Raw genomic sequence first — 115,899 nt, forward strand, 5'->3', positions numbered from 1 at the left:
TTCTGTAGAAAATAACTGCATGTAAGTTAGTTATTATTGAAATAGACATCCTAAGTTTGGGATTACAAGGCCTGCTGTTCTGTCAGATGTGTTCTGCATAGATTCTGTCCACTCTACATACTGTGGAACTCTCTTAATCATAAATGCAGAAGCAAATTGTCTGTTACAATCGTTGGGCAATACTGGTGTGCGTGTTACCATTGCTGTGTTTTACTGAAATAACACAAAGTACTAATAACGTTTTTTTCTTCTTTCCCCAGGAAGCTGCTGACTGCCTAGCAATTAAGAAAGGGTGTGTGGTTGATCAAGGTGGATTTTTTTTCCAAGAGCCTTTTCACAATTGCCTTTTGCAAAATCTTTGGACGCTCCCTATTGTGCCATGTTTTGTGGCTCTCACCGTAAGAGGAATTTGTCTTGATGAAGATTCCTAACATTGGTAATGTGATGAATAAATTTGAGATCCTTGGGGTTGTAGGTGAAGGTACGTAGTATCTTAATAAAAAATGAATTAAAATTTTATTTAGATTTGACTCAGTTCTCTTGATAGTAGTAAGTTTTCCTTTGCCAAGTATTGCTTGAATGGAAATCTTAAGAAACATCAATTTATTCTCTACAGCTCCTTCTAATTCCATTCTCAGATGGAAGGAGAAATTTGGAAGATGAAAGAGAAGGAAGAGAAATGGGACAGTTTGGGGGAGAGGGTGTTAGATTTTTTTTTTTTTTTAAGTGTACTGTACTAATTTCTCTGTAGTGATAGTGAGGAGATGCAAGTTATCAAACTTCTCTCCTAGTATATTTAAAAATAAATAAGTATTTAAAAATCCATTTACTTTCAAGCATTTTTTATAAAATTGTTTTCAGTGCACAGAAATTTAGTACAGAAACCGTATGTGCAAGTTCTGGATAATAATACTGGGAACAATATTATTCCTATAGCCAGGAGCTGACTGAAGACTATTTTATCTTGCTGCTTTTTTTCTTCTTTGTGGTGGTTTATCTCTCTTCTTCTTTGTTTCAGGAGCCTATGGTGTTGTACTTAAATGCAGACACAAGGTAAGCAAGTTGCTTGAAGTCAGAGATAAATGTTTGTATTTAAGTGAAACAATCATTTTTTTTAAGAACTGAGATGTTACAGCGTATGAGATGTGGCATCTGGGGTGGACTTTTCCTTGCAGTCAGTTATGGCTCAATCTAGTAACAGTCCTCATTTTTTGGATGTTAATTCTTTGTCTGAAATACATGAAGTATTACTAACATATAAGCACTTACCTGTTGTGGGGGGTGTGGGGCATGAGGGGTTCCATGTGGAATTTCTACAGCTGTTGGACAAACTGCTGTAAGAAAGCACTGACTGTCATGCTTGTTTATTTTGATTTGGAAGAGGAAGAAAGGAAAAACACCCTGTTTCAGACAAAAACTAAGTCTGGCAACCTGTCTTCACTATTTTAACTACTGTGTAAGTTGGATATATCTGAACTTGTTGCTCATCAATGGGGAACTGTGACATGAGCTATTTGGCTGTCTTTGGAGCTGCAATGTAGTTATATAACAAAATAACTTCAGTGAAGCAAAACATTTCAGAATCGTAGAATGATTTTCTTTTTTGTAGTGATCCAAGGATATAAAAAAGCTTTTGTATGGAGTTCATGCCTTTTTCTAGAAGAAGTTAACTTTGTGCAGAGGACCTACATTCCTGTGATGGCTTTTAGGATGTACACATAGGACTTTTGCACAGGACATACAGTTATATTTGCAGTGGATTACCCTATTTTGTTGATTGAAAGTTATAAAAGAGAAAAAAGAAAAGAACTTGGAAAGATCCTGTCTCAGTCTGAAGCTTTGACTGGCTAGAGGAGAGTACATTGCTCAACAGAATGACTTTGGTAAATTGGATATTTTTGGATAGTTACAGAATAATAATTCAGGGTGAACAGTCTGATGACACCTGGGTAGTGACAATGCAGTTTATGCTAGTGAGCTCTTCTCAAATTCCATTCCTAGTAGTACTGGCAGTGCTATATATGCTGCACAGGTGTACATATATATATATATATACACACACACTAAACTGCGCTTTCAAAGCAGCGTGTCTACTTTTTAAATATAAAATAATTACAGGTCAATACTCAGAGCATCCTCTGAAGTAATGAAGCTACTGAGAAAGAATAAGATGAAAACCAAGCGATTTCAATATTCCCTCTATCTTCTCCCCACTTTTCACTTTGCTGACAGCCTTTTATTTTATGTACCTGTAATTTACTACTTAGCCTCACCAAGACTCAGGAAGTTTCTTGAATTTCCTGCATTGCTGAAGTTTAAGCTCTGCATGTCTTTACTCATATCTTCATCTGCAATAGTTCAGTATTTTAAGAGTATAGGATATTGGCAGGTTGATCTGTTTTCTGAGTTCCTGTAAGAATATCTTACACTACATCAGATGACTAGCAAGGAAAGGCTTTGCTTTAGCAGAGAGAAGTGCTTCTTCCTACAGCCTCTGAGGACACTGAATCGCTTCTGAGGATCTAAATGTTTAGGTAGTCGCACCCTTTTTTTTCTACATTTTCAAGCTTAATCAAAACAACTGTACTGAAGTTCTAAAGCAAGGTGCTATTTATTAAAGCTTCTAGCAAGTGCATTTACTAAGATCTAGGGTTTCCAGTATTTAGAGATCTGAAAAAAAGGTGAGGTATGTTGCCCAGGGAGGTTGTGGAGTCTCCTACCCTGGAAGCATTCAAGACCTGCCTGGACGCCTTCCGGTGTAACCTCGTCTAGGTGTTCCTGCTCCGGCAGGGGGATTGGACTAGATGATCTTTGGAAGTCTCTTCCAATCCCTAACATTCTGTGATTCTGTGATACTGATTTTATTCTCACTTAAAACCAGTTGCACACAACCTCTAAGAGCAGTTGTTTTTAGGGGCTATCTGTTCTACTGAAAAATAATATGTAAAGTTTAAACTTTAAAGTTAAAACATGCATCTTTTTTCCCATCCTTCCCCTGGCTGTTTGTCATGATAATTTTTTCCTTTTGTGCCTTGGTAAAATATGTTGAGAGAGACCTGTCCCCAGCTCTTTTGCAAGGTACTGCACAGATTCAGAGTAGACACATCCTGCTTGTTGCCCAGATATGGAAGGTTTATTAAGAAAACACTTGATAATTGCCAAAGGAGTTTAGTTCATGTTTGACTGTAGGTGTAATAATGTTATTTACTAGTTTCTACTTTTCGATGGATTTACTTTTTTTTTTTTTTTTTACTTGGCTTATTCCTTTTAAATATGGAGGAAGAGTGGCTATAAAAGAAGAAAGTTGGAGGGACCATGTGAATTGGAACTTGAAGATACAAAAAGATGCTGTCTCTTTGCTCCAGATCCAGGCAGAAAAGATCCAGATTATTGACAGAAATTTTAAGACTGTAATATTGATAATTGACTAGAATGAGTGTGATAGAACTGAAGGTGTAGAGGAACACCCTTCTAATGGCAAGGGGAAGAAAGGAAGAAAAGTGGAGAAGATTCTAATTCTGTGGCATCAAAGATGGTATAAACTAAAGTGTTAGGTTTTAGGTGAGGCCTAAAACCAGTCACTAATTAACTCCAAATGGTAACTTCTACCAAACCATGATAGCAAAGATTAAGCTCTAAAAAAGTTACTTGTAAACAAAGGAAGAATTAAAATGTATTGCAGGATGATATATGTACTTGTTCTCCTTGATCAGGAACTGTTTTTTAATACAACTTTCCTGCTTGTATAGGAAAACAAATTCACTTAATTCACTTTCATGAAGTCTTAACAGAATTCCCTGGACATACAAGTATATGTGGGTTTTTTTTTTTATTGCTTGGCTGCTGATGGACATACTTTTTTTTTTTAGTATGGATGAAGAAAGTAAGAAGTTCTTCCGCATGATCTGTCTGCACGTAGCACAGTTGAATTTTGAGTGCATTGCATAGTTATTCAGCACCTCATAAGAAGTTCAGAAACAGCATAAACCCAAAAGAATATTGCAGTGTTTTTAATATATGTGTGATATTTACCAGGCCATCCTTGGTCATGTTCCCTTGACATATACTGCTTTTCTTTTTTGCAAAACTAGCAATTAGGTCTAAGAATTTGAATGTAGAAATATTTATTTTCTTCTTTATGAATAGTGGCAACATGCCAGGATCAACTTCTCAGCTGTTTTAAGCCAATGTATTTCCATTATATTGCTAAAAGGGTAAATTTTGGTAAAATGAGGAGCTGGCCCTAATTGCAACAATTTTCCAACATGTAATCTGCTAGTACTTCAATAAATTTGTAGCTTTTTGCCGCAGTGCATTTTATTGGCATATGTATATGGATTTAAATTGGAGAGAAAGACATAAGGAACAAATACCTTGTCATTATTATATGTATTTTTTCTTTGCTAAGGGAACATTATCAGGAAAACTGAAGTGGCTTCTCTAGAATGACTGTGTTTACATTATTATACAGCATGTTTTCATCACAAGTCCTTTATTGCTAATTTTGGTTTGTACGTAAAGATTAGTTTATCCGTTCTTTTTCTAATGTGAAGCTAATACAAAAAAATGTTGAGGTAAAGCAAATCTGTCATTCTGAAAAGCTTTTTTTTTTTAAGTGAGAGGACTTTTTATAAGAGAATATACTGGAGTACATAGTGTTTGAAAATACTGGAAATACCTTTTATATTTGTGAACTATAATAATAGGCTGTTTTGCCATATTTACTGGATCTCGTCTGTTTTTTGAAAAAGGAAAGCTACTTGAATAGTTAAGCAATGTCAGATCACAGCTGAGGAAAATAATCTTGCTTAAGACTTGTCAAATATTTGCCTTTTAAATAAAACCACTATCTCCTTTACTTTGCAAAGTGGGCTTGCAGCTTCATGAAGGGTTATTATTTGCTAATAGGGACTTAGGAACAAGTATTAAGAGGACTCTGACATCAGATACAAAGCTAACAGGACAATATTGTAACTTAAAATTAATAAAATTATGGGAAGCTGTAGATTTCCAAAGATGGGCACACTGAAGAAAGAAGCCTAGAGGAAAAAGTTAAGATGAAAGTCACCATGAGAATGGAATGGATTGATATACTGTGAGATAATAAACTGTGTATATAGGGGGCGAATATTGAAAATGGTAGCTGCAAGTAGGAGGCATTTGTACAAATGAGGTGAATACATCCTTGGATGACTGAGATAAGTAGACACTGTGTCTAGGTAGGCAAGATGGTGACACTGGAACAGGGGGTCATTCATGACAATGACGCAGAGCTCACTGCAGGGCCAGGCTGGAGAGGGAGAAGGGTACATACAAGCAGGCAGTCAAACCATAACTGTTCTACTAATGCTGTGTGTGTCTAGGTCAAAAGCAGTGATTCTCATTTCTGCTTTAGTTCCAATATCAGAGCATGCATAGTGGTTTGCTTTATCGTGCCAGGCTTTTGTCAAGGATCAGTTGAATGTTTGAGAAGGATATGGATGCAAGTCTGTTAATAAAAATTAAAAAAAGACACCTTATGCTGATCATTATATAAATAACCAAGTGTGGTAGCTCATGCTTTTCCACTATTAGACCTGCTCGTGTGAGGATCTGAAAGTATGCAAAAGGGAAGATACCTATATACATATATCTATATGTGTAAATTTATGGGTTTTTTTAATGTTAGCTAGGTGTGCAGGAAGGTGTGTGGTGATGCAAGTTCTCTAAAAGCACAGCAGAAATTGATAAAATCTCCTAGACTTATTCTTTGTCTTGCTATGTACTGGGTATTATCAGAGTCCTTGAAGCCTGAGGGCATGCAGTTTAATGATTTAGAAATGTAATGCCGCTTGTTCTTGTGTGTACAACATCTCCTGCCTAATATGTTTTTTCTGGTCTCTTATTTTAGATCTATGTCTTGTTTTGGTTGTTCTTTATTGTATGAGACACTTTTAGACCTTTTTCTTTGAAATAAATACCACCGAATTTCTGTACTAAAAACAAACAAACCCACTACTTTGTAGAATCATTTGACCACTTCACTGCATTGAAGAATAATGAAGAATAACCTTTTTAATAGGCTTAATACTTTCAGGCAATTTTCTCTTAACCTAGTATTCAATTTTGTCCTGTTTCAGCTTTCAGTAATGCTCTTGCATTGTCTTCAGGTAACTTGTGTGTGTGTGTCTCACAATATCTGAAAGAAGTATTTACTTACCTCTTAAAGATACAGTTTACGCAGTAGAAAATACAATAGATATGCGTATGTAACAGCATCATTAGATTTCATTTGAGTACCTCAGCCTCTTCTATGTCTTTTATTACTAGGTTTCCTATGGAGTAGCAGGGTCACAGTTTCCTTGGTTTTCCTTTGAAACCAATGTTTTTCTGTTCCTCTAAGTAGCCCATCTCCACTTATGCACTCTTGGCACTACTTGTTTGTGCTTGAGCTCAATCAGGAATTCCCCATTTCCCAGTGCTGACCAACCTGAGAAACTTTTCCCAGCTTAGTGCCTCTTGGAGTGGGTTGTTCCTGTGCTTTGAGGAAGTAATCTGTGAAGAACAGCCAGCCCTTTTAGGCCCCTTTTACGCTTTAGGGCTGTTTCTAAGCAGATCCTTGAACAAGGTAGAAGCTGCTCTTGTGAAGATATGGGGTTGTAGTTCTACTGTCCATCTTGCTTAGCTCTTTCAGGATCTTAAATTCCACTGTATCATGTTGTCTTGCATCAGGAGTTGCTGATCTGTTGTAATCCCAGTAAGAAAAGCACCCACAGTCTGCAAACTGTCATTTGAAGTGCTATTTCTTTATAGTGTTAGCTTTAATTAAGTAAAAAATGGTACAGGCAATCACAGAATCACAGAATTATAATCTTACATGCCTTAATGGTAATCTTACATTCCTTTAGATGCTGGGAATCTTAAGTTGTGCAGCATCAAATGGGCCTCTGATCGGGCTGCAGGGTCCTGTGCAGACCACGTCTGTAAGAAAAGGTTACCCCGTTTTCATTATTTAAGCTATTATAGGATTTTCTTACAATAGGATAGCTATTATAGGATTTTCTTACAATAAAACTCTATTAATCATTTATACTGTCAAACAGAAAGGATGTTTATGGGTTGTTTTGAGGGGTCGTTTTGAGTCAGGTAAGTTCAGCTAGCTCACTATCTTAAAAGTGACTTTGTTAGATGTAAACACGGGATTAAGAACAGGGCAGCCACAATGTGGTACTCCCTACAGTATTCACAGTCTCTAACAGGTACAGTGCTACTGGAAAGTAATTATCACCAGAGTATTCTAGCACAGATTATGCCAACAGTGTGTGGTTTTTTTTGTGTTGTTTTGTTTTTTAATTAGCTTATCCTGTGCTTAAAGCCATGTGTCCATATGTACAATGAACATGAGACCTGTATTGAGCTTCTGAAGAAAACAGAGTGTGCCAGTAGTAAATATTTGCAGTGGTCAGAGTTGAGAATTGTCTTGAGCGTTATGAGAGGAAAATAGAGCCATTATGCAAGCTGTAGTGCTGAAAATAATATTAACTCTTTAATAATGATTTACTTCAACTTCAGCATTAGACAATGAATAACCTTTTGAATTTCTTACAGAATTCTGGTTTGAAATATTAGGTATATAATATTTATTTAATGGGCTTCAATACTCTGCCTCCAAGGCATTGCAGCAGTGAGAGGTGAGCTTGATTAGTGCTAATTAACTTCAGTTATCACTTTTTTCTATATGTGTGTATAAATGATGTATGATGAACATCTGTAACTTCTTGCTATGCAGGGTAGATGCTAATGTGATATTGAAAGTTTCTAAAGCTTTCATTTTTCATTGATACATTGTGGCATTTGCCTGTGCCTGAACATGAGCCTCTTCCACAGTCCTCTCAGTTATCTATGACAGGGAGAAACAGACAATTAACCTATTATTATGTTTCAAATGTAACTGATGTCATATTTATTAAACTAAGTGGAAGATTCATATATGTACTGATATTGCTCCAAACATCAGATAGTTGTGCAGAATGGAGGGTACAAATCAAGTTGCTGAGATCTCACAGGTTGAAGACAGCTGTTGGTCTCTCTTCCCCTCCCACCCTCACGGTGGGATATAGTATTCTCTGTGTTACAGGATTGCTGCATTTTATTTCTTAAAGTCTTATTCCCAAGTCTCTTCTTACTGCAGGTTGTTGTGTTGGTTTTTTTAGGAGTTGTTTCATAAGATATCTCTTAATAAAAACCATTAAAGCACTGATTTTGAGGAAGCCATTCAACTCTAAAACAACTTACCCACTTTGGTGGAAAACAAAATAGATATCTGTGTGTGGTGTTGTCCTAGTTACCTGGAAGTCTGAGTCCTGGGATTAACTGAAGTAAATATTTGGGGTTTTTCACACTTTTAAGGCTATATAGGATGAGAGGATAAAATAAGGTAGTCCCACGTATTTTCTGATGGCTTTTGTTGCGTTATGTTGTCTTCAGTCTTCTTGCTCAGATATACTGTATTTCAAGTATTTCCTCTTTATACACATCTATATTTATATTTGCTATGTTTTGCAGTCACATGCAATTATTACTTTCAGAGGACATGTTCAGATTGTACAAAGCAGGCATGAAAGTAAATGCATTAAATTTAATGGTTTTCATTTTTCACATTAGTCAGCCCATCTGTAGCCATATCAATGGAACAGTGCTGCTCTGATGTCTCGGTTGTGTTGTTTCCCTTTGAGTCTTTTGTGACAACCCAGACTGCTCCATGAAAGGTCCCTTGTATGATACCCCATTCCCTTACCTCCTTCTTTGTAGTTTTCATGTTATGAAGCCTGCTCAGATGTGGGTGGTATTCAGTATTCAAAGCTGGCATTCCCTCTCTCCTTTCTCCCTAAAGGCTAATTTAGAAATGGAAGGTGTAAGGGAAAGATGAGAGTGAGCTTTCAGAGGAGAGAAACTAACTTGGTGTGGAAGGGGACACTAAGATTTTTCTTTTTTCAGGTGTGTTGAATTTAAAGCAGCACAACATGAGGGCGTTACTTTCAGTCCTACAGATTGGGATGACAGAAATTGGCTTGGCCATGGTAAGGTTGGGTAATTGAATTTCAGGCAGCACAAAGCTGAGATACAGAGACCTGATGCTGCAGAAGATCTTCGAAACAAGAAGGGGAGGGAGAAAAACAGGTATTTACCCTTATTACTCCAGTAATGCAGGTAACTGGAGGACACAGAGGAGCCTGAGTTAAAAATAGCAAGAGTGATTCATCTTACCTTAGGAAGGGTATGTGAAATGTATTGCTAATGGTTTTCAATTTAAATTAAGTCAAAGATAAGTGATTTGTTATAGTCACACTATCTCAGATCAGTATTTCTTTTAGTGACACAGCTTCTTCCAGTTTGTCACACTAATGGCTCTAGATTAACCAGACATCTGTAGCACTTTTTTCTTTTGTTTCTTAAAGAAACTGTGTGTCTTTCTGATAATCTTTTACATAGTATGTTACTTGAATTCCTGCTGTGGGTACTGCTTTGGCTAAGTGATAGGTTACTGCTTCTGCCACAAATAACACTTTTCCTTGGAATATTGCCAGTAAATAAGCATGCTCTGTAGTAGTTGCTGTGTACTCCCATCTGCAAATGGATTATATATCATTACACTTGTATTAGTACAGGAATCACATTCAGACCTGCAGCAGCGTGTTCTGTGACTGCTGTTAATGGCTCTTAATTGCAAACAGCTTGTAGTGCTCATTCTAATGCACTTGTAAGTGAAATCTTATTTCCAAGTGTAGATCTGATGAGCACACAAAGCAAGACTACCCATACAAATTATTCTTTCTTGCAAAAAGTTGAAAATGTTATGCCGAAAATTAAAGTTTAAGAGCCTGACTACAATATTTTGTAGAAGCAGCAGCAGAAATTGAATTCAATGAAGATTTGAGACCTGATGTAGGGTGTTGTGTCATTAGGAAAGTAGTGGTGCAGGCTAGGGAATTTGTGGTTAATGCAAATTAAAATACGGGAGAAGGAACAACATATGGCTAATTATAGAACAACATCTGTAGTGGTATGAACTTGCTTGAATATTGGATTACAGTCTAGTCTGGTCATCAAATTGCAAATTACTGTGTAGCATAATTGATGCAAAGAAAATTATATTTCTAAATTTTAGGCTTAATTGTTTTCCTGTGAGGGATTCTTGTGGACTTCTTAAACAGTTGTAGGACATGTGAGGAGCTCTAAGAGCACTAGATTAATCATGGATCTCTGGATACTTGCATGTATTTAAATAAAGGCTAGTAAAACAGAGCACAGTTGAGTTTTCAAGAAGGTCATTAATGTCGATTATTGAATGTACCATGGTAAAAATGACTCAGAATCATCCAGCTGACTTTCAAAAGCATTTGTAGATGCCAAGTTGATTTAAGACATTACTACATATTCAAGTGTCTTGAATATACCAATTACATTAACTTGGGTTTTTTTAATTGATTTTGTAAATTTAAAGCCTTTTCTTAAACCATAAATCCTGGAATTAGAACACTTGACAGTGTAGGTAAAATATTGACAACAATAGTGAAAACTTTCCCAACATTTCACTTCATATGAAAGCTATAGGCTCTTGACATACATTTTTTCCGTCAGTAAAGATTACTGTGTTTTTAAAATAGTAAATTGTCCTTCTGAATGTCCTGGTTAAAGTAATTGAATTTTCCATGTGTACTCAGTTCTGTGTGACTCCTAACTGGTGGACTGCCCTCCTGAAAATCTAGACAACTTTCTGTTCTTTTTGAAGAAAAATTCTTCCAATATGTAATAACTTCTTAAATATAGCAGTATTTACTTCTCATTCAAAACCTGGATAACAATAAATGGTGAAAAAAAGGACAATAGTTGCCATTTATAACATTATACCTGTTTGAAATGTGTACAAACATGTAAAATTTCACACAAAGAACTTAAAAATTTCCTTTCTACTCTATGTGGTGTTTGATCTCGGCTAAAAGCCTAACAGTGTACCCAAGCCTGTCATCAGAGTAGGGTGACCAAGAAATTTTGGGCACAATGGGAGGCCAGACTGAGAACAGAGGCCATTTTGTTCAGGCTGTGTATTGCTCAGTGTTTCTTCAACTGATAGCAATTGTTACAAGTTGGCACAGAACTGGAAGCATTTTTTTATGCTGTCTATCCCTTCTACATATATTACAATTCTGAAACTCTCTAGAACACATCCTTCTGTTTAGCTGTATTTAGCTGCACCTGGACAATAAAGCTTGATGAATCTGCCACTTGCTTTTGATAAAGAATAGTGCCATTGCATTCTAGCTTCTCGTGTTCTGTAGGGTATCTGTTTAAGCTTCTAGTTTAACAGGAAACCCAAAACACCCTCTGGATTTATAATACATTTGCATCTCTATTATATTATCCCTGAATTATTTTAGCTTCGATTGCTAAATTAGACCAATCTTCTTGCAACTCCCTTTTAAATCCTAATGCAACATAATGGCTTAACTTCACCAATTATGAAAAATCACCCACTTGATGGCATTTTATTTTCATTTTTCCACACGTGTAGCAAAGTGAAGATTTATTTCTGAACAGCACGTGTAATTCTTTGTTGGAAACAGATATCAACATTGCTCTCCATTTTATAGCTGTTTTGTGCCTTAAAAACTTTGATAAAGCATCTTTGATTTCTTCCTTCATGTGAATACTAATTTATGTAGAGTACTGCAGCATAAAAAAAATTAGTATGACAAAATGCAATGTAAATCTTATAAAAGGTGAATATTTAAAGGATCTTGAACTAGAATGATTGTACCCACTGATACCCATTCTTTCCTGATTTCACTGGCTCATACCCACACTCTTAGAAATATAAAGGGGTGTGTGTGCCCACTTGGGCAGTATCTGATTTGGACAGTATCTCCAATGTGCAGGAAGAAGGACAAGGGCAACTACCTGTCAAGTCCCCACTGCAACTCTGAAGGGGTTCTTGGTGGTGATGACAAACTAGTTCTTACATCATTTGTATATATTTTGTGTTTAGAAGTTGTCTGTCACTATGGGATGGTCCTTAGCCTCAGTCTTGGTTACTTCAACTGCCATGAGTCTGTTATCTGTTTTTCCTTGTCTGAAATTTGTATTTGAAGTGTATGTCTATAATCTGTTTCCCTGATGGGTTAACAGAAGAAAGGCTGGTATATGTTATAAGCTGCAACCTTGTGCCGCCCTCTTGTCTGGATGCAGGGTCTGCTTGCGAGTCAGCTGTGCTGCAACCTTCTAGGCTTGGCATAATGTTTTCCCTAGTTTTACTATTGGAGCACCATCCTGGGAACAGTTTTCTCTGTTGTCAGTACAAATTATTTTTGAAACCTCATTGTGCAGTTTCTTCTCGTGCTTGTACGTGCTTATGTACATACTCTCTCAATTCCTTCCCCAATATCCTGTTTCTAGTTACCCTGGTCTGTTACATACTTCTGGAGCAGAGTATCAGTTGACCATAAAAGGCCTTGAGAGAGAAAGCTTAGTTTGGGGGCTGCTCTATCTCCTAATCTTTCAGTCCACAGTCTTTATAATATTGAGAAGAACTCCTTCCCAAATGTGTGTTATGAAGCATATTTTACATGCAGTTCTAATAACAGAAGATTACCACAGATTCTAGTGTGCTGAAAATTAAGTGCAAAGTAATTTTTCTTAAACTTAACCTTGACTGAAGAAGGTTACCATCATTACCAGTTTTCCTTTTGGCTGTAGAAAGACTTTTTGTAAATTGTGAGATTTTCAGGTATAACAGAGGTAGATGACATAAGTGTAATCATGCACTGAGGTGTGGCAAGATGAAATTCTATAGGACCAAAAAACCCCATGTTTGTCTGGTTACACCTACCTTCTTTTTTGACAGTACGTGCCTTGACCAGGAGGCAAGCTATCTTCTTGAAATCAATTAACATTTTCAACAGAGATGGAGCAATGCCATGTTTATGCACAGAAATATGTTACAGGCAATGCCATCTGCAGAGTAAAGCTGACGAGCTGCTGCTTCTACAGGATCAAATTTCCTGTGATGGTTTGCGTGAAAAATTCATCTGAGCGGTGTGTTCTCTTTGTTTCCCTCAGAGCACCAGCCAGTGAAGAATGGGGTTAAGAAATGTATACAAGATAGTATCTGGTGGAATTGCAGCCTGTGTTCTGAACCTGTTCTAATATTTAAGTCCTCATGCTTTCCACTGCTGTAACTGCAGTAGTGCTAAGGAATCAAAACTCTTGGGAAGCAAAAGAGAATCAATAGGGACTTCGATATTGACCTTTAGGAAGGCCTAAGAGAGGCCACATAACATCTATCCCATGGAGTCTAACAGGTGAAAAGAAAAAAAAAAAGAGGAGATGGTATTTCTATTTAGAAATTGAGGGAGATCACTCTATCTCTAGTGTTTCTCACTTTCTGTTCACTGTGGTTCTCAATGAAATTGATACTGTTTAATTTATATTGCAGAAGATTAGCTTCGAGTGCTTGACCAATATCCTTTCAATTTCACATGCGTACATGTACAGAGCCATGCACAAGTGTATACACATATTTGTTTAGTTAATGAGTTACAGCAAGTGGTCTTTTCTGGTCACATTTAGAAACTGATACTAGCCCATTCCTTCTGTTGCCCATTAGCACAGTTAGTACTAGTTAGCACACTCATGCTGGTCCTTTTTATTTTTATGTATATGAGGAGAACTGGACACTTATGACTCAATCTGAAATGCAAATTAAAATTATTCTTTTTTATCAAAATACTCAGCAAAAGTGTATAAGTCTTCCACAAAAATCTGAATTAAAAAATTCACAACTGAAGTCTTGTGATTTTTATTTTCTCAGCTTTCACTTGTCTCTTCGTCTGAAGATCATGTTTCAGGAACTTTCTGAAAAATTACCCTCATTGCTAAAGCATCTTGTGCTTTTTCCCTAAACATGTTTGCATGAAAGAAGGCAATCATTTACCACTTCTGAGCTATTTAGGAAGAAAAAGTCTTTGTTTACTGTAGAACTAGAGCCATCAAAAATTCCCAGAATGTTTCAATGGTAGAACATGCCTTCTCTGAAAATGTCTGGCTAGGAATCAAATTATGAGGGTATAGCTTATTCTTACAAAGAATAAATCTGTGGAAAGACAAAAGTAAAGGAACAATTAGGTCCAGGGAACTTTTGTCCATGTTTGTGTTGTTTTTTTTCCCCCAGTTGATTTTTAGGTTAGGGCAGCTTAACAATTAACATTTTGCAAGTCCACCTTTTATTTTTTCAAGAGGTGGTGATAGTTGACTATTCACATTATAGTAACTGAATGAAATCTTTGTGAGGAGACTGATTCTGGGTTTTTAGTGATTGTGGGGGTTAGTTGGTTGGTTTGTTTTGTTTGTTTTTGTTGTTTTTTCAATGAGGATTTTAACTGGATTTAGAGTAGTTAATGACTCACTTGTTAATGTTCTTTTATATTATTCATCACACCCAGAGTTTTGGCTATCTAATCTTACCTTGTAATGTCATTGAAAAAAAAACAAAACAAAAAAACCTCAAAAATCAAACCAACCAAAAAAACAACCAACCAAACAAAACAAAACAACAACAAATCCAGAATTGTGTTAAAATGAAACACAGCCAGATTTAGTACGTACAAAAGAAAAATGCTAGTCAACAAACTGCTGTTAGAGCTTTTGTTTACGCTCTGTACCAGCAGACGGCTTGCTACTATATCAGTTTACAAAGGACAGAGAGCAACTTTCCTCTGAAGAAGCTTTGTTTTCATATCTGCATCTAGTTTAGACCAAGTACCGCAATGAAGGTCCAAGCTTACTTGTATAGTTTTAGCTTTTGGAATTTTGCAGATTAATCCAGTTATATTTAATGTTTTTAATCTCCTTAATAAAATCTGAGGTATCAGTACTGTTATTAAATATTAATGAGAAATGTTACTAAGTAAAAGATTTGAGACCTTTACTCCACAAAGAATCTAAAAACTGTTCCAATTGTTACTTTTTTTTAAATTTCAGTTTAAATGAATCTCTATGGTGCTTTGGCACTGAGAGGAATATAGCTCTAGGATATCACTATATAACATACATTCTAAATCCATATTTTTCTTATGACAGCTTCTCATGTAGATCTTTGTGCTTGTACTCCAGGATCTGAAATGTTCTTCTGGAAGCTTAATGTAAAGAAAAGAGCTCCTTCTAATGGGGCCTCCTTTGCAAGATTTTAAAGCTTTAGTTAGTGATCTCAGGGAGTACCTTCAATTATACTGGAAAAGGAAATGCAAAGCTCATAGCAGAGATATTTATAGCTTCATGAATATACTCATAAGGGAATATGCATGTTATTCTGTAATGTGCAGGATAAAGAAGAAGGATGAGCTTCAGCAATTCTGGTCTTGCTGCTAGCTATGCCAGATTGTTTTGTGGGATGTGAGAATTGACGCTGCACAGTTACATTGGCAATGGAGACGTTCTCACTTCAGTAGCACAGTTGGGAATGCTTTATTTGTGTTGCCAGCAAGTGTATTACAAACACAGTCCAATGGACTGTGATGATATTAACGTAGCAATGGAACTCAAATAATACTGATACAGAGAAGGTAATATTTCTGAAGTTGCTAGTGTTGATCAGAATTTCTGAAATGTACCTTAAAAACACTTGCATCTAAGCTTATGCATGTGTGGAAAAAATAAAACAGGCAGAAGGGTTGCAAAGTCAAGTAACTTGGGTGGACTTAACCTCATCCACTGTTTTGGTGCATAGGTCTTACATAACCAGTCCCCCTAGTTTATATAAATTGTCAGAGTCTAACATCCAAAAAGCAAGTTGTACCACCTGGAAATGGTTAAAATCAGTAACCTTCTGGCCAAATCTTCTCTCCTTTCCCTGCTTTTACTAGCTGTAGGGAAAGCCTTGACAAAGCACATTAGATATGTAACTCCTAGCTCACTGAAGCTAAATGAGATGCACTGTACCTTAGGAAATAGTTGAGGTTTTCTGTTGATTTGTTGAGTCTTTTTAATCACAGAATATACTTGTTCTCAGTCTAAATTTGGTTTTGGAGATCGCTTTTTCTATTTTAGGCTTGCAGAAGGGTTTCAGTTTCTTTTGTGTGCGCCAGTCTTTCTAATTAAAGTATGCTACCTTTTCCCCTCAAATACTGCCTTGCTTATATACACTGTGAGAAACTTTTTTGCCCATAATTTTCTAGACTTCTCAAATACGAAACTCATCATATAACACCATATGGATACCCCCACAGTTGTCACACAGCTGTCAGCTTCTAGTATTTGAGATGGTGTAGCTAGTAACCTGTTGCCTTCATCCCCCATGCATACCAGAACACTGTGAAATGAGACTCATCTGTGGTTTTAGTGGGTTTGCAGCTATTTCTGAATTCTCACCATTCCTCTGCTTTCAGTAAAATTGGATTCCACTGAAATTTTAGATGTTCACAGATTCATTTGCTTATTTGTTACATTGGTTTTAATACTGACTTCTCAGTCTAGGTACCTTTTCCATGTTCTCTCTTCCAATCTGTTCTTAGCCTGCATTTGTCTGCTGCCTTTTTCTAATCTCTTTAGCCTATATATTCCCTGGCCATCAGCTCTTCATTCTGCATTTTTTTATCCAGTGTTTGGGACAATAAACTTGGTGAGATGAAGACACTGTTTTTCTTCCCCTTTTTCCAAGAAGTATTCATTTGTCATGTTTGGGCAAACTTTCACAGTGAACTTAAATTATGCATGATTTTTTTTGTGTGTGTGGTTTAAAAGCACCTGTGTGTGTGCAAGATCTAAAACTAGGATGTATTAAATAGTCTTATCTGTAGGGGAAATTTTTGTTCAAATAGGGTTTTTTTAATCTTCCTGGAACTTGTATGATGTTTAGACTTTTTTCTCCTTTTTTTGAGATTAAGATAGAATATACGGATCTAGTCGTGAGTCCTCAGTATTCCAGAAACTGCTTGAAATAAGTCCACAAACCCTCTTTCTCAATCTAGCTCCAAAACTGAAATTTCATCTGTAGAAATGCTATTTTTATGAGGACTTAGCTGCCTTTTCTTCTTCGTTTGTTAGTAGTATCTGAAGCCTTCATTGGGTGCAGTTCCTTTACTTCCTCATGTATGTTGTGCTTCTCAAGTTAACTGAATCACCATGCGGCTTGTGTAGAGGCAGCCCTCCTGTTCCTCTGACCTCTGCAACAGCCATCAGTAAAACCCAGATGTGTTTGAGGTATCGATCTTGCCTCCTCTCTTTGTTTTTTAAGCGGTTTGGACTGAATTTTAAGCCTTAATGCTCTTCTATAAAGAAGAAAAAGAAAAATCTCTGAAAGGAATGCTTGACAGAGCAAAATGTCTGTTTACTTAAGAGACAAGAATTTCCATCTTATTGTCCAAAAAATGTACTGTTTGTGTAATCCTAGAGAAGAAAAGCTTTTCTTTATCTGCAAACCTGAATGTGGAAACTCTGAGGAAAAAATGAAGGTGTCCACTGAAACCCACATCAATATTCATACTGGAAAAAATGTTTTGAAAAGATAGCTAGATTGAAAGGGAAGTAGGAAAGAGCATTGATTTACGATTCTGTAGAGTATCCATCAGGCTGGTAGGGTAAGAGTCAGAAGTGAGGAGAACTGATCAATAAAATATCAGGAAAAATTATCCTGCCTTATTATAATGCTAAAGCAACTTAAAGATTGAGAACAAGAAAATAGTATCAACTTGCATCTATAGAGCTTTCTCTGTTTCAAGATTGCCCTAGAATTTTGCTTTGATAAGAGCATAATATCAGCAAAAATCTCTCTTGATTGAGGGAAAAAAACTAGAGAGCAGAAAGATGTCTTTTTGTAAATGCCACTAACCCATTTGGGGAAAAAAATAGTTGTTTTCTCTCCATAATACTGTTATCTAATGGAAGAAGCAGCCAGAGAACTGAGGCTAAAAATTACAGGTGGCATTTCCTGTTCAAATTTATCATCCCTTGAACAACACAAAAATATTATCATTAAAGATCTGGAAGAAGCAAAAGGGATGTTTGTGAGGCTTAGTGCTACTTGAAGAGAAAGGAGAAGAGATACCATATGATAGAGAGGATGTTGAATGGCAGATTCTTAGGGTTAATGTAGACATGTATGAAATGTTCTACAGCCAAGCGTATCAATGAGCTGAGACCAAATTACCAAAGGTGTTGATTTACATTTGGTAACACCTTTTACCTATAGAATTGCATGGTCAAGAGAGTGTTACACTATTTTGCATGCCCAAAATAGGGGAAAAAAGCAGATGTCAGTTTAAAATATTTTTTTAAAATTGGCAACACTGAACATAAAGCTTCTCATTGTATCTTGGGCTTTCCCCCAGATGCAGGAAAGTTTATCATTACTAATGTACACTCTCTTTCAAATTAATGTATTTAAACCAAGAATAACCTCAACCATGGCTCTTGCTTCTGTTGCAGGTCAGATTTGGAATGGCTGTTTGGTATGTGAATAGGTGATTAGCACTTCTGGTGGTTTAAGGCCTACTCCAGAACACCGAGGAGTTGTTTCTGCCCTTTGCGCATAAGGGGGAAAGTTAAAGTTAGGGCAAACTTCACATGTAAGTCTGCAGCATGGACGTGACAGTAGCTGCTGCTGGTGTTTGGTTTTGGTTTTGTTCGGGGTTTTTTGTTTGTTTGTTTTGGTGGGGTTTTGTTTGCATTGTTTTTGTTGTTGTTGTTTTCTTCAGCACCAAGATAGCAAATTTTTTTTTCTAGGATAATGGTAAACTGAGCAAATTAAGCTTGGGAAATCCTATTCTAGCTTGTGCTCTAAAATGAAAATTTACTTCATATTTAAAAATGGTTGAAATAGAATTAATACTGGAGCTATATGATGGATGGATGGATACAAGCACTTCAGGAAGGGTGATCTTGAAAGACAGAGAGGGGTGAGGTTTCCCTTTGTGTGGAGGAGTGTGTCAAATATATGGAGGTCTTTTCTGAGATGGGTGACAGTGTGGTTGAGACTGTGGTTCAGAATTAGAGGTAAGACCAGTAACTGTGGCATTGTAATGGGGACTTTGTCATAGGCCGCCTGATCAGGGTGAAGAAGTGGGCAAAGCCTTTAAACAGCTGACAAAGTTTCTAAATCACAGACCGTGATTTTCATGAAGGACTTTATTTTAAGTGACTCATTGCAAAACAAATGCTTTACTGTCTGGTAGTGGTTTCATGAGCTTCTGTTGCCTTGCTGGTGATTGCCTAATGTTCTGTGATTTTTTGCTGGAATTAAGATTATTGAAAGATCTATGTTGAACACTTAAATGTTAAATAACATAATTGTGCTTATTGAAGTCAAACTGTACTACTTTGTTCGGAAGAGCCATTAGCTGTGGGATATGTTTGGCAGAATTTTGTTAATTTTTTTCAGTGTGTCTGTGACAAATTAAATTGTGTGGCTGTAATTATGAATCAGTGAGGGTCAGATCACAGTTTCTTTTCTGCTTCTAGATTATTTTTGTAAAATATAAATATCTCTAGTAGCCTATGTGATTGATTTCACTTTTTCTAGCAGAAGTTAGGCATGCTATTATCTTTAGGCCTTATAGCCTCATACTTGGACAGATGGAAATCATGAGCCAATCACAGAACATGCCATATCATATCTTAATATGCCACTTGATTTATCAGCACAAAACCCAGATGTGATGTACTAGATATTGCTGGAGCAGCTCTGCCGGAGTAAGGCAGCAACATGATGCTTCTCCATAGCATGTGTGTGGTCAGTATAGACTGTTACTGTCTCTACTCAAGTTTGTTGATTTTTCTAAACACTTATGCATTTTTTTAAGCAACCAAAAGAATAAGTGAGAAATTCTTGTAATTATGTACAATGAGGCAGTAAAATTAGAGCTGAATGATGTAAGTTTCTGAAGGACATCATCGTATCTATTTTTCAACAGTCTTTTTATGTACTTGTACTTTGTGTCAAATTTTCCTTGATATGCAAAAGAAAAATAAATATTTGAAACAAAATAAGGAAAAACATTTGAAGAAATGTTTTTGTCCTGTGATATTTTGAAGAACAGCATATAGTTTGGTAGGAAATGTTTTTCTTTCCAGAGAAGAATAGTTATAGTTCCAAGATCTTGATTTATGCTGAGGAGTACCTTTCTCCTTGAGTACTCCCATCATTAACATCAAAGATTTTTCTAGTAATCAACAGAGATACAGTCCTGCACTGTTTCGGAAAATTGCTGTCATGTCTCGTAAATTGTATAGAGACAATAGGTGTCCTCTATCCTTTATGTAAAAACAGCAGGAGTCCTCTATCCTTTAAATGAAATAAAAATAAATTATTTTAAATCAGGGAGCTCATCTAGTTTGATACTGGTGACAGGAAGTATGAGGTATTACAGTCTTGTGAGGAAACCTGGTAGAGAAATCTCTGGGTGTGCAGGAAAAGAGCTGTGAGAACCTGTAAACGTACTCACCTCTCATCTGTGGCTAAGTGGACTGACAGTAAATCACATGTTTTCTCCAAAAGCAATTCTCATGCATATTTTGAGGTAAAGGAAAGGATTGAGCCCTAGCATGAAGTCATTCCCATCTCCAGGACTGGAGATATGCTTTTCCCATGAACAAGTATCTCCTTTCTCCTCTCTATATATTTATACATAAAGGAAACAGACATGGATTAAGCAGTTTTTGTCTTACTCCTATTAGGTGGTACTAGCAGGTTTGTGCACGGAGAAGAGACATATTTTACCCCATTTTAGACACAGATAATCATGGAGTCTGAATAATCAATATGTGTACATCCTTAACTTTTACACAAAGTGTTTTCAGTTACATTAATCTATTGTTGCATGTGTAAGTGTAGAACAGTGCTTTTCCTATAGTTTTGTAACACAGAATGCTTATAATATATGTTCTCAGTAAGCAAAGGTTGTACCAGTTCTAAGAGAGATTTGACTTGTGTGTTTGCAAATTTGCCATTGCCTTCAGAATGCAAAGTGAAATATTGAGGCCAGAATTTTTTAGTAGAACAAGATAATGAGATGCTTAGTAATAAATGTAGCTGAGTGAAGCAAAACTACAGCTAAGTGAACTCAAATTTTCATACTTCATTATATAAGTTAGTAGTAAATAGTAGAGATGAGAAAGGATATTCTGTGTTCCATAAAGATCACAGAATATTTAGGATTATTTCCTTGATATTCATTGAAGTCTCAAAACATTGAATCAACTAGTAACAGCCTATCTATCTAGACAATACATTAATCAGATATGAGAATTATTTGTGTTAGGAGTTGGATACTGAGCTCTTGTCTAAGGAGGGTTTCCACAATCAGACTGAACATTGTTTTCAGTGCCATTTTGTTTCAGAGTACAGTCTTGAAAAAAAAACTTTTGAAATGTAAAAGAGATATTTTAGAGAATGAGAATTCTGTTTTGGAGAATGACCAATTTGCCTGTTTTTGAGGAGCAGAGAACCAGATCGACTGAAGAGCTCAGATCTCCAAAAGGACTTTTAAGTAAAGGTTTAAGTAACAAAGTCTAAATTTGATCTGTAAAGAACCTTTCAGATTCCCACAGGAGCTTGAATTTTCACTGTTGATAGCCCTCATTGCTCAAGGCCCTGCTTTTCTTGTATCCATTATTCCATCCATCTTCTCAGGGCTTAGCAACGTGGTGTCTGTTTGCTTTGCACCTAGCATGGTTGATGCTTGTTTGAAACTTCAGGTTGGGCCTGTGTCATCTGAGAGCTCCAGCATCTCTCTCCTAATCCAGCAAGCATACTCTTTACCACCCTTACTATATGCCTGCAGAATTGGTCCATATATAAAATGTATTCCGTGTTTTCCAGTCTTATTCTGTATTAGTTTGTGTAAATGGCAAATATGTACAATGGCTGATCAAAAGCTTTGTGTGTTAGTTTGTTGCACAGGCTACATGTGCTGCTTGTCTGCAACATCATGCAGTGTGTAGGAGATTGAGTTCTTACTGCTTTCTTCCCCCAAGGTAGGATATTCTATATATGGCTGACAAATTTAAGAATTTTTTTAAAATTTTCTTAAAACTTCCATTTCTCTATAAAGTTTGGTTGAAACTCGACATCTAGTTCAAAATTACTAGTGGTGGTAGCAAACAGAGAGATAGACAAACAGAGCATTTCAGATGGATTCTTCCTTTGGAAACTAGTTTAAAACATGGTCGATGAGGATTTACTATTTTTATGTCACCTCATATAAACTATTTAGTTGGTTTAGAGCACTCAACCAAGAAGTGGGAAATGTGCACTCAGCTTCAGTTTTTGTCCTGCCTAAGGGAGCACTCTGAAACCCTACTGTTTTGTAGGTGTTCCACATCACAGGCAAGTTCCAGACTTTTTGACAAGCAGGTGCATTGTATTTCAAAATCTATGCACAGTAATCTTCAGTGTCCTTGTTTCCATTTTAGCTTTGGCTTGACTGCTTCAAGAGTAGCTGATTCCTAGAGAATGCCATTTAGGTAGGATGAAGTCCTCCAAGAAACCTGGGCAAGAATGCCCCTTCCTAAGGAGAAACAAAATGTTACTAGTGTAACTCCTCAAACCACTTATTATCTAGTCTCATTTTTGTGTTGTTTCACTTCAGGTTATTTAGATATTTGTGGTGTTTTGTTGGGTTTGTTTTGTTTTAAGATAGGAAATATGTGATATGTAAATTATTGGTTACTTAATTATGACACCACTAATTAGTTTAATGAACTAATACAAGCAATAAAGCTTTTCAAATGAACATTTCTTAAATATTATAGTATTTCGAACTGTTTGAATAACTTTTTCTTCCTTACATGTGTTGCTGAGGTCTTTATGTTCCTGTTCTTCATAGAGCCACTCATGCTTTAAATATTGTGAGTAGTCGCAATCCTACAGGATATTTGATAGTATATTTTACATAAGTCTTTGCAAGACTGTGACCCGGGATCTTTTAAAACTTAATTTCCAAATAATCACATGCACTATACACATCAGGGACAGCAGCATATAGCAGGTAAGCCACATGGACTGGATTTTGTGAATGGTGCACAATTGCTGTCTGTGTGAGGCAACAGCTTTTCATTCCTACATTTCTTTCGGTGTACTTAGCCATTACTTCAAGAAAAAAAATGCAACCTTTTGATGGTTGCCAAAACATCTACATGTGAAATAGGAATGTAATGCTAATGGATAAATTTGGCTCTTCTGCAAAGCGCTTGTATGCACGCTGTCTAAACATTGGCATGTCACAGTCAGCAGAGGCTTTTGAAGGCAATTAGAGTGTTCCTTTTCTGAAAAACCTTTCAGAGGCTTAATTAGCTGGAGCACCTAACAGCAGATACCAGAAGTCAAATAAGCTGAATTTACTCACACTCTTAGCCATGTTCCTTCATAGTGTTAGTAACTATTACTATTATTACTATAGAGTTAATAAATATCACAATACTATGACTTAGTAGTAAAATAGTCTTTTCAGTTTAATTTAAACTATTCTGTTTGTAAGCTTCCTGAAAAAAGTATGTAGGAACTGTATTTGATGTAAAAGCTATAGACAAGCCTTTCAGAATCAATCTGAACCTGAAATGCTTATTATCTCCTCAGTTCTGACATCCTTTTCTTTGCTATTCTGTAAATTGTTTGAGCAAATGGTAGTGCTTGGACCTTTGTAGTATCTCAGCTGAATTTATGGAATGTATCAGCCTTCCGATTGGACCAGTGTATATGAAGGGCAGCTTTCAGTAGCAGAAAGTCAATTTGAGTTCTCTCTGAAGTAGTAGCATGTGCTGCTTCTGCTGAACTAACCTTCTTCAATGCAACGTAGATATAGTTGCGTCACTTAAACCAATACAGAACATAATGCTTCCAAGTTTTTCTGATAGATCTATGATTGATGATCAAAGGACTTAAAAAACCCCAACCAAACAAACAAAACCCACCATACAAGTTACACACGGACACTTAAACATATATATATATAAACAACTTGAAGTGAAAAATCTTTGTGTTATTCAGTACTTGGTTATGGACATATCTTCAGTTATTCCAGAAAGGCTTCACTTTTTTATTGCTGTTCTCCAATCCAGCCTTCGTATGCTATTAATAGTGGGATATTGTTGTTTTCTTTTCTTTTTTTAAAAACTGTGGTGTTTGGAAAAGGTGTATAAGCTAGATCTAGCTCATCAAGTAACCCAGGTAGCCTGCTGCCTGCCTGCTCACACACCCGTACTCTGTGACCTTAAAGCTTCTTCCCCATTGTGTTACTAAAATTCAGGTGCTGCATCATTGTATGAACAGACCTACGCTAGTCATGTCACATTGGCTACATTTTGGCCATGTGCTAAATGCATTCCTGCTCACACAACAAGAGAAATGTTTTCATTTAAGAGAAAAATGTGACCTATGATGATCAGTTTTGGTGAGACTAGAGAATACTAGAGGAATGCAAAGGCAGGTGTTAAGTTATGACTGTATAGTTAGCACTTATTAACACTTTCAAATGTAATTAGGGACTCTGGTTTAGGACAGGCTTCCCTTAAGATGACAACTTTTTTTTAAGGAGGCACAGAGAATTTACTTTACTAAAATCATATTCATTGTGGATATTTGGACTTTAAAACTCAAACTTTTGGCAATCAAAATTGCAGGTCTCACTGTAAGCCTTAGCCACATTCTAGTACAGTATTTTCATTACATCTCACAAAGATAAGTACCCACACTCATATTTTGGACAGATAAAATCTTGACTCTCAGAATAACTAGGCAACAAGAGTCACAGGAGCAACTCCTCTGCAAATTTAATGGATATCTGGTACAGATATGAATTTTTAGCATTTAACATTGTATTTTCATACCGGGGTTATTAATTGTGATGTATCTGCTACATGTGGTTCTGTATTGCATTTGGCCTGATCACTGAGGTATTTAGCAGATTTGTAATGATTTTTTTATTTTTTTTGCATTGTAAAATTCCTCTGCCTTTTTTTTTTTTTTTTCTTTGATCCTCAGGGAAAAGAAAAATGAGAAGACACAACAGATCTTGCTCATTTCCCTTTCTTTGCTTTTGTTTTACAGGAGACACATGAAATTGTGGCTATTAAGAAATTCAAAGACAGTGAAGGTAACCTTTCCTACTGCATAATCTTTCATGTCAATAACTACATTGTTAATATCTCTCCAGTTAAAATAAGAAGTCTCATATATCAAGACATGATTTAAAAATGATAATGATTTATTAGCTCTGTGAATATTCAAGGCACTTGATCCTTCACAGCTGCCTAGGGACTGCATTATACACTCCAACTAGATAACTACTGTTCTTTCTTAGCGCATCTGTCTTAATATAGCTGAGAGAGTGGTGCCATATACGCTAGTAAGATCTACAGCTTGGAGCAAAAACTCCTCTTTGGTAGTGGCTTGCACAGTCTTTGGGCTTTATCACCCTTCCTCTGTGGGAGGGCATCTAAATGTTCGGAAGACTTGAAGGGGCAAATGGAGGAGACTGGGAGAAAGTCACCGAGAAGTTCAGTGCTACAAAAAGGAATTGAGGAGCTCTTAAGGTTCAGTGAGAGGATTTGAGGGAGCTCAGCATGGCAGGCTTCACTGTCCACAGGAAACTTGCCCTTTGCCCCCTCACAGCAGCCTCTAGGTACTCTCTCCAGTGTTGCTGAGTTTGCAGAGAGCGGGGATGAGCTCACTCTTGCAGGGCTTAGTTTGGATGGCAAAGTGGGTGGCAGAAGGCAGGACATATGGAAAGCCTTGCCGGTGCTGCACACACCTATTCCTCACCCAGCAGTAATGAAACCAAAGATCTGTACAAGACAAGACTTACTCTGTGATGTACACTTGTTGGGTGACAGTGAATCCCAGTATCCTGGGAAAAACTGGCAGTCAACCACGAGAGCATCTGTTTACCTCATGTACATCAGAAGCTCCACTGATCCCTCCTGGGCTAGCACAAACAGAAGGAGAATCCAAGTACAATAGTAAGAGGAGTCATCCCTTTCTGAGGCAGCGCAGCCACGATTTGCTGTATACCAAGGCTTTAGCTGAAGGTTTGAAGGATGTGGTTTGAAGGAGCACCAGCCACTTTCCTTTTGGTTATTGTTATAGGATTCCTGGTGGCCACAGAGCTGTTGTTGGTTGCAAGGACTGTAATGTTCAGTCAGGCACAGCAAAGTCAGATTTTTGTCTATTGTTTTATGCAATGCGAACTCTTTGCTTTGCAGCTGATTTTGCCAGGCACTTGAAGCATATATTTGATGAATCTTTTAGGTCTGCTATTCAGAAAACAGTTTTAAATCCCCATTAAAGAACATAGGAGATAATTGTGGTGACCATCTTGACCAGGTCATGAGAGTACTTCAGAATTGCTTTCTGGAACTCAACATGGCTATTAAGTACAGATCCTAGGCAACGAATCTCAGTATTAAGCTTTGAACGAGATTATTATTTTAGCCTGTCTACCAAAAAATGAAAACAAAAAAATGCAACATTGCCATAAAGTCTGGCTTTCCAAGAGTATTACGTAATTTCAGTGTACATGATTGATGACTGCTTTTCAGAGTTGTAGCGAGTTGTTTACAAGTTTCTGGAAATATGACAGAAGTTCTTTTGATGGATTTGATTCAGCCCATTTCACATCTGTCTCGTTAATATGGTAGTTCATTAAAAATATGAATATACTGTAATTGTTTCTATTGCCATTTCTGTTTCACTGAATTTTTGCTGTTGTTTGACATATGCATGCTAAATATGCTGCAAAGAGAGTGTCTAGTTATAGATTGAAATTAGGTAATCAGGCTGATGCAAGCCAACACCAAGCACTCAGTTTTAAAATGAAATGACTTAAATTGGTCTAAATTATATATTTATTTTTTTTTACTCAAAACATTTGTGATGATAGTATTTTGTTTTCTTCTTCTCTCCTGCTACACTTTGATTTTTTTTTTTTTTTCTCTCTTCTGATGATGATTATATGCATTTGCATGACCTGTGTTATTTTCTGTCCCCTGAAAACCTGTTTTTTCCTTTTGCCTGCTTGGAAAAAACAATTTCTCTTCCTTGTCTCTTCTTCCTCTGACTGTCTTTGTAGTACATTACCTGCAAATGTGATATAGCTTTGCATTAATGCAGTCATATCCCATTTAATATCCCTCTGTTGTGGACAACAGTTCTAAGAGGTTAAGAGCCCTGCTTCTACATGTGCATGGGCAAATGTACTGAATTAATGGATTTCATTTTACTAAATGAAAAATAAAACTTAATATAATCTGGTTTACTTGACATTTTGTGGTAGTATCCTCTAAAACCCAGTCAGTTCAGAGCCTGTTAATGATAAGCAGCGTATGTACCTTTAGTAGAACACCCCTTCTGTCTTGAACAGCTTTCAGACAACTGAATTTTTGAAACATAAGCTGAAGCAAAGTCACTCCTCAGAACAGGATTCAAGGCTTTATTGAATCGATACTTGCTCTGCTGCCCTCTGTGGCCACTACACTGGTCTGCATTGCAGAATTTCCGTCAAAAGCCTGGGAGGGAAACTTACAGGATGTGCTTTGGTCTTAAAATTTGTCATGGTTTTCGGAGAATGAAATTGAGAATCAAACAGATTTCGTTGACGTTGTTCAGACATGAGCTTCACATTCCAGTGTTTCTGCAGAGGACATATTTACCTTGCTAGTACTTAATGTATTTGTGGGATGGAGGATATGTCTGTACACATACATGTATATACATTTTTAAACATATTCATGCTCTTCATAGTGAAAAAGGGGTTTGTTTCTTATTACTTTTTCTGCCACTAAAAACCTAGGTGGTAGTGGTGGGAAGTCTGTAAGGGTTTCGTAATGATAGCCCAGTCCTCAGTTACCTTTCTTGCAGTGCAGAAGCATCCAGGCAGCAGAGAGTCCATACTGGAGAATGAACCTTTTTCTCTGTAGTATCTAGAACCAGAGAATTTAATTAGGGGTTCAAGGTAAAGATTTATAACACTTGCTACTTGGAGGTTTCATTTTGGTATTTTAATAAGTTGGTTTTGTTTACTTTGTACTCTAGAAAATGAAGAAGTCAAAGAAACCACTTTACGAGAGCTTAAAATGCTTCGCACGTTGAAACAGGAGAATATAGTGGAGCTGAAGGAAGCCTTCAGAAGAAGAGGAAAATTATACTTAGTTTTTGAATATGTGGAAAAAGTGAGTTGAGTTTGTAGTATCCTTGTCACAGTTAAGTCATCAGCTTACTCAAAAAGTCTTTAAAATTACTTTTATTTTTAAAAATCTAGCTGCTTAAGCTCTATAAAGAGGAACAGTAGAAACTTTAATACAATCTGAGTTATTGTAATTAGACATTTATTGTGAAAAATTGTTACTATTGTTTTTACTTCATGTGTTGGTCTTTAAAAAAAATCTTCCTTATGTGAACACAAATATGTTCAAATGATGTAGACATACGTACCATTTGAAGAAAAAATTCCATCCAAACTCTGTAGTCCATTTTAATTGTAAAGCTGATTGACTGTCCTGTGTTATGTTGTGTAATGAATCTTGACGTAATCTTTCAAAACAATATCATAGGCTTTTGACCTTGGAATCTGTTTCAACTTTCTCCATTATTCCCTGTTAAAAATAGGATTTGTTTGTATATTTCTGTAACAAGGCCACTATCAATAGTAGCTTAGAGGGATTTGGCAAAGATCACTGTCATGATTTCCAATCCTGACCTCATTTGAAATGATTCCAAAGTTTCCCTAGATTGGCCTACTGCTGCCAAGCATCCTGCTCAGTTCCCAGAGAGAAAAAAACTAGAACAGATTGGTCTTTCATTATTTTTGCAACCTTCATGATGAAGGTAGATCTTCCCCCTCTATTTTAACCACTTTGCATTTATTCATGGAAATAATTAGATGGTATTCAGATACATATAGTAAAGATAAATGCAAGCTTAAATGTGTTATCTCTGTAGCTTTTATGAGATAGTGTTCCCTTGATAGAAATTCTCATTCTATGTCCTGCCAGTGTGGTGTTGCAGTCTAGCATAGTGCTAGTCCTCTTCAGTCAGTTCTCTCTCATGTAAAGGTTCTTCTCTTTAAATGATGTGTCTCCGTTACCTCAGTTTGCAATTTATTATGTTGGATAACTTTATTGCATAATGTGAGGTGACCTATATTAGGCACAGTTTGGCAGAAATCGATTTTGGTTTCACTATCAGATCAACTACTTCTGATGTGGTGGATCTGACTCAGATCTAACACTCAAAACTTGACTAGTTCCTCCCATGTTCCTTGTAATTTTTTGAGACATGTGGAATGTGTTTGATCACACACCAACTTAGAACATACATTTAATTTTGTGTTATAATTGACTTGGCTAAGTTCTCTGTAGTACTGGGTTGGAAGAGCAGCAGAAGTAAAAGAAATTTAATTGATTTCGTAAGACATATACTTTAAAAGTTTCTAATATTGGTAAAAACACCAGGCTGCAATATCTGACATTATTTGCATTAGAATAAAAGAATTATAAAGGTGGACATCATGTATAGTCTGCGCGTAATGTCATTTCTATATTAATAGAAATGACAGTTAAACTTCACTGTCCATGAACGTTTCTCATTTTCAGATATTTCAAATAGTTTCCACAATAGTTTATTCGAAGACCAGGATGATTTCTGTATTTTTGGATGAAGGCAGAATAGAAGGAATTAAATAAAATGTGATATAGTAGACTAATTTTTGTTTTAACTGGTGATGACCGCCTTGTGTCCTTTATGGAGTCTTAGCTCTGCAATACTCAAATCCAGATTACTTAACTTCACATTTAGTGTAATCTCCTTTATTCATCATCTCCTTAGTTAATGTCTTTATATAGGATTATGTCTCACTGTGTTGATGCTACTATTTTAGTTCATATTTGTAACACTAACCTCTTGACTTACTTATCCAGATCTATGGGCTTTGTGTGGACAAGAGTCTAACTAAAATCAATATGTTTCCTTAACAGAGAATTCCTTTCCTCAGAACTAAAGTGTATTTCTAAGGAAACTTACACTCAAGCACATAAGTTCCAGTGTTTATTTACAGATTGCAAAACTTAGTGTTTTTGAATGTCTCCATTTGTTTTGTCTTGTATTTGTGTTCTTTAAAATATCTTACAAGAGAAACCCAAAAAAATTATTACACAGCCAAAGAAAATGTTTGTCAAAGACAAGGTAAACTTATTTTAAATGAAAAATCTACAAATGCTCAAATCCATAATGAAATGAGTTGTATAAGGCAATATAGCCAAAATACTCATTTCTATTTTAGTATTCAGTAAATAAGACTTTTCTCTCTTTAAGTGGGCTGCTGCTGTCCATTATTCATTCAGGATTCAGAGAACAAGCTCCGTTGTACTTCTAATTGTGCAAAATTGGAGGCATTTGCTAACATAATGGGAAACTAAATGTCCTTTTTGAAAGAGGAAATTTACTCATGTAAACAATCAGTTTGTTTTCTTCCCTGAGTATGTCTATGAAACAGTTAATACGGCCATAGCTTCTGTAGTGTAAATATGTCTAAGATCAATATAGCTGAGATATAGCTATAGGATACTCCCTAGGCTACTACTTACACTCCATGAGGCATTTTTATATCTTGCTTCATTTGCACTAACAGGCTTGTGTTGCTTTAACTGTACCCATTAACATACAGACATGATTTGTGATTTATCGTGGACTTCATATGTCAAAGCAGCAGAACTAGCTTAATAATGAAGAAAACAGTATGTTAAAGCACAGTCAGATACTTGTAAAATGCTGTACTCTACTAAACTTCTCATATGGCCACGCTGACCTGGTGTTTCTGTTTAAGCAAATTTTGTAACTAAATGACTCTTTGCAAGTTTTAGGATAAGTGGTTTGCCAACAATCTTTGAAAGACTTGTGATATATTTATGGTTCACCTTCAGGGATTGTTGGCTTCACAAGTGCTTTCTCTAGAGCAAAACCAGCAAGTAGTATGCTTTTGTTTAAAATACACTCCTTGAATGTTAATCTACTGATTTTGCATACCCAGGCTCAGTGGCCTAAGTATGTTGGTTCAGAATGCTGAATGAATGTTATCTTCTAGCAACTACAGTATAACTCCTTTAAATAATGTGTCTTTTAAACATTTAGAATATGCTTGAATTGCTAGAGGAAATGCCAAATGGAGTTCCACCAGAAAAAGTGAAAAGTTATATCTACCAGCTAATTAAAGCAATTCATTGGTGCCATAAGAATGATATCGTACACAGAGGTAAGTGTGTAGTTCTCTACACAGAAATAAGCCCTGGGTAGGAATTTGCTTTCTAAAGGGAAAGATGTTACAGCTTGAAGTAATTTGCATTTAACATAAATATTAGCAGTCACTTTATATCAACAGAAAAAAAAAAAAATCTGTAAATTTGACAGGGTCTTAAGTCTGCTGTGTGACTTCAGATTGTTTTAGAACTAATCTACATGTAAAGCTTGCTGTCCAGTTTCTTTTGGTTACAATAGAAAGTTTGTATCATGCACAGCCAAGTGAAACTGCAGTACAGACCTTGCCAAAGGAAAAGGAGGGTGTTTTTAAACATTTCATGATACTCAGTCATTTCACTTTTGAAAGGAGGTTTTTAAAAACATTTCATGCTACTCGGTCATTTCACTTTTGAATCCAATAATACAATATTAGGAGAAAAGTAACCCAGAACTTAAAAAAGTAACCCAGTTTGGTCCCCATGTTTTATCTCTTAAGGCAGTTCCTCCTAGCTCCCATGAGTTCAGCTCTGTATATTTACTTTCTCCCATAAGCTTCAAGCACTCAAAGTACATACCTTGATGTGTGATTTTATCTAGTTTTATTTATTTTATCCTGATTTAATAAAATTGTATTTTGCTTTGTGGCTTTGCAAGAGTAATATTTCTAATTAATGTTTCCAAATAATGAAAATTTTCATATAATATTCTGTTTATATTTGAGACTGATCAACCATAAGCAAGAGTCTGCAAATATTCTGTAAAATACGGATTGAAAAATATACTATATATGGGTACTACGATATCCATGTAGGAATAAAAAAAGCTTAAAACTAGGAAACACATTTTTTCTAAACAAGTGACAAGAGGTGATCAAGAAGATCATCGTAGCTGAAAATGTTGAGCACAACACACTTAACATTGTATTGGTTAACTGGGTAATTAAATCTCAGTTCTTTGTATTATTTTTCAATATGCAGTATTCTGCACATTGGTTTGCTGCCCAGAATTATCTGTGGGCACCTTTTGTCTTCACATATTTTGTTGGGAAACACTTTGAAAGACTTCAAAAGGCAGCAAATTAATTCTGCATGTTCACAAAGTGAATTGCTGGAAGCTGTTTCAGCAGTTGCTCTTTTAATGTTTCATTTATGATTACATGAATATCTCTAAATACGTTATAATGAACTAATATTTGTTGACAAAGTTCAAAATTAAAAAGAGAAGCTAACAGCATTTTTTTTTCCCTCTGTCACTCCGATACTCCAGATATCAAGCCAGAGAATCTCTTAATAAGCCACAATGATGTTTTGAAGTTGTGTGACTTCGGTAAGTTCAATAGATAGATACCTTCTTCCTGCATTTTTAAGGAAAATCTCTTGCAGTGAAGTTTTGCCTTATTCTTGTACGAGTTCTACAATATGTACTGTTTAAAGCCATTTTAGTGGTCAGAATTGATTACTTCTTCAGGTTTGTGGCTAGTACTTTAATTTGAAAAATCTTTGGGCTTCATTTGCGTACCCTGTGCAATACCTGTATTAAAATGTCAATAGAAACATGGCATTTGTCTTCCTATGTTTGACAAGGTTTTTACTAGCAGTGTTATTGGCACTCAGCTGAGAGCAGTGCAGATGATAAGCTGATTATGAGGCTAGCAAAACTGTAAGTTTATCTGGCCTGTGAATTAAAATACAAAATAATTATTGTTTAATAAAGACTCAATAAACTTTATACGCCATTTGAACCGCTGGCTTTCATAGACTGTTATGTGTGTAGTTATAGGTCAACTTTTGTTGTTGCCTTAATCAAGGAATCATATGTCCGTGGATGATTAATGACTGGATGGCTGTAGGATAAAGACAGAGTTGTGTGTGTAACGTTAACTTTCATGTTTCCTGTTTTATCAATGCCTGTTTAATGTCAACTTTAAGAATGTCAGCTTTTCAAGAATCAGGACCCAAGCACAAGGCAAAGTTTGCCCATGTGAGTAATCCCCAGAAGACAACAGGGCAAAGCGTACACTGTTCCAACAATCTGTATTTTTATTCTAAATGCTTCATAAACACAGAATATTGTTCCCTCTAAAAAGCATACAGTTTGGCTTGATAAAGAGAAACCAGTTCCATAGTGCTACTCAAGGGCACTTTTCAGTGAGAGAAGTTTGAAAGCTGTCATTTCAAGCCTCTGCAATTTTGAATGAAAAAAGAACTGCTAAAAAAATAGATTGCGAGAGGTTTTTTTAGGAACACAAATAAGACATCTGTCATTTGCAGTGCTGTTTATTTCTTTTAATCCTAAAGGTGTTTTTGCCTAAGCATTCAGAAACAATAACAATTCTAGGAAAAGTTTTAGAAGATTTGGTCCTTATGAGTTATTTGAACTAAGGGCAATTTATTCTGCAATGTAAGGAACTGCACAGCTCTGACAGAACAGCAGGGTACCATTGCATAGTGCCCTCTGTCCCTTTGCCTTTTCAGTATCCACAGGCCTTCTGTCTGCAGCGCTGTGGCCTCTCTCCCCTGGCAGCACCAGCAGCCTTGCCCAGAGCTGGGAGGGCAGGATTTTTCCCTTACCCCTGTAGCCATCAGCTAACAAATCTTTGCATGTGAACTCATGTCAGCATCCTCTGTGCAGTAATATTACAGGCAAACCAGTAGCCAAACAAGAGGTACGATCGTGTTCTGGATGACAGATTTCTCACTAGGTATGGATGGTGTGAATTCTGCTCGCAGTGATGTTCATGCGGTCTGTTGACTTGCTCACACTGGACACTACAACCATGTCTCTTTCTGCTGTTAGAAAAGAGGGGCCATCACAGCGTACTCACAGTGCTCGGCACAACCTCAAGGAAGTTATGGGTATTTCTGTTGTTCTTGCTGTTCATGTGGGTTACTTGAAATTTTGATCAAAGTTTCAGATTTAGTTGAATTTAAAATTCCAAGCAACTCTTATAATTCAGGATCAATTTTTTTTAGCCTCATTGCTAATTGACATTATTGCTAGTAGCTTAGGCTCTCCATGTAAAATGTCTGTCAGAATGTTATTAGCCACAAGCATTTCCTGAACATGTACATATTAGGATGTAGGAATTCACCTTTCAATATGATTTGTGGTATACTGTCTGCATACCAAACTTCATGCATGTTTGGAACACGGATATTTGTCAGATGCAGTGCCACATTCCTCATATGATAACGAATTCAAAGACCAGGTCTATGCATCCATCACAGTGCAGATACTGAAGTCACTGGGTTTTTCTGAAAAGCCCAATGGACAAAACAGTTTGAATAGAAAAGTTCCTAATTTTTTAACAAGATAGTTCTTCCTAATCCTTGTGCCATGTGTTCTGTACATATCGTGCTAGATAAAAATGAAATTTAATGTGGTGCTTGCCTGGACACATGTTGTGTGGGTGTCATTTCTGCCAATAGGAGTGGAAAAAGGGAACAGTACAAAATGCCGATTACAGCAGATGCATCTAACTGTTGGAAATATAATAGTTAGGCTTTCTGACTGGTGTGTTTGTTGATTTAACACCAGGGCTTCAAAATTACTTGTTTTAGCAATCTCTTAATCTCTGGAAGATGCATAAGCATAGACATTGTGAAACATAGGACTGGAAAAGACCTCAAGAAATTCTCTAGTTTTTCCACCTACTCAAAGAAAGGATTAAGCATGTCTGTGTCATTCTTGACAGACGTTTGCTTAGCTTATTCTTAAAATTCTCAGTAATGGTGGTTCCCTAGTGTTCCTAGATAACTATTAAAGTACTTACTTATCATTAACATTAGAATGCTTTACTTTATGTCTAACTTAATTTTGCCTTATTTCTTTGTAAGAAACTGACAATCTTCTCCTTTTTTTCTTACATCTTTTTCCTTCTATGTTCTGAATTGTTTGAAGTCCTTTCTTGAAATCTCTTATTTTGCTTGTTCTCCCTTCTTGCATCATGATGCATTTGCAAACTCTATTGCTTTCATAGTTGCTCTCACCAAAATCACCTTCCATCTTCATCTTCTAATGTATTCTTTCTCACAGTTTAAACTAACCTTCTCCCTGGTTACCTTCTGTTTCTGTTGTATCAAAAAATTATACCTGATACCTCAGCACAACTTGGGGCAAGGAACAATAAGCACATGAATGAATGGTTTTTCACTGACAAGATTCATCAGATGGGTCATGTTACAACCATACAAGTATAGTAGTGTGGAAAAAGCAATTCTGGCAGCTTCTGCATGAGAACTGAGATATCAAGAAAAATGACTGTTGCGTTTAAGTAGCACTTATTGATTCTGAAAATGCAATTATGCCTTATACCTCTGCAACGCTTCTGAGTTTTTATTCTTTCTTCATCACTCATGCGATAATAGAAAGACTCATAGTGATTTCACTAAAGTGAATTTTGAATCATTTTTAATAGCACATCCCAGTAAGAAAGCATTTTGAAAATGTTGCTTTTATATTTCAGTCCCAAAAATTTGTCTCAGTTTTAGCTCTAGTAAGAAGCCTACATAACCTGGAGTCTTGCTACTACTATCTATCTGTCCTCAGTCTCGCTTTATTATTTATTAATTATTTGAAAACAGTAAGACACTTAAAACTTTTCTGAAAACAGTGCCAGCATCTGCTGTAGAGTACTTCTACGTGAAGAATCCAATAACATTATTACTGTGGTGCTTGGCTGACTTACTATAAATGGAGAATGAAAACAAAAATATAAATTATTTCTACATGTGGGTTTTCCAGTGCATACACTCCTATCACAGTCAGTGGTCTTAACTGTTATGCCCTACGACAGAAGTTAAGCTTTGGTATAATTGCAAATAAGTTATTACTATTACTATTACTATTATTATTATTATTAACAAAATGATATGGAAAGGGAAGCTAATTTGGACTTGATTTCTGATCCTGATTCACTAAGAGCCTTCTTATTAATGCGATGCTAAAACAGGTGAGAAGCTGACACATGTGGAGTGAGCCAAATGCAGAGATAAAGCAATTTTGCTGATTGTTGGTAGACTCCTGCCTTTTGTAGTTTTAGGGAGATGACCCTGTTTCTTGTCAGATCAGGAAGGGGGTGTCCTTAGATGAGAATAATACGTAATTTCTTGACCAGTGTAAAAATTGAATGCAGTGAGACTATGGTAGTTAGGATCAGTGACTGGAAGGGTCTGTTCCGCATGCATGTTACATTTCTGATGTTATGAATCTTGTTCTGCAAACAGCATCTCAGGGAAATTTAGTGGCAGTAGTTCACTAGATTGCATGGCATACAGACAGGTAACTTTTATCAATCTGTTTTGCTTACGGCAAAGCACCGTAATGGCAAAACCCTGTGGACTTCTGAGGAGAGTACGCAAGTAAAGTAGTCATTAAAGCAGACGTGCTTTCACTGTTTTATCAGTAAAAGCTTGCATTTCACAGAATCACAGAATGTTAGGGATTGGAAGGGACCTCAGGGATCATCTAGTCTAATCCCCCTGCTGCAGCAGGAGCACTTAGATGAGGCTACACAGGAATGTGTCAATTTCAGTAGACAAGCAATTGTTGGGGACATCATTCGGCACTAGGGGCTGTAAACAATTTGCTTCTATTAAAATAGGTGTGAGTTCTTAGTGCCAAAACCAGTGGTGATACACATATTGTATTTTAAATAGGATATAATCTTTCACACTGTTTCTTTGACAGGCTTTGCTCGTAATCTCTCTGAAGGGAGCAATGCTAACTATACAGAATATGTGGCTACCAGATGGTACCGCTCACCTGAACTGTTGCTTGGGTAAGTACAATTTGTAGAACTGCCATGATAAATCTTGATTGATTCTTTATATTTTTTTCAAGCACCTTTTGTAAGACTTACCCATGGAGAGCTGTGCTTGATTTAAAGGGAAGATTTCAAGAGGCTTCCAGATTTTCACTAATTTTTGTTCATTTCCAGTAAGTCAGCGTGAGTCATTGACATATTGACCTGTTGTGAGCTGAGCAGTGTTTAACTGATTAAAATACGAAGCTGAATTGTAGCAGATGTACTTCAGATTCCTTCCCATTCCCTTCGGAAGGGGTTTCCATGGTAGTGCTGTAGCCTGGAATGTTCCATCAGCCCTGTGGCGGACATCACACAGCAATGGCAGTGCAACCTTCACCATGCTACACTCCAAGTCCTCTTCATCCTTTGGGTGAAAACTGTGATTAGGTTTTCATTCCCAGTTATCCTGTACCAGTACTACTGAAGTAGCTCAGAAGGATGGTGCTAAATTTATGCTAGCCAGGAAGAATTTATTGAAGGAGGCTGTATGAATCATTTTAATAAAACACTGAGAAGTAAGTGTTGTGTTGCCCGTGAAAGCAGTAGTTACGTGAGTAGCTTCAGCCAAACTATTTAGTTTACTCCCTTACTAATCTGTAAAATTAGTGTTTCGCTACCTCACAAGGTTAAACAGATTTTTGTGCGCTGTATGAAAAAATTCATAGGACACAAAAAGGCAAAGGAAGAGACAGATATAACTGGAGATCTACTATTAACATATGTGTTCTTCTGACTACCATCAAGTTTTGCACTCCACTATTCTAAACTACATGAATACTTTTGCAGAATACAATTCCTCTATATGTACCCTGTATGTATTTAAATATACATATCCTGGAAATAAGGAATTGGTAGCCACAGGACAAATCAAAAAAGTACTAGTCATTCGCAGGGTTCTTTAGGCAAAATGTTTCATGCTGCTGAGAAACAAGTCTTTGTTGGATGCTTTGACTAACACTGAACTAGACATTTCTTGAATAGTAAAGCATTAGATAACATTGTCAATAAAGTAATCCCAGTATTCCAAGAGCTGTGCTAATCTTAGTCTTAATTGGTAGGCAGTTGTGTTGTTATGTGCAGAATAGTATGTTAAAGTTGTCACTAAAAACCTCAAAGCTCAGCTTTTCATATATCGGAGAAAATAAGTTATTATATTAAGCTTCCAGCAAAGTGCATGTGTGTGTAGGTATGTATGTATAAGTATAAAAAAAGACTTGGAAAAAAGCATCAATTGTGACCTTTTTAGTTACACAACATTTTAATCTTCATCTATAGTAGTAGTGAGGATTTAGGAGGAAAGACATGAAAAGCTTGACAGATGTAGTATTAATCCCACCTGCAGTTTTCAAAACTGTTTTGCTACCAAAGGAAATGTAACAGGAATCTCATCTGTTTATAACGGACTAAATTTGTTTGATTAGCTTGTAGAGAAAGGGAGGTAGTATGTGTATTTAATGCATATGACTTCAGCTTTGCTGGTGTATGTTTTTAATGCCAAGCTTTTCTGGCACAAAGTCATGTCTGCTTCTTGACAATCCTGTTCTGTTTCCCAGACACTCATCTTACCCGTTCCCCTTTGCCTTGCATTTACCAATGCTTTATAAGCATCTAATATTCAGAAGTCTTCCCAGGATTATTAAAACATACATTTTACCAAATACAGTTTTACTTTTTCATTTTTAAAATGCGTCCCAGAGAGGTTTCTGTTCTGCGATAAAGTTCAAGACTTAAATTTCAGGAGGGGAAAGAAATTGCTCCCTAATTATTCACAGAACATCTAAAATCTACTCACTTTGGAGAGCCTCAGGTAACTGTTAGTGGAATACTCTGTACCCTTTGATGATAAAATATTGCTAAAAGCCAGTAAATTTTAAGGCATAACAAATTACTAGATGAAAACATAATTTAGGGAATTTAATTTGTGCAGGAATGGACTATAGTACTTCTGATTTGTGGTCTCTCTGTCCTATAGTAGTTATTTCATTTATTCAGCCACATCACTATTGAATTGTTTGCTTGTTGTGATCCAACAAGGCTGATCCTGCCAGTCCAGGAGTCTTGAGCATGCCTTTTCAAACAAAAAAGTTATGGTTTAATCTGCCACTGCGTTAAGAAATGGGCATTTTCTGATTTGTTTCTGTTTGGCTACAGAGTAAATAGTGGAAACTTCTTAAACTGTGATTCAGCTTCCTTTGTTCTTGTGAGCAAGGAAGGGTGATGGTCTCTGCCTCAATTGTGTTTTAGCCCGTTCCTCAGCCGTAATCCTGGCTTGTTCTCCAATGCCCCAGCGTACAACCACCTTTTCCCTGTTTCACATTTTGGTGGAGAAACCTGCCTATTCAAGGGGTTGCAAATAAAGATGTGTTTGTTTTTCTGTCATGATAAAAAGGTATGTTTTTTTAGTTGCACTCTCACAAACTGTTTTGTTTACAGAGCCTCAGTTTTCCAGGACAGGCACAGAATATCTTAAGAGCAGATCCTTGGCTTTGAAGTCAGTTCTTGTCTGTGTTGCCTTTTGCAGCTTGGAGAAAAACTTAGATCTTCCTCGGCACTCAGACCTGACCTAATGGGTGGCTTGGACTAGCAGCATTATAGAAAAAAGAAACATTGAGTCTCTCAGCAAATCCACACGTAGTCGCTAGGCGAAATTAGTAAGGGAATTAACACGAAGAGCCATTGTAGTGGTAGTACTTCAGGAGCTTGGGCATTCTGTGCTTTGCCATTTGTGATTCCCTGTCAGCAGTCTATTCCAATGGGGCAAACTTGATTTTGTGATGATTGTTTGTGAAAGGACTGAGTGTCTCGTGGCAGTTTCCGAAAGGCAAACAGTTCTTGAAATGCTGGTGTCCTACTACAGCATTCCTAACTACTGTACACTCCTGCAGCAGGCATCTCAGTGGGCTTGTAGTTTCATTCAGGCTATTGTCCAGCTAGAAACGCTTTCTCACCTTCACCTAACTAAATCATCAAAAGGGTTACAGGGTCCTGTGTCAAAGTGCCCTCCACAAAAAGTAAAGCAACTAATCATGAATAATCAATGGGGAAAATTCAGATATCTTTTTCTTTAACCTCAGAGTATTCTCCCTCTAAACATCTTTGATCATCAGCATAAGGAGGGAGTGAAGGGAACAGATTTAGGATAGGATTTGTCACCTGCAACTCCTGCTGCTGTCTTATTCCAGAAATAGGCAAGCCAGCTGTTACTTAAAAATCTCTTGAAACAGAAGGTGAGTTGTTGGATTACAGGTTTCAAGAAGAAGAGACTCAGTGAAATGTGTTTTCAGTCCAGTCTTTGTTCCAGTCTTTATTCTTTTTATATGCTTTTTTCTTTTAGATGAGAACAATTCTCTGGTCATTTTTCTTGAAACCTGAACATCCAGAAGGGATGCTTGGAACATGTTGGATGCTTACAAAAATTTTTTACAAATTCAACAAGCAAGAACTTGGGCATACAGAAAGAGAGTTGCTTCGGCCTATAGCAGGAAAAATGAAAAGCCAACAATATGTAATATGTTAGCTGTTGCACAGTTGTGGTAGGCAGCTAAACAAGCTTGCCAAGGAACAGAACCTTAGGGTGAAAATCAGAAACTGTCCAAAAGGGTTCTTCGTTTCTTCAGTGTTCATACCTTTAGAATTAATGTTGCAGTAGTCTACCACTGCTTTTCATACAAACTTCCACTCTTGGATTTCCCATCATCAATATTGCGTTTTCTTCCATTAAATACCCCTGTATGTAGTCTCAAGAAGTGCTGGTGTAGCCCTTGCCAGTGTAGCATTGACACCACTTAGTTTTGTTTCTGATGAATTCCCTACACCTCTTCATTGATGACCTAGCTTCTTCTGTTGTTAGCAGTTTAAAATATTAGGTGCCATCCTCCTCACCACACAGCATTGCTTGCACACAGAGACCACCCATCAAAATGTCTTCCCAAAATCCCACCTCTGGCTTTGCTCCTAAATAGGAATTACTTATTTTATCATGCTTTCATTGCTCCTCACCTGTGTTTTTTAAGGAACAGTTTTCAAGGCCATTCTGTTTTCTCTCTTATTACAGTTTCACTATATGAATGCTGGAACAGATTTCTTGCCATTTCTGTTCCAGTACTCAGACCCAGTTGTGCCTATCCCCATATTAAGCACAGTGGAAAAAGAAATGTAATGCAAGAACAGAGCACAGTCATCAGCCCCTGGAGAGAAGGGGAGTTAGTGCTAGTTTAACTTGGAATGGTAAAAAAAATTATTCTTGTATGTAAGATTTTTCACAAAGGTAACCAGATCCCCAGGGATACTTGAGAATTCCTCTCCTGCCTTTTCAAGCAGTGATACATCCCGCAAGCCAGGGCAGAAACAGAGGGCTTGATATTGGGGGTAATTTCTTTGATATCAAAGTTTATTTTTCTGTGTTGTAAGGAAGCGAGCCATGGGAAATATGGCCAATAAATTGAAACAGCTCAATAAGAAGACAGTGTCAGTGGGTATAAAATGTTTTATGTTCACTTTACAGAGCCCCTTATGGAAAAGCTGTGGATATGTGGTCTGTAGGCTGCATCCTGGGCGAGCTGAGTGACGGGCAGCCCCTGTTTCCTGGTGAAAGCGAGATTGACCAGCTCTTTACCATTCAGAAGGTGCTAGGCCCGCTGCCAGCCGAGCAGATGAAGCTCTTCTATAGCAACCCACGCTTCCATGGCTTGCGGGTAAGAGAAAGCTTTGTTCTTTTTTTTTTTTTTTTTTTTTTTTTTCATTTACTTATGTAGTATTTACGCTATTGTCTCTGTTGCTTTGAAGGTTCTTTTCATTTATGTTGTGCATTATCTATTGCACATGTTTCTGTGTAAGTGTAGGATATTTAGATTATAAGACATTCATAATTCAAAGTAAAATTTTGATTACACCAGCACTGAGTTTTACAAATATGTTTGATTTACTGTTAAGAGTCAATTAAAGATTTTCTTTCACTTCTTTGACTTTTTTGGGGATGCAAGTTAGCATTTGTAACCCAGCTTAGCATTACCCTGACAGGTTTGCACTGTGAAATTTAGTGACATAGCCCTGTCAGTTTGGGGTGCAGAAAATTTATACCTGCTATCTTCAGGCTACTGTGTTGGAAAAATCTGGGCCATAGATGCTGCTGTCACGATGGAAGAGCTTTTTGTCTTTTGCCTTTTATTCCTGGGGAGCTGTTGTAAGCCACGTGAGTAAAAAAGCTCTTCCTTCTGACAAAGTTGTTCCCCTGGGGTTTGCCAGTACCATGTTATGATAGAGACTCAATAGTGTGGAGAAGCTACTCAAGTTGGGACATGAGATATTGCAAAATCCTAGAAGCAATATATAACTTTATCTGTAACAATACTTGGTCAGTGGTTGTGCTCATGTTTGCTTTTAATTCCATTTTGATTGTCATTTTTTATTAATTACTGTTATTTAGAAAGGGAATTTATTATCTTGATAAATGGTCTGAAATCCTTAGTGTAAAATCCTATGAAGAGACATGGAAAGGTTTTAGGAGAACATATCTATGCTGAAGACTTGAGTTTTAGTCTATAAAAGAGAAAACTTAAAGAATGAGAAAGTGAAAGAGGAGGGACCGAGTTGTCTTAAAACTTGTTAAAGGTTGCCATAAATTTGGTTTAGCTGACGATGGTAAGAAAAGAAATAGTTGGTTTAAGGTGTTAGGATAATTATTTTAACTGCCAGGATAGCTAATTCCTAAGAGTTTTTGTTCAAGTTTGTAGACCTTCTATTAATGGAGCATTTAATAAAACGATTAGACAAGCATTTCTTGCAAGGTCATATGTGTGTTTAATGCTATTTAGAACAGTGGGCTGGATGGGATCTTTTATTTAAAACATTATACCTCTTATGAGGAAAGCAATGCTTTAAAAGTTGTAAGCAAATAAATTACTGCCTCTTCAGCATAATTTTACAGCAGTTCTAGTTGTGCAGTGTATTCTTAGTTGGGTAAATGCTCTGTAATGTCTTAGGATGAGAATGAAGTATCTTTGTAGCTTTAAAATACAGCACTTCAAGATGACAGCATAGACCTAATGTGATTAGCACAGGGTTGAGAGCTCTAAGCGTTCTCATCCTGGACCAATGGTTTATTCCTTGGCCTCAGACATGTTCCTGCCTTCTTAGCCCCACCTGTAAAGTCAGGATACTAATGATGACGACAGTGACATATGTCTTCTAATAGAGTAGGTTTTGAATGCTGAAGTAAAGTCTGAATAATGACCTAAACTTGAAAAATATTGCAAAAAATGTTGGTTTGGAATGCGATATTCATTAGTTAATTAATGGGGAAAATGTATTCCATACTGTAAGACAACCTTAAAAGTACATTTTTTTCTGAATGTAGCGTAGTGCTTAATAGTGGAAGATTTTCTGTTGCATGGCAGATAGAAGGTATGCTCTGATCCTGCAAATTATTACTTACAAGCTGGATCTGGCACTGGGTGTTCATAAGATAACAACTAGCCCAGGATGTGAAATTGTTTATCCATGTGTTTCGGTATGGTATTGTAGCACAAGATTTTTAAAAAATACAGTATGAACACTCCAGCACCACCTGCACATGTATGCAGATGCACATTTGCATACTTTTCTGTTTTTTCTTCCTGCTCATTTCCTCCATGCACATATATATGCGCACACACAGTTTTCTTCACTCCTGAGGTTTAGGGAGTATTTAGTGGTCTCTTTTCAGTCCTTCTGAGGAGGAAAACATTCATAGTATGTTGAAGGCCAAGAAAAATAAAATAAATCTGGGATCAGAAAGTGCCAATGGGTTCATGCCTTTATGGAAAATATGAGTGATAATGTAGGGCTGTAAATATTGTTCTACAAATAAGTTATAAATAAGCTGGATAATCTGCACAATCCCAGTGAGTAGCCATCTCATATTATTGGTTTGCATGGCTCCATTTTGCCATTTGCTTCATGTAAAAAGTGGAGGAAGCATGAAAGCCTTGGTTGACCTAAGTTACCTTCTAAGATCAACACAGCAGACTTGGACTTAATCAAATTCTCAGTCATTAGTAAACCACTTCAAGAGAAAGCAAAGTTAAAAGAAAAACACAGAGACTATTTAGGAATAAACACATTCAAATTAATGCTCTTTCATTTTCCTTCGAAGCTCACATAATGTAGTTTTTGAAAAGTAATGCCAGTATAAATGATGGGCAGCAATTCTTAGTGGTCTAACACTTATGCACATACAGTGCATGTGCAATGCATTTTGCTTCCAAATGCAATTTTGGAAATGTGTTTTTGTGCTGTGTTGTTCTTTAAAGCACAGGTTTGAAGCTCGTATTTAATCTGAGGAAGGTGAATGTGTAAATATATGCACCTACAGTAACAATCCCTAGGTATGAGAGCTCAAAAATGCACAGACGGAAGTAAAGGAAGAAAAGTCTTTCAGACTTCCTGTTCATTGACATTTTAGACCAAACATACAATTTGTTTTTATGCGATAGCAAACTTCCACATAAAATGTTTGTTTATCTTCATGTTTGTTAATATTTTTTTGTTGCTGTTGTCTGTCTTAATTACTGACTTAAATTTTGTTGTTTTCTTGTATTTTCATTGATTTCTAACCATAACTCAGTAATTTTTGTTCATGTATTTCATCTATGACTTGAGCCCATTTGGACATATAGCGATGGTTTTATGTACCAGTAGACAAGAACACTGCATGCTTCTTATTGTCAGTATTCTTGCTTTGCTGTGTAAGTTTAAGGATGTGGATGGGATCAAGCCAAGCTGCAACTGAAATATTTGCATACTATTAGGCAAATTCCACAACTCTGGAACCTGCTAACAAAGTGTCGCGATCTCAGTTACATAGTTTTGGGTAAACCATTTAATGCCAATAGACTGGCTGATTGTTGTTTTGGTTTGATTTGTTTTTTTTCCAGCTGCTTCTCTTGTATTCAAATGCATAATTTTCTCTAACATCAGCATAAGTTGGATCCATGAGGCTTTTTCATGCCTCTGTTGGAAATCCAGCCTTAATTTCCAATTCTGAAAACACTGGCATATATGTTTAGTTTTTTAATTTGAATCTACCTCACTGAAATCAGTTTATCTAGTTGTTTGCTGTCAGTTCAACATGTGCCATGGTCTAGAAGTGGATCTCTGTTTCTTTTCAACTCATTATAGTTGGTATTATGTTATAGCAATGAAATATTGGCAACTTTTCTTTCATTCAATAAAAAGAAAAGATTCTGTCTTCATTCTATTTGATTCTTGCCTTGCTTACAGGGCAAGCATAAAAACCACAATTCTATGCTTTATTTTTTCTTTCTTCAAAACATCCCTGCCTGTTCTGTTCTTCTTTCCAGACAGGGCTAGTTCCAAATACTACCTTTGTGAGGTTTTGTGCAGACTCTAGTTGGAAAGGCACCCTCCAGCAATATGCACTACTTCTCATCGTGTTGCTAGTGTGACGACAGGAGTAATCCTGAACCTTAAACCTTTGGGTTTTTGATGTTTTTCACTTAAAACATTTTGGAATTGTCTGTTAATCTTTGGTATTTAATTAGTACTATATTTGCACTCTCAAATTCTCTCAAAGCTATTTTCAATCCTTTTTTTAAAACACACATATTACTCATTATTTCTGAATCTATTTTAAACCTCCCACCTCTTGTCAATCATAAAGCCACAAACACATTTATGAATCCAAGTTGATTATTTCTCATTTGGGCGAGGTTCCTTGACTGCCCTACTAATCAAGAATACTTTCTTTAGTTGACTAGATGCATATATACGTAAACAGTTATTTGTTTCATTATAATGTTTTGTAATGTTTCATAAACCACCAGCTTTTTCAGTGCATATGATTCCCATTAATTACATGACTTTATTCACTATGTAGTTTCTATTTTTTAAAGCATTGTATTAATGTATACCTTGTTTACATTCTCAGTATATTTATGCTTTATTATTTTTACAGTTTCCAGCAGTCAATCATCCACAGTCTTTAGAGAGAAGATACTTGGGAATTTTAAGTGGTGTGTTGCTTGATCTTATGAAGGTAGGAAATGAATTTTCTCTCTGTACTAAGTGGGGAAAGACGTGACAAGTTATCTTTGTTTCCTAATAGAATACCTCTTAAAAGTACTTGTGACCTTCCTTTTGAGATACTTTGATATCACCATTGTTTGAAGCAAGGCTTAATATTTCCTCAGAATCAGGAAAATACCCCTTGCAGCAAATGCCCCGAGCGTCTGTTCAAATTTCACTGATTCAATAAACAGTACATAGGCCAGACAAAAGAGTCACCATCATTTGCAGCAATATGCATTCACACTGACATATATTCAGGTTACCTTAGTAATGCTGGAGTGTGATCTCTCAACTCGTGATAAATTTAGATAAATACACAGAGTATTAGGCTAACCTTAGTTGCTGTTCATTTGTTACTCGATAAACATGAGGATGTGGATAGTTGTCAAAGGCAAAGTTGATGCACATTTTTGTTGTTGTTGTTTTATTTATTTTTTTAACCTAAGCACTTCATCGGCTTGTTATCACTCACCTCTACACAGTGTGCTTGTTAAGTTACTCTTCAGTCCTGTTTTGGAATAAATCAACTAGTTACCTATGGCCAAACTAAGATAAGGTCCTGAGATAGTTTCTGTTGGGGGATGAGGAGAATCTGGCTCCTCTCAAAATGGCCAGACACTGTAAAACCTTGTGCTATGGATTTGTGCCTTATTCCTGGGTATACAACACATATTATTGTCCTTATTATGGTACTGTAAAAACATCACCTTGGTAAGCTGCAGTACAACCCTTCCATTATTTCATCCACAATAAGCTGGGGAAAAAAAAAGTCTTAGAGTCAAAAATTTGGTTTAGAATCACAGGGGTATTCTCTCAGAACTAAAGGTGCTGTGGGACAAATACAAAGCATGCATATGGCTAATGAACTCTAAATCAATTGTGTGGTCCCAAGACCATCTGCGCCAGTTGTCTTGGAAACTAGGGGTCATCTGCTTTGGCGTATGCTTGGGTGTTTACTTGCTTTTAACAGTACTGATGTAGCCAGCAGAAATCCACTAAATTTGCTCTGCTCTTTTTAGCCAGTTCAAGTAACTTTCATTTCATCTCCCTGCCTTATGAAGAGAGTCAGCATAGCTTTTACCTTGGTTTCATGAAGTCTGCAAAGTAGGTACCTTGGTGCAATCTAATTGCTTGGTTTTGATATTATACATTATCCTCTATTTTCTAATTCACATAAACTTTTTTCTGGCACATCGTTAGCTGTAGCTCAAGCTGTAGTAGCATATGTTGCAGAGCAGCAATTTCAAGATAATTCTTCAGACCATTGTTAGATGTGCTGGGGCAGGGTTTATTTTAATTTTATCCTAATTTTTATGTTATATCTCAATGTCTTTTGGGTTCTTTTGCTGCGATTTAAAAGTTACAAAGTTGTGAAATGAAGCACTTGAATTTTAGGCAAATACAGACTTCCAGGTAATGCCATTCCAATTTAAATAATTCTTGTCAACTTATCTGTCTATATTTCTCCCTACAAGGTGAGAAAGGTCAGGGATTCTGTAGAGGGCATATTTTGGTTTTGACCTGCATTACTTAATTCAGGAGTTGGAACATTGTTAAAGAATGAGCAAAAGACTACAAGAAGAGAACAGAAGAGACTTGTGGTCAAGTTACATGCTACAAATGCTGCACATACTTTGCTGCATGCCTGTCTCTTCTCTAGACGCTGGATGGTCTGGCACTTGCCTGCGCTTGGTGTGTTCCTCATTATCTGAATTCTCAGGGACCTCAGGTCTGATTGCTAGATTACTGACTAACCCACACTTATGTCAGCTAAAGTAATGTGTTCTTCATATATCTCTATTTAGAGAGAATTTCTGGACTAGATTAATGACAAGGCATCTGTTTGGCCCCATTGCTGCCTAGCTCCTCTCCTTCACAAACCATGCTGTTTTGCAAGCATGCATTTGGGAGTTGGGAGCTGCCTTTGCATGTGATGACTTGGGCTAGAAAGACATTGAGTATTTCAGTCTTTTTCATATCATCTGTCATTTGGTTATCTTCCTTCAGGAGCAGACATGCATTTTTTTTCTGAGCTTCCATTTACTACTAGAATACTTTAAAGACCCTTTCTTTTTACCTTTGATATTCTTCACTTGCCTTAGCTCCAGCTGGACTTTGGCCTTCTGAAGTGGCCTATACTTGGTGCTAACGCAATGCTTTTGTAGTCGTCCTTTGTATCCTGTCCTTGACTCTAGTTCTAATATGCTCTTCTTTTGCATTTTTGTTCAATAAGAAACTCCCTGTTTAGCCAACCTGACCTTAGGCAAAATGTTGTGACCTTCTGTACAATAAGATGCTTTGTTCCTGAACTCTCAAGAAATTTTCTTGATTTCCTTCAATTTTCAACTGTATTTCCTGTACACCTTTCCTCTGATGACAGTTTTACAGGAGATTCAGCCCAGTAATTCCTTACAGAAGCTGAAGTTTGCTCTCCAGAAGTCCTGGGTCCTATCCCTGATGCTCATCTTCTCATCCTTCCTTTGGATCCTTACTGTAATCATCTTATGGTCACTACAGCTTGGACTGTGTTCTCTGATCAGATTTGTCACCATTGTTTTACTGTTAGTGCACAGCAGGTCAAGTAGAGTGAAGTCCTGCCCTTGGCTGATTTGCTTCTCCAGCAGCTGCACCAGGAAATTGCTACCAACATAGTCTAGAAATCTCTTGGATCATCTACACAGGCTGGATGTCTGGATAGTTGAAGTCTGCCAAGAGGGTAAAGACCTGTGACCAGGAGACTTCTGCTTCTTGTTGTATAGAGTTGTCCTCTTCATCTTCTAGGAGCATTTTTATGTCTAGTTTTTAGCAAACACACACCATAACATCACAGTGTTACTTTCCCTTCTAATCCTGACCTAGAGACTGTCCATGGATGTACCTTCTGTTTCATGCTGGCATTTGATACCATCCAGGAACTCAATTCTATGAAGTGTCACTCTTTTCCCTCCCCACCCCCTTCCTTCTGAAGCCAGCTGTAGCCATCAGTGACAATGCCTTAGCCATGAGCCATGTCCCACTACTGCTCTGTGATTCCAGGCAGGTTCACAGCCTTGTGATTCCCTGTGGACTTTTGAGTTCTCCTTGTTTGTGGTCCAGGCTCTGCACCTTAGTGTACGGGCACTTGAGGGAAGCGTCTGAACATCCTCTGTGGAATGTGGAAATCATGTCTGGCTGTCTGGCCTTCTTGTGTGTGTCTGGGCCATTTGAGCCACTGTAGCGATGAGCACCAGAAAAAAGGAGGAAAGAAAAAGATTGTCACTCGAGAAGGGAAGATGCCGCATACTGTATGACCAAATGACGTAAGGAATGTAGTTTGCCACTTGCTTTGTTTCCTGAGTGTTTTCCATTTTGAAGTGTGGGGACCCTGTGAAGGGAAAACCTGTTTGTGGTCAAGTGCCTGAATACTATGTTAATGCATATACAGATATGCATTGTATGTGTATATACACATGCATATATATACACAGAGTTGTTCTCTATTCAACCTATATGACCCTTTTAAAAAAAGCTATTATTTTTACTTAATAGCCATTCAAACTTTTATCCTTGCTGACAATCATCCATGTTCAAATATTCCAAGGTAAGTTTTGTATTACCCTGTTTCCGCCAGAAACCTTTCAAACTGATCAAAATACCCAACCTGCTGGTGTTCAATTGCATGATTAAATATTTTTTTACATGTCAGAAAGTGTCTTTGTTTAGAATCACAGAAAATCTTAACAATTGTAAGGCAAATGTTATTCTGAGTGCGTTGTAAACAGTTTAGATGATTCTTTAAAAAATGGGTGGACTTGAACCCTATAAGTAAAACCAAGAACTCTTGTATTTCTATTTTTTTTTTAATGCTAACTTTAAAATACTATTTTTGCTTATATAAGAATGTTCTCATATGCTTGTTCTGTGTATTTGTGAAGCCTGTTTCATTGTAGCATTTTATTACTGGTAAATATAATATCTTTTTGTTCTAACCAACATTGTTGTAAGGTATATCCTGAAAAATATTTAGAAAATATATATCTTTTAAACGTGTATAGGTATATACATAGATTATATTTTTAAAATTTTAGATATTTTTGTATTTTAAGCGTATTTTAAGCACACATATATACTATATTTGTGTATATGTAGCACATATATATGTTTCATAATAAGCAAGGCTGAGGCCTTTAACATCTTAAGTAGAATATAGGTTTTGTAAGTGTTTATTTTGTATTGTATGTAGTTTAATACAACATTAAATTATTCTAGCAGTTACATCTCATCACAGAAACTCTGGAGATTAAAAAGCTATCCCAATGATGTTCTTTATTTTGTTACATTTTTTGTGGATGCAAATAGAGATACTAACATTTGAACTTTGGGATTTCTTTTCCGAAGAACTTACTGAAGCTAGACCCAGCAGACAGATATTTGACCGAACAGTGTTTGAACCATCCTTCATTTCAAACCCAAAGACTCTTGGATCGCTGTGGAAGCTCTCCTTCACGGTCAGCTAAGAGAAAACCTTACCATGGAGACAGCAACACGTTATCTAACAGGTAAACATAGTTGTGTCACCATCATCACTGACATTTGCACTGCCAATGAGTGAGTTGCTGTCATGCTTATGTACAACGTCATCTACAAGAAAAGTAGTAATTTGACAGTTTGAGCACATTGAGACATGGATACTGTTCCGTGTTGCCTCACCAAATAAAGGCAGTAGACACAGTTTTACTGTATTTCAGCCATTCAAGCTGAAATTTTTGCTAACTTTCTACATCAGGCTGAATACTTCTTGGGGGAAAAAAAAGGTAATATTCAAGCCCCTTCTGCATATGGCAAAGGAAAAATAAGTTGGCTTACCCATCTTAAACAAATGTTTAGCCTTTTTCTTGAACAGCAGTAGGAATTTTGTGGCTTGGAGAATGCCTGAGATTCTAAAGAAATGCTCTTTTCTTTGGAATGCTACCATTACTGTATATGTGCAAATCTATCCAAGGTTTTGCTATTTGAACGTTCAAAATTCACACAGGTTAGTAGCAGCTAAATGTCCTGAAAATTGCGTGGATTGGTCATGCTCCAAATTTGGGATGAACAGAATTTTGCGTGTAGTTGCAGTTATGGGTAAAGTCTAGCCTACTTGAACTTTAAGCAGGATGGTTTTGCTCAGTGACTCTCTTCTTGGACCCACACAGCTTGAGAGAAGCTACTTGATTTTAGTACAACAAACCAGGTTTGCTGGTGGGTAAAATACTTCAGCACAAAAAGCCTCATGGCATTCCTCTGACAAAAGCTTTCCTGAGGTCACCCTCTGAAGTAGGCAGAATGATAGTGGCTTTTAATCCAAGCCATGTTTTTCTTTAGCTCTTCCTGTGAGATTAAAAAAATTACTCTCCATTTTAGGATTTGGGATGGTGACATTTACAAGATACGCTTTTTCGGAGATAGACACCAGAAAGTTTTAGCTGCCCTTATAGGTATTTAGGCTAGAAGTTTTACAGTTACGGATGTGGCGTCAGAAAGGAAAACCTAGGTCCGTGGCAAACTTCTTGTCTAATACAAAGGCTTACCCAGCTGCTTGATTTAAAATTAGTAGGTTCTTTATATCTCCAAATTTTTAAAAAAATATACTTCCTTTGAACTAAAAATTCTTTTCAACTGACATTAAAAGTGCTAAATTTCTAGAAACTGTAGTAGAGTACATAATTAGATTGCTAACAGTGGATAATAAAAAAGTCTTAAGTATAAAAATGGCTAGCATTATCCAATTGTAATTGTCAACAAGACCAACAAATGTACAAACTCATTTGTACAGTGAGCTCTCACTTTCACCCTCAGTAATATATAGAACCATAGAATAGTTTGGGTTGGAAGGCTCTGTCAAAGGTTGTCTAGTCCAAGCCCGTGAGATGGGCAGGGACATCTTCAACTAGATCAGGTTGCTCAGAGCCCCGTCCAGCCTGGCCTGGAATGTCTCCAGGGATGGGGCATCTACCACCTCTCTGGGCAACCTGGGCCAGTGTTTCACCACCCTCATTGTAAACAATTTCTTCCTTATGTCTATGTTGAATCTCCTTTCTTTTAGTTTAAAACCATTACGCTTGTCCTGTTGTAACAGGCCCTGCTAAAATGGCTGTCCCCATCTTTCTAGTAGGCCCCTTTCAGAGCACTAAAGGCATTATCATAGGTTTGGTACAGAAATAATTTGACTGTTGATAGCCAGCTTAAGTCTATCATGGCTAACAAGTACAGCTGCAGCACTGTTCAGTCATGGCTAGTTTGCAATACCAGCGTAAGTCCAGAAAGCAGAATTGCTTTTTATGCCAGAAAATCTCAGATAATAAATTCTGCTCAAATACACTGCAGAACCAACTCATATCTCAGTTCCATAGTCCCAAAACCAGGAGAGCTGGAAAGGAGAGTGGAAGTTAAGGACATCACCAAGTAGCTCTGTACCAAGTCAGTGTGGTTGCAGAGCATTTTGAGTCCATCTTTGATGTTAGAGGGCTTGTTCTGCTGTGCTGAGCTCAGGCTCACTCCATCTGGATGTCTTTGCCAGCATAATATCCACTTTTCCCCCTCCTCTCTTCTCCTCCAAATCAGACATACATTAGATAGCCTGGAGCATTAATTTTATCAGCTTTTTGATAGTGCTGATGTACTTTATTGTTCTACTTTCACTTTCATATGCCCGGTGTATTTAAGACTTTTTCAATGGATATACACCTGATTTTCGTAATGTAGTGCTTATGTTATTGATGTGCACTTTTATTACTCACGCATATTCATGAATGTGTAAATATACGTTGGAATCTCTGTGACTGGATTTTATATCTTTATTGTATTTGTCAGGAAAATCCATTAACCAAAGCTGAGTTTGTCCATCAGGATATAATCAGAAAGAAACAGCAGTGTACTAACACTAGAAAATCTATTATTTTAGTGGAGCTGCTGATGCCTAGTTGGCAGTATTTGATCTTACTGGAGTTAAATTTTGTGGTTTTAAATGGCAACTCTCTTCTGAAATGTGTGTACTTCTGTTGAAGTTATTAATACATGAATATGTAATCTGGTATATTAATGCTTCTTTATGCATTTTAATGTAGAAATCAAGCCAGCAAAAGCTCTGCTTTGCAGTCACACCACAGATCAAACAGCAAGGATATACAGACACTAGGGGTTGGCGGACCAAGAGAAGAGGGTCTTCCAGCAAATGAAAGCTTTTTAAATGGAAACCTTCCTGGAGCTGCCCATAGTCCAATGCATACAAAAAAATCAAGCAACACACCTGGATCTGGCAACAAGGATCTAGCCAATAATAACATGCCCCATCTTCTCAGCCCAAAGGAAACAAAGGCCAAAACAGAATTTGATTTCAATGTAGACCCAAAAAGTTCGGATGGTCCAGGCACAAAGTTCCTGAAGTCTAACACCAGATCTCAGCAGAACCGGCATTCATTTATGGAAACTTCTCAGAGCAAAACTGGGACACTGCAACCTGGTGACAAGCACAGTCGCCACAGCTACATTGATACTATCCCACAGTCTTCTAAGAGTCCTTCGTATCGGACAAAGTCAAAGAGCCATGGGGTTCTGACAGACTCAAAATCCGTGGGCAACCTGTCTGAGGTCAGGGCCCAAGCTGCAGAACCAAACAGCAGCAGGTATTTCCCATCCAGCTGTATGGACTTGAACTCCCCTACCAGCCCAACTGCTCCCCGACACAGTGATAACAGAACTTTGCTCAGTCCATCTGGGAGGAATAACCGCAGCGAGGGCACCCTGGATACCCGAAGACCATCAGCAAGACACTCCAAAACAATGGAGGAGTTGAAACTGCCAGATCACATGGATGGAAGCCATTCCCACTCTCTGTCTGCTCCACATGAATCTTTTTCCTATGGTCTAGGTTATACCAGTCCTTTTTCTTCACAGCAGCGCCCTCATAGACACTCGATGTATGTGAGCCGGGACAGAGTGAGGTCAAAGGGCTCAGAGGGTGGCTTGAGCGTAGGGCAAGGGATGGCAGCCAGAGCAAACAGCCTGCAACTGTTATCTCCACAGGTGCAGCATAAGTCACTCACAAGATCTGTTGGCTCATCACGAGAAGACTGTACGGAAGATACTAATAGGGTTAGTTCAAAATATTGTCTGTTATGGAAGGATGCCTTTCTCTGTTTCATGTGAGGACTGTGTCCTGCTTGCTTTCTTCTTCTTTTTCTTTCTTTAAAGAATTAATTATTTGCCCTGTTAGAAGGCAAGGGATGTTGGGGTTCTTTTTCAGGAGGGCTAAATATTTCAAGTGCAAAATGGGAGACTATTTAAAAGATTTTTGTTTTAAATGGTGTAGGAATACCATTCTCTTAAAGTACTGAAATGTGAGAACAGAAAAATTCGTCTCTGAAGCTAAAATTTCGTTAGTAGTTCCTAGTCTTTGGTTACGTTGTGTGATTACATTTTTATCATATTGTTTTGCTTAATTAACCTTCTCATTTGTGTTTTTTGTTACCGTATGTCTTTCTGTTATGAATGCTAATGTTAATTTTTGAAGTCAGCTTTTCACTTGCTTATAGCAGGACATTATTGCTGAAATGCCATCATTTACTAGAGTAATATCAAGACATGCAATATTTCTCTTGAGTAGTATGATAAATGACTGGGGTAGTCTAGAGATTTTGTGTTGAAGAAGCCACTGGTAAATTTACTCCTTACAGTGATTTCTGTCACTAGATACCATGTTGTATTTTACTGAGAACATTATTTAATAAGTAGAGGAAGGGCTGGTTCTGGTGTTGATTTACATTCCTTACACAACACTTCTGAAGTCATTTTTCTCTCATTTCAGTTAAGTTAAATGTTAATTATTCTTCAAGATGTTACTGTAGAAGGGCAATAACATCAACATTTGAGGTTTTGATAATAAAAACTCATGCTATCTTGTTTTCTTCAGAGCATTAGGATCTTTTTCTGCATTATATAGCAGATGTTAATTTGATAAGTTATTTTAATTTTATTTCGTAGTGTGTAGAGGCAGATTGCTTTTATTAGGTCATTCTTTATCTTTCGACAAATGGTTGACATTTTATTTTAATTAGAAATATTGGTGTGTATCTTAACGCTTATGTTTTTGTTCATTTTGGGTTTGTTTTGGAATGCCTAGTGATTTGTAAAGAACTTGCCTTTATCTCTTATGGTCAGTGTTTTTAAACCTATGCCTTCAGGTAATGTTTTAAAATCTGTATTTCAACCATCAGAAGTCTGAAAAGAAAAATACCCTTCTGAAATGGATGGCAAGTTTGTAAATTCACAAAGCTGTTTTTGTTTCTAGTACTTTCAACAACAAATCAGAATTAAATTCTCAATCGTATGCCTTGTAGAGGCATTTCACAATGAAATCATTCTTTGGCTTCTTCCTATCCTTTTTGCTTTTCTTTTGCTACATTCTGCATTAGAAGTCAGAAAACTTAACTTCCCTCAGGATTACTGAGCTAAAAAAATCAGGAATAACCTAAGTGTTCTCAAAGATTCTTTCTTGTTTTCATGTCACTTTTTTCCATTCAGTTCTACTGGTTCTCTCTCTGTGCTCCTATTTTGTGAAGTTTCCTCACTTCCATGTTTGTCTTTTCTCATTGATTTTCTCTTTAGCTCTACCGAGTCTTTTTAAAGAAAAACATTCTTTGTTTGCTAGGCTTTAAATCTTGCTTGAAAAAAGAAAAAAGGACTTGTATTCACTGTTAGTTTTGCGGCTTTTCCAGTCTCCGTACAACACTTCTGTTTCAAGGGTTCCTTTTTATTTTAAATTGAACATACACAAAAGGGGGCAAGCAGAAGAAAATCAAGTACAAGCTGCTATTACTGTCTCATTTTTGTAACTTAACTGCTAAGCAGAGGTATCTTACACAACTAGTAACTTAATCAAATGCTTCAGCCTCCTGCAAATTTTTAGAAGAATCAAGCTGTGATTTAAAGCCTTGTTTTAGCTCCATTTTTCGTCTTGGCACAGTTTCAAGTTGTTTTATCTGTGACAGTGAGGCCAGATCTTTATTACTAAAAGGCAAAATAGATTTTGCAAATCATGGTATCGTGAACTGGAATCCCAATTTTTAATTCTCATTGGGGTTTTTGTGGTTTTGGTTTTTTAACTTTTGTTGTCCTTGGACATTCTAGATTTAAATTCATGTAGGGGTTTCAGTACAGTTTCCTGTGGGGTCTTGTAGAGACCATTGAATTTTATCTGGTTGGTCCATGCTGTGGGAAAAATTGCAGCATCTAGTTCATTTAAGATTGGCATTAAGTCATATTTGGTGGCACATTACATGCACATGGATGTTTCTAGGAGTGTACTTAAGCTTTTACTTGAAGTACTGTACCTTCCAGGAAGTACTGTATTCAGGAAAACAGAGTTAATTAGAGGTAATAATATTGGTTTTGCTATCCTGTCTGACTTTATTATTTAGCTTATAGATTTCTTAGTTCAGGGACTACCTCTTATTTTGCATACAGTAGATTTCGTGACTGTTGGTACCTCTAGTGCTACTGTATAACAGCTGGTAAGAGATAGTGCTTTGGTGTTGCAATTGTCACTAATTGTATGCATTTCCTGTTTGCTTTTTAAAATTTATCAGTAGCAGAGTGACCATATTTCATCAGAAATTAATTCAACGAGGCCTCTAATAAAAGATCCTCCAAAGATGTTACAACTGCATTTCATTCACAGCAAAAATTTGAGAGTCTGAATCATGGTCAAGTCTTTAAAATTACAACTAAGAGGCAAAATTTTGTTAATGCCATTATGGAAAAAGCAAGCAGACAGCAAAACCAAATAATTATTGATTACATAGTCTGTGATTTGATATTGGCAGTTATTAATAACATGAAAGGAAAATGGTTTGGGGTTTCTTGCTTATCTATGATGGTTAAAAGCTGCGAATCAGTTTATAGTCTTTCATTTTAAATAGTTGATTTTACTTTTGTTTAGGGTGGAGCATATCATGATCCACACACAGAAGATGGAGCATCTTCTAAGGAAAATAGAATTCTGTATAATGACCCTGTTCCGAGAAGAGTTGGCAGCTTTTACAGAGGTAATTTTATGGTGGATCTTTCAAAATTAAACAAGAATTTTAACAAGGAATATAAATTAAGTAGTGGAAATTGACACAGAGAACTAACATGAACAACTAAAAAAATGTATTGGAAAAAGAATAGTTACCCACTTTCAGAGACTGGGTTGACCTGCTATGTTGTATGCAATAACTGTAGTAGTATCATATTATCTATTTCAAAATGATAACTCACTTTGACTAAAAAGTATTTCCAGTGCAGTACCTTTTAAAGCAGAAGATAATTACCAGGGGGAGTTGAACAAAGTAAATAATTATTACCAGAGTAAATAGTGAATTAATATTTTAATTCATATTTTAAATTCTTATTAACATTATATCCGAACACCTTTGTACTTGTAACACACTGACGTACTTACTGATCTATTTCAGATACTGTGGTGCATGAAGCTGTAATGCAAGTTTTTCATTGCTCCAAACCTATATTCATTTATTTTGTTCAGAATTACTAAAGATCAGGGTTTCCTACAAGCAGAAGCACACTTACATCATTGCAGTTCAGAATAAATAACAACACAGAACTGTGTATGTGCATATATATGGATGGATGGATATGTGTTGTGTGTGTGTCTATGTGTATACACATAGACAGATATTGTTCTATTACAGTACACAAAAGATGGTGATTTCTAGCAGGTGCCTCATGGCTAAACCTGGGTTTAGCCTCTCGAAAAAGACAAAGGTGATAAGAAGCTAATTACAGTCATGCAAGCATTAGGAGGTTTGTGGGGCTCCCCTGAACCTTAAGAAGTCCCAATCAGCTAAAAGTAGATTATGAGTCACCTAATAACCTTAAGTGGAGTCACAAATCTCTCTCTAATCCTCTTCAGGTTGATCAGCTGGCTGATGACCTGATTTAGACATGTTAAAATCTGCCAATCCTTCTAAGTGTCCCATTGTAATATTAAAACCTGTGAGCAATATCCAAGCTTGTACTGTTTTGAGCAATGCTTTAGAATGTAAGATTTTGTAGCACGTGCAACAGAGAATCCCTAAGAATCCTCAGTCCTGTGGTGCTTTTACTGATCCTTAAACCCTCCTAAAATTGGACATGGATTATCTTTCTTCTTTATACATAGTGAAACAGAAGGTCCAGGGAAGAATGACTTTCCGTAAGTCACGTGCTAAGTAAACTGTAGGTCTGGGTTTGCATTCAATTCCTTATCATAAACTAGAGGTTTCTTCCTCTTCAATTATAGCTTTGAAACAACTATATTTTAGTTCACAGACTTCATTATTGCACTGGAAAAATTATGCTATATTTAAATAATACTTCAATAATGGTATAGGCAAACAATTGAAAGAAAAAGTTACTGTGAAAAAAGTAAATTCATATTTAAACAATTCTTAAGTACTGACTTAATACAGAGGTTGTTAGCATGTACATTTCTACTACAGCTTGAACAAAAAATGAGATCTAGTTTTGATAAATGGTATAGTGTGATGCTGTAGTGATGCTGCAACTAGTGTATCATCAATTCTTAATCCAGTGCAGGTATTTCTGGTGATATTCATGATTCTAATAAATTTATGTTCTAGATCTGTATAACCTATGTTCAAAACCACAGTACGTCTGTTTGAAAAATAAGTAATATCTGATTTTGATCCTTTCATTTTTAGCAAATAATCTCTTAATTATATTAAAATCTAAAGTAATTTCTTTCAGGATGAGTACTGTTTCTTTTAAGGTCTAAGTGAAGGCAAAGCGTAAACTATAGTGGTTTGTGTCTTTAATAATTGTATTCTAACCTTTTATTCTATGTCTTGGTTTTAAATATTGATGGCACTTGTGACTCTGTACAGATAGAAATGTTCTCAAATCTAGTAACAGCTTACCCAAGTTCTGATAATGTTCTCTTTTTACAACCAATGTTACCTTGCAAGTATCATAAAACAGCTTTTTTTTTCGGTCACATATAAAGTACAACTGTGTCTTCACTGTCTTGTTTCTGTGAAAGAGGTAGAGAGGAAGCAGACAACTGAAAGATGTGATTTTCGGCAGAGCTCAGTGTATATTGTTTGCTGTTTCTCTGTTCAGTTCCATCTCCGCGTCCAGACAGTACGTACATAGAAAACAATGTGTCAAACAGAGCCTCTGTGTTACCAGCAGACAGCAGCACGGTGGCAAACCACTCAAAGAGACAAACCACCTTTGACACCTGGTGAGTTGTTATTTACACAGATATGTAGAGAATGGCAGGGAAAAAAAAAGGATTTTTAACACGAGGGGAAAAAAGAACAGCTAAGTTTTTTTTCCAAATTTGCAATTGTCTATACATGCTTCATTGCTTCCTCTGACTATACTTGTCATAGCATTGCATGTTTGCTGTCCCTTTTTGAGCAACAAGAAATATTTCGTTACACTATCACACTGAATGCATTAAAGATTATATACTTTTGTCCAGTCTTTCCTGATTTTTTTTCCACTCTTAATCTTCAGTTAAAGATAATACAAAGTGCTTGTGTGCATATAGTATGGATAGCAAGGCCATAGCTTTTTTTGTGGATTCCAGAAGCATGAATTGTCAGACAACCGGAAAAAAAAAAAAATCAAAATGCATGTTTCCATATATAAAATAGGACTGTATTAATGAAGAATATAATATTTGCTCTACAATGGGGACTGCTGCTCTTTTTGCTTACGCACCACAGAAGGAAATGAGTACATTCTATGGGAAAACGGACTAAGCAACATCTTAGTGTTGTATATTGATTTTAAAAGATTAAAAGCATCACATGGCTCCATTATATAACATAGAACAATTAAGTATAATTACGCTAATAGAATGACAGCGTATGTGTAGCTTTGCAGGACTTAAAGGGAACTATCATAATTTTGTTGCTCTGAGAGCTGTTCAGCCCTAAAATACTCTTAATCTTCTATTTTGCTCAGTCACAGTAAAGCACACAATAAAAATAAGCAAATGGAGCTCCAGAGGATTGGTGGGAGGAATGGACTGTTTGCATTTGCATGGTTCAACTATGCTTCATCCCACTATCTGAAACACTGCTCTCTGAAAGTGCGATAAAATCATGCTCTCTAAAGAACTCTTTCAGTGGTTTGTTGACTTAATGTGTTTTCACATGAACAACCTGTGAATTATCTGCTTAAATAAGAAAGGGGGGTGAGGGGTGGGGAAGGGAAGCAGCTGGTATTTCAGCCTGTGTTCAGGTTATATACCCGTGTCAGTAATAGAAGATGTTCACTCCAGAACCCTTGTCACCTGCCCTGACTGACTAGAGTCTGCTTCCTGTCCTCCAGTAGCTCCACCTACATCCATTTTCTTGAAGTTAGCTGAGGAATCCAGTCATTTATGTAAAAAAGGTGGTACTTATGTTGTGACTTATGTGGCTAAATAAGGTATTTATTCCTACTGTTGAACCCTTTTACAAATTTTGTTGTCCTTCATATCTGAATCTTTTTATCTTGCCTATAACACAAGCCAATGGGAATCTTGTTTTGCTTTATATAAATCATTCAGCAATATATTACCTCTTGTTACGTGGTCACTGCAAAGAAACGTGTAATGTCATTTTAAGTCTGAACTGAAATAATAGCATATGTAATTAGAGCTGGTTGGGAATTTTTTGACTAAAGTATTTTTTTTCCAATGCCAAATTATCAAAACCAAAACTTTTCAAAGGGACACCAACTGTTTATCGGGAAGATACTTCAGTTCCAGGATGGAATTGCCAGTCAAAACCACAGATACACTCAAAATAACAAATATTCTGAGGTCAGCATTATTTTTTTGAATGTGAGGAACTTGAGTGCAGGGCCTTTGTTCTTCATTATTTAAACCAGAGACTTGAACCACTATCTTAGATCTAACAAGTGAGCGCCCTGAACCAGAAGTTAGAGGTTTTTCTGGAGCACATTCTCTGTTTCCCTCAATATATTCTTTTGAAGCTGTTGAAATAGTGAAAAGAACACAGAGATGCTGAATATGGCCCAGTGAATAAAGCCCTTCATTAACTTTGAGACAGTTAGATTTAAGTCCTTGCTCCAATTAATGTACTCAGATATTTTCACAAAGTGGAACAACTCCTTTGAGAGAAGAACCCACAGAAGAACATGTGTTTCTTCTTGCGGAACAGGAAGAATGGCAGTGCCCACAACACCAAGTTACTGCTGTTTTGGCATGTGTTGCTCTTTGCTTTTCCTACTCCCTATTTTCCTGAAATGTTTCCTGCCCAGCTCTACATGTTAACTCTGTGCAAGTTGTCCTGGCAATGGTCTAATGTTGTTTCAAAATTGTTCTGTGCCATAAATGCAGCTTAATCAGATTCCTGAGTGATGTAGAGTCTATGTTCCTCTACTTAATTTTCTGTATAGAAGTTGTGTAAACGCCTATGAAAATGTCGGAAGCTCTAATGGAATGTGATTCTGCTTACATCAATTTTATGATGAAGTAAATATTTGATGTTTGACTGACATACGTAAATGGTGCATGACAATTCGTCTCAAATTATGAGTGACATGTATTCCACCTCGACTTGCCACAACTGTAAAATATTGCTGCTCTCATACTATTGCTTTGTGTTGCTTTTCTTCTGTCAAAGATTTTGTGAATGGTTGCTAGACTGAATTGTCACAGATGTTCCCTTGTCTTTGTGTGCATTTCTTCACTCCGTCCCTGCTGTCCTGCCTCTTTAAAAAATAAAGATGTTATAAACTCGACTTTTGTCATCAGGTTTTACTCTTCAACTACTAGATCATTTCTGAACTTCAGGCAACTTGATTTGAAAAAAAGGCAATTTTTTCCTCTTCTAGAAAATATTTTCTTTGCCAGGGTTTATTTTCCTGTAAATGACCTTGAACTTTTTCGATTTTTTCTTTTTTGATACCAGAGTGGATGTTTTATTTTCTTTCACTTGTATGAGCTTTGTCTTGAGCTGGGCAAAATCAATAGGTATAGGCAAGATGCTTAACCTTGTTCTGCCAGTCTGCCAAAATTTTGGCTTGAGTTACCTTCGTTATTGTTATAGTTCTAAATATCTCTTTGGAATAAACTCCAACATGCAGTACTTTATCTCACATGATATTGGAAGTGTGTGCATCCATTGCTTGCAAGATATCTCGGGTTTCTGGAAAGCTTTGTTGTTTAGACCTGTAATGTCCATTTAAATGTATTCTTTTTATGACAAACAGCTTGTCATATATTCTACAGCATCCATCATACCTTCCTGCAAAAACAATAAAAAGAGGAAACATATATATATAATATTTATTATTATTTGTATATCTGTATAATAGTAATAAACACACACAAACTTTCATTTAAGAACAAAAAAAAGAACATCCTACTGTTAGGAGTGTCAAAGGCTTACAATTATCTACCTACCATTAATTTTCAAAACTCCAAAATAGTACAGTATTTTGTAAACATGACATGACTGGCTATAATGTCACTGTATCAGTGTAAGAAGGTAGTCATACTGTTCCTGAAACTTTAAGGTTACCAAGATCTGAGCAAAGCTAGTTTCGGGCTTGTATGGCTGTGTCTGCAGTACAGCTGTTGCTGCCTTGTAAATACTGTCCAGTTCATTTACAGCATTCTTAAATTTGGAAAAATACTAGGAAATTACAAACTTACAACTTGAAAGCTTAAAAGTCACCTCTATGTGTTACACTGGTGAGGCTTTAGGAATCTGCCCTGCACAGCTTGAAGATGTTCACTTTCTTAACAGTGTAGCTTTCCCTCTGACATTTCCTGCACATATTGTCATCCAATATATTTGCTTTATTCATCTATTTGGCAACATCTGAACCTCCCTACCAGTCTCTTCTAGTAACTGGTGCCTCTTCCCTGACCCTTCCCCAGTCATCAGTGCTTTTGTTTTGTACTAAAAATGAAATCATGCAGTCTCTATTTGCAAGGAAGCTTTCCAGAATTTGTAGTCATCAGTATTCTGTCCAAAAAATAAGCCTACTGAAGTATATGCTTCAGAAGTTGACAAAACCAACCTCTTCCAAATTTTTATAGTTACTAATGTTGAACGATACCAGGGGAGGGAGGGGTGGAGAATGTGAAATATATGTGTATATATATGCATATGTATGTATGGTGATCTAGTGGCTTTGACGGCTTCTAGGTGATATTCTTTGTATAATAATGTAGATCTGGGGTTTATTCCAGTTAAAAATCCTCTTTTTCCACATTTTAAGAAGGGAAAAAAAAAAAGTAGCTCCAAGCAAAGTTCAGATTTGATCTTTGATTTTTAAGCTTTCAGTGTCAGGCTATTAGACCAAGAAGTTTTAGTATGGGCTTCAGCTTGTGGGATTGAGATTCTTACCTTAAGTAAACCATCTATTTGAGGTGCTTCACTAGTTTCTGACATTTTCTTTATGTTGTTTGTGGTAACTCTCTAACTGCCAAGGGTTTTATGTGAAGCAAAACCAAAAGCTAACTTGGAGAATTAACATTTGTTCATTTAGCTTCCGGAGAAAACTTCAGACATTTCAGTAACTTCTTCATTACACAAAACCCTTATTGTTTAATTGTGAGCGGTTTCATAAAGGGAGTAGTACACTGGCAGTTAAAGGGGATTTCCAAGCCAAGCTGCCTGCTGAGATGAGGGTTGCTGAAGAATGACTCAAACAAGCATGAGGAATTGCCCCCCCCAGAATGCTGTCTGCAGTACGAATCTATGGCAGCGTGAGAGCAGCATGCTTCATAGTTATTCTTTTTAGTTAATATTAAAGCACATCAGTCTGCTTGCCCCATGCATGTTTGCTGCTACACCTCATTGTACCTGCATGAAGTTGGACACCTTTCCTGCCATGGGGCAGTAAATGTTACTGATAATCACAGAATTTCTTTTTATACCTATGCTTTTTCCGAATGTCTCAGATCAGAAGAACCAATGTGATCTACGTTATATGTCCTAGGCATGTGAAGGGCACACAAACATAAAAAAAACAAAGCACAGCACGTTTTGCTGTGGTTTCTGCTGGAGGAGCTCTCTGGGTGGGGACTCTCCTCTAGGGCTGGGTTTACTTGCTAGTGGAAGAGACACTGTGTAACACATTCTGGTGTAACTTTTCAAGAGCTGATGCTTTGTGCAAAATACCAAAATACTTGGAGTTATATTGTAAGAGTTTAGTGTTGAATTACTATACCATACGGATTTTTTTCTGATAATCCTAATTTTTCCTGTACTGCTCACTGACTGAAAATCATCTTTTGGGATGCTTAAAATATCCCAGTGTCTCATCTCATCGATCAAAATGTTCTGCTCTATTTTTACTCAGTGCAAAATCCTGGTGTTGAAGCTTCCTGCTATAATGCTATATATGTTCACTCTCTTCACGTAATGAGCATGTGTTCTGAAGCAGTTACTTTTCAAGGTCAATGCTTTTTCAGACAACTGTACTGCGACATGAGTCATAGGAGTTAATGACATAAACCAGTCAGTATAAAACCACTGGCTTTGGGGCAAGCAGTTTGAAAATGAGCAGACTTCTCAGTCCCTTATTTTTCTTCTCCAGTCACTATAGCCATAAAGAGGAATTGATGGTGCAGAATTTCACTTCTCTGCTTGTCTGCTTTAGGGAGCGGGTTTCTCATCCAGGTTCACTGGGCCAAAGAAAACAATTACACTTGGGTGAATCTTTGTCTAGAAGTGTGGCAAAAATTGTCCCAAGCTTTATTCTGAAGATTAAGTTTACCTTTAAAAACACAGAATCTCCATTTTGAAATAGACCTTGAAACAGAAAAGCCAGAGCAAAACATTGAAAAATTTTAAAGGATGATGTAGAGTAATTATATGGGGACTTCTTGTGATATGACGGTGGTTTCTCAGCAGCCAACCTAGTCACGGGGTTGATGATTTGTACTGGGGCTGTGGCTTGGGGTAAATTTGCAGATGTGGATGCACAGGAGCTCCTTTGGGGAAAGGCTCTGAAGGATTCTCAGCATCATTCACCTGACTTGCATAGTACAAGCAGGATACTTGGGGTACATGCTTTCCTCCAGCTTTTCTAGCAAATTAAGTAAAAATCATTTAGTAAATAAACTGGTAGGTGTTTCTCTGTGTTAAGTCAGTCTTGTGAGTTCACCAAATCTGTAAGGCTGTCAGTAGTCTTTTCTTTCAGGCTTTCTCTTTGGTCCTAATAAAAGACTGCCTTACTGCTGTTACACAGCGGAACCAAATACGGGGACCTGACAGAAACAGGAATCCTTAGCAATCCAATATATTTTAAATGTGCATTATAAATCTGATAATTATGTTCAACTAGAGATTTTTCCTGTAGCATTGTAATTTTCATGTTAAATCTATGTTGTTGTGACCTGAATGTGTTTCCTTTATTTAGATGTAAGTTCCAAAAATCTAAACTAGGAAAATTTCCACCATCCTCTCTGCCTAGAAATCTTTGGTCTAGGCCTGTTCTCTTACTCAACAATTGCGCTTTATTACAGTGTTTAAACACTGTATGTATTTTTATTTAGAACCAGGTAGCACTTCGAGCTTGAGGTGGTTTTATGTGGAAACTGAGGAATTGATGAAACCACCTATCAGAGTGAAGGTACTCTAATCAATAAGGAGGATGACTCCAGTGATTCCTATCCCAATTATGTGTTTTGGGGATTTTTGCTTGGGAAAAAAAAAATAGCTTGGCATGTAGTAGCAGCTGAATCACCAGCTGATAGCATAGCATTTAATGCTAGAATTAGAAGCCAAAGATAACTATAGCAGAGAGTTCCGTGTTGCTACATTACAGTTGCTCCAAGGAAAGCTGCTCCTGTTTGTCATCCAGAACCCTTAGAACTGTGGCTTTCCTCCAGGTTTTCCATCAAGAGAGTGGAATAATTTCATTTTTGTTTTCATACAATTTAAAAGTGAAAAGGGACTATTAAGTCATCCAGTATGATTTTCTGTTATGGTAGTTGCCATTGAATATCGTCTATTCTCTGGGGCCCAGGCTCAGTAACTTATCTGACGAATGTGTGTCTCCCAGAAGAGTATGAGGTCCTGATTTGAAATGTCAAAGATGGGAAATCCACTTCTTCACTAAGGTGTTTGTTCTGATGGTTAATGATTCTCATGGTTAAAATCGGTGCCTTATTTCTAATATGACTTCTCTGGCGTCATCATCCACCTACTTGTTCTTGTTATGGCTTTGCCCTTTACTTTAAAAATCCTTCTAGTACTCTGTAATTTCTTCCTGGATAAGTACTTGTGCGCCACAATCAAGGAAACTATATGTTGAAGCTGGTGAGGCTGTGTTTTTTAAGATACTAAAGAGGCTGAAATCTCTTGACTTTTTAATGTAAGCAATTCTTTCTATCTCTGAAATTATTTCTGTAACACTTTCCTGCACCATTTGCAATTTCCAAACTATTTTAAAGGGCACTAAAACTGCATTCAATCATATCTCACCAATGTCTTATGTAAACCATCGTTTTACCCCGTAGCAGTACTTTGCATATATAGTTTAATGTGTATACTTGAAGTAACATGCCATTTATCAGCAGTAGCTAATTCAACTGTATGGACAAGTTAAAAGGTGGAAATTCAATCTTCAGGCAAGTCACCTGTTCCACTTTCGGGTCGTCTTTTGCCAGCCCTGTCTCACCCACACAGAACAAACTAAGTGAAGTTTTAAAGTGGAACTAGACAACAGTAGATTCCCAGCTTCCCTGGTGATAAATTTGGAACCATGTCAGCAAAGGTCAGGAAGTTCAATTGAAATCGGTTCTCCCTGCTGAACTTCCCAACTCTTGGTTCTCCAGCAAGCATTGGATAAACTAGACCTGTGGTTTTATATCTCATCACCGTTTGTATGTTCTCTCAGATCTGATTTTCATTTTCCTCGAAGACCTTGTGTGAGATATTTTTATTTTAATATTCTGGCTAAAATAAAATCAAAATGCATGCTTTCCTTTTCCCTAAATAACTATTCACTGATTTGAGCTAAACATTTTCCCCTAACACTGTGTTCCTCCTATCCCATTTAGTAAGACTATTTATCCAGTATTTGCATAGTAACCCTTGAACCAATTAATGCTAAAACATTAAGGATCTTTTTGCTTTAATCAATAATTTGCATTCTTTGGCATAAGATTGCATTATTACACAGAAATTACATAATATCAAAATAAAATCTCTCTTACAATACCTTATTTCATGTTTAGGAAAAGTCCTGAAAATCTTAACAGTCACTCAGAACAGCTCAAGGAGAAAGAAAAGCAAGGTTTTTTCAGGGCAATAAAAAAGAAAAAGAAGAAATCTCAAACCGTAAGTATGCAAACCCTAAATATGTTTATCAGTTTTGAGTTATGCCATTTTAACATGCTAGATTAGTACCATTCCTGTGTATTATTTGTGATCGTGCCCCCAGGTATCTGTTTGTTCTTTTATTTTATCTCTTCACTATATGAAAATTAAATTCTTTCCCTCTTCAAGGTTTATTTATCTGCTTTTTCAAATATTTCTTCACCTACTAGTCTTGTGCATTTTTGTTTTCATTCAGACCCTTTGAGAGCCAGTTTTGATGCAGGTTTTAAGCTGATGTTGTGGCAAATTCTTTTGCGGGGTATGGTAATATCACTCCAAGAATAGCAAATGCATTATTGTGTGTCCTCAGAGCCTGAATAATCTCAGACACCCATTAGGAGGAGACCAAACTGTTATAAATGAGAATTCTGTCCAGTCTTTTTCCTGGCAGTGTCTTGAAAACAGCCTCCCTCTTCTTGCTGCACCGTGCAGTGGGAATGAGGAGGATGTGTCTTAATCACTCTTAACATTTTATGTTTTACTAGGGGAATGGATTGTGGCTTTTGTTGTTTGGTAAAAGCCTTCAGGGTCTTTTATACTTTTTTTTTTTACATTTTCATCTAGTTTTTGGGAGGGAGAAAGAACTTTCTTTTGTCAGAGAGCAGTGCTATATTAACATTTCACGAAGTTTTATAATGAAAATCTCCCTAAGAACAGAAGTAATGAAACATCATCTCATTCTCGAATAACAGTTCCAGAAACAGTAAAATACTCATTTACATAAAGTTGTGATGTCTCTCTAAGTGTAACTGCAGTTATAGTTTTGAAGGTTCTCTGAATGGTTTAAATCATGCTCACTCCAGGAGAAGGGGAGTAACTAAATCAAAATATCTATTGTCATAGAGTGAGGTGGCATGACTGGTTATTGGTAGATGTCTGATCTGTTGAAAATTATCAGACTTTCTGTTTGTTTGTTTCTTTGAACTGTATGGAACATGTGCACGTGTGTGTTCAGTAGCACTCAAAAATGCACCTCACCTTCCTGCCGGGCAGGTTTTAGAGGAGTGGCATCTACCTCTCCTTCTGAACTTGTTCATCCTGATATCACAATACGTGTACCCAGTTCAAATATGACCATTAGCATCACACAGCTGAACAAAATACCTGGATTGTAATTCTGGGGTTATTTGATGTCAAAACATCCATGAAAAAATATCACATGTAGGGCTAATGGTTCCAAGTATTAAATTTGCACTGTTCTGCTCTACTGTGATTCCAGCTATTCAGGCATGGTGGCAAGGAACACTTCAAAAGACCAGCTGATAGATGGTGTATCAACTGCTTCCAGATTAAACTGTGCAAAGGAAATATAGACTGGATTGTGTTGCATCTCAAAATCTGGCGCATTCCAAAACATCTAAATCACAAGTACCTTGATCTATAGCTACCAAAGACATCACTGATGACAAGACAAGGCAGGTTTATACATTATCCAGGACAGTATCTAGGGATAGGCTGTACCCACCAATGTGTGTACAAGTGTGTGGTTCAGGCACTGTTCTTTGTTCTTTTTTGTCTGTTAGTTGAGGACATCTACCTAATGAACATTATGATGTTTATTAGGATCTTCCAGCACAAAAAATAATTATTACCTTCAGTTCAGCACTGAGTTTGACTTCAGTAGTAAAAGCTGTTAACAGCACTGTAAGATTAGCTCTTCAACTACATGAATAATGTTTTCTATGAATTCATATTAAAAATCTAACATATAGCTTGTGACTACCGAAGTTTTTTTCTGAGGCTTAAAATTATTTTGGAGTCCCAGAAGTATGTAATTCCACTTATTTACTCTGACACAGACTTTCTGCAGCAAATAACAAATTAGACCAGAGAACGGTCACAATCCTGAGAAACGTGTCATAAAATGTTTGTTAAGAGAGTGATAATAGCACATCTGCTAGCTACTGTTTACTTCTGCTGTCCTCTGGCAAGTCTCATTTTGCTGGTGATCATCATAAGAGTAATAAAAACCATCTGAAATCACGTTGAAGACGTCTTAATAATGGCATTCTCAAAATCTCTAATAGCCCAGAACTCATCCCAATTCCTGACACTTCCTCCTGCAGAGTTGTTCCCATTCATCATTCTCCCTGGAGTTCTCCAGGTGCAGTTCCCTGTGGGATGACAATCGTTACTGCCTGCTATGAGAATTCTTTGCAATATTGCTTTTGTGGAGCTGTTCTCACCCATTCTCCTTTTCATCTGTCTTATCTGGAGTCTTTTAGTAAGGTAGCAAAAGAGTCACAATTTTTTCTGCCATCTGCCACCAAACAATGTGATATTGATGAGGGTTGTGCATAGTGTCAGTAGGCAGCTATCTTCAGAGGAGGCCGAGTTTTGCAGATTTTGGCACATATTGCAAGCTGTGGGTCTGAAGAAATTATATGCTCTGGAAAAACAGTTGCGGGTGAGCATTTCTCCTAGTGATGCTTTGCTTCCTTTTTGACTTGCTGAACTTCAAACAGGAAATTCTTCTACCCATGAAGTTCCTAAAGAAGTTATGCTGATTAGTGACTGTGGTTCGTTAATCTAGAAGCTGAGAAAGCTGTTTGAAAACCAAGCATTTGGTAGTACAACCATCTTTCTCTGTAGTCATGTAACCATTAAATTGTATTATAAAGCTTTCTTTTGATAGGCAGAATAATACTAGATACAGTGTATATGTCCTGTGCTTGTTAGTACCTGAGGAGGTGACAAGTAGTCCCATTCATAATTTTAAGACTTGATAGTTCTGTTTGTTTATGCAACCATTGGTATGCTCATTGGTTGTGTTACAGAAATTCAAATAAAACAGCCAATGCCCTTGCAATACATGAAGTAATTGAAGGCGTATTTTTGTCAGAACTGAAATAATTCATCCCGGAGCCCTAGCTCTTTTGACAAGTTACAAATAAGATACTTTTATTTCTTCTAAAGCTAACTATCAAATGCTCATTCTAAAACCAATTGCTAATATTGCTAGTGTATCTTTGTTTTTTATTTATATAAAAACAAGAAATGTCATACCACTTTAGGTCATTATCATAAGTAACAAATGATTGCCAGTATTACAGCATTTGATCCAAAGCTCAGTAAAGTCAACAAGACCTACCAGTTGTTTCCAAAAGGCTTTGAGACACACGCTGCATTCCTAATGAACATGCCTGTAAGAACTGGTATACTGATTTATTTTTACATGCTTTTTATGCATTGAGGTCTTTGAATTTGTTCCATATGCATTTTTCATTCAATCACTATTGTATTTTCCAAAAGCAAATTATAGGATTGATACCATATATTGTCAGAATTTTAAAAAAGAATATACATATATATATATATATATGGTAAGGACAGATCTCTTGAATTGAAATACTATGCATTTAGTTTTTGTATCTTATATTGCAGACAGAATCAACCAACGGGGAGAATCCAAGAATCAAGAAATCCCTCTTTCCTCTTTTTAATTCAAAGAATAATTTAAAGCATAGTTCTTCTTTGAAAAAGCTTCCTGTAGTCCCTCTACCCATGGTATTAATTTTTAAGTACAGTAGCACTGTAAAATGCTCCAGTAAACTTGTTTTACTGACTACAGCAGCATGTGTTTTATTTTCATGGGATCACTTTCTCTTCATGCCAGTTAAGTATCTTGGGCCAGTTCGATAAATTTAGGTAAAATTGGCAGTTCTGTTGAAATACATTGTGCCTACATTTTTTTTAGTATTTGATATGCGGAAAATGTAACATACAAGTTCCAGAGAGAATGAGCCCTGGGACTAAGACTGAAGGAGGAAAATAGTTGTGAAATCATGTATGTTTAAAATTTACACTGTCTCGTTCCATTTCAATCAGGAAAATAAATAACCTGGTTTGTTTTATAGCTGTATTGGTAATACATTTTTTATGCAACTGATCCTTTATATATATATATATTTAATTAATCAAATATTAACAACAGATCATCTGAAAACTAAATTTTAGCTCATGCCTCTGTTGTATTTTTGTTTGTCCTAATTGTTCATTATAAAACACAGCTTGCATTAAAAATAGGTTAAATTTTGTTAGATTTTCAGCTTGTTAGGGGGAGAAGATTGGGGAGTTTCTTATTTTTTGCTTTAGTGTGGGATATTTGTGGAGAAGGAGAAAGACAGGGAAAGGAAAAACTCTTGGGTTTGTGATCGCAAAATCAGCTAGACATCAGTTGAGAGAAACTTTGGTCAGCTTCACTCAGGAACAAATTTATAGAACTGATCCATGGTCTTAACTGCAGTATGGAACGCTTTTTAAATGAAGAAGAGGCTCAACATTTTTTTTTGTTTAATTTTTATTTTTTATTAAAGCCTTGTTTAACTGCTCTCTCTTACAGCAAATAACACTAACAGCATGTGAATGCTTTAAGGGCTAAGGGTATATTTAGCAAATCTGCATGATATCCACAGCCACTTGCTCTTACTATGGGGAAAGATATTGAAAGGTCATGGCAATTCTGCTGCAGTAATGGGCTTCACTTGCGTTTTGTAATTAACTGAGGGAAATGATTTACAGCTATCCTTAAGAATATATAAGGAAACAAGTATTTAATATTTTGTTGCAGATGCCTAGCAGTGATGGTCAGGATCTCTTGGCATTACAGAAAGCCATTCATTCTTCTAATCACCAGAGCAGCAGGCAGAAGGATTGGCATCCTGAGAAGATGACAGAAATCCAGCCTCATGTAAGTGGCATTATCAGTTCCCTGTGTTTTAACATCACTGAGATATCTTGACAGCTTTTTCTCTGGTGAATAGAAAAATTGCATCTGACGTTATTTCCCAGCCTCCTCATTCCCTGCGCATTGAATGTAAAAAAATCATGTGCCTGTAGTCCTGTGTAATTCTTTGAAAATCTAGATATGAATGACAAGGAAAAGAGAGAAAATGTCCCTGTGTTGGTCTTGGAGCCTTTCAAAATATTGGTTATGTTTTAGAGGCAAGCGATGCTTCAGTGCATGTCTGTGGTAGCTTTGCAGCACTGTAGGAAAGCCCTGAAGTTGGCTCTGCCAGGACTGGTGCATGCTGAGGGCTCACTGCTGCTGGGCACAGTTTGGTACTTGCTGGGATCACCAGAGCATCACGACCACGTCATGGTGCAGCTGTACCTCAGCTGGCACAGGCTGCAGTTTAAGCAGTCTACATTATTGGAGCATAGCACTGGACTAATGCAAGCTTATTTTCTCCAGTTCTAAAATGAGCTTGGGGGCAGGGTTTGGGAGGGAGCTTCAGTGCAATGCTCTGTTGCCATTACAACACTGAAAACTGAAGAAAAGTGTTTGTTGCAGCTGCAGTGTTTGAAGAAGCAAGTTGCTCTGTGAGCTGTGGAATTTGATGAGGTTGTTTTCATACCACTCTGTGTACTCAGAGACTTCCCCAGGCTCTTGCTAGCCATTTCAATAACCCCATGTCTCCATTTTCCTTTAACCAGCTCACCAGTTAAAGCAGTTGTGAGGGACTAGAGCAGCAGATCACCCAGCTGCTGGCAAACAAAATATCTAACTGCTGAGTTCTGCCAGCCCTTATTTCCGTGCAGATGATTACACAAGACTCTCTAACCCCTAACTGATGTTCAGAACATTTTTAGGAGCTTTGTATTTCTGATGTCTGTGCCTCATGAAATGTGGCTGAGGTTCCAAAGTGAACAGAAGGATTAGTGACAGATGGGCAGCTAATGCAATTGTCTATGCCTCCGTTTTCATAGGTAGCAAGGTTAAAATAATTGATGGAAACAATTTTTTTTTCTGGTGTGGGAAAGGTTCCATCTTTTCAGGTAGCTAATAGATTGAGTCATAATGAGAAGACATTTTCTCAGCTGTGTAGTCATAGCTTGGAAGGAAATATTCCAAATTAATACAAATTGAAAGCTAAGAAGTCCTCTGAAGTACAAGAAACTCAGTTTAGGATATGACAGTTGTGTTATAGGAAGTCTGATACGGTGGTGAGCAGAAGGTCAAGTGCTTTTCCCCGTGTCTTTCAGAACCAGCCATTAAAATCTCTCCGAAAGCTCTTACACCTCTCCTCTGCAAATCACCCTGTCCCTGCTGAGCCTCGCTTCCAGCCCTTACCCAGTCAGCCAGCCAAAGCTTCTTTTTCTGAAGTGCGAATTCACCCCATGAGTCAAAGCTCCAGCAACGGCAGCAGCAACGTGCGGCAAGAGCCTCAGCCGAAAACCCGGCCAACACTGCAGCTTCCGAGCCAGCTGGAACCCACCTGGCACGTCTCCCCAGTGAACCGGAGCGCCAGCGATGGGCCTCCCTACTCTGACCAGCTGCCGGCCAAGAGCGGACAGAACGGGCACACGTATAACCGAACCAACCGGTCGCGAATGCCAAACCTGAATGATCTGAAAGAGACAGCCTTGTAGTTGCACTCGGGAGATAGGCCAGTCGAGGTGGAGATCAGCGTAGGGGAGAAGTGGTGGTTCTGGTGATGGTAAGACTTGCATTTTCAGCTTTATAAAGGTGTGCAATATGTACATGTGGAGCTATGCTGTTTGGCACCACAGTGAGAGTCAGGGATTATACAGGAAAACAAGTTGAATTATGAATTACCGGACGTCAGAAATGTCACTGAATGCCAGGCAGAGTGTGCCGGTCAGGGAGAAAAATGCATTGCTGTTTTCTCTCACATTACATTCCAGCTTCGTGCACATCTCTGTCTGAAAGCTGGGAGACTTCTGGTATGTATTGGCACTTATAAGGGTGAAAACATTCATGTCTAGACCTATGCCCTTACTACATTTTTTGCTGCCTAGTTAAAACAGTGGGGTTTATGTGATAAAAGTGTATCCCGGTTAAGGGTTTAAAGTTAAATTGTATGTCTTAAATTTGTTTTTTAAACTTCCATATTTGATAGGATTTGTAATATTTATTTATGATGACCTAATATCGTACTGTTATAATCATATCTTTTATGTTATAATGTAAAGTTATTTTGAGCTGTTTGAAACATTGTGAAGCAGTGCAACAGCTACAGTAGTTTCTATAAAAAACTAACAGTAACATTTATATATTGCATCAGGAGTATTTTATTCTATATATAAATATATATATAAATGGAAAATAACTGTCTGTTTTTTAAATATACTCATTTAAAAGAAAAGTATTGTTATGACACTATCTGCCATATTTTTATACATTTGTGATATAAAGTGCAGTATTATACTTCTAATAAAAGGAAGTTGAATGTGGATATAAACGTGACTGTAACAGTATGAATCTTGCTCAGCTATGACAGCCCAGTATTATAGGCATTATTGGTAACAAACAAAAGACAACATTCAATTCTAAGCTTTATTATGGGCTATTTTGTTGGAAGTATTGGCTACATGTAAGAGACTGCAGAACTGTACAGTAATCTCAACGTGGTGTGTTCTCCCCTGTGTCCTTAGCTTTCCTAGTAATATTAATGGGATTTCAGCATCTGCATCAAGAGCACAGAGCCCCAGTACCAATTTTTTGTCTCCTCTAAAAAGAAAAAGTGTCCCATGACTACAAGCTAAAGCAGGTGCTCTTCCACTTAATAGCAGGGGTGAAAACCAAAGAAACATAGCATGAATTGCAAGTGAAATGCCAAACTTTTGACACGCATAGCATGGCACTTCAGATCACGGTATAAGCTTTTATGCATATGTATATTTTACATCTTGTTTAGCAATCTATTAACTAATAAGATAAACACTGTATTTAAATTTAAACTATTCTTGCACTTTTTATTATATTTCAGGATGTATTTGAAGCTACAAATCTGATATTTGGATATTGAGGGAGAAGGTTGCCATGCAGCTGGGTTTCTCCTTAGGTCTTACTATCCGAATATTCCCATACACAGTTCCGTTACCAGTCTCAGCAAAATACTAGGTTTTGGGCTCCAGTCTCCTGTACAATGTTGTTAAAACTGCCTTTACGTTGGTGAATGTTGAGTGTAGCAAATACCCAACCTGATTCCTCTGTTGCTACTGGCAAACTAAATTGAAGGTGAGCCAGTAGGAGTCAAAAGAGTTGTCAGTCTAAACTTTGTGCAATAAGAGGAGAGTCGGGCCTGTAGTGTCAGAACAATACAATCTTTCCTTTTTAAACACATTAGTTCAACTCCCTCGTTACTCTGCAGCATAGTTTGTTTTCTAGCTGCTGTCCTCATAAGACACTTGTACTTGCAAATACATTGTCTTTTCCAAAAAGAGATTAACCTGAATGTAAATTCGATGATTTAGCCATAGATGTAGTTAACAGAAGCAGCCAGGCAGTAAGAGCTGAACTTCCTACTTGGATAACAATGCAAACTGGACATGCTGTTCGGTACCTCTCGAGTCATACCAAAGTTCTAACAATGGCAAATTTGGCACCACCACTCTAAAAATCTTTGTCAGAAAGTACGTTATGGAAGGATGTTGCATCAGGTTTGTCCAGGACTAAAAGTCGGTCTAGTCAATTTGAAAAATTACAAAAAAATTATTCTTTCTTTGTCAGTTGCCTGCAAGAAATATGCATGTGAATTTCTATAGATATATATGATGTATGGTATCTAGATATATATGATATATACCGTGTTGATATATCATATATATAGCGTATATAAATACAGTAGACATGAAAGGGTATCCAGTTTTCAATAAGTTCAGTGGGCATCCAGGAAGGACATTGTGATATTTACTAGTCATCACTCTCAGAGTTTACAGCATATTTTAATCAATCTCTTTTGGATTCACCAGTCGATCGCCACTAGGTTAGTCCTGGTCTCTGCTTTGAAATGGGCTGATGCCACTGAAGCCCCTCACAAAAGCTGTGTCCAAGAGTGGGGCTCTAAGCAGTGCAATTTGAATGAGGGAGTGTTCAGACCACTCTCCTGTACTTTGTGGATATGTATCCTTTTGCTTCTGCAAGACTTTTAGCTTGCTGGTAAGAGCTTCACGCTGGGGATGATGATGCTGGGCTGTGTGTGGCTGTTCTGGTCTCTAGCAAGGAAAAATGTTTCCAAAGGATTTTTTTTCTCAGTACCCATTAAATCAGGGTAATCTCTGACTGTACATATAGCTGTTTAAAGTAGTTAGCAAAGCTTCAAGGGTGACCCAAAGAATGTTCAAGTATTTGGTGGCCCATATTTACAGAAAGTTGTTTCTACTTCATACTGCATTTTCTTCTCACATTCAACAAACTGTAGTAGATTTCAGTTGCATACTAAATTGTGTTGAACGTATGTAGTATATTCTTCCTTCTGTTGGAAAGAACTTCCAGCAGCTCGGCCAGCTGGTGCTGGGATAAAGTGTTTTATTTTTAACCTGGTCTAACTTCCCAATATTTAGGATATTGCTAATGTAATTTTGCCAAGGCTTCCAAAGGAGTCTTATTATAGTGACTGAGATTTGCTGGTTTCATAAAGGGGAAGAGAATTAACAGAGCAGACAATTTTGTAAGTGTGAGCTTTCCTCTTCACTGGTCTGTGAGTCTTGTGCTACATGTTCTATAGATTTACTTAGGATAAAGTATCGTAGTTCAACTGCATTTTATTATTTGGCAAACTCTCTTGCCTTGTGGCATCATTAATGATGTGAATAGAAAAGGAACTAGGTTTCAGAAATGAATTATAGTCATTTTGCAGAACTCAAACTGCCTAAACTTGTCTGTGTGTTTTTACTATAGCTCGAGCTCTTATTAACTGACAAAGAAGCACCTTAAGCTCATCTTAAATGAAATTGCCTGTGTTTAAGCTGTCTCTTTAAACTGCCATGTAAATGTATTAACCTAAAGCAACTTTTTTTTTCAACAGACCTGACCACAGATAGGTCCCTTAGAGTTATTAACTTAGTGCTTTTTGCTCCGTTTATCGCAGTCCGAGACCTGTTGCTCCTCCGAGAGGTTGCCAGCATGGAGCACCGGGCTGAGCTCTTGGCAGAGAGTCAGCCATCCCAGATTTGGTTCCTTCTTCCTGAAACATGCCCCATTCCACAGGGCTTGGAACTGACACCAGGCTTCGATTTCTGGTACCAAATCAGACCCACCTAAATGTGTGGGTCCTGATGCCACTCTGTTTACAGATACTCACTCTTTTAGATCAGTGTTAAAGCAGGCCTCAAACTTCCAAATAGACGAGACACCCTCAGGTTGTACTTAGGCTTGTTGCCTTTCTCTCTGCTACACCTACGTGTTTCTAGGAGCAAAGCTGGAGTGATTCTTCAAGGAGCAGTGTCCTGTGATGATAGGCTTTTAGCCATTCCTTGTCTTTGCAGTTAGGTCTCTTTAACAGATGAATCTTACTAGTATAAAAAAATACACACCAACTTCTTTCTTCTTCAAAAGCTGCTGTTGCTATTAGCTGAGTAGGCTCCTGCGATCACCCAGAAAAAGCTGTGACTTCTTGACAATTCAGTGCTGTGGACCTCCCTTATAAGAAAGGGAACACGGGTTGTAGAGCCCTGCAAGGACTGTTTTGCTAAGGCAAAACCCAGCTGCTTTTGAGGGGAGTCATGCTCTAGAAGTGTCCGGGGTTTTTGTCTGTGTTTCCGTTTTTTGTTGTCTTAGGACGATTTGGTAGTGAGACATGCTTCAAAAATACCTGCATGTAATTAATTCTGTATGTGTCGCGCACTGTCAGAGTAGAGCTGGGAGAATATTTGAATCCCAGTTACATGTGAGTTTGAAAAGGATAGCCATATATAATATACTGCAAATTGTGGGGTGGCAATGAATGTTTATTTTTTCCATTCCAGCTAGCATACATAACACATCTGTTAATGGGCTTGTATCATAATCCATGCATCTGGGCTGTTGTTCATGGAAGTAGACCCCCATTTGAAATAAGATAGGAGTGTCATGGAAGATGACTGGAAAGGTGATGTGCCCTATATAACCATTTTTAAATGACCTTCAAATCAGCACACTATTAAAGAACAGGTGCCTTTCCCTACACAGCTCTCTCTAATGGAGTCATGGTATTAACCATTCATTAACTGGGTTTGTAGTGAATGAGGAGAAAAGCCATTTAACTTCTGGCCTTTGTTAAAAAGGGAGCAATTTCAGTAAACTCTTTTAATATAACACAGCTTGGAAGTTCTAGATGTTGGCCCCTTTTTCAAAGGGTCAAACAGCAGCAGTGCATCAATGCTCAGGCTCATCAGGCAAGTGAAGGCTTGCGCACATCACTTGGTTCAGATGTTGTACTGAAGAAAGATTTTTCCCTCTGTAATCATGAAGTAAATTTCATTAAAATTAAGCCAAGCAAATTTTATAGGAGATCCTCTTTCAGTTTGAAGGGAAAAACTGTGGTAGGTCATCCTTTCTCTCAGCAGATTGTCGTAACAGCTACTGCGTGAGACAGCACAGCTACATCTGATGGATTAGGTCTGAATGTTACTTGCTCCAAGTTCTGCTTGGATGCTTATTTGTTACTTTGTCTACAGCCAATTGTTTGGTGCAGAAGTTGGCTTTTGACAAACTGAGTGGAAGATGCATGAGAAGTGTGAGAGGACCAGCCCCGCTGCGTTTGGGTTCTTTCATTCCCCTGAATCAGATTGCTTCTCAGGCTCTTCTAGAATGTAACTCAAAATATGCAGCTGGGCAAAAGTGACTCTTAAGACGTGGCCCAAGGGTCTGAACATGGAATTTGTGACTTAGAGTGACTCTAGACATCTCTTGTCTTCTCTGCAAGTCAATCTACCTCCTCTCTCTTGCAGAATGTGGCCAAGCTTTGGTTTGTTTGTTCTCAGTTTATTATTGCCTCCAAATTTTGAAGAGACATAAAAGAACATTCTTCCTCTAGGTACTGTTAGCAACCAAGTAATAAAATCTTGATGGGCCTTCATCTGATATACTTCTGAAACCTCCAAGCCATCCGAGCTCCCTCTCCAGAATCCCAGTGCCATCTTTTGCACTGCTTTGCAGTCTTCCCTTGCCCTTCCCCTTGTGGTTCTCAAATATTGCAGTTGCCTTGTTCTTTGTTGTTTCTCTAGTGCAGATTATCAGGGAGTTAGAGGCCTTATCTACTACTCCACCTTGTTTGCTGTTTTATTCAAACAGCTATCCTTAGACTTGCTCAGGATTTTCTTCATTTTAGTTTTCCATTTCATCTGGGTGAGATACTTTACCTCATTGTGCCCCCACCAAAACACGCTGCCTACCAGGCGCTTGGTTCCACCAAGTCTCTGTTTTTGCAGGGCATTGTTTCTCTGGATCCATTCTGAGAAATGCGAGGTGGCATCTTTATTGTACAGGTGTAAGATGCGTTGTGAAGTAACTGCTGTCCTAGAGCTTTCCATGAGCAGCGTTAAGGCATGTTCACAGCACAAGATGGAAGCGGCTGTTCAAGGTTCCTATAGGATATGAATCTCTTGGTGTAAACTCTTGACATGTAAATTCCATGGCAGAGCTTTTAACTGCTTAGTAACAAAGCAAAAATTTAAGAGTAGGTAACTCTCAACTTTCTTATTATTTTTTTTTTGCTAGTGCACATCTTAGACTCGTACTACTGAAGGATATGTCTATCAAAAGGAGTAACATCTTTATATGTTTGGCTTATATGGAACAAAAAGCAAAAATCTTCCATGAAACCATCATTTCCTTGGAAATTCTATGCAGGCATTTTAAAATCCGGTGAATCTGCTAAGGACTTTCAGAACTGCTTAGATCTCCACTGTGAAATACTGAATTCTGAATTTGTGTCATTTGGAAGAAGGAAGGAGAAGGACGTTTAGAAAAATGTGGTCTTTTTTCACAATCTGCCAGTACAGACTATTCCAAAAATAACAGGCTAGGGAGGTAGTATTCAAAACTTCTAAATTTATGGATAAGATTCCCCAATGTTTTTTAGCAGCTACTAGAAATCTAAAGCGCACAAACTTTTAAATCTACCATGCTTTCTGTTGTGGAAGGGATGTGATGTGGTGTTAGCCTTTTTAATCCTGGAATACAAATTTTAAAATGTGTTGAATATTTAAGGATGACTTCATGCAAGTTAATAAACCATTTGTAAAGTGTTTGTATACAACCCTTTGTATCATGTTGTTGGTACACCTTACCAAATTTTTTTTTGGGCATGTATTCCATTCTTAACTTCTGTACAATTTCTATTGTTGCTGTAAATATTCTAAAAGAGAAAAAAAAAAAAATCCTGTGGTAACCTTAATTATCAGCATGGAAATGGTTAATTTTTACTGAGCACAATGTATTTTTGAATGGGCCTTCCAAAATATGTCTTTAATAAAAATGCAGATTTTGCACTAGAACACTGGCATTGCTCAATGGCTCATCTTATTGCTGACCCATCTGCAGAGCGCCGCCCCGTAGGTTGGCATGGCTAGGGAGCAGAGCGGGCCAGGACCACACGAGGACTTGTCTGCCTGACAGGTCACTGCCAGGCCCTGCTGAACTCCCCACCTGAGAAGCCGTATCTGTCCACCAGACTGACGTTTCCACAGCAGCACAGAGCACAGCTCTGAAGCACCTTGTTGCCCAGCATTCTTGGAGTCTCATTGCAGACATTGCAGGGGGTTTCGTGCCTTTCAGGGCAAGAGTCTCTTATATTCCCTCTTTCCAACAGTATCAACCCACCAATACCCACAGCAGGCATTACCCAGAAATTGAAAAGCTCTGGAAGTCTCCAGCTCTTAAATTATCTTTGCTGCAGTAGAAGATCCACCATTTAGGGAGTATGTTGGCTTTTCGTCATTCCCATATATAAGGTGAGACTCTTTCAGGCAAACATTCAGGTGTCAGCAATACAGTTTTTGGTGGGTACCTCTTTAATGTGTCCTGGCCATGACGTTTTCTGTTATTGTGTGCTGTTTTAAAAAAGTTTACGTATTTCTCTGCTGGTCTCTCATTTTTTAGAGTAGTTGGAAATAAACTGAGGACTATTGACTCCTTTACCTTAGTCTCCCTTCTTTCCCACTGCACTCCAGCAGCAGACTTGCTGGAAGCCAGGACTTGCAGTCCATTCAGATCCTTCTGAAACAGCCACCTGGTCCCTGGGATGTGCCACAGCTGCTGCCTGGTGCCTTCTCTGAGCTGTCCCTGCCACCTACCAAGCAGGGACACTGCTGGCCTGAGCTAGTGGCTTCAACTTCCACCAGTGCAAGCGATCCACCAGCATCTCACGAGTCCCAGACACAATCAGAATCAGTGTGGTTGGAAGAAACCCTCAAGATCATCAAGTCCAACCTTTAACCTAACACTGGCACTAGACCACGTCCCTAAGAACCTCGTCTAACCACCTTTTAAACACCTCCAGGGATGGTGACTCCACCACTTCTCTGGGCAGCCTGTTCCAGCGCCTGACAACTCTTTCTGTGAAGAATTTTTTCCTAATATCCAATATAAACCTCCCCTGGTGCAACCTGAGGCCATTTCCTCTTGTCCTGTCACTTGCTACTTGGGAGAAGAGACCAACACCCTCCATGCTACAACCTCCTTTCAGGTAGTTGCAGACAGTGATCAGGTCTCCCCTCAGCCTCCTTTTCTCCAGGCTGAACAGCCCCAGTTCCCTCAGCTGCTCCTCATCAGACTTGTGCTCCAAATGTGCTTGAAACACCCATGTCCTTGAGGTGCCTTGCTCTCTGGGGACTCGGCTTTACTCCTACAACCTCTCTTTGCCCTAACTCTTAGAAGGATCTCCTTGTAGTGACCCCAGGAGCTTGGTGCCCTTTTCTGCACTCCCTGCGGGGCTCCAGAAAACGCAGTGGCTGCCTCCTTGAAAAGGTGAGGCACCTCACCAGGCTAGTCCTGGTGTCATCAGCGTTGGTCCCTTGTGGGACAGAGAGCAGAGTGGCTGTGGTCGTTTTTCTCACAGACCGCAATCAAGGGAAAATTCCTGCATGTACCCATTAAGAGAAAGGAACTATTGACTTACAAATGCTGTGGCTGTTTTGGAGGCCTGAGGCAGTCTCTTATCATATCGTTTAGATTAGGCAAGTTTGACTTCTCAGTATAGTTGCCTTACTTCTCCCTGTAAACATCCCAGACTAAAAATTAATGTCAGGAAGCTCAAGGTGGCTCTTGGTCCTGCCTCCTATTTCAAACCTGTTACATTTTATGTGGTTGCAAAGCTATGCCTTGGAGTCCCTACTGCTGCAGGTAAATACCTGCAGGATTTTCACTCCTAGAAGATAAATGTTTTCAGCACTGCTTTGCATTGTCTCTTGCAGCCTCAGTTGCTGGCTCTGTTGTGGCTAATTGTGATTGCAGGCATCTGTGCTAGTAAATCAAAACGACAGTGATATGCTAGGAAACTTAGACTTTATGAGGAACACCTTTGTATTTTTGTAATTGTATTTTGCCTAGTTCTGTCCCACTTTCATAATGCCTTCAGTAGCACTGTTACTACAACATGCTGCGTTTATGCAGAGGTGGAAGTCAAGTGCAATTCTAAAAGCATTTTAGGAGCAATTAATTAAGTCTCTCAGCACACTTCTTTTTAGATAAGAAGCAGAGGTTAAGTGAATTTCCAAAGGTCAATTAGCAAGCAAGCTGCATAGCCAGGATCAGAACAAAAACTCCAGCTTTGGCAGGAACCATTTTGACATTGCAGATGAAAGCTAGAAGTAGGTCCCTTCCCCCCGTGCAAGCTGGAGAGGTGAAAATCAGGTGAAGGACAGGACAAGGCAAGAAGCAAACGAACTGTGAAATACACTGTATGCCAGTTAGTTCTACCTTATTTATCACTGTACATTTCAATCTGAAAAATGGTCTAGTGACTTCTTTGAAGCTGGGAGGCTGGAAGAATGATAACACAGGTCCTTTCTACTTGGACAGTCTTTTCTCCTTCCAAGGTTTTATTATATCCTACATGCGGGATCAGTCATGTGAAGACACGTAATTTAGTGTGGTGCCGTGGTGTATAATGGTGTGGTCCATCCATTCAGGCTGTGGATTTAGCTTGTGAGCCCTTCCAAATTACACAGGAACTCTTGGCCCTTGCCACAGGCTGCATTTCCAAAACCAGGCAAGTTGCAAAACCCCAGACTCTGCATGGGAGCTCTTCAGAGGCCAGTCACAGCCAATGCTTTGGGTGGTTGCAGTCAAGCTTAACTGCTTTGGGGTGCTATAGACACTCATCAGCTGGTGCCCAGTCCATCCTCTCACCTCTTCAGCCCCACCCCACCACTTCTCAGTCATTCAACAAAACATCAGCACCCAGGCTCCTTCCCCTCCAGTCACCATCTGCCAGGACATCAGCAGAGCTGCCTGTGCTGATTTTAGGGAAGGGAGAGCAGTGTGTTAATGTGATGGCAGCTGTCTCCAGGGCCTGGAAATGCTTCAGCTTTCAGTGTTGGTGTTACTAACGCAAGAGCTACGATGGCTGGTGGAGAGCCCTTGTCTCCATGCTGTTGTACGTGCAGTACCCCCTCAGAGGCTCTTACCCTGTGCTGCATGCAGGACTTGCTTCAAGCTCAGTGGAGCTTCTCAGTAGAGCTTGCCTGGACTGATTATCATTAGAGAAACACACAGATTCACTGCTTGCTTATTGAGAAATCATGTTCCTAGACGAGTGTGCAGATAGGCAAAACTAATTTGGGGGTATGAGGGAAAGCAAGGAAGTGAGGGTGACACAATAACAATCATCTCAGCAAATGGGGCTTGGTCTTTTCTACATCTCTGTAGACTTCCTACTGTTTATATAGTGGACCAGAAGCTTTCAGGCTTGCCAGAACAGCATATTTTCCTGACAATTATTATTTGTCTCTATATACAGGGAAAAACAAGGCAGAAACATCTGTTCTCATGAATGAATAAAATGTGATGAATTGCACAGACATCCAAAGGCTTTTCTGATGTTTTCGGTCACATGTCATTTGGTTTTAGCCACATCTTGTTTCCTGCCCCGCTCAACAATTGCAGGGATAAGAAGATGGCATGAGAGGCAGAAGCCGCGCCTTGGTGCCATTGGCTTCACGCCTCTCCTCTCTCCACTGAGACACTTCAGGTGCCGATGCTGCAACTTTTGGGGATTTATGCATGGACTGCTAAAAAATAGGAAAAAGGTCTCCAGTGCCTGCCAGGTTTCTGCTGTAGACATGTGGGAAGCCAGACAGTGGCTGCTGTCCCGGAACCCCCCCTGGCCCTGTCACATGGGAGCTGTGGGGGCCATGAGTCCTACCTGGGGTGTGCTGGGTGCCAGCTCCCAGACAGAGACAGGGACATAAGCCACAGCTCCTGGACCGTTGCCCTAGGGAGATGGGTGCACCATCAGAGCTGCTACATGCCCCAGGCACTCAGCACTGGGGACTGGGCCATGGAGATCAAGGTAGTTAATGACAGTGAGTCCTTGTTCCTGTGACCAACCACCCTGTGCTCCCCGAGATGTGTCAGTGCAAAACCAGAGAGGATACAGAGGGGGTTTGGCCACCCACTGCACAAGGCACTGACCGCTGTCCCAAAAACAGCCACGGCAGCTCAGGCTGGAGGGAACCTGATACAGAGGACATGACATGACTTGACAGTGTGAGACACAGGTGGGGGCCCTCGTACTGGGGACTGGCCAGATCTGGCCCCAACTTGGCAGAGGATGGCAGAGAGTGGCAGGAGGAGCATGAGGAAAAGAAGGGTGAGATGTCTGCCCTGATGTGAGAGCCCTCCCTGGTGGGGCAACAGGGGCTGTCTGGTCTCAGGGCCAAATAATCAAGTGCAGATCTGCCCTCCCCAAGACAGTCCAAGCCCTGCCTTTGGACCCCATCTGCATTTACTTTGGCTTTCACAGCACACCATGATGACGATTTCCCCAGATAACTCTCAGGGAGGGCCAAAAGCACCATATCTCACAGGATCAAAGCCACAGCCACGTACCCTCCTGCGTTCCCCAATGCGTGCCTCATAAACACCCGTCAGCTTTGCGGTCAGGTTTGGCTTTATCAACAGGCGTGGTGTGAAGCAACATTTTATTCCAGACAGCCCTTCCCTTTGCGGGCCAGGCGTTTGCACCACAGGATGGTGGCCACAGCAGGCGCCAGTGACAAGGTGGGGTGGCTGCACAGCCAGACACCTACGCACCCAGCCCAGGAGCCAGCATGGGGCTCAGCCGCACTTGCCCAGGCACTCGAGCAGCTCCATGCGGATGGCGATGCGAACGTGCCAGCCCAGCGGGATGAGGCGGATGTAACGGGCCACGATGGGCGGCCGCAGCAGGTTCTGCACCGAAGACGAGCGGTCCGAGTTGCCGTAGAAAACCTGTGGAGAGAGGTGTGGGCACACGGTTAGGGGGCTGTAAATCCCGCCCTGTGAGTTTTGGATGCCTGCGCAGAGCTGGGGAGGAGGAGGGTCACTCTCCTCTGTCCCCAAAGTAAAAGATTTGAAAATTATCGAGACACAGAAAATGTTTGTCACTGTGACTGAGTTCTCTGAGTATGTCACTTTCCCCACCATTTCTTTTCCACTTCTTGTGGTTAGGCTAGGCTTAATCTCACCTTGTTCTATCTCATTCACCCTCCCACAGCAGGGCACCATGTGTTTGGAGTCAGTGTGGCTGTTTGCAGTTTATGAGCTGAGTTCCCAGACACGCTGATATAGACAAAAATGTATTTGAGAGACGTTCCCCACCGCTTGGCCACATTGCCACATCTCCTGCTGCCACAACCTGTTTTTTGGGGGAAAACTCAGCATCCTCCCAGGGCTGCAGGAACCAGTTTCTTTAGCAAAGCCACCAGAGCCTCCCCTGCTGGGGTATGTGCCTTCTGTGCAGATGGACGCTGAGGATGCCTGGGAGGCAGCAGCTGTGGGATCCCCCACCCGACCTGGGCTGCACAGGAACCACAGGCACCACTGTAAGGTCTCCCTAGTGCATTTTTTCACTTCAGACCAACCACTAAGAAGTACGGTGTGCAAATGTTTCAGTGTGCTGTGACTTAACTAGTTGTGGATTTTTGTCCTAGGGGATTTTCTGCATCATCATTGTGCCATAGCCCTGGAGTTACACCAACAGACAGAGCCCCCATTTTGCATTGTCCAGGAGTGGCTGGGGTTGTACTACCTAAACAGAGAGATTTTTACCATGGAGGTGCCACTTCCCCTGTGATGCTGACTAATGCCTCCGTCCTGACCAGCTCAGTCTGGACTCCAGCATTGTCACTACAAAATGTAAAAAATGTATTTCAGCCTTCCGTGGCTGGTCAGCATGGCATTTGTTCTCACTGCAGGGGGGGAGGAATGCCCAGTGCTGCTCCTGGATGTGGGGCGAGCACTGGTTCCCACCCACCCTGCTGCTCCCACAGGACTCCTCTCTTAACACACCTCCCCACTGAGATCCAATGCTTTAGTGTCACCAAACGTGCCCATCCCCAACGCCCTCCCCAAGTGGCTGAAGCGCAAAGTCCACTGACCCGGTTGTTCCCGGTCTGGTCCTTGTAGTAAACCCAGTTGAGGTTTTCATCGGTGCGGTACTGCACGCTGTACTTGGTCATCCACTCATCAGCGTCGCAGCGGCCTTGCGTGAGGATCCCCGAGATCACCTTCACCTCCTTCAGGTCGATCTGCAGCCACTGCCCGTTGTCCTGGTACTTGGAGAGCCAGGCACACCTGGGGGACAGCACCAGCCATGCTATGTCCTCCACCGCTGCCCTCCCGGGTGGCCTCTCCTGCCCTCATGCTGCCACAGGACCCCTGTTCCCCACACCCACACACCCATGGGACCTCTTGGAGAGGCATTTTTGGACTCACCCGAAGCCTTGGCCGTTGAGGCGGGCCTTGTTGGCTGTCCAGGAGGAGTACCAGCCCGTGTATTGCTCAGGGTTGGAGCAGCTTATCTGGTCGGGGGTGACGGCACCGGACTCGAAACCCAGGGGCTTGTGGTAGGGGCACTCTGCAGAACAAGGGAAAAACCATGTTGCCTTAAAGCCACAAGGGGCTTTGTGTCCTGGTTGTGTTTGCATACCTCTTGCTGACACCCTCTGTGGATTCGCTGCTCCCTGTCCTCCCTAGCCAGGATGCTGGGGATGTTCTTAAACCCAGAACACAACCCCTGCAGTATTTGCTGCCTGGAGGCCATGGGGTCTTCATTTTTATCTCTTCTCTTGTATGAATTTCTGACTCTTCTCCCTCCCTCAAATCTTCCTAAACCTGTGCTGCCTGCAGCTTTTTAAGGGGAAGGTTTTATTCAGATGTTTCAGTCTGAATTTCTTCCTGTAAGCACACATGAGCAGATCCAGTCTGGATCCATCAACCTGGATCCAGCCTCCAGGCTGTCAGCCTCTGCCTGGTCCTTGAGACATGTCTGGTATGACTTCTCTTGCTGGGTCTTATGTCCTTTTGCTCCTCCATTCACTGTCATGATTCACAGCTGTGCTTGCATGACAAAATTGCTGAGCCTGCTCTGATCATTCCCCCACAAGCAACCTCAGTTCTTCTGCATTTTCTGCTTTAACAATTATCTTTGTGTCTGGAGATGGTCTTGTGGGAAATGCACAGATACTCCAGTTCTAGCAAGGTGTAACACTTGGCACTGCTCTCCCTGTGAGATTTTGCCTTTGGTGGTTCAGGCTACCAAACCTGACCTCACAGCTGTCTTCTGCAATAGTGAGAGGTTCAGCAAGACTCCCGCTGGCTGCCAAAACTGCTGAGGGCAGAAATACTCATTCATCTTTAAAACTTTCCATGGTGGGTCACCATACAGTGCTCTGGAAGATGAGCCTTTGGTGACACTGCCATGCAGAGCTCCTGCATGCTTGCTGGACCTACTTTGTTGTTGTTATGATCATTTTTTATGCAAGCAGGTTTTCACTACGTATCTAGATACACATAAAGAGGGTATGACAAGTGTCACATGGGAATTGCCTGGGCAAACATCTATATCATGGGCAGCATCTTCTGATGTTGCAGCCTGTGGAGCAGCTGAGGTGCCCCCAACGGCAACTCTGTCACGCTTTCCAGTTCAGTGTAGTTCATTTCATGGGTTTCATCAATAAAGGAGCAAACGGAGCTCTGAGCAGCTTCACATGTGGGTAAGATGTTTCCTTACACCAGCCATGCCTGACTGACCAGTGTGATGCCTCATGTTAAAAATGACTGACATACTGGGAGCATCAGTGGGCACCCAGGGCCCAGCATGACCACAGCCTCCCCGGTGCAACGCACCAGCACTGTGGTGGTGCGATCGATGTCTCATTAGTGAAGTCCACTAGGTTGATATCATATGCATCAATATCTCATTAACATATCTTGCTCAGTCAGTACCTCATGACCGTGTTTTTCCCCACAAAAAGCCAGAGCTGCCATCCCACCTTTCTCCAGGCATGGAAACATTATGCTTTAGCACCACATTATAACTCCTGCTCCCCTTGTGCAAGAGGGAAGCCAGGCCAAGGTGGCCCCGCATGTTTACTACTCAGCAGGCTTATCTCGAACACCACGTAACTTTACTTTTAGCAACACTAATCCACAGACCACACAACCGTAATGCAATTAGAAGGTCACCTTCTGGCATGCCTGGGTGCACCATGCGCGGGGAACCTCGAAATAGATTCCTAGTGCCTGCACGGCCAAACCGGCTGTGCCATTTAACACTGTTACCGCTGACCTGGAGAGCACTTGTGCAGCAGCTGCTCCGCTCCGGCCATACCAGAGACAGCTCTGCAACAACACCTCAGCACGGCTGCTCTGGAAACTGTCCCCAGGCGGTGGGGACACCGGCCACATGGCCGTGGCTGGGCTGGGCAAGGAGAATGCAAAGCCCCACTCCCTGGAGACAGAGACAGTTGGGAGATAAAGTGACAACATTCATTATTCAGGAGAATAGTCTTCATCAGTCAAGGAAGATGCCTTCATTACTCAGCTGCATAATGCTAACAAATGACAGCACCCCTCACACCTAGCTCAACAAGAAACCTATTGCTGCTCCTCTCACACACATCCCACAGTCATGGACGGATCAACCAAACCTGCCACGTCTCCTTTCCTTCCCTTCTTTTTCAAGGGGCAATAGTTTAAATCGAAAAAGGGTAGGTTTAGATTGGACATAAAAATTTTTTTACGATGAGGATGGTGAGCCACTGGGGTAGGTTTCCCAGAGAAGCTGTAGATGGCCCATCATTGGAAGCCTTCAAGGTCACATTGGAGAGGCATTTGACCAACCTGATCTAGTGAAAGATGTCCCTGCCCATGGCAGGCTGGCTGGACTAGATGATCTTCAAAGGTTCCTTCCAACCCAAACCATGCTGCGATCCTGTGATTTTTTTGATGCAAGTGACAGCAACCTAGTACCAGGCTGTAGCAAGGCTTTGTATGGAGAATTGTACACTGTTAAGGTTAAACAGCAAGAAAACTGGGGCTGTTCAGCCTGGAGAAAAGGAAGCTGAGGGAAGACCTTGTCGCTTTCTGCAACTACCTGAAAGGAGGTTGTAGCATGGAGCGGGCTGGTCTCTTCTCTCAGGTAACAAGTGATGGGACAAGAGGAAATGGCATCAAGTTGTGCCAGGATATTGGATATGAGGAAAAAATTCTTCATGGGAAGGATTGTCAGCCACTGGAACAGGCTGCCCAGGGAAGTGGTGGAGTCACCATCCCTGGAGGGGTTTAAAAAGCATTTACATGAGGTTCTTAGGGACATGGTTTACTGCTAGAGTTAGGTTATGGTTGGACTCGGTGATCCTGAGGGTCTCTTCCAACCAAAATGATTCTATAATTCTATGAAATCACACAGTAGGACCAGGCTGGCATGCCAAGTGTAGGTGCTGGTAGGGAGTCACTGTGAGAAGAAGGACTTCTCAAGGGGTTGGTCAGGGATCTCTGCTGGGCGGCTGCAATCCAGTGTTGCCATAAGGCTCTGTGATGCATGTGAGTGTGCCGACGCTGCTACTTGCACATGTGGGAAGCAGGAGGATCCTACGTGGCAACCTGGAGTGTGCAGTAATCTCCATTTGTCCAAAATATCTTTTGCTGCATCTCTATGCAAAGGGATACAGTTACAGGCAGGCGATGTGCAGGTGCAGGGGGGCACCTTCTGAATGGAGAGGGACTCAGACAAGGATGCAAGGACTGCAGGGAGCTGCCCATCACAGATGAGCTTCATGATGATGCTGTGACAAAAAAAGAGTTGTGGCAGCCAGCCCTTTGAAAGGGAGCAGTGGGCTCGGGCAGGGCCATGCCAGCTCAGACTCTGTTTGGGGTCGTGCACATGGGTTTCTTTCACAAGAGACTGGAGGAAACCCTCACAACGAATGATATAAAGTGTTATTTCTGATCTTCTATAAGTGCTGCTTCTGCATCACAGGGGTGGTCTCCAGCAAATGCCTTCTTCATCTGCATACCTGCCTCAGCAGGCAGCCCTGTGGAGATACCTGCTGCAGAAACTGGAAGGACAGAGCCTGAGAAGCCATGACCCTTTACTGGGGATGTGTGGGGCCACTCTGCCCTGGGAGCAAGACACCATCCATGCACAGCAGATGCAAACTCTCCTTGTGGTTTTTCTGGGCAGGGAAGACACCTGTGGGCAACACTCAACCTGGGCAAGCCCCAGGTGGATACGGCCTCCACAGGAGCAGGGTGCGTGGAGGGCCAGCTCAGGGTAAGCTGATGGCCCTGCAAGGCTGACTGGAAAGCCTCTGCACTTGTCAGTTGCCTCACACCATGGGAGGGAAACCTTCAGGTCCAACATGAGCACAGGATAGAAACACCTGGGTTTTTTCCTCTCTCATTTCTGTTTGTGTATGCATGCAAGCTCTGCCAATGGCGTCATATTTTCTTGTTAAAATACATTTTTATTTGCTTTCTAGCCTGTCCTAATTTCCACTCAGAGCTTTTCCATGGTAATTCATTTAACCTCCTCCTCCTTCAGGGCAGCCATGACAAACACTGAACATTGGGGTGACCGTTTCCCCAGTGTATCTCCTCTGGGGAAACCGGAGGCAGCAAAACACACCTCAAGTTGTTGCACAGCCTCTTGCAGGAGCTGGGAGGAGGTGGTTGCTAGTGGGCATGAGGCAGGTATCACTTTAAACTTCCAGTCCTAGAGGAGGTGGCCACCTCTGAACATCTATGTGACAGAGGCCTGAAGAAGAGTGTTGCTCCTGCAGGACACATGAGCTAAACCTGAAGATCAACTGGGCACCAACAAAGCCTTGCTGGAGTAACATGGCAGGGAAAATGTGGCAGTTGCAGAGAATAACAAGGGAAGATCTTGATAAGAAAACCTATAAAACATGATCTGCAAGGAACAACTGAAGGAGGTGGGCAAGGGCAGCCCAGAGAAAACTCAAAGGAAACACTATTGTGGTATTTTACTGTTTAAAAATGTGTTTCAAAGAAAGAATAAACTTTTCCTCGATGCCTGGGGAGAGGAGAAGATGTTACAGTCTGAACCGCAGGAAAGGAGAATCAGCCTGGGTGGCACGAAAGGTTTTCTACAGCGAATCCTACACATGGCGGTAGATGCCCCAGGCCATTTCTGGGTGCTGTAGGAACAGGGCAAGTAAATCTCCTGCTAGTGCCAGCCACCCTGGGCCACCCCTGGTGACCTCCCGAGGCCCAAGCATGGCCCCCGCTGCTGCTGCCCCTCTGCCCGATGGTGGAGGGTCACCCTGCACCTCCCACCAGTACAGCTCCCCCGGCCCCATCAGCACCTGGGTTTGGAACAAGCGCCACCATGATGTGCTACCTCTGCAATGCAGGACGCAATGGGGGAAGCTGCTGAAGATCACCAGGCAAACATGGTTAAACACACACTGGTCCATTACCTGGCATGCACTCTAAGCTGTTCGTCCTACTGGACCACACCGAGTTAGGACCTCCTTGGCAATCGCATTTGCAAGCCTTGCTGTGCCACAGCTCCAATCTCTCATCCTAAAGGGAAAGGGAAAAAACAATAATAAATCAATAGTGACAAGAGACAAAATGTGAGTCCTGAAGCTTAGACAGACACTCATGCCCACCTGGGCTGCTGCAACTTCTCTGAGCCCCTTTCTTCATGCCAGCCCTGCATGAAACATGGGATGACTCCCCCCCCCCCACTTAATTTCAGGGATCAGAGCAACTGTCTGTGCTCAGAGGCCCAGGTGCCATCCCTCCTTCTGCCCTGAGGCACCAGAGCCGGGCAGTGCCAGACCCCCAGCGTTTACCTGGCAGCCAAACCAGCCGGACAGACTTACCTCTCCTGGGGAGAGGGCCAGTGCAGCTGGGGCAGCAGGCATGGAGGAAAGAAGAGAGAGATCAGAAACACAGATGCTGCAACCAAATGTCAGGAAATGCAATGAACATTTACTCCTGAGCTGGGGAAAAATAAATTGAGGAAAACCTGACAAATCTACTGCATTTTCCCAAGCTGATTGCAGGGGAAAGCGAGAAGATGTGGGCAGGTACAGGGCACTGTGTGTGCCCGTGTTGTGCTACTCCCCTACTGTGTTTTCTGTGGCTTTGGCATCTCCTCTTTCTGATCAGATATGGCTGAAACATCCTGAGGAGAAACCCATGCTGGCCCCTTCAGCCTCCACTGTACAGCTAATTTCACCACTGTCCCTTTTTGCCACCTTCCCGTCCAACAGTTTCCCTTTCCCACTTTGCCCTTAAAAACCTTGAGCTGCTGATCCCCAAGGGTGAAATCCCAGCCTGACACCACCACAAATCCCTGGTGCTTTCAAAGGAAATGGGACACCCTGAGAGGTCCCTGGCCTGAAATAACTCCATCTGGACAGCATAGAGGAAAACAAAATGTAAACAGTTCTTCCCAATCCATCTTTCAAAGGAGACTCCCCATTTTTTTCTTTCTTAGAGAAAATCAGCTGTTATGGCTGTAGAGGAAAAGCTGCTATTTTTGTAACATCTGACCTGTTTTATCTCCTACCCATCACTGGGCAATGGCTTTTTTATGAGCCCTTTGCTGAAAGGGCTCTCCGGCTTCCCAGTAAAGTCCAAAGCAGACTACGTTAATAGCATTTGGACTGGCAGACTAGTGCCCAGACAACTATGAAAATAAAACAATTTTTAAAAGAGCTGATAACTCTTCAGCACAATTCAAATGTCAAACATCATGTCTCCAATACTGGTAGTGAATCTGCAAGCCACTAAGGATCAAGCTATTGAGCAGGTAAAAGCTTGCATACAGCAGAAACCCGCCATCTCCAAATACAGATTTTCTGAATAGGAAAAGAGGATCTTTTCACCAAATGAATTAGACTCTGAATTATTCACTGAAATCTAGTTATGATTTATTCATTCATACACTGTCAGTTTGCTGAGCCTAGGAAGCTCCAGCTAAGGCTGGGAATTTACATCTTGCATTACTATAGCAAGTTGCATCTCAAAAGACTCACAAACACCGTGCAATTATAATCAGCTGAAATATAAGCTATATAACAAAGCTCTCTTTATTACCAAAATGCAACTGCTCCTTGTGTGTGACACTGAGCCTGAATGTATCAAGAGTCTGAAAGAAAGACCCCAGCAAAGAACAAAATGATAATTTTTTTTTAAATCCTTTCTTTAATGCAGAGGTCATCTCCTTTGCTTCAACACCCCTGGGCAGCATTTCTGATCAGGAACTTGCCACATTAACCCAAGGCATCAGCCCTGGCAGAAGTAAATGTCCATCTACAACATAAAGATGCAACTTCTAGTCAGGCTGAAGAAGGAGGTAGGAAGGTACCCAGACCTCATCGAGCTCACCAGAAAAACATGGGTTCAAATCTCTGGACCTGGCCTGGCTCCACCTTTCCCAGCACAGATATTACCCAGTCCCCTGACTCCATGGTGCAACAAGAAAACCAAGGTGGAAGTACAAGCCAAGGCCATGCCACACATTGCCACCTCTGTGCTGGGACACCAGTGGCAAAGCAGGTCAACATAAGCCACCGTGAGGGTGGTTTAAATTAATGCTTCTTGTCGTCAGATCAAGACGATACAAACCAGGACTTTATCACCTATCAAAACGGGACCACCTTTGCAACAGAAGCAATGCAGTGCCTCTCCCACCTGCTTGGTTCTCTCTTGGATGCCTACACTGGAGCAGCACTGGCACCGGTGGCATGGGAGCCAGGCTGGCAGGTGCCTCTCCAGCCCCTCCAGCCCATGCCACAGTGGTCTTTCCCAGCAGGACGGGTGCCCTGATCCAGCAGCAAGAGGGGCAAGGCACAGCTTTGCTACCCTGGGATTTGGGAGCCTGGCTCCCAAGATAGCAGACTCCTGCTGTGCATCCCCACTGCTGATCGTGGGGCAGCAGCCTCTGCTCCTACACTCTGCAGGCATTCAAGTTTCATGTAGACATGTGCACTTCCTACGTGTTTCTTAACTTCTTTTTCATCATCTTTAGCAGACTGATTTTTGTGAGTTGTTTCCAGTTTGCCTTACAGTGGTTAAATGCACTTTGGCCTGGCAATAACCAGGTGTGTGAGTGGAGCCATGCAGAGGTGAAAGCAAAGATGCCTGCACCTCTCTGCCTAAATACTTGCCTTGGATCTCCTGCAGCACTCAAGGTACCTTTACAGCTACAGAGAAAACCTGGTAAACAATCTAGCAAATGAATGTACTTCGTACAGGGATAAAATACTCAAGTATATGTGCACCAGGTACATTGGCCCAGCATGAGGAAGACTGTATTGTGGTGAAACCTACTCTTGTGCACCATGTGCCTGTGGTGGGGAAAGGGGATGTGAATTACCAGGGTGATGTAGGGGTATTGCTTTGGGTCACACTGAGCCCTTTCAGTGGGCCTTCTGAGTCCCTGCCCAGGTATCTGAGAGCCAAGATCAAAATTTGGCACCTCATTGACAGATGCAGCTGGAAACCCAATGGCTGTGAGCAAAAACAACAGAAAAAAAAAAAAAATAGTTTTCACAGAATCAAAGAATTATTTCGGTTAGAAGAGACCTTAAAGATCATCTACTTTTAAGTCCCCTGCCATGGGCCAGGTCATATTCCACTAGACCAGGTTGCTCAAGGACCCGTCCAACCTGGCCTTTTCAGGTAGATGGGTGTATGGTAGCACCTACTCAACCCCCACGAATAAACCCTCCTGCTCTGGCCACGCCAGCCTTCTCCTGGGCTACAAGAGCAGCTTTTAGGGTTTTTAAGCTTGTCACCCAGGGGACACTACTGCAAATCAAGCAAGGGTGTGACATTCAAGCACAAAACCCCTTTTTTCAATGGAATATGTTATTGGTTGGCATGAGACACACCATGGTGCAAAAGCAGTGCCAGGGCAGGGATGCTGGTGTGCCACCTCTCTGGCTGTCCCTGCTGGGCTCGTGGCCTCCACATGTCACAACATGAGTCACTGGTTTAAACATCTCAAGTAGGAGGTCAGTTTTGCCTTTTTGAGCTAAAAGAGGTTAACTGCTCAGAGCTTACTCCCACAAGCGGCTTGGCCATCCAGCACAGCCTGCGGCACAGGGGAGCGGCAGGTTTGGCATGGGGTAAGCATAGCAGCTGCAGATGGACCAAATGTCTCACCTGGGCAGTGTGGCCTGATAACCCCTGGTGTTAGGAGAGAAAAGGAGAGAAAAATATGTCCTTGCCTGCAGTTGGCCGGAAAAAGTAGTAATTGATATATTGGTGTGTTTACAGCTGCGATGGCCCCTGTCCTACAAAGGAAATGAAGAGGAAAGCTGGCTGCCAATAGTCTAAAAATGTGATGGGCAGCATGCTTTTATAGTGAGCATGTTTGCCTTCAAGGAAGGTTACAAAGATAATTGGTAATTGTAGGTCAGACAGAACGAATTGCTGCAATTCGTGGGAGAGTCACAAGCCCTGCACTGCTGCCCAGGGGCTGTTGTGTTAAAAGCACAGGACTGAAAAAAAAACCCAAACCATTAAAAAGGAAAGAGCCCTATTTAGAGTCCCTGTAGTGCCCCAGGACATTCAGCAAACCATCAGTTCAGTGAAATAAATTACTATCTGTGAGTGTTTGTGAGAGGCAGGGAGATAGAGCGTGCGCCTTTCCTGTCCCTCCATCCCTCCCTACAGCGTGACGTGTCCAGTACAGTGCCGTGCAAAAATGCCACCCTGTAGCACAGGATTTGGGGATCAGGGGCTGAGCAAGCACCAGGGGATAATTTTGTGCTGAAGCTCCCATCCTGGTGCAGCTGGGCTGAAGCACAGACCCCAGGGTGGTCCCGCTTGGTACCCACCACTGGGCAGGATGGAGAGGAGAGGAACCCCAGGGACTGTCCCAGGGTTGGCAGAGAAGGAAAAAAGCTGGCGAGATGTGGAGAACATGGGCTTCCTGAGGTAGAGGTGGGATAAAGCAGCAGTCGCAACTTTGGGCTACCTGGGGAAAGGAAGGGGCAAGTGGCAGCAAGGCTCGGTTGCTGGCATTTTAATGACAGGAACAGGTAACTGTATGTCTCAGAAAGTTTCTGGTTATTAATAACATCATTAAACAAGAGAAAGAAGGGAGAAAGGTAAGTGTGGGCAGAAGTACCACTGCTAAAGGCTGAGCACACTTTGATAAGGTCAGGTCTGAGAAATCATATTGAATATCCTGACCACAGAGCCCCAACAGCAAGCTATCTTTTTTTTTAAGCGTAGCTAGAATTACTGACAGATGTACAAGCATGAGAAAGCCCATTATAAAATAAAACAGAGAAATATAACACAGAACAAATGTCAGTCACTCAATTTACTTAAATAAGTTCACATAAACCTGGCCATTGCAGGCAAAGTATGTGGAAAATGTTAATAACTTTGTTTACTATTGACTTTAGCATTTAGGTTGCCTAGAAGCTTCAGCTGGAAAATAGCTAATTTTTCCTCTAATCTCTGTAAGCAGCATCTCAGTTTAACACAGCTCAGAGAGATGAGCAAAACTATATTCTCTCCACTTTTCCCAGTGCTTCCCTGCTTCCCTTCTGCACCGGTGGGCCATGGGGCAGGGGAAAGGAAAACAGCTGAAAAAAACAGAAAAATGTGGCTCGAACGCCAGAAAAGATGTCACAGAAATGAAAGGGCTGATTGGAACAAATGACGCTGGTTTTATCACTTTTTCTAAAAAGCACACTGTTGTAAGTCCATGTTTTCCTTGAGTGGTGCATTAGAGAGCATCAGGAGGCAGAGCTAGGTGAGGAGGCATGAAAGCAACACAGAAGGCTGAAACATTGAAAAAAGCATTGCGGTACCTCTGAGCCCATCGGGTGCCGGTTTGTGGGTTGCTATGTTATTAACCCAGGCTATTTTTACATCCCAGCCCTGGAAATCGTGCCAGGCGAGTGAGGTGACTCACATCAGGCTGCACCAACCTCGGCAGCAAGGTGCATTGGGGGAAGCTGTGTGTTCCAGACCAGCATCGCACATAGCATTTTCCCCATCTCTCCTTGTCCCTGTGTCAGTGGCAACAGCCCCAGGGAATAGGTTGCCCAGAGAGGTGGTGGATGCCCCATCCCTGGAGACATTCCAGGCCAAGCTGGACAGGGCTCTGAGCAACCTGATCTAGTTGAAGATGTTACTGCTCATTGCAGGGGGTTGGACTAGATGACCTTTGAAGGTCCCTTCCAACCCAAACTATTCTGTGATTCTATGATTCTCTGACCCATGCTGCAGCCACGGCCTGTCCCCAGGTCCCCTCAGCCAGCTTAGCCCCCTCACCCTGTCACTTCATGGTTGCTTTTGTTGTTTTTCCCCCAGGGCTTTTTCCGTGGCCACGCTAAGCAGGCTCTGCAGGGACAGAGCCTGTTGTGCAGTGCAAACAGTGCCTTTATTTCTAAAAAGCACAGGGTTTAACTGGTCCTTGGGAGCTATGCTGGCAGGCAGAGACCCCCAGGGCATACATCCACCAAAAGATCTTAGGAGCCAGGCTGGCCTAGTGAATGCAGGGTGTTCATCCAAAGCCTTTCACCACCTGAAGCCACCCTGGGCCAAATGCTCAGCCTGTTGCCCCTGCAGATTATGTTATGGCTGTGGCACCAGCACCTCAGCACACATCAGCCTGCTAGGACTCATCTCTGCTGATGAATGACAGGCTGGGTCAGAGCCAGAGATAGAAGGCAGGAGGACCAGCATCAGCATCGGCCTGCAGAGGGGAGAAGGGCTCATGCTTCACGTTAAGCTCCTCTCTTACACTTCAACACGGCTGCTGTTTCCCTCATTCATTTTGTGGGGACTTATCACAGCTTTATTATTTTCATTTCCATTTAATTTTCTTTAATGCTTTTTATTTAGTTTCCGTTTTTATTCATTTGTATTGTGTCTCATTTAATACTTACCGCTATTTATCTGAAAGTGATAAAAACCATTTAAAAATAACTTTAAATAATGGCAATTATACTTATTTAATTCATGCTCATTTCTCTTTTATACCTGCTGTCTCCATAATGTTTCTACAAATTTTTTTTATGTTGTGAAAATATTTGAAAAAAATCAACCTTTTCCCCTTTTCTTCTCAAGAGACATGTAATTAATTTTTTTTTCCAAAGTGCTCCTTTGAAAATTTTTGGCAGCTTCTGATCTTATTGACATGTTTGTTCCTTCCTGCTCAGAGCCATGCAGAACATTGCCTGCATAGTAATTTCAATAGATGTATCGACTGTGCCAAAGGGCGACACTAAAGATGTTATTTACTGTGATCTGAAGGCGGGTTTGGGCCTTTGATTTTAGTGGTGGGGGAGGGGGTTGTTTTTGTTTTATTTGGCTGGTTTTTGTTTGTGGTTTTTGTTGGTTTTTTTTTGTTTATTTGTTGTTGGTGTTATTTTTTTTTCAAAGCTGCAAAAACAGAGGGGGGAAAAAGAAATCCACTCTTTTAAACTGCTGAGCTGTGCTTATTCCTCGACGTGTAGCGAGCACGGATGGAGTGAGGTGGCGCAGGCACATCACATTCAATGTGCTAAAAGCATATTCGCGTCAATCCGGGGCTCAGGGTGCTCCCCCTCACCGTATGGTGGGGCCCGACAGCTGCTGTGGCTCTGGTGGCAGGAGCCTGCCTGTGGCACCATATGCTGCTGCTGCTGTCACCGAGGTGTCCCCAGCACACAGGAGCTCAGCCGAGGCGCAGGGGCTGCGGGTGCTGCTCTAAGCCACTTTTGCTGATGGAGAATATAAGGTGTAAGGAGCTTATCGTGGCATCACGTGGCTTGGAGGACTGACCTGGCAGCACCTTCTCCATGGTGGGAGAGGCAGGAGTGCGAGGGGCACCTGGGCAAAGAGTCGCTGCTCACTCTTTATCCAGAAGAGGACACTTGGATCATGAAGCAGAGAAACCCAGTAAAGTAAGAAAACTGTAAATTAAGAAAATAAATGCCAAAGGAGTGATGCCTGGAAAGTGATCCTGCAAGTAAATTTTCACTGCAGGCTCTCCAAAAATATCCTGATGTGTGGGTGTCTATTAAAAGCAAGCTGTGTCTGGGATTTAGAGCAAGGTATGAACTCAATCCAAGGACTAATTGCAGTTACGCCACACATTGGGAAAAAACACTGGAGTCCGGGTAAAAACAGCCTCCTGAGAAGCTCAGGCACCCATAACCTTACCACGTGAAACAAAGGAGAGTGAACAAATAATGTATTAAGAGAATGCACCAATATTTGCTGGAAGATTAAAATCAAGACCTATTAATTAGACAGACTGGGGTAGAGCCAAACTAAGAGGATAAAATGAAGGCATGGCTAGTTGAGGAACACTTTTCTATCCATCAGATTTGGTAGACCAAAACATTCAATGGAAACAGAGAAGGACAGAAAAAGATAGACAAAGCAAAACACTGGCAATTCAACATCCACAGGGAAAAAGCTGGACAGTCTGATAAATCTGGCCCATACTCTGACAGATCATACTCTGTTCATACATTAATATTGGTAGATACCACCCAGCACTTTGAAGAGCAAACTCAGCCGTGTTTAAGATAATAACAGCTTTGCCATTGGCTTCGATTAAGCCAGAAGTTCAAACACAATCCAGAAAATGATCTCCTCATTCCACAGCTGGGTTAATTAAAATGGAAGAAGAATGTGACCCTGAATTTTTTGGCATCTTCTAGCTCCTGCTTAGCTGCTATCATTGCTACTTTTCTGAACAGTAAATCTGAGAAAGCCACAAAACTGAGAAAGACTTTTCCTGTTTTCTTGACTTATGATTGCTTTTTGTTCTTAAAGTGCCTTTGGAAGTCTTTTTCCAGGCCAAAATACCTGAAAGAGCCTTTAAAAAAAAGGCAGATCTCCATCAGCAATGTCTTGCTGCCAGATAAAATGATTCAGTTTTGATTAATCAAGAGTTTTGATTAATGAAGGACCAGTCTTTCATGTTATACTGTACCTCATTTTTCAAATCAGCATTATTATTTACTCACTGGCTCAGCTGCACTACAATTTTCTTTGCAAACTCATATTTTGACAAATTATATGGCAATTTTTTTACACTGCAATTATTTTGTGAAACGGAGTTTTACTACTGAATATTCATAGAGCTGTAAGAACACTGCTCACTCATGTACATAAATTACACATCTCCTCCACAATTTTGCCTTTCCCCAAACTATTATGCTTCCATGAAAACACAGAGAAAAGCTTGCTCTTTACCCCACAGCCCCTGGCAGAAGAAAGAAGCACAGATGAAAGAAGAAATACAAAGAGGGACATCTGAAAGCGCCTCCCAGGAGGCAAAGTTCATACCTTTGTACCAGAAAAGAAGAGACAGCAGGACACTTCCCATCTTGAACTGCATCTTTTCCTTCCTCTTTCGGGAATAGCTCCTTAGCGTGCTGCTTGGCTCGCTGGCAAGGCATGAGATTAACTTAAGCATTGCCTAAGAACCTTACTCTCCTCCATTCTCATGATTTTACAAGCACCATCAAGCCAACCACAAAATTATTACTGTCAAGCTCCATCGTAGAGGATGTGTCATGTATAACAGTTTTTAAAAAGTACTGAGGTACTGACACTGAGTGTGACTCTGATTGTGTGTGCAGACATATGTCCAAATAAACAAGGACATACCAACCTAGAAACCACGTATACCCCCCACAGAAATACAGATGTCTAATGCTAATAAAATATATGCAGCAAATATTGTATGTAGCATGTATTCATTATCTTCCCCCCCCAGCTGTTTACCTACACGCAATCAATGTTTTTCCTAATAATGATTGTGTGTAGAAATCTGCCCCGGCCTTACTGCTCTTTCAGTCACATGATTGTAAGGGGCTGAAAACTGCAATTAGTAGATGAAACAGAAATAGCACATATCAGTTGTTTACTTGCTGAGCTGTAAAAATCTCAAACCGAAAAAGTAAACCTCCCTTTGCTAACAGTTCTACCTATAGTATCCTCTCAACCAGTTTACATCAAAGAGGGTTATACATTTCATTTTAAAATGACTGAAAGAGTCAAGACAATAACAGACTGCTAGTGACTCCAGTGATCTTGCGCCTGTTCCTTCAAAATCTAACTATGTGCAATTAGCAGTGAATTTTTAATGGAGGTTTTTGAAAGAAACTGCTTCAGAAGCAGCTTTCTTTGTTTCAAAAGATCTCAGATTGTATGCACAGGGAACAGATTAAAGTGCTGCACAGATCACGTGGGCTGTTGTTGAATTAAGCTAGACCTGTCTCTAGTCTTCTGGTCTACATCCATTCAAAAAATACGGCACAAACATGGATGCTGACTTTTCAGAAACAGTCTCTTAGGTGGGATTCATCTCCCCTGCCTTTGGATACCCACAAAAATTTGAAATGCCTCATAAATGGGATGTCAGGTACAGCATCCCTCTACGGTCACACCTCCAGCGCCTATGCATCCTGGCCTCACCAGGACATGCCACTGGGGCTCGCTGCTTTGCTCAGCCTTGAGCAGTTTAACCTCCTCGACCCAACACTTTTTCCATTTTAACCCACTCTCAGGGAAAGGGCAGGCTATCACAGGCAGAGCCCTGCGTGGGCACGGCCGTCCTGCTTCATGGACCTGGGTCAGCTCACCCCCTCTCACAGAGACAGAGATTTCTAGAGCTACTGAAGACACTCAGACATCTATTTCCTCTCTGCACTGATGAGCACTTGGTATCCAAATCCCACAGGCTTCCAAATCCCACAGGCTTTCAAATCCCAGCTTAAAAACCCCTAAATACCTTCATCCACCTGTCTCTTGGAAAACCAAACCAGGGCTTCAGCCTCTTGCCTTATGGTCTCATAAGCACAGGTCACCAGGAAGCAGAGCTGCCAACCCTGAGAGATATCACCTACCATATTTTAAAAAGCAAAACCAAATTTTCCCCCATCATCCCAAGCAGTTTAAAATCAGGTTGATTTATGGTCAGCTCCACCCTTCAAATAGGTCTTGATTTTGTGTAAGAAATGCAATAGCTCAGGGATCATGTTCAGAAATAGCACAGCTATTATCAAAGAACATTTCCTCCAAAGGGACACCCTCAAGACTGGTGGCTCCCCACTACAAAATTCAGGAAAAAAAGTGTAGTCTTTGTTCAAAAATGTATCTGTAGCATTCAAAAAAAAAAAAATTGGTTCAAAAGAAGAGTAGAGGAGCCTTAAAATTAAAGTCTCTGTATAAATACCATGCAGTTCAGACCCTCTGTGTCTGATGGTGTTGATGGTTCTTCAGTTTAATAACTGTAAACAGCAAAACCATGCTGCCACTGCAGACAACATTGCCAAATGAATCACGTAGTTAATTTCTACCAAGCATACAAATAGAGGTACAGAAGACAGAAAACATTTTAAAGTCTATAAACAACACAGCACCAGAAAGTGCTACATTTGTCCTTTATGAAAAAATAAAATTTTAAAAGGATAGAAATTAGCCTGACATTGATTATGGAATGAAACTGTGGCTGGTACAAAGGGTGCAAAGTAGGATGGCTTGGTGACATCCACACTCCTATGTAAAGCAGGGGCAGAACTGCCTGGGCAGGTTCACTCTCTTGGCCACACATCTTCCCCAGGTCCAGCTCATGTTCCATTGGCCCTAAGACATTTTTGTATGTTTTTACAGCTGTCTGATATTTTGGTGTGTTTTCTTCCCCCAGATTGTGGTAAATAACACAAAGGCCACCCTGCACCATTGGGGTGATTTTAGTCCATGAAGCTGAGAGTACAGTTTGCATTTCAAGGGGCACAACATGAGGGCACAGGGGTAAATAAGGGTGCAAAACCCCTGGGATGGCAGTGGTGTGAACGAAGCCAAGTGGAGGCTCTTTGACACCCTGCCTGGGGGTGCTCCCTGGCATGTGTCCTTCCCCACCTGGGTTAGCTGGCCTGAACCACAATTTTACCAGGAGATTCCTAAGAATTAAACAGCATGGATGGCTAGAGGCCAGTGCTCCAGTCCATACCTTGGCCTTGCTTTGTTAATACTTATAGCTCAGCACAGTTTGAGGAGCCCCATGCCAGCATCTTATGCAGACTTAACGCTTTCTGCCCGTAGATATCTCCTCATGAGGAATGAGTTTAATCCTGAGCATGGCAGAGCTGTGCATTCATGAGCTCTCAAAACACATACGTGGTCACAGAGCTCTGCCTGGCACTTGACGGTCTGGCTCTGTGTGCGTGTGCCCTCAGAGGGGAAGCAGGAGGCAAAAGCACTCATGCAAGAGAGAAGTGCAATTCCACGTAGCAATTTCATGGTTCTCCCAAAGTCAGAGTGCCAGACAGCGAAATCAGAGCGCCACGCATGCGTCTGGGACCTGAACACAGACAACACACAATGTCTCAGCACAAATGTGCAACTGGCACGCTTTGGTTTTAGCACAGTTTGGGAACAAAATACACATTTATACATGTACGTGTGAACCACGGGCATCTCTCAGAAGCAACATACTGATGTGACGAGAGCAAGACTGCCAGCGCTTTCCAAGCTTGAGTCAAACCATCAGGAGCTGGATGCCCTTGAAATGGATGGTCTACACAGGCTGAACATCTGGGCCTTTAAATAATATTTTCTTTCTATAAATCTGAAATGTGAACTTAAGTTCTTTTCTGAAAAGGAGCCTTTTTCCTAAATGGTTCGCTGAGAGGGGATCTTATCAATGCTTATAAATATCTCCAGGGTGGGTGTCAAGAGGGTGGGACCAGAATCCTTTCAGTGGTGCCCAATGATAGGATGAGAGGCAACGGGCACAGACTGAAGCACAGGAGGTTCCATCTGAATATGAGCAGAAACTTCTTTACTTTGTGGGTGCCAGAGCAATGGAACAGGCTGCCCAGAGAGGTTGTGGGGTCTCCTTCTCTGGAGACATTCAAAATCCACTTGGACACATTAATGTGTGACCTGCTCCAGGTGAACCTGCTTTAGCAGGTGGGTTGGACTAGATGATCTCCAGAGGTCCCTTCCTACTGCAGCCATCCTATGATTTCTGTGATTCTGTGAAAACATGATGCAGATAGTTACCTGGTGCTGGCTACCAGGATCAGGCCCACTCCCTGTAACTCATGCACCTGAGGGAGCTGTGGCTGTCCTTGGCAGGGTAAGCACCATGGGATCACCATCCCTGTTAGGGATGTACCCTACATTAGAAGTCTACCTACGGCAAATTCGGCTTTGAGCCTGTATCCTGGAAGCAGCCCATCTATGGAAGACAGTTTACCCAAGAGGCAGGATATATTGTTCTGGCTTCACCTCTTGTGGGCTGAGTACATGCTGCTAACCAAGCAGAAGCCTGTACTTCCAGGCTGCAGGATACACAGGCCCTTAGTGCCGTTACAGTACTTAATGTTACGACCTTATCCTGCTGGGTCTTACTATATGATATATGGGTGCTTTCTACCCGAAAGAACTTTTGCAACCTGGCTCAGGTATCCCCGCATTGCACTGCAATCTCTAACTTCAGCTTGCCCATACCGTAGAGTATTTCTTTAGTAAGAGCAAGCACTGACAAAGTTTAATAGTTTTCTTAGGATGATGACTAAGGAAAATTTACTAAAAAGACCCTGATTAAGGTAAATTAAGCTAATTTTTCTCTTCCTCTTTAAGATAGGTAAATCACACCCTTCCACTACAATCTTGCAAAGAGAGTCAAGAGCAAACTCCAGCTCAGCAGTTCTAAGGGACCTTCCTCCTCCTCCTGCAGAGCCGTCTTGGGTCTTGGCCTCAGCACTCGTTAGGGCTCCCACGCACAGACAGATGCCGTGCCAGCATCCATGCCCAGGGGCTACCCTTTTCTAAAGGCTTGCACGTGCAAAATGAGACAATACATTATGATTCAAAAGTTAAACTGCTCTGAGAAAACCTGAGATGGCGCTTGCTTTCTCAATTAATAAAAATAATTACAGACACAGTACAGGGGAAAACAAGGACAGAGTTAATCGTGCTTGTCAGCTGAGTGCTGTGAAAACCACTGGCCTTTCCCCAGCACTCAAACACTTTTTCCAAACACAGAGGTGAAACCAACAGTGCTCTGGTCTGCCATGATGACATGTCTCCTTGGGGATGCAACAGGCTGGAGCCTTTGCAACTGCCACATGGGTGATCACAGGCCCCTGTCCCCACTTGGGGGGAGGCATGGGCCGCTTCTCCCCACTGCCGCCATGGCTGCCCCTGGTCTCTCAGCACCAGGAGCATGTGGGCTACTGGCCACCACAAAATGGCCCTCAGGGAACATAGCGTGGTGCGTGCCCAGATTAAAACCTTGTAAGTCCTGCCCTGCAGAGCCGTGCCAGGCAGGCAGGTGGAGAGGGCACCAGCTGCTTCAGTGCCTTAGGGTGCAGGCTTGAGCCAGCTCTCGCTGTCTCTCTCTGCATTTTGCTTGGCGTTCTTGTGGGAAACAGAGCTTTTTAGGGAGAAAAAAAAAAGGCAAGCGCTGCAGAAACATTGTCTAAATCATGACCATACTCTGAAAAATGTGGCCTTGCACAGCACTGTTGAAAGGACCCTGCTGGGCCAGGATTTCCTGCCTGAGGGGCCTTTCTGTTCCCTTCCCCACGCATCGCTCCTCCTCCGCCCCAAGCTGGGCCTGCGCTTTACGTGCTGATGAGATTGTCCGTCTTGACGGAAAAAAAAAAAAAAAAAGAAAAAGAAAAAAAAAAAAGCCAAACAGAAACTCATCGCTTTGAAGATGATGGGAGGTGGGGGGGGGAAAAGATATGGGGACGTGGTTCCACTGGGGCTCGAACCCAGGACCTTCTGCGTGTAAAGCAGACGTGATAACCACTACACTATGGAACCGCCACGCACAATGGTGCGGCTCTATCCCTATCGACAAGACGTGGGTGTGGATCCCTGTGTACTGTGCCAGCTACACCCGCCCCGCTGTAAGCTCCGCCGTGTAACACGTACAGCCCGCGTGTGCCTGTACGGTGGGGTATGGACGGCGGGTGTGGCGGCGCGGAGCGGCCTGAGGTGCTCGGAGCGGCGGAGCCAGCACAGTGGGCGGGGCTGTGGCCGGCTCCGGGTGCGCTGCCGCGCCGCCAGCAGGGGGCTCCCCGCGCTCGCCCTCACCGCCTCACTTCCCGCCCCCCCCGCCCCGTCCCTGCCTCTGACCGCGGCGTTTCGCACTGCGCAGTTCGGTTTGCGGGGGTTGTACGTGATACTGCTTTACAAGTGGATTTTTTTGAGGGAAAAAAAAAAATAAAATGTTTTGTTACATGTGGATGTAGGACGAGAAGGCCTAGGTGTTCGTAGGTGTGTCTTTGCTAAAGGGAAGCTGATTGAGCTGCTCACCGTAGCTCTTTGTAAGGGTACAACTACCATGGAATCATAGAATTGTTTATGTTGGAAACGACCTTTAAGATCATCAGGCCCAACCATTAAACTAACACTGCCAAGTCTACTACTAAACCATGTCCCTAAGGACCTCATTTATGCGTCTTTTAAACACCTCCAAGGATGGTGACTCCACCACTTCCCTGGGCAGCCTGTTCCAGTGCCTGACAACCCTTTCCATGAAGAAGTTTTTCCTAATATCCAATCTAAACCTCCCCTCGTGCAACTTGAGGCCATTTTCTCTCATTCTATCCTTTGCTGCTCAGGAGAAGAGACCAACCCCCTCCATGCTACAACCTCCTTTCAGGTAGTTGTAGGCAGCGATCAGGTCTCCCCTCAGCCTCCTTTTCTCCAGGCTGAACAGCCCCAGTTCCCTCAGCCGCTCCTCATCAGACTTGTGCTCCAGACCCCTCACCAGCTTCGTTGCCCTTCTGTGACCTCTCTCCAGCACCTCAATGTCTTTCCTGTAGTGAGGGGCCCAAAACTGAACACAGGATTCAAGGTGCGGCCTCACCAGTGCCAAGTACAGGGGGGTGATCAGTTCTCTAGTCCTGCTGGTCACACTATTCCTGATACAAGCCAGGATGATGTTGGCCTTCTTGGCAGCTGTTTGTGTGCAGTTCTGTGCCCATGTGCATTAGGTATTCATTCATTCAGGGACATTTTTGTCTTCTGTTACACCACACAATAATCACCCAATCTGTTATGTTTTACTTGGGGTTTTGCACTATTTGCATTACCTCAGTCCTCACCTTACTAAATCCTCATATCCCAAAGGCTTGTAGAAGTACAAATTAAGGCACTTGCATGGTGTTTCCAGGACTGTGGTTAAAATTTTGAATATAAACTATTATTTGGAATATAAAACCTAAGTTTGTTAGTTTTTGGAAGTATGTCGTGCCTGTAAACAAAAGAGCGTGTTGTTTGTAACTAAATATCATAATTGCCTTGACTCTTGAAATTAATGTTTCGCTGAAGCATCAGATGATTCGCTGTTGTCTTTTTGTCATTAGAAGCAATTTCATAGGTATAAGATAGAAACAGAGGTGAAAAAAAAAAATTTCCATTTACTTTGCTGTCTCCCTCCCATATATGTGATGGCTGCAGTTAGTAGTTGGCAGTTCCCAGTCTTTAAAAAATAATTTAAAAAAAATATCCTCTATATATTAATCATTAGTGTGTTTATGGTTTATGGTTCACTAGACCACCAAAATGCAGATTAACCTGTCATTAGGCAATTCTTGTGCCCATTTCTTTTTCCTCATGTTGCTTTACTAATATTTGGCAAAACGTGAGTGCTGTAGATAGCTATCACCTCTATAGGCTCTAAGTGGGGGCTGAAGCTAACTTGTAAGGGAGGCAGTTGTGCAAATTAGGTCATTAGTCACTGCTTCCCAGAATAATCTCCACTCAGCTGATAATCTGTGAAGTATTCCTTTTTTTAAAAAATTTGTTCTCATTTTCCAGAAGGTATCCTGATGCTTTCATAGTGTTCTGGTCTAGTTTCTTGGCCTTCAGGAGTTTGGAGGGCTTTCTTTTACATTTCTGATTTTGTGTTCTTTTTACCAGGGTTGCTAGTTTTGATGTCTTTTATTCATCATCTCAGCCAGAACTGTCGGGGTGGGGGGAGATTTCTTTTCCTGTTCACCCAAATTAACATACTCCTGATGTCTGAGAATAGATTTCTGTCATCTCATTGACTGAGGCAGTTTAAAGTTGTTTTGGACATTTATTTCTCTCTTCATTTCTTCTATTATCTTTATTCTTTCCGCTTGTGACTGAACATCCAGGTCTCTCAGGCATGGATTTGTCCCCTGGCTAGTACTTTAAAATACTTTGATGGGTCACATAAAAGTCGTTCTTTCAGCTTGGTAGGGTAAGAGGAAGGGAACCATGGGCAGGGCTCAGAAGGAGCACATTCACTTGGCTGTGATTATGTTCAGTTTTTCTGAAAAATATCAGTTACATCACTTTGTTGTGGGTGCTTCCGAGAAACAGGCCTGAAGCAGAATTTGAATTATGTATGTGGAATGCCTGCATGGAGGCTTGCTCAGGAGGTTAATGTTTCCAAAGTGTTTGGAAAATGGAATACGTGCTATTACATCAAGGAGGGCTGCTTGTAAAGGGGTGCCCCGATTTCTGCACTATCAACATAACTGGGTTTTTCCTTGTCATGCTAAACTGCTCAACAACGTATTGTCAGAATTTTTTAGCCTACTTTCTATTGCAGCTATTGATGCTTGACAGCATTATAAGTGTGCGCGTGATACATGACTGCTGAACAAAAAAGCGGTAGTATGTGCAGCCTTGTTGGTGGGACTGATATGTACTCTTTGCTGTAGGTAGAAAGGAGAATGATCTTGTTTGATACAGGCGAGGTCCTTGGACTTGAATTGGAAAGGTTAATTTGGAAAGCACATTTGTGTTTCCTCAAGTTGCATGTTATTTTGATCCCCATAAGTAACTGGAGAGGTGGCTCAGTCCAGCAAGACTGACTCTTTATCAGATTGCTTTGTCACGTCAGACCAATGAGATAGAGGATAAAAACAACTTCCATGAATAACAAAAGAAAACATGCAGTGGAGGTTTATGTCCTACAGAAGCTAACAGCTAAGGGTTTGATCCTTCTCCCATTGATCTTGGACAGAATGCTTGTGATGGATTTGTCAGCTCTTGGAACAAACCTTGTAGCCTCTCGTTATGCAGAGATCTTGGTAATTGTCAGTTTAGATTAACTTACCAGGTACAGTGAATGTTTTATAAATAATGTGTATTCCCAGAGTGCAGCGGAAAGAGGTTATGATGTATTTTTTCTTGCATGCATTTTGGCAGAACAGCATGATCATACATAAATTATTAGCTACTGTAAGTCTGATCAGGGAAAGTGCATCCTGCCAGAAAAACAAACATCAAAACTCTTCTGGGTCATGCAGAATTATCATGCCTGGTGTGTATTCCATTTGCTGTCTCATCTCACAGGAGAGGAAGAGCTTTGAACGTGGAAGATTGTGTCTGGAACTCAGAACCTCAAAGGACTAGCTTGGTCAATCAAACCAGTGCATTCACACAGCCCCTTCTGCTTTGCTGGTTTGGCACTTTTGCACATTAATAAATATATCCTTTCTGTCACAGTAAGGGCAATTGTCTGTCTGTCCCAAAAGACTATTTGATCACTCTGTCCTTCACAGTGGTGGTTGATGCCTTTAGAACTGTAACTGGACTGATTGCAAAAAAAATCCCAAGAATACCATATTACAGTATTATTACTTCTGGGGCAGGGGCAAGAGGGTGAAGATCTTGCTTTGTTTGTTTTCAGAAATCTTTTACTTCCTATCCAGTTCTGGTGGAACTCTGTCACATGGAGAGGCTGCAGAGCAAGGGGCACGGTGATCCCCACCTTGTGCCCATCCATGTGGAGCTTCTCCCACCACAGCATGCTTTATAACCTGTGGTCCTCTTTGGATCCACAGCCCTCCATGCTGACCCCACACAAGTGGCTTCTGTTCCATCACTTCGAACAGCAGCAAGCAGCCCCTCCTCAGCTTTTGGAGAGGGATGGAAGGACAGGCTTGGGGTAATGGTGGTGAGAGAGTTGGGGTTCTTCAGCCTGGAGAAGAGAAGGCTCCAGGGAGACCTTATTGCAGCCTTTCAGTACTTAAAGGGGCCCATAAGAAAGATGGGGACAGACTTTTTAGCAGGGCCTGTTGCAATAGGAGAAGGGGTAATGGTTTTAAACTAAAAGAGGGGAGATTCAGGCTAGACACAAGGAAGAAATTTTTTACGATGACAGTGGTGAAACATGGGCCCAGGTTGCCCAGAGAGGTGGTAGATGCCCCATCCCTGGAGACATTCCAGGCCACGCTGGACGGGGCTCTGAGCAACCTGATCTAGTTGAAGATGTCCCTGCTCATTGCAGGGGGTTGGACTAGATGACCTTTGAAGGTCCCTTCCAACCCAAACTATTCTATGGTTCTATGATTCTATAGGATGAGTGATGCTGAGGACTAGGCTCAAGGCTATACTCATGATACTACAATACCAGACTTCTACTTATACCAGATATTTTTGAGTAGTTTAGTGTTGTCTTTGAGCTCAAAATCACAGTCTCTTTTTGATATCAACACACTGCCCCATGCCAAATGCAGCAGATTCCTCAGGGGCTGCTGTGCCAGCAACAGTCAGTAACAAATCTCCTTGGGCACCACGGCTCTGCCCTTCCCTGCACACCCATGACGTGAGTGCGGTTAGCATGGCGAGGAGAGAGGTCAGAGGTGCGGGTGCTGCTGCCAGGGGTTAGAGTTTGATTTCAAAGCATGCAGTGCCACGGCTTCCTGACTACTCTGGGGAGCAATGCTGCAGCCTCCTCGGCTTGTCCAACCCCTTTCCAGCAGTCAAACGGGGAGCAGACGAGCCAAAACATGAACCGAGTCCACGGAATTCCAGTCACACATTTATGCATAGAAGATGTGCATGCACATGAAGAAATGAGATGTACAGACATTAGTGCAGTGCCTCTGAGAGCAAGATGTGAGTGTTTCATGCTTGTCCTGCTATCTGGGTCTTACTGTTTTGGAGAACACCTGTATAATTAGCATGCAGATACAATGGCTCAGCAGTTCTGCCTTCAGCAGTTTTGTTGTTGTTGGTTTTTTTTCCTTCAGGCTTTCATAACCACGTCAGTCACATCAGATAACCAAATACCTGGACTTTTTTTTTTTTTCCTTTTCTTTTTCCAGTGCTCTAGATCTGCTAAAATGCAAATCATTGCCTTGACACAGCAAAAAGGCCGTTCCTCTTGCAAGAGATCATGTGACTTGGGACACGAAGCAGATCCCTTCAGCCCATCAGTTTCTCTGCCTGAGATTCAGGAGGTACGGTGACAAAACGGCCCTTCAGCAGCACACGTACAGAGCAGCTGGAGGGCTGCAGCCATGAGCTTTCACTTCAGGCTGGACGATGAAAATGACGTTTTCCCCTGACTGTTTCTGAAGAGCAGTGCTCAAGAGATTTCCTCTCGGGAAGCTGTATAAATAGGTGGAGAGCAAGTGTGTTGCAGTTCCTGAGCTCCAGAGAGAATTGGAGCACCTGTTCTGCAGAGCTGCACCCCTCATCGTGCAGTTGTGCTTCCAAAAAGGAGCTGTTTGCTCTTAAAAAAAAAAATTAAAAATCTTCTAGAGTTACTCTTTTGGAAAAACACTCGCTATTGCTGAAGCATAAAGAAAACACAGGTAATTTTTTGGGGGGTGGGGTCTATGTATGTGTGTATATTAGCTCACTTTTAAAGAGCAAATTGACTTCATCCTAAGTCTGTGTAGTGAATGACAGATGTATGTGGCGCTATTTATTATTTTACCCTGAGAAAAAAATCAATGTGCTTCAAGCTATAAAGTTTGACTGGGACTGGATCAGTTATCTAGAACTTCTGAGTACAGAAGAGATCAAAGAGCTTTGAGACTACTGTATTTCATGTACTTTTTGTTTTATGAAGAAGTATTTTGTGATTATAGTTTTTAAACTTAATCTGGTGCTTAACTTAAACGTTATTAAAACCAATATGAATTTCAGCTGGAGCATGATTTTAATTTTTAAACTGGCTCAGATTTCAACATATATTTATTCTGGAGCTTTGCTTTTTCACCGCTTTCCCCTTTCAAGTAAGGAGAATTAAATGGGATGCTCATTAACTGCAGGACAGTGTGTGATTCAGATTTTCCTTTAGCTACACTGTTGTTGACTTTTATGCTCTGGTTGGGTCCAGTTTACTAGAACTGACTTTGCTTTCTCATTGCTTCCTAGTGGAATATCTCCCTAGAGGCATTTAACATTTCTGGAAAGTGGTATGATGGCTTTGCTTATACTTCAAGGTGATCTGCATTCCATTTGTGCACTTTCATTTGCTACTCCCCTTCTTTTTTGAAAACCTTCTCGCCAAAGTCTTGCTGCACAAAAAAATGAGGCTGCTTACTTTGCTTATTTTCTGCACAAAAAAAACCTGTAAATGTTTTTTTGTGAATGTATCCTTTATTGATTGTAAGTATTATAACATGAACTAGCTTTCCTATGTAATTTTTCTACAGATTCTCTTTGGGTTTGCATGCAGTTCCTGAACTCAATAGTTGCTTGAACAATCTCTGCATGTTCACACCTTGGCAGTGCTTACTTTTACTTTTTTATCATGCATTTTTGGGCTCAGGAATATGAGTCCACCTTCATGAGCTGATCTGTCTTCATCCTATTCGCTTTCAGGCTTTGCTGGCTTTTCAGTATCTTACTACATCCATTCTCTATTGATTCCTGGCCCAAACACTGCAGTCTATCAACATGGCCATTGCCAGAAATTATCCCATCAGTTCTATACTGAGCTTAGCTTTGCTTCTCTGAGCAGGCTGAAGAAAATATCTGTAAACACAAAGGCTTTCTCATTTCTTTCTTTGATGTGTATAATCACTGAAAGTCACTTAATAGAAATGTCAGTTTGTCCCATGGATGTAATATAAGAGAGACCTAAACATATACTGCTTTACCTGTGTTTGATGTTCTTATATCGGCCCCTTGGCAGACAACATTCAGCACCGGTGTCAAAATTACAGTTCTTGTGCCACAGCCAAGTTCTCTTTCACTGTGTTAGTTGACTGTCGCTGCTTCATCCCACTTTCTGCAGGGTGTGTCTTTTAGCTAATGAAACCTTTAACTCATTTCTAGATTCCCATCCTTGACAATCCCAACTCTGGCAACAAGAAAGTTTTGAAGAGTTCATCCCTCAGCAGGTACTAACCTGAATGTTGTGATTTAATGTCTGAGTTCTCTACGGTATTTGTTCTTTCCTGCTTCATTCCCTCAGCAACCTACAGAAGAAAATCCATCATAAACCTAGGGTATAGCATCTGTTTCTCAGTCCTCTGCAGTCCTCATTTCCAAAGGAAAACAACTCTTAAGGAAGTCTGTTGAGTCACAGAAAACTAAAAAATAGATAGCAAGAAGACGTCAAAGGAAAGCCCCTGTCATTGGAAGTATCCACCCATCCATCCAGCTGATCTTTATGGAGAAAACAGTCCTTATCTCATCACCTTTCCAACCACAAGTACCTTCTCAGACATGTTATGTTCACAAACATGGTTGAGAAAGGAGCGAGTAGGGCAAAGAGGCACGTTGCTGGAGGTAACCGTTGAAACAACTTGTAGGGGACGTATCTTAATTGTGGAAAACCCATCTCAACAAAAATAAAGGGAGGACCCATTTATTCTTTATTAAAGTAAGAAACAAATGAAATTAAGCAAGAACAAGTTAAAGCCTAGTGGCTCTTATTCTTCTGGCTTCCATATCCTCAGGCTTGACCTAGCTTACACTTGTCTGCCAGTAGCACAGCTCATCTAATTTTAAAAGATACGGTGTGCTTGAAAGGATGGCTCTCTACCCAAATGACGGATTTCATTAAGTCAGTTATAAATCTTCACAAGATTTCCATTGTTCTTGAGGCAGCCTCGTCTTTATGTCACTGACAAAATGAAGGCATGATTGATTTTGGGCAGCACCTATTACATCCGCATCGAATGGTGCTTATTCATTATCTCTGTAAATCAGGCTCTCGACAGCTCAGGTTCTAAACCCCAAATTTCTGAGCACTTGCTGCAGTGTAACCTTCAGTGACGCCTATCCAGAAAAAGAGCAGCATGTGCCAGTCCAGCCTAGCTTGGTGCATGTCTATTGGCATGGTTGGAATGACATTTTATTTTGCTTCAGTGGATGGGTTGTGTATTCAGTGCCTCTGCATCGCAAAATTGCCTTTTTGCCAAGCTGAGAGAAATGTAGCAATTTCTTGGAGCTATATCTAAAAACGGGACAGATCACCGACCTGTAGAAATTGAATTACTGCCTGCTTTTTAGTGAACTGACAGGTTCTCTCCTAAGGGTAAATCTGTGGAAGAGTATCCAGGATGCTAACACAGTATTATGTCCTGAATTCTCATCCAGCTATTTTGTATCTCTGAAGTCCTTTTCAATACCTTGGTAAAAGCCCAGCCTTCCATTTCACCAGCCAACATTTGTGGGAATTTTGTAATTGCACATGATTCTTCACCAGAAGAATCACTGCTACACTGCGTAGTATATAGGTCACAGAAATGAATATTTTAAATATGTGTTTTTCAACCTTCTTCCCATGTAAGACCTTCATGGCCTTTGCCTGTTATTTTTCTATGCCTTTGCTCAGGAAGATAGGGTTCAGCACAGAGCAGGAGCTGGCTTGAACCGACATATCTGCGGGGCGGAAGGGAAGGGATTTCTTAATTTGGAGCAGCTCAGTTAGGAGCAATAAAGAGCCCTGGCCTGCAGGAGGAACCAGCTATTTCTACAGTGGCTTGTTGCCTTTGTTCATGATTCTTTAGTATGGCCAGAAGGGCAGACAGTGAATTTGCTGGGCCTGGGTGGAGACCCTGCCTGCTGGAGTATTCAACAGGTGTGGCTGCTGTGGTGTCTGGACATGCAGATTGGTGGTTGGGGTGGCTCTGTAGCCACCTGAGAAGCCAACAGGAAATTTTTTCATCAGGAAATAGGGTAGTAGTTTGAATGTTCACCATGTCCACTTCAGGATGCAGACATTTGGGACTGAAGAGGATTATTATCACCCTGGACTAGCTCTTTGATGGCCAGATTTGGCCTTTTTAAAAGTTTTAATGATAGGGTACGTTTGTGCAACTTTTCCTCCAAACTTTTGAGTGTATGTTTCAGGTTTCATTTACTGTGAGTACCCTAACATTTCTCTTCCTATGTCTCTATCTTTAAAAAATTTCTTTGCTCAGTAAGGTGCATAGACTTCTAGTCCATGAATTTAGAGGGAGGTGGAGGGAAAAGT

General features: G+C 40.1%; 2 protein-coding genes across 2 annotated transcripts; one reads left to right on the top strand and one right to left on the bottom strand.

The window, feature by feature from the left end:
• The first annotated feature begins 267 nt into the window (after nt 1-267).
• Nucleotides 268-81,124, top strand: CDKL5 (cyclin dependent kinase like 5). Its single transcript, XM_082069913.1, has 16 exons — nt 268-481; nt 1,019-1,053; nt 25,073-25,118; nt 28,055-28,191; nt 31,148-31,268; nt 32,519-32,578; nt 36,941-37,031; nt 41,563-41,752; nt 46,012-46,092; nt 50,502-50,662; nt 53,213-54,239; nt 57,085-57,190; nt 59,268-59,391; nt 67,369-67,471; nt 72,081-72,200; nt 73,496-81,124. The coding sequence occupies exons 1-16, from the start codon at nt 418-420 to the stop codon at nt 73,880-73,882; spliced, it is 2,853 nt and encodes a 950-aa protein (XP_081926039.1). The 5' UTR covers nt 268-417; the 3' UTR covers nt 73,883-81,124.
• Nucleotides 81,125-85,517: 4,393 nt separating this feature from the next.
• RS1 (retinoschisin 1) lies at nt 85,518-101,064 on the bottom strand (the record flags this gene model as incomplete). The annotated part of the gene is made up of 6 exons (XM_082067314.1): nt 85,518-85,670; nt 86,819-87,014; nt 87,156-87,297; nt 92,165-92,270; nt 92,576-92,601; nt 101,013-101,064. 6 exons carry the CDS (start codon nt 101,062-101,064, stop codon nt 85,518-85,520), a joined length of 675 nt encoding a protein of 224 aa, XP_081923440.1.
• Nucleotides 101,065-115,899: the final 14,835 nt, after the last annotated feature.

The sequence above is a fragment of the Streptopelia decaocto genome (assembly GCF_964273445.1).
Source record: "Streptopelia decaocto genome assembly, chromosome: 1".
Lineage (NCBI taxonomy): Eukaryota > Metazoa > Chordata > Aves > Columbiformes > Columbidae > Streptopelia > Streptopelia decaocto.

Coding starts and splice junctions, on each gene's coding strand:
- CDKL5 (XM_082069913.1), top strand. CDS start 418: ATGAAGATTCCTAACATTGGTAATGTGATGAATAAATTTGAGATCCTT. Junction 28,192..31,147: donor TTTTTGAATATGTGGAAAAA/GTGAGTTGAGTT, acceptor TTAAACATTTAG/AATATGCTTGAATTGCTAGA. Junction 72,201..73,495: donor TGACAGAAATCCAGCCTCAT/GTAAGTGGCATT, acceptor CGTGTCTTTCAG/AACCAGCCATTAAAATCTCT.